We start from the raw sequence: 117,434 nt of genomic DNA, 5'->3' as shown, positions 1-117,434 counted from the left end.
GATGGTAACAGGGATGATGGTGAGAAGGTAGATCTATTCAGTTCTCTTCTTTTTTGCTTCTGATTTCTCTGCCAATGATAAAGATCTTTAGGAAAAGACAACACAAAGCTCACTACTGAGGAGATGATACCCCCAAATAATGAAACAGAAAGTACCTGGCTCCTCTTTATGAATTCAAGTCACTTATCCTAGATGAACTACATTCTTTGCTACTGAAAAAAGTTGCAGATATAATAGTGGGGCCCCTGCTAGTGATATTTGGAAGATTATGTAGAATAAGAAGGGACCCATGGCATTGGAAAAGGACAAATATCCCAATTTTTGAAAAAGGGAAAAGAATAGAATGTGCAAACTCTAGGCCAGTGAGCTTTAATTCAGTTCCTGTCAAGATTCTAGGATGTACAAGGTGTTCCAGTCACTTGTACAATTAAAGAAATGGTTAGTGATCATCTAAGGAAGGAAGCAGTCGTCCCAAAGAATTATCATGGCTTCATCAAGAATAGGTCATGCCAGACTAATCTATCCTTTTTTGACAGTGTCACTAAACTGGTAGACCAGGGGAAGGCTATTGTGTACTTAGATTTGATTTGATTTTTTCAACTTAATGGCATTTGATTTTTTCTGGTTACATGTAAAGATAGTTTTCAACATCACTTTTATATGAAATTTTATTTTCTTTTATCAGGAAAAGTATAGCTGTCACTTTTAATTTTTACATCATGGTCATTTCTACATACATACTTCCCCTACCTAGTAGGAAGGAACCTACTTTCCCCTACCTTCCCTTGTTACAAAGGAAAAAAAATAAGCCAAAACAACCAACTCTGTATACAACATTCTTCAAACAAAGTTCTCCCTCTATGCCCCCAGTGAAAGGGAGGGGAAAGGTTATCTAAATTTTTAGGAAAGCATTTGACAAAGTACTTCATAGTACTCTTGAGAAAACTATGGAGAGATATGGACTACAGGGGAGTACAATGAGATGTTTTCAAAACTGGTTGAAGGGCCTGACTCAGAATAGTAAATAATGGTTTGGTGTCTGCTTGGAAGGATATTTTCCAATGGTATGCCCTGGGGATCCATACTTGGTCCTGTGTTATCATCAGAGACTTGGATAAAGCATAAAGAACATGCTTACTAGATTCACAGATCACACAAAGCTGGAAGGGTTAAATAGCAAACAGCATGGGTAATAAAAGTCAAGATCTAAAAAGATCTTGACAAACTACAGTAATTAGGCTCCAGTTATAAGATGAGGTCTATTATCATCGTCAATAATAATAGCTAGCATTTATATAGTGCTTCAAGGTTTGCAAAGTGTTAAATAGGTTAACTCATTTGATCCTCACAACAGCTCTGAGAGGTAGGTGTTACTGTTTATTCCCATTTTACAGATGAGAAAACTGAGGCAGACAGTGGGTAAGTGACTTACTCAGGGTAACACAGCTAGTAAGTGAGGCCAGATTTAAACTCAACGTCCATCCTACTATCTACTAGTGGTATTACTTTGCTTCTCCTGGTAATAATTGATGTCATTTAATAGCAATAAATTTAAAGTCTGATATTTGGGTTCAGAAGTCAATTGTACCAGTATAAGATAGAGAGAGCATGGTTAGATAATTTGAAAAAAAACTGGTGATTTAGTGCACTACAAATTAAACATGAGCTAATAGTGTAAAGCTGCCAAAAAAGTTTGTTGGTGGGGGTGTTCAATTGTGTCCAACTCTTCCTGACTCCTTTTGGAGATTTCTTGGCAAAGATGCTGGGGTGGTTTGTTATTTCCTTCTCTAGTTCATTTTCCAGATGAAAATTGTGGCAAACCAGATTAAGTGACTTGCCCAGGGTCATGGAGCTAGGAAGTATCTGAGATCAGATTTGAACTCAGAAATATGAGTCTTCTTGACTCCAGGGCTGACACTGTATCCACTGTGCCACCTGGCTGCCCCTTAGGGGATATGAAAAGAAACACAATGAGGAGCTTCTAGGGATAGGGAGACACTAGTTCCATTGTACTCTTTCCTGGTCAGACCACTCCTGAAGAGTTAGGTTCAGTTCTGGATACCACATTTTAGTAAGACCATTGACAATCCAATAAGTATAAGAAGATGGCAGCCAGGATGGTGGAGGGGCTCTGTTATATGCCAAATGAGGTTCATTTGAAGGGACAGAGGCAGCTAAATGTGAACAAGAGCACTCAGGTGAGTTATGATGACCATCTTCAAAGGTTCTTGTGTGGAAGAGGAATTTGATTCAATGCCATGTCCCCCAAATGGCAGAATTGGAAGAAAGGGGTGGAAGTTGTAGCACTAAATTTAGACAGCACCCAAGGACAAACTTCCTAATCATTAAAGGAAAGGGCTGCTTCAGAGGGAGCAGGATCCCTCTCATGTTGACCTCTTGTAGGGTTGAGGGTGTTGTACTCAGGGTGGCTTTTAGGTGTGGATGGCAGAAGGTGGTCTCTGAGGTCCTTTTCAACTCTGAAATATGTGATTTGTGATTTTGTTTTCTTCAGGAAAGACACTATATTTGTGGCAGGATGTTGTGTGAAATCAGGGCAGAAGGACTGTATGGGGAATCAGACTCTAGGAAATCAGTTGTTGATTCTTAAATCCCAGAAGTCTCTGCTCAGGCAAGAATCAGTGGTCAGTATCCACTCATCGGACCTTTTTGTGACCAAGTCAAGACACCTATTCAAGTGGTTACCATCCATTGCCACAGAAACTTGTGGTTCCTCACCTCCAGAAACACAGGGCATACTTTACCCTGAGGATGGAATTTACAACAAAAGGAGAGTATAATAGCAACAAGGATGATTGCTTGCATTTATATATAGCTTTAAGCTTAGCAAAATACTTTGTAAATATTATCTCATTTGATTTTCACAACAACTCCAGGAGATATGGGCCATTATGACCCTGTTTACTGATGATGAAACTAAGGCAGACAGATTTAGTGACTTGCCTAAGGTCACACACACACACACACACACACACACACACACAGACACACACACACAGACACACACACACACAGTAAATGTCTGAAGCCTGGCTTGAACTCAGATCTTTCAGACTCTAGGTGCAGCACTCTAGCTAATATATCAGCTAGCTGCCAGCTTGATCTTTTGGGGGTATAGACCTAGTAATGGCAGCTAGGTGACACAGTGGATAGAGCACTATAGTCGGGAAAACCTGAGTTCAAATCTGTCATTACACCTTTACAACCTCTGCCTGCCTTAGTTTCATCATTTATAAGAGGTGAGGACATACCTATGAGAGGGAATAGTGGTCGGCACGAACTTGAACCTCTGTTATTAAACACCAGGATTTGTCTTCTTATTGTACAGGTAAAGAGAGAAAAGAGAGGAAACCTCAGGGCAATTAGAATGGACTGTTTGAATAATTATGTCCACTTCAACATGACATCATGATGGATTCTGGGATTGTGCAATGATCAGATAGAACCTTTGGGACTGGACTGGACCCTCATATTGGCTCTCTGTCATCTATTCTATTACAAACTTTCTGATCCCTATTTTAAATTTATCATGCTAGAAATGTTCTTTTTCTTAAAATTCAATTTTATTTTCAGTTCTGAATTCTTTCCCTCCATCTGCTCTTTGCCCCACGTTGAGAAAGTGAGAAAAAAAAAATCTGCTACAAACACGGTCAAGCAAAACAAATTCTTTCATTAGCCATATCATGTGTGCATGCATGCATGTATGTGTGCATATGTGTGTGTATGTGTGTAGCTAAAACTGCAGTATAAGTCCATCACCTCTCTCTCTGGAGGTTGATAGCATGTTTTATCATGAGTCCTTTGGAATTATGGTTGGTCATTGTATTGATCAAAGTCCCTAAGTTTTTCACAATTGTTCTTCTATACAGCATTGTTATTGTATAAATTGTTTTCCTGGTTCCATTTACTTCATTCTCATCACTTCATGCAAGTCTTTCTAAGTTTTTCTGAAACCTTCCCCTTCCACATGTCTTACTTATAGCACAACAATATCCTGTCACATTCATGTACCATAAATTGTTCAGTCATTCCCCAGTTGTTGAGCACTCTTTAGTTTCCAGTTCTTTGCCAATGGAAAAATAGCTGCTATAAATATGTTTTTGTACATATCAATCCTTTTCCTCCTTCTTTGATCTTCTTGGTGTATAGACCTAGTAATGGCAGCCAGGTGGCACAGTGGATAGAGCACTAGGCCTATAGTCAGGAAAACCTGAATTCAAATCCAGTCTTACACACTTACTAGCTGTGTGACCCTGGGCAAGTCACAATCTCTGCCTGCCTTAGTTTCCTCATCTATAAAATGGGGCTAATGAAGCACCTACCTTCCAGAGTTATTATGAAGATTAAATGAGAAAATGCTTAATATGATTCCTGGCATATAGGAGGAGCTTGATACATGCTGAAGATATACTCAGCTCCTGTTAGTCCATCAGGAGGCTCTGTGGGTTCAGGACAAATGAATTGCAAGCCCTATTTTGGTCTGGCATTCCTGACCTGGCTATTCCACTGAAGATTTCAGCCTGGTTTGGAGACTGGAACTGAGCCTCTGCTCTGCTCAGCTACTATTTATTTCTGAATTTGTTCCTCACTCAGTTTGCAGCCAGGGCCCAAGACAATGACCACTCTGAGGTGCAGGGCCCTTTCTTAGTCTACCTTGGATCTGTGGCCCAGAACTGAGTAGGGGACAACAGAGATGACAGGTGGCCCCAGCACCTGTACCTACCTTAGGTCAGTGATTGACTGGGATCTGTTCCTGCCCTAGTCTGTCTTTCCTGGGGACTCAGTCTCATCTCTTTTTCAGTCCTGGGGCACTGGCACATTCCATGAGTGGCATGTTTCTGGCCACAACCCATCTCCAGTATCTGCAAACCTCTGAGTGTCTCCACAAACTGACTTGGGCTGGAAAAATTTTTCACTTTCATTTTTTCTTGGATTTCTCAATTAAAATTAGGTCTGGCACATTTCCTTGAACTTTGTAGAGGAGGTTTGGTGGGGGAAGGAGGCTGGGCTTCTTTCTGATTCTCTGCCATCTTTTCTCCACTCATACATATCCATTTTCCATCAGTCGACACTTATTTTGTATCTACTATGTGTCAAGCACCATGCTAGAAATTGGTCATCCAGAAGTAAGAATAAAACAAATTCCTTCCTTCAAGGAGCTTATGTTCTATATCTATTGTATCACCCACAGAGGTTTAAATGAGAATTGCTTTCAGTTTGAAAGGTTTTTTTCCCACACTTTTCTTATTTCTTTTTTGTGTGTTCTTTTATTCTTCATATTCACGTATTATTTATATTCACATATGGTTATGCATATAACCCTTCCACCCCAAAGGGTTGTGACTTACCCAGGATCACACAGGCAGATAGCAAAAGTGGAAAAGGCAGGATTTAAATCTATATCTCTGTTTCCTCATCTGTAAAATGAACAGGTAAGGGTCTTTCCAGCTCTAAATCTATGGTGTAAGCTCCATGGTTTTATTTTATTTTATTTTATTATCTTTGTCTCCCCGGTGTCTAGCCCAGTGCTTTGAACATAGTAGGCACTTATTTACTTGGTTGAATTTCTTTGATCTGACTAACCTCACCGTCTGTTTTCCCTGTTTCTGTTTCCCAGTTAAAAAGCATTACTGGAGAACATTACAGAATTGCACTGATTTAGTGTTCTACCAATTCATACTATCTAATTTCAGCTGAGTACTTAGCTACTGCTTGAATGTCCTATTGTTCAACTCTTATTGATTCTCCAGCACATTCTCTAGGATGTATAATGATCCCAAATCTCAGTTCTCCTCAAGCTGCTTTTCCTTCTCTCTTGATTTGCTTTACTGAGAAATTTGAGGCCTTGGAGTACTCTCATTGGCCCTATCCACCTCATCCCATCTGTCTCTTCATCTGGCCTCTTCCCTGTCTCAGAAGAAAAATCTCCCAGTATTTCCAAGACTGATCCTCCCACTTGTGTCTTCACCCCAGCCCCTCCTCTTTCCTCCAGGAGCTAGCTCTAATAATAATCATTTCCCTTTTAAATTCTTCCCTATATCCCTGAATCTGCTCAGGTCTCTTCTGGAAATAAAATGCAAACTCCATTGGATCCTGCCCTAACCTTTAGCTTTGTTTGGTCAGATCTGTAAATTTTGACCCCATTTGAGGTTTTCTTGGCAAAGATACTGGAATGGTTTGCCATTTTCTTCTCCAGCTCATTTTACAGATGGGGAAACTGAGGCAAACAGGATTAAACGACTTATCCAAGGTCTTCTGGTTAGTCCTTATCTGAGGCAAGATTTGAGGCCAAGCGCTCTATCCATTGTGCTCCCTAACTGCCCTCTAGCTACTATTTTATTCACTTCCTTTTTGTAGCCATACTTCTCCACTACCACATGCTAGGCACAGTGCTAATTGCTGGAGATAGAAAGAAAGGCAACAGATATTCCTGCTCTCAAGGAGCTCTTTGTCACTGAATTGTTTCTACTTCTTGCCTTCTCTGCTTCCCACTGGCCATCTTCTCAAGCCCCTACAATCTGGAATCCATTCCTACCTACCCTAGTGAAGTCCTTCCCAAGGTCAACAGTGATTGGATAAATCCAATGGCTTTCTTTATCAGCCACATTTGGCGCTGTTGAATGCTTCTTCTCAGGACTTTCTCCTTGGCTTCTGTACTGCTACATTCTGGGGTTTATTGTTCTATCCGTTTTGTCTCATTTCTGGCTGGTTCTTCTTCTGCTCCCTTCCTCTACTTTTTCCTAATAACAATATTAGCTAATATTTATGTAAGACCTACTATGTGCCAGGCATTCTGCTAAATGCTTTGCAAATATTACCTCTTTTTATAGTCACAATAACCCTGGGAGATGGGTGCTATTATTATCCCAATCAAAGTGGGAGAAATGAGGGATGAGATGAGGAAACTGAGGTTAAATGATTTCAAATTCAAACTCCTCCTGACTCTTAAGTTCAGACATCTAATGAAGATTTAAGGCTTTATTAACCTTAAAAAACTTCCAGCTATTAATTATGTCAATAACCCCCAGATATGCCTTCAACCTTGCCCTCTCTCCCAAATTCTAGTTCTACTTTTATTTTTCTGGGGTGGGGGAAGCAATTAGGGTTAAGTCCAGGGTTACACCAGTAACTTGTAAGCTAGTAAGTATCTGAGATCAGATTTGAACTTGTACCCAATTGATCCCAGGGCAGGTGCTCTCTCTACTGCACCACCAAGCTGCCGTTAGTACTACTTCCTAATTCTTTGCCTCGCTTTGACCACAATGACCTCCACTCACAGTCTCCAGGGAAACACCTCAGGTTCCTGAGTCCAAGAGCCCCTGGGAATAGCAGTTCCTTCTCATCCGGATTCTCAGCTCTGCTTCCAAGGTAGGTCCTGTAGTCAGCAGTGACGGGAGCAATCCTAGGGGAAAAAGCTCTTCCTCACCACTACCAGATGCTCATACCAACTACCACCACTAGATAAGAAGACTTGGGCATAGCAGCAGCTCTCCAGACCACTGTTCTTGCTTGCAGCATTGTTGTTTCTGGGAAGCAATTCTGGTGGAGACATGACCTGGCAAATGCTTCTGAGGAACCTCAGCAGTCAAAGGTATGGGACACCCAGAAAACATAATTCTCCACACCAAAGTCCTTGCCACTATCATGTGGTTCAACATCAGAACAGATAGGACCTTATCAATGCAAATTATACTAAAGAAGGTGCATTACCATATATTTTGCCACAGTACCCCAAGGACCACTGGGCCTTTCCATCTGTGAGCTCTTTGAGAGCCAGGACTGTTTTCTTTGTGTTTAGAAAAGTGCTTTGTTACATTGTAAGTGCTTAATAAACGCCTATTCATTAATTCTCGGACTATTGTGGTAGCTTCTGAATTGGTCCCCTTTGCTTCTAGCCTTTTTCTATTCTAATCCATCCCACAAACCATCACCAGATTACTCTTTCTAAAGCACTAATTTGGAGTCTTTCGGGGGAGAGGTTATTTATTTTGTTTCATAATAAAAGGAGTTAAAATGTCTAATAAATACTACAAAATATTTACTACTACAGAATTTTAAGTCAGTTTCTGGAATTTAAGTTAATTTCTTGCCCATTTGTCTATGCTCCTTTTCAAAAATCCTCAACGGCTTCCTCTTGCCTACAGGATAAAGTACAAACTACTTCAACTGGCAGGCAAAGGCTCTCCACAGTTTGTCCCCAACTCCTCTTCCGAAACATTCTTTGCACCACTCTGGACTTGAGTACCCTACTCCTGCCAAATTGTACCACCAATTGTCTCCTTGAACCCACCATGTTCTCTTTTCTCATTCTGTCTATTCCTTCACCTGGAATGTCTTCAACCCCACCCTCCCATCCTTCAAGAAATTTTAAAGAAAATTTACCCATCTTTCAAGGCCCAACTCAAATGCCAGCTCCTTTATCAAATCTTCTCTGATTTCCTCATCCAGAAATCATGTCTCTTTCCTCTGAATTTTGATAGCCTTTTACTTGTACCATTCGTAGGACACTGTCCTGTATTATATTTATTTGTATGCTCATTTTACTTTCTTTTGCTTTGAAAGGAAGCCTGGTGTAGTAGCAAGAATGTTAGCTGTTAAGTTTAGAAGACCTGGGTTCAAATGCTGCCAAGACACTGTGTGGTCATAAGCACTGGGAGCCTCCTCTGGGAGCCTCAGTGTCCTTGTTTGTAAAATGAGGATCTTACAACATTGCTGTGAAAAAAGTGATTTTGCAAGCCTCCTAACATTATAGAAACATGATTTATTTTACATATCTGGATTGCGAGCTTCTTGAGAGTTTTGTATCTTTTATTTCTTGTTTCTCCCTACCTCCTCCCTCCCCCCCCCCCCAGTTGTACATATAGTATATATTCAATAAATGTTGGATGGATGGGTGGATGGATGGATGGATGGATGAAGTGGATTTCTGGGAGGTGAGATAACAACTCCTTTTCTCCCTAATTGGGTAGATGGCTAGGTTCATTCATTCCACATTTATTTCAAGAAATCTGTACTAGATTTTAAGGGGAGATATTTTGGACAAGACTTCATACCCTTCTTTCAAGAGCTTTGGCACGGCTGGAGTGACAAACTAGCTAAGTAACAAAGCAGGACAATATGAGACTAATTAGCCCAGTTGGGTTAAATAGTAGGCAGTGTCTGAATCAGATCTCAAGTGGAGAAAAGGGCACAGCCCTAGGGTCTATATCTGTTCCCGGCTTGCTGTGGTGGGGTGGTGGTGGTACAGAAGGGGGCAAGAATGAGCAAAGGGAAATGAGCTGAGGAAGGGTGTGAAGAGAGAGTGACAGAGAAAGGAGGAAAGGGGAGTGTGGGGGGTGATCCAACACCCCACTCCATGACCTGTCTCCCGTAGTTTGTTGTGTAGAGGAGGCACCCCCAGATCCCGAAGCTGAAGTTTCTCTGGGCAGCTCGGGTCTTTTTTACGCGGGGCCCAGGCTGGGGCCGGGAGAGGGAGGGACAGCGGCAGGTGACGGGAGCCCACGGGGCTATAAATAGGGGTAAGAGAGTCACTTGGCCGGCCCGGAGCGGGACAGGGGCTGGAAGGGGGCTGCGGGCGAAGACACTGGGCAGGGCGGGGCAGGGCAGGGCAGGGCAGGGCAGAGAGAAGGGAGCCTTCGGGAGCCGGAGCTAGAACCAGAGCCGTCGGGGAGCCGCGATGGGGTCTCACAGGCCTCCAAGTCGTGTGTGGAACTCAGGCCTCCGGGGTGGGGTGGGCCCTGACGACGAGGACGATGGGCCCGTGTGGACCCCCAGCCCGACCAGTCGCAACTACCTGCTCAGCGTGAGGCCCGAGATCAGGTGCGAGCCGAGGCCTTTGGGCCCGGGGTAGTGGGGGCAGGGAGGAGGGTGGGACCGAGGAGAGGGAGTGGGGCGGGGGTTCCCCCAGTTCCAAGTCCCGGGCCGTCCCGAGGAGGGATCCACTGTCACTGGAAGGCAGGGCGGGGTTTGTCGGGGCGGGGACGAGGGGGAAGAGACAGATTGCTTCTGGAGAGCCTTTGGGTGCCGGGTGGTACGGGGGCTAAAGGAAGGCCTGGGAGGGGACGGGTGAGGGCGGCGAGGAGGATAGTGACCCTACTGCATCCCCCTTCCTCAGGCGAAAGGGAAAGGGAAGGAAAGAAAGGAGGGAAAGAATTGGCCAATGGAAACTTGTAAGGTGTTGACTCCCGGGGGTGCAGAACTGGGGCTTGAGGGTCCCCGCCAGCAAGCAGAAAGGGCCCCCACTGATCTCAGCCCAGGGGAGTCAGGGAGGGAAAGGAAGAGGTGGGGGCGAGGGGAAAGACACCGAAGTATCCCATTCTATTGAGGGCCTTTAGGGACCTCGAGGGCTCTAGAAAAACCAGACTCCCAGAATCTGCTGTAGCCAGCCCCTAGGGTTCCAGTAGGAATCTGAACCCCGCCTCCCCTCAATAGCGTCTTAATCCCAGTATAGGCCATTAGTTCTCTGTGAAAATAAGTCAATCCACCGGGAGAATGAGATAGGGTGGGGGTGGGGTGGGTGCTTGCTTCAAACGATTTCAGGGGAGGGGCTGGGAGGCTTTGAGCTTGGTGCCTTAAATTCCTTTTGTCAAGAGTCAAAGCTCTTCATTCCACAGAGATAAAGCTTCCAGAGCTGGGGGGGACGAGATCAACCCTGACTGCCATTCACACTAAGGCTAAAGGAATGGTCCTTTCTGGAGAGCCAAGTTTTACTCATGGGGAAGGGGAGAGGGCTGAATACACTGCACCTGTAGTGGGGGAGGGAATGAGGCAGGTCAACAAGGGGAATGGGCATCTCCATATCTGGGGACCAGACTTGGCTTTTGTAGTATGATGCGACCCTGGAGCAGTCCATGGCTTCTCATGCTGCTCCTCCTGTTTTGCCTGAGAACCTTCTCAAGGAAAGACAAATTTATCTGGGACCGGAGGCACCCCCAGAGCTGCTTTGAGAGGCTGGGGCAAAATTTAGGGTTAAGCAGGAGTAGCCCTTGGCTGATGGGGTGATGAGTGGTCAGGACTGGGGCTTCCTTTTGTGGGGTGGAGGGTTGATTGCTGTTAGAAACAATCTGTTTTGTTTAATGTGGAAGGGAGAGGAAAGAGTGGTCCTACTGACCAACCTTTCTTCCCTCTCCCTGTGATTTCCCAGTCTTTTGAGCAAGCTCAGTTCTTGGGATATTATTGGCTGTTTAGCTGGAGCACCAAGAAAAGTCTGAGAAACACAGGAGTTACATATGCAGATGGAAAAACTTACAGATAGAAATAGAGACAGCAACACAAACATATTATGATACAGACATAGAGGCATGTGTCCCTTCTAAAATGATCCCTCCCTCCCCTAACTCTGGCATAGATTTCTGAAAAGGAAATTAGATTGGACATTGATTTAGACTAGCTATTTTGCCTCTGGAATTGGGCCCATTTTAGGCCTACAAGACCAGGTGGACTGTACAGGAGACAACACCACCACTAGGAAACTCTCTTGGGACATATTGTCCCCAGAAAATAGAACAAGGGAAGCAGGTTCTGGACAACAAGGACATTGAAGAAAAAGTCCACTGTTTCCCATTTGACTAGATCAGTAGTATTGACCTTGGCGCTGGAGAAGTTCAGATGTAACCGGAACCAGTTTCTGTACAAAACCTGACGAATGGTGTCACATGTCAGAGTACAGGGTTGAGAGTTGGTGTTTGGGACGAAGTTAGATATGACTGAGCCCTGCCTGCCAAGACAAACTCCCCCCTCCCTCCTGCCCACTGGCTTTCAGGAAAAACTGGAGTCAAATTTGGATGCTGCTTACAGACCCTGGTGGAGCTGGCTCTTTTGCAGACCCTGAGCCTGACATTCTTGTCCTGGTGACCTGTCTGTGTTCTGACGGGGTGCTGTGGCTTTTGTTGGAGCCAGTGAGTAAAGGAGCATAATCACGTGACATTAAGAACATCAGCATAGTAAGCAGCAGTAATATAGCAGCTAGCATTTCTATAGTGCTTTAAGATCTGGACAGCACTTTGCATAATTTTTCCCGTTTGATCTTCACAACAACCCAGGGTGGTGGGGGCCATTTTACAGATGTGGAAACCGAGGCTCAGAAAGGTTAAATGACTTACCCAGGGTCATACAACTAGCAAGTGTCTCAGAAAAGATTTGAACTCAGGTCTACCTGACTCCAGGTCTAATACTGTACCACCTGTAAGACAGAATAGGTTACAAACTCAGACTAGAGAGACCAGAGGAAGTGAGGGAAAGAAATCAGTGTAATTGTAGGATGAAATGTTTTTCCTGGGAGTAGAATAGTTCTTTTCACCTTCCAAGCAGTATCCCTTGGTTTCCTGCTCTCTTCCTTCACCCCCTTCCATGTAATGTGACAATGTTTCTTCCTCTTGTTCTGTTGGTTCTACAAAGGGAGTTATCTGCTTATATAGAACTGTAGTAGACTATGAGGTAGCAGAGTAGCCCCTGGTCAGTCTGAGACAACCCTCAGTCATTCAATGAGCAAATATTTGTTGAGTGTCTACATGTACAGGGTACTGGGTCTGTAACAGCTGGAGTATACAGAAGAGGGAAGCCAGGAGGGCAGGAACAGTCCCATGGGGATTTACAGTGGCTATCCACTGGGCTTTTATTCAGTTTTACTCTGGCACTCAGAGAGAGGAAGCTCTTTAAAGACATTTTTTAAAAATGAACTTTTTCTTCAGTTACAATTTTTATCATTTGTTTTTAAAACTTTTAGTTCCAAATTCTCTTCCTTCTTCCCCTCATTGAGAAGGCAAGTAATTTGATATAGGTTATACATGTGTAGTCATGCAAAACATTTCCATAATAGTCATGTTGTGAAAAAAAACATAGAACCAAAAAAAAAGCCCCCAAGAAAAATAAAGAAAATTTTAAAAAATCTGTATTTAGACACCCTTGGTTCTTTCTCTGGGGATGGATAGCATTTTTTATCCTAAGTCCTTCAGAGTTGTCTTGGATCATTATATTGCTGAGAAGAGCTGTCATTCACAGCTGATCTCTTACAATGTTACTGTTACTCTGTACATTTATTTCACTTTGCATCAGCTCATGTAAGTTAAAGACAGCTTTTCAAAGGCGATCTTCATAGCCTCAGCTTGGCATATGGACACTCAGAAAACTAAGCAGCCTTTTCCTTTTAAAAAATATTTTAAAATATGTAGCTATTTTTAAAATAAAATTTTATTTCTTCTGTCTCCCTCCAATCTCCATTAAAAAAAGAAAAACAAACCCCTTGTAATCAGTATGTACAGTCGAGGAAAATAAATTCCTGCATTTGCCATGTCCAAAAATATATGTCTCATTCTGCACCTTGAGCCCTTCACCTCTCCAAAGGGTCTCTTCTAGCTCAGATCTCTCATCCAGGCTCTTGCCGAGCCTCTGTTTCCTGCCTGCTTAACCTCCAGCTGTCTCGAGGGGCAGTGATAGGCATGGAAAATATCAACACTCAGTCTGGAAATTATCAGGAACCTTCAGGGCTCAGTGAAAAAGGGAGGCTTTAGATAAAGTAGTTCTTAACCTTTTTGTGTGTGTGCTATGAAGCCCATCTGGTAGTCTGGTGAAGCCTGTGTACCCCTGCTTAGACTGTTTTCAGATACATAAAAGACAATACCCAGGCTTACAGAGGAAACCAAAGTTTAACGAAAATAGACATGTAATTTCTTTCCCCTCCAAATTTGTGGATCCACTGAAATCTAACCATGGACCCCAGATTAAGAACTTCTGGTTTAGATAATCCAAATACTGGACTCAAGAAATAGCTCCCATTTTTTTCTGACTGGTCCAGTTCTGTGATATTCAGGTGAGAAATTCCAAACCATCTCTGAGAAAGTCTGACTTGCGGAAGAGTTTGACCTACAGTTTGCATGGACTGGGGCAGGGTAAGCGGTTGTAGTGAGAGACTTTTTTCTTTGCCTGTGGGGGAGGGAAATGAGGGAAAAGGGAGGAGAGGCTCTTACTCAAGAGAGTCTATCTGAGGACAGTTGCTGACGCAGTACCCAGTCCTAGTTAAGGGGTCCGGCTGTTGTCAGGTAATGGAACATCTGAGTTGATTGTCTTAACAAGAACGCTGAGAATCCTAGGGCCATTACTGGCAGGCTGGTTTGTGCCTAGTTCCCTGCCCTCACTGTCAGCAGACTGCATTTTTCTCTTTATGGCCATTCTTGGAACTCTTGGGGCTTAGTGAAGAATTACTCCCACTGCCTATTCTGGGGATGGGCTGCCTCTGGGAACCAGAGGAGACAGAGGCTGGATTCAAGCACCTGGTGCAGGAGTCACAGCGAACCAGAAGCTTCCACTAGGGCACTCTGCCCCTTTCTAGTCACACAGCCACCTCAGGGTATAATCCTAAAAACAAGAGGACTCTGTCACAGAGTTGCAGTGGCTACAATAATAGAGCTGAAGCCAGGAAGACCTGAGTTTGAATTCTGCCTCAGACGCAAGCTCTCTGTTGTAATTTTCTCATCTGTAACATGATGATGATGGCACTTACCTCACAGGATTGTTGTGAGGCCCCAAAGAGGTATCATGTGCAAGACTCTTTGCAAACATGAAAATACTATATAAATGTTAGCTATTATATGTCAATAATCCAGCAGACTGGATATAGAGTCTCACAGTTTATCATTAGGGTGTCCTATAGGTAGATAGAAATACAAACCAAGCTGTGAGTCATAACCTTATGACCCCAAGAATACAGACCATGCCAGGCTGCACATCCACTCCAACCCCCTAAAGGTGATGTAGTAGGAGAAAAATGACAATTGGATTTAGAGTTAGAGAACCTGGTTGGATTGTGGCTCTACTTCCTATTTATTAGTGTGATCTAGGGCAGGCTATTTTACTGCTCTGGCCCTTAGTTCCCTATCTGTAAAATGAGGGAATCTGAGTAGATCATCCCTAGAGTCTCTAGCAGTATAAAAACGAAGGTGGATGAAGCAGATGTTGCTTAGAACTGGAAGGTGGGCTAAAGGGAGCAGGTACCAAACAGAAGAGCATGGAGATAACTAGGGAAAATGGGATCACCTGAGCTCCTGGACCCCACTCCTGATGTCCCAGATCACCTTGTACACACAGCTTCTTTAGAATGGATTTCTGAACTCTTAGGGCTAAGAGTCAAGCCTGAAGTGAGGGTCAGTCCTTGTTACTCCTGCCTTCTCAGCTCAGGTACTTCCTCATACCAGGAGGACGTCTTCCTCCTCTTTTATTTTTGGCAATAGAAGCCACTACTCATGTGAGTGACTCTACTTTCCACTCCTGGCTTGCAGCTAAGACTGAGTGGCACATCTTTCTGGTAAATTTCCCTTTCATTCAGGCAATACAGAAATATATACAGACATATACTATGTGCCTAACACTATGCTAGATGCCATGGAAGACACAAAAGAGCTAGGCCTTGAAGATTGTATAGGATCTGAATAAGGAGAAGGAAGAGAGGCATGAACATGGAGGTGAAAATCAGCAGGAGATATTCCTGAGGCAGTATGGAGATCTGTCTGGCTGGGGCATAAATGCTTGGAGAGTCTTGGGAAGTAAGGTTAGCTTAGTGCTTAAGCTTCAGGGGTCCTTAAGATTCAGGAAGAGGAACTTAAGGGCAAAAGACAGTGTTAAAAGCAGTTACTATAAGTTTCTGAACAGAGATATAACCTGATGATAGTGGTGTTTATCAGAGGTAAGTTGGTTGTCTTAGGAGGACAGACTAGCTCCAGACAGTAAAAATACTGCTGCATGGGTCTTGTTAGGAAGAGATGAAGGCCTGATGGTGGTGGTAGTCATTGGGAATGGAGAGAAAGCATGACTAAAAAAGAAATTTAGATGAAAGTTTGGGTAGGATTAGGTGATTGTAGATGATAAAGGAGAAGTATGAGTTATGAAAGAGCTTGTAGTTTTTAGTATGACTAAAACTTTAGGAAGGGGCAGCTGGGTGGTGCAATGGAGTCAAGAAGACTCATTTTCCAGAGTTCCAATCTGGTCTCAGACACTTACTAAGTGTGTGATCCTGGGCCAGTCACTTGATCCTGTTGGCCTCAGGTTCCTCATCTATAAAATGAGCTGAAGAAGGAAGTGGCAAATCACTCCAGTATCTTTGCCAAGAAAACCCCAAATGGGGTCACAAAGAGGCGGACATGACTGAACAACTATAATAACAAAACTTAAGATGAATGGGAGAATTAACTAACATAGGGACATGAAATAGGATGAACTAGTTTTGCAAGAAAGATGAATTTGGTTTTAGACTTCAATCGATGGTAACAATGGAAAAACCAAGTGGGGCTATCCCAGAGATATGGACCTAGAGCTTGAGTGAGAGGCTTGGGATAAGAGATGAGATGTGGGAATTACCTTTCAAGTTGGTTTATCCTTGTTGAAGGGAGTGAGTATCTAGAGAAAAAATTAGAAGACTGAGGATTAGGTCTTGGTGAATTCTTAAGACAAAGAAAAGCAAATGACAGAAACAGATAAGTTAAAGGGGACTAAAGAAAGCCAGGATAGTACAGAATCAGGGAAGCCAAGTGAGGAAGCGTGTGTATGTCTGTGTGTGTGTGTGTGTATGTGTGTGTGTGTGTGTGTGTGTGTGTGTGTGTGTGTGTGCGTGTGTGTGTGTGTGTTGGAAGGAAAAGTGGGGCTGGTAATCAATGGTGGTATCAAATGCAGTAGGAAGTTCAAGTAGAATGGGGATTGAGAAAAATTGTGATTGAATTGATTAAGAAGGTCACTTGTGAGTGTCCTGAGAACAGTTTTGGTTGGTGGTGGGTACAGAAGATAAGTTTACAGGAGGCAAGTGTTGACAAATTGGAGACAGTCAGTTTAGACTATTCATAGAAAAATTTGCAAGTGTAAAGGAAAGAAATAGAATGGCAGCCACCAAGATCAAGAAACACATTTTTTTTAAAAGATAAAGGAGATCTATGCATGTTTTAGGGCAGAAGGATGGTATTTAAGAGAGAAATGAAAGACTGTAGAGAGGACACAAGGGTGGGAATGAGGCCCCTTAGAAATTGAGAAGGGATAGGAATTTTTGGAGGTCAGTCAGTCTTTCTGGAATGTAGTTTCCTCATTGGCAAGGTGAGGAAGTCAGAGTAGATGATTTCTAAGATATTTTTGGTTCTAACTTTATGATCCTATGACGTAGAGTACAAGTGGGACATGCATCTTCCTCTGTGATTGGAGGATGGGACAAAAACATGTGGACAGGAAGAGAAGTGCAAGATAATGGTAGTTGAGAGAACTTTGACCAGGGAGCCTTGATCCTTTCAATAAAGTTGAAGACCTGAGATCATTTGGTTTTATTCTTCCTTAGATCTCTATGAATTATTGACCCTTAGGGATACCCAGAGACCTAGCCTATTTCTTCTCATTTTTTCTGAATTCTCCTTTGGGAAGGAAAGTTTCTGGCACCTAGCCAGAATCACCGGGGAGAAGGGATCCATCTGGTGCAACGTTAACATTGATGGAGCAGGGCATCTTGAGGTTCCTGCTGGATTAACTGCTTTCATTTTTTCCTCTTCTCCAACCCTCCCAGCTGGTTTGTGTTGTGCCACCTCTTTAACCATTTAACATGTTAATATCATGGGTGTCCTCAAAGCCATCCTGCCCCTTGTTCTCAGGGAATGGTGTGGAAGCTTTCCCTTGGGGATGTGTCTCTGGTTGGGGGCTGCTTCCATAGCAGGGACCTTGGGTAGATAGAGTGGAGCTTCTACTTTACATATCAAAGATGTACATGAACTGGTCATGCATCCCTTACAGTCCTGGAGGGTGGGGGGATGCAGGATCCAATGGGATGTGTCTTTATCAAGTGGTGTCCCTTAAGTGGATTCCTGCCTAACCTCATTTCCTGGATTTTGCTGCTAACGAGCTCTTGGTTTCAGAGATGTTACTGTCGGGCAGTGGGGCTGCTTGCTAACTCAAGCAAGCCGGCTAAGACAGCTGGACCCTTTTAATAGAAAGCCTGTCCAGTGCCAGATGGCGAGTGATTAATGCTCTCGACTGTTGTTGACTTCACCTCCTCTCTATGCTTTTCTGCCTAATGGTTCTGTTTGCTGTTTCTGCTTAGCTTATCAGGCAACCGGTTGTCTCACCCCAGCTCTGGAAGGTAAACTCATATTGCATTAAATTTCTCTGACCACCCCTTTTCTTGGGCCTATGCACTGGAGTTGCCTCTGGTTGAATGCTTGGACACTAACTAAACTGCATGGGGTGGGGAGGGAGGGATGCTTGGGGAGGGAAAGAAAAGAAATAGAGTTGGGGGGAGGGCACTCACATGAGCCTGGCTCTTCTTGGCCCTTGCATGACTTACTTTAAAAGGGTGGAGGGACCAAAGAAGGATCAAGCTGATCACAGATGAGTCCTTAAGATGGCTGGAGCAGTCTATCTGTCCTTTAAGGGGAAGGGAAATTTTCTTCTAGAGATACCTTGGAAAGAGAATGGGGGATCACCAGCCAAATGGCCCAGTTATTTTCCCTGTTGTCCTAGGTTTTTATAGCTAGAAAGGAACTACTTGTTCCCCTAGCTCTATCTTTTCATGCTCCCTCTCTGCTTCATGTCTTCTCTCCCAAGTCTGAGATCTCTCCTGATCTGGTTGAGTTACCTGGTATGGTCAGAGATGAGAATCTTTCCTGTCCTCTTCCCACCCCTTGGGTACAATCCTCAGACTGGAAGATTTATGAAGAGCCAATCAAAGGCGCTTTACTGAATGAGAGAAAGTTTTTTGGGCAGCTAAAACAAGAAAAGTTTAAAAAAAATACCCTAACATATACCATGGCACAGTGAGGGGTATATTTTGTAAGACCTGAATATAAATTCCAACTTTATCCCTTGTATCCTTGTCACTTAAGTCCCTGGACCTCAGTTTCCTCATACATAAACTGAAGAGATTGAACTAAATGTCTTCAAAAGTTTCTTCTAGCTCTCAAATGATCTAGGTGGTAAAGGACTAGAGCTCTGTGCATAGATTCCGGAAGATCTAAGTTCAAATCCAACTTCAGATACTTCCCAGCTGTGTGGTCCTGGGCAAGTCACTTGATCTCCTGTCAGTTTCCTGGAAACCAGAAGATAGTAATAGCACCTACCTCCCAAGGCTGTTTTGAGGATAAAGTTAATATTATTTGTCAAAGTATTTTGCAAACCTCAAAGTGCTTTATAAATGCTAAGTGCTATTATTATCATGTTCTGTGATTTTATAAGTGACAACTTAAAAGGCCTGAGTTTGAACATAACATAAAATGTGTGATTCAGTTTCTTTTTGTTTTAAATATTTTCCCCCAGTTGTTCTTGCTGCCAATGGGGAGACAGTTGTCAGCCTTACGAGATCACTCACTGTATATTGAGGACCTTTCCAGACATTTGCTTATGAGTGTTAAGACGGAGCACAAATATGCCTTCAACCTATTTCTGAGTGGTTTTGGAGGCAAGGGAATGAAATTTTAGGAACAGAGTGGAAGTACCCTGAAGGAGCAGGACCTTTAGTCCCGGACCCCAGGTTTGGAAGGTTGAACCAAAGATTTTGAACGAAGGCCATCAAAACCACATATTCATTAAATACCATCCTACTGGGTGTTATGAATATACTTTGATTTTTTTCAGATCTGTTCTTCTCTTGATCTAGAGAACTCCCATCATTCTTTTGCAACTTGGAACCTTAGAGAATCAACTCAGGGCACTGAAAGAGGTTAAGGGACTCCTCCAGGGTCACACAGCTGATATATATCAGAAGGGGGCTTGAATAAAGGTTTTTTTCCTGACCTTGCAGTCCCCTCTGTCTATTGTGCCATGCTGTCCCTTGATTATCTTCAAAATCCTGAAGTCTTCATGACTGTTTTTTCTTTCTATTCAACCAACCTTGAAGAGGGAATTAGTCTAGTGACTAGAAAGCCAACCTCAAAGCCAGGGGGATCTAGGTCTGAATCCTATTTATTCCTGACACATACCGGCTGTGGGACTCTGCGTAAGTCACTCAGTCTCTAGGTGCTCTGGCCATATCTCTAAATTGCAGAGAAGATGCCAACCTGGACTGGTAGAGGGAGTTACCTCACCTGGAAATTCCCTATACAAATGGAATCACAGCTTCCATCCCTATCAACGTGCCTAACCATGGCTGAGAAATCTTCCTCAGACTTAACTGAACAGTTCTAGTGCTGGAAGACTAGATTGAAGCTTGGAGAGAAGATGACATTTCAGGTTTGAATTGCCATTATAGTGGAATGTTGGATATGAGTGTTAGGGTTGGGCTTTTGATGAGGTCATGGAACTACCCAACACAGATCTCTTTTTACCATAGAAGCGTACCCCCCTTGTGCCTTCAGTGACGAGAAGATCAGTCTGTTAGATCTTTCTTCATGTTATGGTAGTTATGGGGAAATGAGCATTTTCTGGCCATAGTGGGTCATCACAGATCGCACCCAGAATTATCACTAGGGACTTTTGCTGCTAAGGCAAGCATTAGAATCTGTACTCAGGAAAAGTGGCACAAATTTGAATTAGGGTGGGTAGAAGAGCACAGTGGGGTTGTGGGTGGAGAGAGAAGCTTACCCCAGCACTATCTATTAGCTTCCTAGTTGAACTAGTGTTTTTTGCTAACTAGGTTCTAATTTCTTGTTTCTATGTTGCTAAAAGGCTATGGGTGCTTTCAGTATTTGTTCTAGACAAAGCCCAAGCTGCCTAACCCTAGTTATACACATACCCAAGTACATTCCATATCTAAGTGGGTTTGGAGGAAGAAAAGAAGAAGATTATTGAGACCAATGAGGCTTATTGAGAATGCAATTTGGAAGAAGTTTGAGGAGCTACAGGGCCTGCATAGTTTCATTGAATCTGAAATATGGAGGACTGTGAACAAAAAATCCTCCTTTGTCTATTATTAACTCTGTGCTGTCACTGTGGGGAGAAAACAGGGCTAAGTCAGGGCACCTACCTCACTATGAGTTCAGAAGTCTTGATTTTTCCATTAAGATTCTTCCAGAATGTTGTCCCTTCCTCCTTTCTTTGTAGTGACATCTAACTCAAATCAACACTGACCTTAAGAATGAATAGAAAATATTCATAAATTCCCAATAAAACATGAATATGTTAGTCTTGTTTGTGGCTTACTTCCCCCTGTCTATACAGAGAGGGTAGCCATGTGAACAGGAAGACATTTCCCCAGACTCCCCATTTCCCTTTCCTATGAATTTCATCACCAAGGTTAAGCCACTCTCAGTGACTCATCTCCCACATGGCTGTTACTTTTGCTCCTCCATGATCGACCCTGTACTTAGTGAGAAGTTATGGGAGAGGAGGGGGAGGCACAGCGTGTGCAGATCACATCACTGGTGTGTGGGTGTGTTTCACGAGTGGGAATGCACTTGTTTGTTGATCTGTGAAACATGAATGTGTCTATGGAGTTGTATAGAAAGGAGGGGCATCTCTGTCCTTGGTTACTCTTGGTGGGGTGATGTGCCTGTGAATTTGGAGAGAGACACACACACACATCACAACTGTCAATAGGGAACCAAATCTCTCATCTTTGACAAGGGAGGAATTCTCTTACTGGAAACTTCCAGCTCCCAACATGCATTGGATTTTCATAATCCTAATAATCCCATGAGTTTCTAGCCCTGTTTATGTTTTGCTGTGGGTGGCACTGAGCCTCAGAGTATTCAGTGGGAATCAATTATCGGCAATTACATAGACTTGTAAGCTTGGAAGGGATTTTCATATCCTCTGGCTTAGTAAATATTTGCTGAATTGAATTCCCATCCCAGCTTGGTGGCCCTGCCTGGGCTCAAAAGCAATTAAAATAAATCTCTCTTCTGGATGCTTTAACTCCAGAGGAACTAACAAATATTCTGCTTGCTGTCCAAATGTGGGGCCCTCTAGCCTTGCTGCTTGGCAGATTTGGCCTCTCCTCCAGCTGAATGTCTACCGCCCCCAAAGGCAAGGGCTTCTGGAGCTGGCCTAAGAACTGGTAAGCAGCATCACTATTCCAACAGTGGCAACAGGCAACCTTCCTGGAAGGTGGTTTGTAGGTATGGTGACCACCTTTTCCAGACCCTGACCAAAGACTCGTGGTCTGATGAAGGATTTTTTTTTTTTAAATAAATTAAGACTGCCTCATAAAATCTAGGATTTTTGACTACAATAGGCAGGGGCTAAATAGAAGGACAAATATCCCTGTGATACTGTTTAGATAAAAAAATGAATCTGAAGTCTGCGGAGCAGGTAACCCAGGCCACCCAAGGCTGCTTTGCCTGGCTTTTTCCCCAGAGATGATGTTTTGAGGTCCAGAGATTGCTCTGTTTTGGGAAATGTGAGCCCCCTGACCCCTGCATCTATACTTCTTGTAGACTGGTGGTTAAGCTGTAAAGGCCTAGAGATGGAGCATTGGAAGGGAAGGGGAAGTGCCACCTCTCCTTCTCTCCAGGCTCCTCTGAGGGCTGTCCCATATTTTTGTATGTGTCTTCTTCTCTCCCTTGCATGAGCTTCCTGGACCATGCTCTTCTTTGGAGGCTGCATCAAGAAACTGATGTGAAGACCACAAGTGGGGGGGTGGGTAGAGGGGCCTGAGGTCAACCCCAATAGTTCCAGATTTTATATTGAAATCTTGGACCTCCTGGTTATCTGCCAGATGGTTGTGGTGTACAGAATAACCATTTGGAAAGCATCTGGTGGCCAACTAGGAGCTGAGTCCGTTTCCAGGGCATCTGCTGTTCCCAAAGAGGTAGTGTCTGGCAGGGTGTTATTTGGAAGGAATGTCACCGGAGCAGTGATTGAATGTGTAGGAGCTCTTTCTACATGCCAGCTCAGATACGGGTGTCTCATTCTCTGGGGAGAGGAGGGAGGAGCTGCTCTGACGACTTCTTTACCTTCTCAGGAGCACCTTCTGCTCCATCATTGCCCAGCTGACTGAGGAGACGCAGCCCCTGTTTGAGACCACCCTCAAGTCCAGGGCTGTGTCCGCGGACTGTGACGCCAGGTTCACTTGCATCGTCACAGGTGAGTATGCCTTTTGGGACCATCTTGTGCCGATTGCCAGAGACTTCAGGTGAGGGATGAAGGTTAATGTGACTAGTGGTGATAGGTGACAAGCAGATGCATGTGTCAGCTCACTTGGCCTGTCTTTGCCAAAAGTGGGAAGTCTGCTTTCACTGGACTCTAGCTTCCCCCATTTTTTGGCCTTTTCTTTCCCTCCATATGGTGTACCTTCCTTATCGCCCTTTAGGGCCCAGGACTTAAGTAGTCCTCCCTTCTTTGCAAACCTGTCCTCAAGCAAGAGAGGATGGGAGAACTGTAATCACAATGACAGGTTACATTCATATGACAATTTGTAGAGGCAGAGACCTTTTACGTACTTCCCCCCCCCCCCCATATTCTTCACATTTGAGTCAGGGCAGATGTCATTCTATCCATTTTCCAGGTTAGGAAACTGAATTTCAGAAAGGCAGGTGGCGTTGCTAATAAGTGGCACAGCCAGGGTTTCAACTTGAGTCTTCCGCTTTTGCTCTCTCTCCCATTTGCTTCCCTCGTTCATAGAATGGTAGAACTGGAAGGGACCTTGAACAGATCTCCTCATCCATGCCATTCGTTTTACAAATGAGGTGACTGGAGCTCACTGGGCTGTTGATTTTAACAACATTTGTACAACTTACGTTTAGGTAGCACTTGGAAGTTTGCAAAGCGTTCTCTATGCATTATCTCATTCGGTCCTCCCATCAACCCCTTGAGACACACAGCATAGCTATTGTTATCCCCATTTTACAGTTGAGGAAACTGAGTCTCAGGAAGGCTGTGACATATCACACAAGCAGCACTGGAGATCCAGTTTAAATCCAGTTCATTTCTGACTCCTAGTCTAGTGCTTTCCCCCTGCACCGTGCTGCGTCTTTCCTAGTTGTGTTTATATTTTAAAAAATCATAAGTCAAAGGAATGAATCTCTAACTATGGAATTTCAAACATCAGAAAGCTGGTGGGAGAAATATTTGCAGAGTAAAGAAGTGTTTTCTGGTATTCTTGAAATTGTATTATGAGGACAACTGCTTATTCCCCTTGTGCTTAAGACTAGCTTGTTCCGTGCATATGTGTATGTGGGAGCCCCTGTGCCAAAATGCCTATATTCATATGCCTGTGTCCTGGTACCTCTGTTCCCAATTGTTAGCTTCTTTTGTAGAAGTGGTGGTTGGTTCATTGTGTGTGAGTGTGTGTGTGTGTGTGTGTGTGTGTATTCTGTGACTTTACAGAAGAATTCCAGCATTTGCTCAGCACTAGTACCGTTGTGGTATTGAGGATCATGTACTGTTATGAATGCCTGTTCAGGTCAGTGGGGAGCCAGATAGGATTTAATTCAACAAGCATTTTGTAAGAGCCTGCTAAGTACAAGGTACTGTATTAGACTCCAGCTCTATAATGAGAAGGAAAAATATGGTCCCTGCCCTTAGGAAGCTTACATTCTATAATATGTAACATATCTGTAAAGAAATGAAGAACAAAGAAAATTGGACAGGGAGACGGTGGGGGAGGAGGCCAGGATGGCTTAGCAGAGGACATGCACTAGGGCTTAGTCTTGAGGGAAGCTTTCTGATAGGCAGAGATGAGGTAGGAGAGAGTTTTAGGAGTGAGAAATGGTTTGTATCAATGCACAGAGATGAGGAATGGAATGCTAAAGTAGGAGAACAGCTAGTAGTCCAGTTTGTCTGGAATGCAAATGAACTCAGGTAATTTCTCAGTATTGATCATTCAGAGTGCAGGTCCAGGGAAAGCCCCCATCCTATATCAGGCCCCCCAAATGGAGTAGGATTGGGCTCCTTGATGGAGAAGAGTCTGGACAGGCAAGAGAGAACTAACTGCATGCTGGGTCCTGGAATACTCTTCATCCTAAATAGGACTCTTTAGAGAGTTGACCACTGCCCTTTAGTCACTGGAGCCTGTTTGCTGCCCAAAGGAATATATTATGTGCATTGGTGAAGGCTATACAACATAGGATTCAGAGTCCTACTGTCCACTGGAATCTCACCCTCCTAACTGGGCAGTCACCATGCAGAGCTAGACATAGAGCTAAGAAAGAAATCTGGGCAGAAAATTGAACTGAAAGGAGAGACTGTCCCTGTTCCAGTCTGCTTAGAGGAGCCTCTTACTTGAGTAGAAGCCTTAGCTAGTAGGAAAGATTGATCAGGGCATCTTCCAAGGAAGGTTTGGAGAATTGTAGCCCTGGATTTTCCAGGCCCAACATCTATCCTGGTCATCCCCAAAGGGGCAGAAACAATGCAGTGTGAGATAACGTATGGAGAGTTTTGCTGCAAAATAGACAACTTTCTCATGGGTTCCATGCAGGAGGAAGAGGAACAGGGAGAACAAGGAGGCATGTGTTACTTTTTATACCTATGAATATTTTTAACGCTAGAAATATAACTGTCCATGGTAAATAGGTATTATTTTAATGAAAAGTCAAGTTGCATATGTTGCTTCCAATAGACATCATTTTCAAATGTTCCCTAAGGCACAAAAATGTCATTCCCTGGATCCAGTCATGGTGATGGTACAGTGAGTGCCAGCTTCAGTGAGTGCTCAGAAGGACGAAACTTATCCCCCACAGAATTTCTTTCACTATCCTGAGCACCGGCTTGTTTGGTGAATTGAGGTCACTGTTATTTAGGCTTCCTGTGGATTTCACTCCCTTTCCTGTTTATTTGACAGAAACTCATAATGCTTTGGTCTTCTCTTTTTGGGACCCTCCCAGAATAGAATGGGGACCCCATTGAAAGTGAGCCTATACATGCTGCTGTATCCTATCTGCAGATTGGGGCTGGGGCTGGGGGACTGGGGTAGGCTACTTAGAAACCAGGAAGCAGAGATTAGAAAAGCTGGATTTGGAGCAAGTTTGGGAAGATAAGAGCATTCCAAAAGGCTTTAGGTCTTCAGCTGAAGTGATCCTGAACCAAAGTTGGCTTCCAGGCTCACCCTAGAACAGATCTAGGCTTAAATCTCCACCACCTTCCTTCCATCGGCCCCATTCCTTTGAGGGTCTTCAAACCAAGGATAGCCAAGGCACAGCTGGATATCAAGTTACTCCTTGCCAATCTTGTTTTTCTTCTGTTCAGTTGGTTCAAATCTCCAAACTCCAAAGCCTTGTGTGAATATGTGCCTAGCATGGGTATCTTCTGTCTGTAAGGTGGAAGCCCTACAACCTGAGTTACAAAGCAGTTCAGAAGTCATCCAGTCCCTCCTCTGGTTCTGTACAGGAATCTTCTTCCTCACATCTCTGTTAGGTGGTCCTCTGGCCTCTACTTGAATATTCTTAGTGCTGGTTAACTCACTACCTCACAAAGTGGCCATTCTCATTATCTAATGACTCCAGTTGCCTGTGAATTTTTCCTTGTATGGAGTCCAAATTTGCTTCCTTTGAGTTTCTGTCATTGGCCCTACTTCTGTCCTTCCCTGTTAAGAATACAAGTTCAAAAAAAAAAAGAAAGAAAGAAAGAAAAGAAAAAGAATACAAGTTCCTTGAAGGTAAGGGCTGTTTTGTTTGTGTCCTTGTACCTTCAGTGCCCAGAACAGTGCCTGGCTGATTATAACAGATATTTATTTATTGATCCCAACTTAAATCCTTCTTTCTACAGGAAGCCTTTTCCAACCAATTCTGTTATTTCCTGTAAATATTGCTTATTTGGACATAACTGTCTGCATGATGTCCCTTCTGTTAGATAGGGAGCCCCTTGAGGGCAGGGACTATCTTTTAGCCTTTCTTTGTACCCCCAGCAGCTAGCACAGTGCTTGACAAATAGTAGGTACTTAGGAAATGTTGACTGGCTGCCCAAATGGAGAAAAACAAACCAAGCCTAATCTCTTTTCCACAAGGCAGCCCCTCAGATATTTGAAGGTATCATGTCCCTCCTAAGCCAAAGCGGTAACACGGAGAGATGAAATAGATAGTCAGTGCCACTGGAGGCTGATCTGCTCAGGGTGGCATGAGTGCCCATGAGAGTACAGCTAAATGAATCCATATCTTGGGTGAGTGTATGTCTTCTTTCTTGGCAGAGTTGAAAATAACTCGGCGATTAAGTCAAATTTCTTTCTGGGAGAACGTTTCCTCAAGTCCTTGAGTTGTTTTGGACCTCTGAGCTGCTGACCTTTCCCTGCCTGTTTGCATAAGCACCACAGTATGGTGTCCAGGCTCTGAGACTGGCAGGTTCTAAGTTCCCTTAACTTCCTGCTTCTGAGAGTTTCCTTCAGCTGTCAGGCCACTCAGCTGATCCCTGTGGGAATCTGGGTTGGGAGGCACATCATGGGACAGGGAGGCATGGAACCAGCCCCTCACAGTGGTGAGATCATTCCACAGAACGGCTGAGGACATTTGTGGTCCCTGGCATTTATCAGAAGCACACAGATGCAGTGATGTAATCGGGGGCTTTTAGCTCAGTGGAAACATGGAGCTCACTTTACGGCTGGGGTTGTATGGGGAGAGTACCAGTGTTGTTCTAGATCCATTTTTATCTCCCAGTCCTGCCCTAGTTAGACCCCAGGGAAGTATCTGCTTGTCAGTTTAACTCAACATTTATGAGGTACCCTCCATGTGCCAGGCACAGGTCTCTAAAACATGCTTTATGCCTCTTGCCTTTGACCCTTTGTTCATGCTGTTCCCCCCACCTGGCATACTGTCTTCCTCATCTCAGTCTGTTGAAATTCTACCCATCTTTAAAGGACTGGTTTAAATGCCATCTTCTCTCTGAAATTTACCCTGATTGACCGTGACCCCATGCCCTGCCAACTCCAAAGCTAGAAAACTTTAAACCAGGAGAGCACTTTGTTTATAGGCCTCACATCAGTTTTTGGTACTTCTATGTAATTCAATTGCTTACATATTTGTCTTATCTGCCTTGTAAGCTTTTTCAGGGCAGAAGTGGTATTGGCATATTCATCTTTGAATCTCCCCCAGCACCTTGGATATATTTAATTCAATAAACATTTATATAGCACCCACTATGTGTCAGGCACCATGCTAAGGCACATATTAGGTACTCATTCCATGTCTGTAGAAGAAATTATTATGTTAATATTTATGACCTCCAAAAGATACCTCTTAGGTCGGAAGTATGTTGTCCCTGGAGGGTGAGAGGAGTGGCTAAGACTGTATTTCTGAGGACAGAACCAGAACCGAAACAGTGGGAACAATTGGTGTTTGGAAATTTAGAATTAGCTGGGCTTGGTGGCACACACTTGTCATGCCACATACTAGAAAGGCTGAGGTGGGTGGATCTCTTGATCACAGGAGTTCTGAACTGCAGAGGGCTATGGCTATTGGTGTCTGCACCAAGTTCAACATTAATTGTGTCAGTCCCTGGGAGTGGCACCAGGTTACTAAAGGGGCAGCCATAAATATCAGAAGCAACCTGCCTTGTTGATCTGTGATGGGATCAGGACTGCGAAAAGCCCTTATGTTTCCAGCCTGGAAGAAAGCGATAGAGAAATAATTTCTTATGTAATCTTGGTCAAGTCATTTAAAAGAACAAAATAAAACCTTCTTAGGCCTAAGCTTTCTCATCTGTAAAATTAGTTGGGTAGAATTGGTGATCACAAAGGTCTTTCCTAGCTCTGTGATTCTATGATTAGATAGAATAGTATAGACAGAAAGATACTAAACTGGGCGTTAGGAGACATACTGGTTCCACTGATTTGTTCTGAGATCTTGAGTAGGTCATGTTGTCCCTCTGGGCCTCAGTTTCTCCATCTGTAAAATGAGGGGGTCAGGCTTGAAGACCTCCAGTGTGTCTCCCCTTTTTGATATTCTGTTTACTGTGATTCTATGACTGACCCACTCCGCTCTTGTCAGTTTACAGAATATTCAGGTACTGAGGGGAAAGGCTAGGTGTCAGTGGTCAGAACTGTCTCTGAACTCTTCCAGTGTCTCATGCCTGGGGGTCTGGGAATTTCCTTCTTAGAGGCAACTAGGTGATATAGGAAGACCTGAGCTCAAATCTTGCCTCAGATCCTACCTGTATGGTTCTGGGCAAATCTCTTGACCTCTGTCTGCCTCAGTATCCTCATCTATAAAATGGGAATGCTAATAGCTTACTACCTCTTAGAGTTGTTGTGAGGTTAAATGAAATAATATTTGTAAAGAACTCTGCAAACCTTAAAGTGCTAAACAAAAGTTAGCTATTGTTATTATTCAAGCCCTTCAACCTTCCTCTTCTGCCTCAGAAAGATGGAGCTTCTAAACGACAGCACACTCCAGTAGCCCTTGGGCAGGCAGCCTGCCCTCTCTTCCCACGTCATTGGGGCTATCTTAGGGACCTGTTCCTGGCAGTCTTCCTCCTTGTTCCCAGATGATTTAGAATTACTCTTTCTACAATACTGTCCTACTTCCTCCTCAGGATACCCAGAGCCCGAGGTGACGTGGTATAAGGATGACGAGGAACTGGACCGGTACTGTGGCCTGCCGAAATATGAGATTTCTCAACAGGGGAATCGTCACACCCTACAACTGTACAAGTGAGCTGGAGTGGGACCGTGTGGGCCATTCCCTTCACGATGGGGAGGAGGGGAGTAAAGGCCTCTGTACTGGGGTGTATGTGGTGGGAGGTAGCTTTGTGTCAGTCACTGAAGGGGACGTCCTAAGTGATATCTGACCCCAGTGGAGGTTGGAGGAAGCTCTAGAACTGCTCTTCTCAGAGAAGAATGTAGTAACGAAGGACTGAAAGGTCTTATTACATCCTGACCCTCATGAAGGCAATTCTCTTGGGGCCCTCCAGCCTGGAGGAGAGAAGACTGACTGTCCAAAGCAACAGGGGAGGTGACCCACTAGATAGTACCATTCATTTGGCCAGGACCCATCTCGGCCTGGGGAGTCAAGAATCCTGGCTGCTTCTGTGTGAAGAATAAGTCTTTCACACTTAATCCAGGCTCTAGAACAAAAGCTTATAGGATTTAGATCTATTAGGGGTTTTAAAGATCATCTGGTCTAACCCTCTCATTTTACAGATGGGGAAACTGAGACCCAGGGAGATTATATGACTTCACAGAATCTTAGAGTTGGAAGGGAGTTCAGGGGTTATATATAGCTCAGTCTGTACTTGACCAAGAATTCCCTCTACAGTATTCTTGACAAACGATCATCCAGCCTTTGCTGGAAGATCTCTAGGGAGGGGGAACCCATTACTTTCTGATGTAGTCCATTGCAATTTTGGAATCATTCTAATTATAAAGTTTTCCTTCCATCAAACATAAATCTGCCTTTCTGCAGCTTCCAGCCCAATTCTTCCCTCTGAGACAAAGCAGGATGAATCTAATTCTCATAAGAAAACAACACTTCTAGTATTGGAGGCAGTGGTGATATTTCCCCTAAATCTTCTCTTTGCAAGGCTAACAATTCCTAGTTCCTTCAGCTAGCATGGTCTTGATGCTCTCTCCCTGTCCTGGTCTGGAAGCACTCTAGCTTACCCCTGTCTTTCTTAAAATATGATACCCACATCTGTATTTCTCCAGATGGTCTGGCAAGAAAATGGTGCCACAGAACTCTCTCTGCTCTGGACTGCATCCCTCTCTAAATGCAGTTTAAGATTGCATTAGCCTTTTTGGAGGTTTCCATGTCCATGTTGACTTGCCTGAGATCACACAGGTCAGTCAGTCAGTTAGGCAGGTGGCTTGAGTTTTGAACTCTTCTAACTCCATATCCATTGATTTTTCCATTATACCTCACTGCTTTTTAGATATTGAACACCCTTCATACCTTTGAGGTCCTCTGAGATTAACCTAAACACAGATACCGGGCACCTTGTAAATGGAGGGTTATGGAATCATAAATCAACAGATCCAACCCTCTCATTTTGCAGATGAGGAAACTGAAGGCAAGAGAAGTTATGTGACTTGCTCAAGGTGAAGCAAGTGGTAAGTGGTAAAGCCAGGATTCAGTCCCAGGTCCTTTGGAACTTGGAATTAGAACACCTGAATTCAAATTCCATTATCTTCTAGTTGACCTTTGAGCCTCAGTTTACTTATCTTTAAAATGAGAGGATTGGACTAGGTGACTCAGAGATCTCTTTCAGTTCTTTGTCTGTTGTCCTGTGACCCTAACTCCAAATCCAGCATTCTTTCCATTATTATCTTTTGACCTCTTGTGTAGCATGAGGCTCAGCCCTATTTCAGCCAAGGTGACTGGCATGACTACTCCTTATCTCATGCGTAGGTATCCTTTCTCTTAAGTGCTTTGAAGTAGAGAAACAAGGTACTATGTTTGGAGTTCTGGACTCCCAAGAGGGAGAGTTGACATCATCAAATTATGGGACTATTAGAGCTTGAAGGGACAATCTTAGAGATCTGGTTCAAAAATCTATTTTCTCTCCTGCCCACTCCCTCCTGTTAAAAAAGAAAAAGAGAACAAACTCTTTTAACAAAAGTAAACAAGTTCCCTTATTGGCCATGTCTAAAAATGTATGTCTCATTCTGTATCTTGAATCCATCATTATTTCATCAGGATGAAGGTAGCATGCAGTGGTGTGCTGGTAGTGTTTAACAGCCAGCTCTCCTGAGAAAGTGTACTCATGACAAACTTTTAAGTTTAATCTGCATGTTAACATTTTCTCTGTCACTTTCTTAAGTCTAGATAATCAGTAAAAGAGTAAATCCATCCCCGATGTGTAGTGGTTGCTGATTTCTCAGGTGTAAATGCTCACACTGAGAATTTAGCCTCGTTCTCCATCCTCTTGAATTGTGATTGGACATTGCATTGATGAGAGTTCTTCAGTCTTCAAAAATTACTTATCTTTAGAGTGTAATTGATATTGTATAAATGATTGTATAAATCATTGTCCCAGGTCTGCTTATTTTACCCTCCGTCACTTCAGAATGTCTTCTGAGGTTTCTCTGAACTCACCCTTTTCATTATTTCTTATGGGACAGTAATTTTCCGTTATAGCCATATGTCATCTTTTGTTCAGCCCTCCCCCAATTTGTAGGCTTCTCAGTTTCTATTTTTTGCCACTACCAAAAGGGTTGCCATAAATATTTTTTGTTCATAAGGACCCTTTTTGCCTTTCTTTGATATCTTTGGTGTATAGGTCTAGTAATGGTATTGCTGCTGCCTCTTCATTTTACAGATGAGGGAACTGAGGTCCAGAATGTTTAAGTGACCTGGACAAGGTTATACAACCAGTAAATAAATGAGCCAGGACAAGGACCCAAGTGTCCTGATACCCAGACAAGGACTTTGCCCACTGCAAAGTTTTTGTCGTGTTCTATATCAGGGGTGGGGAACCTGTAGCCTTGAGACCACATGTGGCCCTCTAGGTCATCAAGTGCATCCCTTTGAAGCCAATCTTCACAGAACAAATCCCCTTAATAAAAGGATTTGTTCTGTAAAACTTGGACTCAGTCAAAAGGCTACACCCAAAGACCTAAAAGGCCACATGGGGCTTTGAGACCTCAAGTTCCCCATTTCTATTCTATACTGTGTTTCAAAGTTTTATAGCTATGCACACTAGAAGCCTCATTGTTTCTGTAAACCACTTCTGAGCATTAGGTAATCCATGTTTCAGGGACTCCTCCCTACCTGTCTTCATGTCACTGTGACCCAAGGGTGGGCACTCTTAAAGCTGCCATGGTTCCTGGGAATGGAAGAATGATGTGGTCTAGCCTAGCTTGGAAGGACTTTGCTCCAGGGAAGAGAATGGAGCTGAGCCCCTCAGCAGGAGGGAGGTGCTAATCCTGCATCCCAGGATTTGTGGTTGAAGCTAGGGAGACCATGAGGGATTCTGACCCTTTGGAAATACTTATCTATAAGTCATCTTCCCTCAGAGCTTCCATGTGATGCTTCTGTGAGCCATCTGCCCTTGTTGGGAACTCTCCACCTGATTGCGGTTACATATTCAATCACTTGCCTTCCTTGGGCCTTAGTTTCTTTAACTTTGTAGTAGGAGATTTAAAATATTAGAGCTGGAAAGGATCTTAGGAATTATGACATATTGGCTAGAGTACTGGCCTTGGAGTCAGGAAGACATGAGCTCAAATACTGCCTCGGTCAAAGAAATGCATTAGCTGGCTCTGGGTCAGTCACTTAATATCTCTGTGTCTCAGTTTCCTCATCTGTAAATTAGGAATGATAACAATACCCATCTGCACAAGATTGTTGTAAGTATCATGGAAGTATAAAGTGCTTTGCAAACTTTAAAGAGCTTTGTGAATCAGACAGCAAACATCTACTATGAACCAAGCACTGTACTAAATGATGGGGAGACATAGAAAGGCAAAAGAGCTTATAGTCTGATGGGGAGACAACCATGTACAAGCAAGATATGTAAGATTAATTGCAGGGTACTTAGTGGGTCTGGAGTCAGAAGGACCTGAGTTCAAATCTGGACTCAGACACTTATTAGCTATGTGACTCTGGGCAAGTTGCTTAACCCCAATTGTCTTCCCCTCCAAGGAAAGAAAGAAATGAATGAATGAATGAATAAATAAATAATTGGAGATAATCCACAGAGGGCAGGCAGTAGCATTAAATGGGGATGATTTAATGATAAGTTTCTTGCAGAAGGAGGACTTTGGCAAAGACTTTCAGGAAGGCAGGGGAACTAGGAGACAGAGATGAGGAGAAAGAGTTCTAGGCATAGGAACACCCAGTGCGAATGCCCAGAGCTTGGAGGTGGAGTATCTAGTGTATTGGAGTAAGGAATGCTGGCTTTTTCTACTAGGCTGAGGGCTTCTCTATGCCAGTGTGAATAAAGACTTTTATTCACCTCCAGTGTGCAGGGGTGGTGGAGCCTGGTGCTTGGGTGGATTCTCAATCTGCCAGGATCAGGATACTGCTTCCTCACCTGACTGTTTGTGCCTCTAGATGTCAAGAGGAAGATGCTGCTATCTACCAGGCGTCTGCTCGAAATGCCAAGGGCATTGTGTCCTGCTCAGGAGTCTTGGAAGTGGGGACCATGACTGAGTATAAGATTCACCAGCGATGGTTTGCAAAGCTGAAGAGGAAGGCAGAGGCAAAGATGCGGGAGATTGAGCAGAGCCGGAAGTACGGGAAGGACATGGTGTCAGAGGCTGACATGGTGCGTAAACTCAGTCCAGATCGCTTTCAGCGGAAGCGGCGGCTGAGTGGGGCAAGGGAGAAAGGTCCTTTGGCTTCTTATAAGGACTTTGAGGTTGGAGCCCTGGAGCCTGAGCTTGAAGGAGAGACCAACGAGCCATCATGGACACCAGCCATTGGCCTGGCCAATAACTTTACAGGGGGCGAGGTCACTGCTAATGGGGACGCCACCTTGGAGAGTGGTGAGGAGAGTGGAGATGGCCTTCTGTCTTACATCTGTGAGACGGTGGAGCTCATCTCCCAGAGACCACCCACCAAAGAGTCTGTGGCCAAGAAAAAGAAGAAAGAAGAGAGGCCACGCCACAAGGGGATGAGGACAAGTGAACAAAAATCTGAAGGAGCAAGAACATCTGAAAATCACATCCCCACCACTGCAGAATCAGACTCCAGCTGGACACGTGGCCACACGGAGGTAGAAAATACTCCACTCACTCAGAGAGAGAATTCTCTAAAGACCACAAAGCGAGACAGGGCAGATAGGACCCTGGAATCTACTTCTCCTGTGGCACAGGAGGCTAGAAGCTCAAGCAAGATTGGGGTCAAGACCGGCAAGGGCCCAAGAACCCCTACCCCAGAAAGCAATGTTTATTTCTCCTTAAAGGACTTGTACCTGGAGAACACCCAGTCCATTGCCACTGAGGAAAGACTCCAGAGCCCCAGTGGAAATTCCCAAAGTGGTATCCTTTTGGGGGCCTTACCAGGGAAAGAGACAGAAGAGAAGTTGCTTCCTGGTCAATCAGTGCCCCCCTCTGCCCAGCAGCTTCCTAGAGTATTTAATAGGAAAAGATTTGCCCCTCCTAAACCAAAATGTGATACCAACAATGATTCCCAACCTTGTGCCTCTGTGGCTACCCCCTCAGGCATTTTGGGCCGTTCTCTCCAGCAAGGGGCTCAGGCCTCTGGAATATCCCCTGAGCCAGCAGCCACTGTCCCAACTCCCCCTGCCCGGCGGAAGCACAAGACCCGGGAGAGCCCTGCCCAGAAGCTGATAGCCCACAGGACCCCTTATGAGGTAAGAGTGACGTGATGGCTTTTTTGAGAGTGTGACTTAATGGAAAATGTTTCCAAAGTAGTCTGGCGGCCAGAGTGCTCAGGGTTATTTATGGAAGGGGAGTGGGGAAGAGACATGGTGCCAGGCAGGGCCAGGGGACATTTACTGCAACCCCATACCCGGAGCCCATCACCTAATTCCAAATCTACAGCATGGCAAAATCTGTCTGTGGCTGCCTGAGCCCATTTGCTCTGAAAATATAAGAAAATCTTTTCCTCTAGTGTCCTGCTGTTTGAGGAGGAGATCCTCTGTGACCAGGGGCAATTGTTAAAGGCTTCAGGGGCTAGAGGGGCTTTTTCCTGGGGAAATGGAAGCCTAATTCACCCCAAGGATGGGGAATCAGCAGTAGTGTTGTGACCTGAGCCTGTGACAGCATCTATTCCTGACCATCTCCTTTGCTCTATGGTTCTATTTTGGTCATTTAATCGGTGTTTCCATTAGCTACTGGGCTCCAAGGGAGCCTTGTGGATATCCCTGTTATCCTACCCAATGTGAAGGCACATCCCTCTGCCAGCTAATGAGGAGGCAGGGCTGTGAGACCAGATGGCCATTTCAGGGGGGTGGAAATGAACTACAGAGGATAGACTAAGGGGATCTTTCTCACCAACTAGGATCCCTCATATTCCAGGAATCCCCTTAAGAAACTTGAAAATTAGGGTCATCTAGATGGCACAGTGGATAGAGTAAGGAAGATGTGAATTTGAATCCTAACTCAGACACTTACTAGCTGTGGCTAAGACACATAACATCTTGGCCTCAGTCTCCTCATCTGTAAAATGGAGATAATAATAGCCACCTTATTGTGCTGTTGTAAAGATCAAATCAGATAATGTTTTTAAAATGCTTTGCAAGCTTTAAAATTCTCTATAAATGCTAACTATCCCTGGACTGCTTCTCAACTGTGACTCTCTCTTAATACCAACCTTTGGATTAGATTTGTGACTACTCTACCTCCCAGGTTAGATAGTGCTCTAGAGAGGAATGGTTCATTGCAAGAGCTGGGGTATAATGGGACCCCCTTGGACTTCTTTCATCCCACCTCACCACTAGAAAAAACACTGCAGCATCTGAATGACTCTACTGAAAAAACCAGTTCTACAGGGCAGTATGTGTGGGTCATTTAACTTCTGAGACTCAGTTTTCTCATCTGTAAAATGGGGAGAATGCTTGTAGCACCTACCTTACACTTAACCCCTTCTTGTGGGGCTCAAATGAGAGACTTTGTCAATGTAAAGGGCTTTGAAACTTCTAAAGCATCACATTAGTAGAAGTGAAAATGAGAATGGCTTCTTTACAGTGATTGGATTTGGAGTTAGGGGGCCTGGGTTCGAATACTGAGTCTGCCATTTATCCTTTGGTAATTAATTTGGTAATTACTTTGGGTAATTTACCTTGGGCAAATGATCTGACTTCTTTGGGTTTCAGTTTTCTGAGCTATAAAATGAGGAAGGTGTAACTGATGATTTCTAAGGTTTCTTTCTGCTCTAAATCTATGAGGCATAAAAGGTCTTCAGATGTGTCCTCCAAAAGGCAGAGAACAGCCCTGTTATAATAAACGCCCAGACTTTTGACTTTGGAGAATATAGATACTCACTTGTATATCAATCAACAGATTTTTTTTGGATACTGACTTGGTGCCCAATCCTTCAGAGAGAAAAAGGAGGAAGACAGGGCCCCCTGTCCTTGAGGAGCTCACAGGCTAGTTAAGGAGACAGATGGACACTCATGAAGCAGGAAAAGGACGATTTAGGGCCCAGCTGGGTGATACTGATAGGATGTCAGCAGGGAGGGAGATCAGGGTGAGTGTCCTTGAAGAAACTGTCAGGTCCTATCAGGAGCTTCCTGTGGCCCCTTGTTGCTGTTATCTGGCAGTAGTGGAAGCTTTTAGATTTTAGTCTTTGTGGGAACAAAGAGGTTAGACAGAAGAGGGCAGCTAACTCAGGGAGACCCAGAGTCTGAGCAGCTGAAATCTGGAAGTGTGATGCCTAAGGGCTCTGGGATGGGGGTGGGGAAGTGAGGGAAGGGGGAGAGTCTTCTTAAGAGGAGAGAGTTGGGAATTATGGATCAGAAGCAGTCATCAAGTTGGGGAGGGGTTTGGTGAAGATATGGGCCCCTGAGTTTCTGGTAACACAAAGTGTGCTATGTTAGATGAAGTATCCAAGGCTTGTACCCCAGGGCTAAGGCTTGTAGGAACATACATTACATGGAAGAAACTGACACATTCAGAACATTGCCTGTGTTTCTTTTTGTCCACCCAAGAGAAGGGAATTGTTGGTGTGATCTGCTGAGGGCAGGGGCCCCAAAGGGACAGGATCTAGGACTTCCCACCATTAGGAGGAGCTCATAGGAGTTGGAGAAGTAGGCTTAGGGAAATCTTGGTAGAAAACAGCTTTTTACCCAGTCTGCCTGGGAGAATAGGATGCTCTGGAGCCGTCCATGACTCTTCCCTTCTTCCCAACTCTGTTCTCAGCCCAACAAAGACCATAAATCCAGGACTCTGTCTTTTTGGCAAGTGTCAGGCAATAGACTGAAGACCGAGCATACAGAGAAAGAATCCTGATGCTCTAGAATTGAGGGAGACACCAGGCTTTGTCCATGGCCAAATCCTTCCTACCTAGCTTCAGTCTCTAGTGGGGAGCCCAGTACAGTAGGCCATGAGACAAACAGATGGTAAGGTTCCTATTAGTACTGTCCTGGTGATAGAGCAAGACCTGAGTGAGGTGAATAGTCTGACTGCAAAGGAATCTTAGAACAGGTGTGATAGGTATAATAGATAGCAAGGACTTGTTTAGTGGAAAGAACACTGGTTGGGCTCAGGAGAGACCTGAATTCTAGTACCTACTGACATTGGCTGGCCATGTCCATCTATAAAATGAGGTTAATAGCGGCTACTGCATCTACTTCACTGAGAAGCTCTGTGGTATAGTAGATAAACAGGTCACTTACACTCTAGGACCTGAGTTCGAGTTCTGCTTCTGACACATACTAGCTCTGGGACCTTGGATAAGTCCTAACTTCCCAGTGCTCTAAGCAATTCTCTGACTGTAAGTTGTAGAGAAGGGACAGGCCTGCTTCAGTAGAGGGAATTTCCTCATCTAAGCATCCTCTGTATCAGTGAAATCACTGGTCTGATCCTTATCCTTGTTTACCTCCCAGTATTGATTGGGGACCAAGTGATATAATGAATGTAAACAGCTTTGCAAACCTCAGCAACACAAATGCCACTGTCTTATTTCTTACTCTCTCCCTGTTCTCAGGCCCTGGAGACCCACGTGGCCCGAGCTCCTGCAACATCTGCTAACAGCAGCTCTGCTGCAGAGTGCCTAAGCCACAATGTTGAAGGAGAACAGGGGAGTGGTGAGCCCATGGACGTGGAGACCCAGGAAGAGGAGAAGATGAAGAGGGATGGAAGGACGCCAATGGATGTTAGTGCCCAGATGGAGAGTGCATGGAAAGATGTGAGGACACAGGAGGACTCAAGGACACGTGTTGATCTGAGGACACAGGCAGATGTGAACCGACAGGTGGTTGGGAGAACCAATATGAATAGCATACAGAGAGATAGGAGGACACAGGTGGTAGCAGTAACACGGCCAGAGCGGGAGAGTAGCCACAATCCACAGTCTATAGCCTCTGGGTTCCAGATACCAGAGGCTCCTCAGAGACCTGGCCACTTCAAGAGGCTGCCTGTGGAATCCTCCCATCCTTCACAGGTCAGGTCTGAGGAGATGCAATTTCCAGCCCTTGGGAACACACAAGGGAGCCTCCCAGCCCCTATTGGGCCAGAAGTTGGTGGGAGGCCAGTGGACAGAGAGGAAAGCAGAGGACTAGGGCAACTAGGCCCTACTGAAGTTGGCAAAGTTGCTCAACAGCCTCAGGAGGAGTTGCTTCTGCCCACTGAGGAGCCAATAAACATTGACCATGAGGCCTCTATGGAAGGGTCTGACCCTGTGGTAAAGGCAACCTTGGGCCTTAACTCAGACTCCCATCCAACTTCTCCCATTAGTCCCATGGCCCCCAGCACTCCTAGCCGGAAGGCAGCCTGCCTCCCAACAAACAATCAGGGAGGACAAGTCCAAAGAGGGCCTACCAAGGTGGCTCTGATGCCCTGTCCAGAAGCAGCCCAGGTCTTGGGGTGCTCTGAACCAGAACCGGAGCCTCCCTGTGAAGCCTTGCCCAGAGTGGGGCCCCCCAGCCAGGGTCATCGTGCAGAGATTGAGGCTGCGAGGAGTAGAGGGAATGCTCTTGGTGCACATGGGGAGTCTGAAGCTGAGATTCCAGGAGCGGGGTTGAGTGCCACCAGTCCGGTAGGATCTGACAGTGGTCTCATTGATTCCTTGAAGAATTATTTACTCCTGCTCCTGAAACTCTCCAGTGCAGACACAGACCTGAGAGAAACTGAAGCCAGAGGGAGACCAGAGGGCCAGCAGCCCCCTGCAGGGGGACCTGGTCCCCCAGACACTCTGGCACCGACAGTGGAGATTGCTGGCTTGAGCCCCCGGACATCCCGGAAGATCCTAGAGAGAGTGGAGAACAACCACCTCATTCAGAGTGCCCAGAGCTTACAGCTGAGTCCCTGTACCTCCCGCCGTCTCACTGGCCTCATTGATCAGGAGGTGCAGTTAGGCCACAAGGCCCTGGCATCAGGGAAGCCCCTGGGAAGATACCCCAGTTCACTGACTGTCCCTACCATTGTGGTAGGGGAGGAGACCTACGTTCAAGGCCCAGAGAAAAATAACAAGGGAGCTTCTGAGGAAATTGGGGCTGGGCCCAAGGAAAGCAGAATGGGGGAGTCCCTTTGGGGATCAAGTGGGGATCAAGGGTCCCTCAGGATGGGGGAGCCTCTTGGGGAGAGTAAGAGAGAGGAGCCCTTCAGGGATGCAGAGCTCCCAGGTGCAACCCCAGAGGAGCTGGCCTTGGGAGCTCGGAGAAAGAGATTTCTCCCCAAGGCCAAAGTGGGTGGGGAGGGGGAAGCACCGGCTCCTGAAGATAGGGAAAGCCCCACAGTTTCTCCCCGTGGGTCCAGGAAGAGCCTGGCACCTGGATCCCCACTGATTCCCCCGAAGGAGAGACATTCCCCCACTCAGAGCAGAAAGATGCTCGAGGTGCCTCGTCCAGATGAGGACTCTACAGACCTGGGCTCTGGGCCCAAGGGCAGTGGGCCAGAGGTGGAGTTGGCCCCTGAAGATGGCAAACAGGATGAGACAGCCAAGCCCAGGAAAATCAAAGACCTTTTCAAGGGTGAGAGCTGGTTTGGGAAGGGAAGGTAGAAAGTTCATGGGACAAAACTGAAAGCCTTCTTAGGACCCAGGGCCTTGCTTTCCGTGTATAGGCACAGCACCTGCCTTCTTAATGCCTCATACAGTGAAAAGAGGATGTCCAAGAGGCATGTTTTAGGGGGAGTTGGTGAAAGGGGGCCAAGTTTTGCTTAAGGAGCCTGGAATTTCAATTTATGCACCTGTTCTTGCCTCTTCTCTAGGGAAGACCCCTATTTTCTTAGTTGTCTGACCCCTTCCTTTGGCTCCTCTTTTAACCCTGGTCTGGGATCCAATTGCCCCAAGAAGTTACATTTGGAAACAGTAGTTAAAACCTATTGCAGACAGGCCTGGGGTCAGGGCCGAGCAGGGCCCTTGAAATCAGGAAGGATCTAAAACTCCTAATGCCAATCTGTTGCCTAGGAACCCTTTGTTTTTCTCTCTATGCCAGGACTCAGACTGTCCCCTCAGGCCCCACTTGGGATTCAATTAAATAGCAATTCAGTTTAACAGACACTTGTTAAGGGACAGCTCCAGGCAACACTGTGTACTTGGGAGGATAGATACAAAGTTTAGATAGGATAAATACCCTGCTTTCTCACAGTTGATAGAGTAATAGGGGATCGGTAGCACATACAAATAGTAATAGCACAAAGTAATATGTGAAAAATGCATAATGAAGAGATAAAGTATTCTGGGAGGTTGGGGCATGGGTGGATGAAGGCCAGCACAGACTGGGGGGTCAGGAGAACCAGTGAGAAGAATGCCAAGTCTGGTGTTTTGGATTCCAATCCCATGTCTGATGCCTCCTACCTGTATTCCCTTGGGCAGGACAGTTAACCTCTTTGGGTCTTGTTTGCCCATCAGCAAAGCAAGAGGTTGGCTTAAATGGCCTGTCTGTTCTCTTCCAGCTCTGCCCCTATAAGCCTATGATCAGGCTTCAGAGGATGGAATGAACAGGTGGAGAGACAGGAAGCATGGGCATTTCAGGGAGAGGCTAGATCAGTGGCCTGGCTCTGTGATTCCTCATCTTTTGGACTCTTCCCCCAAGTACCAGCTTACACCACCGAGCCAAAATGGCAGCCGGGAGAGTGAATAACTTAGCAAGGATGACAGTGAATCCTTGGCAGGGTTTGGCTTTGAAGCCAGGCATCCTGATTTCCAGCTCTCCACGTGTCCCTGACTTGTATACATATAAAAGCATAGGAAAATTAATTCATTGAATGTTGAGCTAGAAGGAGGCCATCTTTTCCAAAATCTTTTTATATTTTGCTTATGAGGAAACAGCCTCCATGGGTTAAATACATTGGCCAGGGTCACACAGTTTGAACTTGGGTATCCTGACTCCAGATCCAGTGCCCTTCTCACTGCTGCCCCAGAGAATACTTGAGGGAGATCCAGTTCTCCCAAGAAGGGGAGGGGCCTTCATCAGGCTTATAGAGTTCCATTTCCCCATCAGCCCCCCAGGTCATCCGGAAGATTCGGGTGGAACAATTTCCTGATGCTTCTGGAAGCCTGAAGCTGTGGTGTCAATTCTTCAACATCCTCAGTGACTCGGTATTGACCTGGACCAAGGACCAGCTCCCTGTGGCTAAGGTAGAGCGGAGGTAAGGGGCCTGGCTGCTCTCACTTGCTGGGTTCTAGACACCCAGAAGTCCTGAGGGCCCAAGAATAAGGTGCTGGAGTCTCCACCATCCCTGGAACTTGCTGGGGAGCTGACTTCTGTTTTGTTACGAACACCTTGTGTAGTCTCCTTTTCCTACTTCTTTTGGTCAGAGTGAGGGTTCTGGTGGGCCCTTGTGGGCCCAGAGTTCTGCAATCCAGGTCACATTCCTAGGCTCCTGGATTCTGTTTTTTGTTTGCAGTGCGGGAGACGAAGGGCCAGCGGCCTTAGCGATTGTACAGGCTTCACCTCGGGACTGTGGTGTCTACCAGTGTACCATCCAAAATGAGCATGGCACCGACTCTACCAACTTTTGTCTCAGCCCTGAGGGTGAGTGAGGACCTTGTTTAGCTTCTGTTCACTGCCCTGGGACCCACATTACACCCCATCTCTGTTCAATAAAGCTCTTAGGTTCATTCTCCAAACAGAGGCACAGGTGTTGGGAAACGGTGAGTTAGTCAACAAGTCACTTAGCAAGTCTTTTCACTAAGCTTCCTGGCATTGTGCTGAGCACTGGAAATACAAAGTCATAATTATAATAGTCCCATCAACTCCCAAACGAACAAAACACAGTCTGTGCTCTCAAGGAGAGTATATTCTAATAGAGCAGATAACATGTAAATGTCTAGGTACATACAAGATATATAGATGTACATGAAGGTAATGTTAGACCCAGAGGAAGCTAAGGAGACTAAAAGACTGGGGAGGGGGCAGACAGGGATGCTGGGGGGAGTATGTATGGGGAGTGGCGGAATAGAGTAGACCATTCTAGCCATGGGAGAGAGCCAGAGCAAAAGTGTGGAGACAGGTGATGGAGTGTTGTATTCAAGGATTCCCAAGTAGGCCAGTGATGCTGAATCATGGAGGAAAGCAGAAAAGGCTGCCCAGAATTCATAGAGGTTATTGGTTAGTGGAGATCATCTTTCCCAGTCTAGGCAGGGGGACCCAGAACACAGTCCCTCATGTTCTTTCTTTGTCTCATTCAGTGTTGTCAGGATTCGTCTCCAGAGAAGAAGTTGAAGGTAGAGTATGCCCCTTGGGAAAGAGCTGATGGGACTTCATAGCCATCTCTGCTACATACAGGGATGATCACCTGCGCAGCTTTAGAATTTCTATTCTAGTTTCCTTTCCCCCATGTGCACCAACCCTTTTCCGTGTAGAGTCATTATTTTTCCTCAGAGGAGTGTGGGAGGGAGAGGCTGAGCAGGGCTAACCTAGAAGGCGTTCATTCTGTCATGCCCCTTTGGTCTCTACTGTGAGTCAGTGATTTGCCCCTTACTGGGTATACAAGAGGAACTAATCCAGGAGGGTGGGCCCAGTGATTGGAGGCATTTCTTAAGTGCTACCCCTCCTCTCACATGGGGGATATTGCATATTGCGCATTGCAGGTCTGGACCTTGAGCCCAGTGGAGGATGGAGAGGGGTGGTCGCAAGATCACTTCTTTTGGCTGTAATCAGCCATGCCTCCCTAACATCTCAAGGATGTGACTTTCTGAGTAAGGGTAAGCTAGGGCTTATGCCTAGGGGACCACTTTCCACATTTCTCATATCCTTATCCAGTTGGAGAAGAGATTGAGATGACACCCATGGTGTTTGCCAAGGGCCTTGCGGACTCAGGCTGCTGGGGGGACAAACTTTTTGGCCGACTCGTGACTGGTGAGCTCCGTGGAAGTGGACGTGGACGTGGTCTTCGCAAGGCCTCCCAAGCCAAGGTCATCTATGGACTGGAGCCCATCTTTGAGTCAGGTCGCACTTGTGTCATCAAGGTCCCCAACCTACTTGTGTTTGGGTCCAGCAGTGAGAATGCTCTACTGGGGAGGAATTATGATGTCACCATCCAGGTACTCAGCCCCTTTGTTGTTGCTTCTCAGTCTTAGGTCCTCAGCTGGTCTCCTCCCCATTCCCTATCTCATCTCTCCATTGAGTCTGGGAGCTGCATAGGAAGGCTATGCTCTTAGAAAGAAATAGGGGAACAGTCTAGCTTTTTTTGGGAGGGGCATCCAAAGGCTTTTATTATAGAGGTTGGGAAAAGTCATTGATGCATAAAATCTCAGAGGTGGTGGGGAAACTTGGAAATTCATGTTGTCTAATCTTCTGCCCAGTGTGGGAGTCTTCCATATTATATCCCCCAAAGATGGTGATCCATGTCATTGAGATCTACATCCCTCTGCCTGGCATCTTGCTTAGGGCTCTGGAGCTGGGCAAGTTTATCTCCAGGGCTTTGGTCATTTTTTTCCCTCTAGGGATGTAAGATCCAAAACATGAGCCGAGAGTACTGCAAGATCTTTGCGGCCGAGGCCCGAGCTGTCCCTGGTTTTGGGGAGGTTCCTGAGTAAGTTCTCCCCTTCTCTCTCTTTCCCTTGCTTCCTAGACCTTAGGATGCTCCTGAGGTCTAGGGATATTAATTTCCTTCTTAGTGATAATCAGGTATGCGTATGATCTCATGTGGATAGAGTGCCCCTAAGGTAGACAAAGCAAAGCATGTGGTTACTTCTGTACAAAGTATTATCTTGCACATACCCACAGCAGAGCCTGAGTGTGTGCACTTACATGAACACACATAATTCTGGCTTTGAGTTTTCCTTCAGTCCCTTTATCCTCCCTTCTCTTCTCCCCCATCAGTCTGCCTCTCCCAATATCACTTCTCAATTAACAAGTTGAAAAATTTGGGCATGGCCAGATAAAGGGGCTTTGAAAGGATGAGAGGTTAGGGATGAGAACCCAGGAGGCTTCAAGTCCCATTTCCCAAATGCCCCATGTTTCATCTGCTTTGGATGACATCATCCAAAGGTTTTAGCATGGAGGCCAGACTTAATGTTTCCAGTCCCCTGTGCTTGGGCTTTACATAGTATATATAACTCAAGTTTAAGGTCACTGGGCTGTGCTGAGTTCCATTCTGATCTAGTGTGGGGTTTCTTCTATCTTGCCTGTTACTCTCCTGTCTCAGCCCTTCCCTGGTAATTGCACATGGCCACAAAAGGTACCCAGCTCACCCAGCCCTGGCTCTAATGAGCAAGTACAAAAAAATTCCTCATCTGGGTAGGCTGGGTGATCTGAGCTAACTGTGCCCATTATCGCCCCCATTCCCATCTTTAAATTGCTGGGAACCCTCCCGTAATTAATAATAATGATGATAACAATAACGGCACATTTACGTAATGCTTCAAGATTTGCAGTATAATTTATAAACATCTCATTTTATTATCACAACAACCCTGGGGAGTAGGTAATTTTATTATCCCTATTTTACAGATGAGGAAACCAAGACAAATGGGAAGTTAAGTGACTTGCCCAGGGTCACATAACTAGTAATTGTATGAAGCTGGATTTTATCCCAGGTCTCCTGACTTCAGTTCCAGCACTCTGTCTATGGCTGTCTTCTTCATAGATTGGCCAAAGAACGGGAGGATATGGTTTATGCATGGGGACATTCTGACTGGGAGTGATTTAGGGATCTGTGCTAGCCAGTGAGTTCCCTCTCCCAGAAAGTTCCCTATTTGTAAGCTTCTGGAATCCTAGGACTAGAAGGAATTTCACTGTAAGGTCCCAGAATCAAGGTGGGGCTAGATAGGGTTGGGGGTTTTCTTGGGTTTGAATGCCGTGCTCATGGGCAAGGTGGGACTGTGTTTAGGATCATCCCACTGTACTTGATCTACCGGCCAGCAAACAGCATCCCATATGCCACTCTGGAGGAGTACCTGGGGAGGCCCTTGGAGCCGTACTGTGCTCGTGATTGGGAGAGCGGTGGCACCCAGGTAGCCCCTGTCACCTCTGAGGCTGCCCAGAAATGTCGGACCTTCCAGCACTGGTTATATCAGTGGACAAATGGCAGCTTTCTGGTCACAGACCTTGCAGGTATGAGGGCTTGGGGGACTGCCAAATGGCAGGGGACTGTTCAAACTCATGGGAGATTCTGGGAGGGAGTGAGACTTCCTGTAAGAGATGGCACTTGAGATGAACTTTGAAAGGATTCTAAGAGATAAAAGGAAGGAAGGAATGCTTTTTAGGTATGAGAGACAGCAAGTACAAAGGCATGGAGACAGGAGTTAGAGGAACATCAAGTAGGCTGGTTTGATTGGAGGGTAGACTATGTGAAGGTGAATAATATCAGTCAGTCAACAGATATTTATTAAGTACTTCTATGTGCCAGCTCTGAACTGGGTGCTGGGGATACAAGGAAAGACAAAAACATGCTCCCTTTAATGTGAAATAAGCCTGAAGCCAGGCTGTGAAAAGGGCTTTTCATGCTAAGCTGAAGAGTTTCTATCTTATCCCAGAGGCACATGGGAGCCATTGAAGCTTTCTGAGCAGGAGGGGTGACAGAAGTAGGACTGTCCTTTAGAGATTCACTAGTTGTCCATTACAAAGATGAGTTCCTTGAATCAATTTCCCCAAATATGGTGGCATCGACTTCCTTTATCCATGTAATCCCTATTATAGGAATTTTTGAAGTTCAAGAAAAAGGTATGTATTTTGTCAGCAGTTAGACTGTGTTATTGTAGGAAAAAGAACTGACTTTCCGAGAGGCTCATAGGACCACCTTGGCATTTCCCCATGTAAATTTATTAAATATCTACTATGTGCCAGGTGCTTTGCTAAGTACTGTGGATACAAATGGAAGCAAAAGACAGTCACTGCTCTTGAGGAGCTCCCAATTTCTCAGTATCAGCTCTATGATGTATTCAACACCCTTCTTCCATATAGTTTTCACAGCATAGTGCCCGGCACATGGTAGGTTCTTATTGCCCGTCTTTCCTCTGACTTTGTGTCTGTGAATGAGCTGAAGTAGCAGTAAGTGAGCGGGAAGGCCCGTATGGCTTTTTCTCCTCTACTTTTAAAACCAGCTCTCAGACAAGGCTCTGATAAACTTAGAATAATACAGTCACATAGTCACTGTTAGTATTACATGATTCTGCTAATGCTAATGATTCTTTCTCCTCCACTGTGACGTGGAAGTGGCCCTGTCCTTGAGGGCCACACCAACAGAACACAGGTGCTAGCTACCAGGCCTTCCTTTACTATAGAGAGTCTGAATATGGGCTCCAGCATGCATTGTGTGCCTGGCTTCTATGGATCAGCCTCAGTTGGGGGTGAGAATCTCACCACTAGAAGGATGACTGTGGAGTGAATCAATTCCTTAGCACCAACAATTTACAGACGTAGACCTTAGATAGTGATCTAGGGTTTGCCTAGAGGAGTCTCAATCTGCATTGGTGAGGGGAGTACCTACAGCCCTGATAAAATCTTGTATCTTAGAAGTGCTGAGTCAGTGATAGCAACCACAAAAATCTAGTTGTAATAGTCCCGGAATCTTACAGTTAGAAGGAAGCTGACGGGTGAATCATCTGGCCAAGCCCATATCTGAGCAGGAACACCGTGTAGCTTACATTTTATGTAATACTTTGCCATTGTGTTTTCATGTACCTTCTGGTAGGTGGTGTGACATGGTGGGAAAAGCACCGGCCTTAGAGTCAGTGGGCCTGTGTTCAAATTCTCCCACTTAATACCTATGTGACTTTGGGCAAAGTCACTTACACTCCTATGGCCTAAATCCTTTCATCTATAAAATGAGGGATTTGAACTAGAATTCAGGGGCTCTAAACTTTTCTATATGTCACAGACCCTTCACAGATCTGGTGAAGGTTATAGACTCCTCAGAATGCTTTTTTAAATACAGAAAAACAAGAAAAAATTATATTGAAATAAAGGGGTAATAAAGAGGAAACTTTTCATTCAAGTTCATGATGACCCATGTAATCTATGTACAGATGCCTTAAGGGGTCCCAGGTTGCCAAGGTAAGAACCATGGACTATATCTCAGGTCCTTTCAAGATCTGAGATCCTATGGTGTCTTTTGATCCTTACAGTAACACTGTGAGAAGTAGGGAGGGCAGATGGCATCATCCCCACTTTACAGATGAAGACACTGAGGCCAGAGAGGAGTGACTTGCTCAGAATGACTAGCCCATTTGAAATGACTCCCCACGAATCCTTCCTTAATAGAATAGCTAGCATTTATACAGTGATACAACGTCTGCAAAGCACTTTTCATTGATTATTACCTTTGAGACTCACAATGGTTCCAGAGGGATGTCATCCCTCACATTTTATCCACATTTTAGAGATGAGAACACAGGTAATAAGTGAAAATGTTCAGCATCATTCAACTGAAGGAGGATTTGAACTGATGGCTTCCTGGCTCCAGGTCCAGTACTCTGTCCCTTGTTCCACCAGCTGCCTTCTGCATAGATTCGCCTGGGGCAGACCAAGTTTATGCATCTATGTGCATCAGCCCGACTGGGACTAAATTTGAGGACCTGTGTCTCTCTGGGTATTCCAAGAGCTCTCATTCCTGACCCTCCCCTCAATTCCTGCTTACCTTTCCATGTTTTCCCTTTCCTTTTTTCTCCTCTAATGGGTAATCAGGGCAGTTAGTAGTAACAGCAGCAGAAACAGCAATAGTAGTAGTAGTACTTATATGGATATGTGTATACATATGTATATGTGTGTATGTATGTATGTATGTATACATGTATACACACACAGAGTCAATTCAGCAAATATTTCTAGCACAGCCACTACGCACAAGGCCCCAGGTGAGGGAGCTTCCTCTTCCAGTGCAGGTCAGCACATTGCCTGGGATTTATAATCTTCAAGAGTTGTCTGAACACTGACAGGTTGACTTGTCCAAAGCTGGTGCTCCTCAGAGGTGTGACTTGAACCCAGGTCTTCCAGGTTTCAAAACCAGCTCTTTACTCATCGTACCGTGTGACCTCTCTGGGCTGTAAATAGTACATATAAAAGCATGAAACAAAGCAAGTACTTGTTAAATTAATAAACTAAATAAATTAAGCCAACAAGCATGTCTTTTAATAAATAATAAATGGCACTCTCTTTGTGTCAGGCTTTTTTTTTGTGCAAGGCAAACATATTTCCTGCCCTCAAGAAACTTAACTTCTAATGGAGGAGGAGAGGAAAGAGGAGGGGGATAATCATTTATTAAGCACTTGTGTGTAGGCATGTGCTGGGCACTTTTTTTTTTAATTATTTTTTAATGTTTAACAATCACTGCCATACAATTGAGATTTTATCCCCCCCACCCCTACCCCCCATTACCCCCCTCCCTCCCCACGACTGCATACAATTCTGTATAGGTTCTACATATACTTTCCTATTGAGTACATTTTCACTATAGTCATGCTGTGTAAGTCAGACTAAAATAAATGGAAGAAATCGTATAACAAACTAAAACATAATACACAAACCCCCCCCCCCCCCACAAACATGATCTGCTACATTCTGCGAATGACTTCCATATTTCTCTCTCTGAGTGTGGAAGGCATTTTGCCTTGAGAACCACCTTTGGGATTTTTTTTTTTTTATAAGAAGTTCTTGTGTTATTACAAAAATCTAAGTCTACCAGAAAAAACTCTCGCACACTGTGGTCGTTGCTGTGCACAGAGTTCTCCTGGTTCTGCTCCTTTCTCTCAGCATCAGATCATATAAATCTTTCCAGGCCTCTCTGAAGTCTTCTTGTTCATCATTTCTTATGTGTGCTGGGCACTTTTAAAAATAATCTGAGTAAATTAGAGGTAATTTGTGAAGGAAGGTTCTAGCACTGAGGGACTATACAGACACATACATACACGCACATATGAAATATATGTTATGTATGCCTACGTATAAGTGCATTTTGAAAATAATAAAATATTATAGGTAAACCAGTATTATACACACATATATACTGCATTGCTGAAATCACAGGTCCAGACCACAGGAATAATAAAAAGTATTTTGTTATATATTACATTCAAATGAATAATAATAATTTTTTATTATTTTGATCAGGACCTGCGATTACATCAGTTCATGGAATTTGCAGTGAAAATGTCTTCTGCTGATGCATATATATTTATAGTATATGTTTGTATGCATATATGTATATCCATATAGATGCCTAGAAAAATGTGCATAGGGATCCACATGCACACACATATGTCATGTTACCTCTCTCTGTGCTGTATACAATGCATGTAAAAGAGCTCTGAAAATACTAAAATGTTATAGGTAAACCAATGAGTATTAGTCACACATATACATATATACATACACATAAGCATATACATACCATCTCAAAGCTAGCACTTGTCCTCGGAGATACCTCCACTCTTGCCACCATCTACCTTGTCTATCTATCCACCTTGTCACTTGCCAGGATTTACAAAAGTACCTAGCACAGTGCCTAGTGACTTGTCTATAATCGATATGCTTTTAGCTTTTTGGGGTCACTAAAAAATGAATGGTTTACCCATGTGACCCATGGGTCACACAGCCAGTTTGTTTCAGCGACAAGACTTGAATCCAAGATGCTCTTGATTTCAAGGTCACCTTTTATCCATTATGACCATCCTGGAGAAGCTGGTTCTCACTCATTGCCCAAACGAGGCTGGCTTCCCAAGCTTATCACTGTAGAATAGTCAGTCTCTAGACTTGGTGAGGTCATTGGAAATCTTGCTGGGTGACTACTTAGTAGAACTGTGGCAAAAGTATGGGTTAGAGATGGATATCAGAGTCCTTTCTATCACTGAGATTCTAGGACTCTGTAACCTGGCCTAGAACCTTCCAACTTCATTCCCATATAAAGGAATAAAGGGAAAGGGAGTGGCATTACCCAGAATGCAGTGGGAGAGGACACTTTTAGAGTTGGGCTCACACTTATGGCTCTCAAACACTCTGCCCTTTTCTAGGTGTTGATTGGAAGATGACAGATGTGCAGATTGCCACCAAACTTAGAGGGTAAGTGATTCTTAGGACCTGAGCAGCTGCTGTGTTGGCGTCCAGGGCCCTGCTCTACTCCTTCCCCTTAGGACTACTTCCTTCCCCTTGTGTTAGAGATCTAAATGTCCATCTGGCTCTTTATCCTTGAAAGAATGTGGCTTGTGGATGGGCTGCACCAAGGATGGGGAACCTGTGGAACAAATCTGTGTTCTGTGAAGCTTGAATTCAGTCAAAGGGCCTCACTTGAGGACCTCGAGGGCCACATGTGGCCTCGAGGCTGCAGGTTCCCTACCCCTGGGCTATACTGTAACATTGTGGGGATCACTGAATTCTCTTTGCCCCAAATTCTCTCTACCCTGCTTCATTTCCTCTTTCCTTAGTGTGGGTAATGAGTTTCCCTGCATGAGATTGATAATACTGCCTCCTGGGGATTAGGGATCCCCAACCTCTTAATCATGCTGCCCAATAAGATAACACCTCAGTCAGGGAATCTGCCAGTTTCTAATAGGGCAAGACCATGTACCAGCACAGCTAGGCATCATGAAGAAGCTGGACAGCAAGGTGGTAGTGGCAAGCATGCCATAGCCCACTTCTCCTGGACGATCAGGTGATCAGTTCCAGGTTAGACAAATGAAGGCTGTGGTTGTCAGTTCTAAGTCCTAGGGTTGATGGTTATCCCAGGGCTGGGGGAGGAGATCACGGAGAGTGGATATGAATTCTCTAGGGCCCCAGTTTTTGCTCTGTTTGGCTACAGGTACCAAGGTCTCAAGGAAAGCTGCTTTCCAGACCTCCTTGAGCAGTTTGCTGTTTCACATCAATGCAACACCCACTGTGAGATGCTGGGTCTGAAGTCTCTCAAGAGCCTTGAGACTCTTTACCCGGTGGCCAAGGCCAAGGGCTCCAAGAGCCCCTCCTCGGGCAGGAAAGCCCCATCATCCACTCAGTTGAGCCCCCAACTTCAGAAGAAAGGTCATCTCAGCCCTCAGGGATCCCGAAAAAGCACCTCAAGCTTGAAGGCCATCCCTAGGTCCCCTGAGACTGCTGATACACAGTTAAATAACCAACCTGCTGCCCAGGAAAGGGGCTCCAAGGCTCAAGGCATGTGATAATCACGACTGGAGGCTAGAGGGCCTCCACCTAGATTAAAGACCAACCAGTAAACAGTTCAAACCAGACAGTAAATATCCTAAGACAGAAATAGAAAGGATGGGTGGGTGTAGCCCCTGTTGCAGGAGTGCCCTCCCTATATGTAAGAGGCCTCTTCATTCTCCTTTAGCCTCAGAGTGACAGGACCCACAGTGTAGAAAGCTGTGTCAGGGTCTCTGAGACCTCCTGGAAGGATGCAGGGATCATTTGGCATGGTTTGTGCCAATCTCTGTTTCATTCATTTGAGGCCTTGGTGCACGTCTAAGTATGGACCCCACAGCCTCCCTCCAGGCTTAGTGAACAGAAAGGGAGACAGGTCAAACCCTTGGCATGGCACAGTACCTGGGGCTTATGTGCTCTGAGAGCATCACAGTGCTGGGTGTCAGGGACCTCACATGTGGTGCTCTCCACAACGTTTACAGTTGCTCTTGGCTCGAGGGCCCCTCTGCATCCCTAAGCCAGATGCTCACCTTGCACTCATCATAGCCAGATTCTGAAGTGTGTGTTGTTTCTTTGACTGCTCTGGGCAGAGGCCTCCCCATTTCCATATTGCTTGGCACTGAACCCTTGACATTAACCAAAGCTACTTGACCTTGTTTTTGGGGAGTGGGTTGGTGTTCCTGTTTGCTGGCAACTACCAACCCCAGGGTCTATTCAATTCCTAGACCTTTGCCCCTGTGGCCTAGCCCCACCTTCAACTAACCTGCCTCAGTGCTCAGGGGAGAAGAAGCATGACCCTATCCAGAGTTTCTTCCCTAGCACCCAGTCTGTTTGTCTTGTGAGTTATAACAATGAAGGGCATTCACTTTCTTGTTTTTCCCATGTTCCTCTTTACTGCTGATTCCCTTTCCCCTTAAGAGCTTCTCATTTGCTCTTCCCCTGGCTGAGTCTTTTTCTAGGTCTGCGCTGGTTGTTCTTTGCTGAGATGTGGGGTCCAGACTCCACCCTGGCACCAGGGAAATTGCTGTCTTTGCTTGCTTCTCATATCCTGTTCTTTTTTTCAAGTTTGATCTGGGCTACTAGGGCCATGAGGCCCTACCCAATGGGATTGAGAGTGGGCATCAGCAACTGTGGCATGTGGGCTGGTGCTTGGTTCAGGAGGTCTGGGGTCCCACTCTGAGATAGAGAACTTAGAGCCACGGTGATTCTTAGATATTCCTGCATAGTCAGTGCCTGAGGGTTGAGTTTAAAGTAATTTTCTGCTCAGTATAGAATGTGTGTTGGTTGAGGTGGGTAGGCAGGGAGGGAAGAAGGAGCCAGCCTAGCTCTGGGGTTCTAGATCTCTATGTTTAGGCTCTCAGATTGAGACCTGGGCTCCTGGGGGACAGATAGTAGCCCTAGATCCATTTATTTGATTCTGGATTTCTCTTTATGGGCTCCAAAAGAAACTGTAGTCCTAGGCTGAGGAGCTCAGCCTGAGTACATCTCTTGTTCTGCTCTGTGTTGGGATGGGTACACCTTACATGGGGATAGGGGCTTGCATGCTCCACTTTGAATGCAATAAAGACAATGAGTGCTTGTCCATGTGGTTTCTCTTTCTTTAGTCATGGATGCTCCTTCTGATCAATCAGTCAGCATTTATTAAGCGCCAGCTGTATGCCAAGTCCTGAGCTAAGTGCTGGGGATACAAAGTCCCTGCCATCTCTTGGATTTCTGGGCCCATGGGGCCCTGACTTGGACTTTGGATAGATTAGAAAATAAATCAGGCCCAAATTTCAAGTCCTCTTTTTTAAAAACTAATTTATTTATTTTTAAATTTCAACATTTACTTTTACAAGACTTTGAATTCCAAATTATTTTCCCTCCCTCCCCAAGACAGCATGCAATCTGATATAGGCCATATGTGTATGATCATATTAAACATTTCCACATTAGTCATGTTGTGAAAGAAGCATCAGAACAAAAGGGAAAAACCACAAGAAAGAAAGAGCAAACAAGTAAAAGAGAAAATGATATGTTTCAATCTGCATTCAGACTCCATAGCTCTTTCTCTGGATGTGGATAGTATTTTCCATCATGAGTCCCTGGAACTGTCCTAGATCACAGCATTGCGCAGAAGAGCTAAGTCTAACAAAGTTGGTCATCGCACAATGTTGTTGTTACTGTCAAGTCCTGTTTCTTAAAAAAATAAGTTTTTAATTGATTCATGTCTTCTGTTTTTTACATCAGCACAGTTTTCCCCATTATCCTTCTCCTTCCCAGAGAGCCATCCCATATAACAAATAGTATTTTTAAAGGGAAGAAAAGAGGAAAAATCAGGCCAATTGATAACTCTGAAAAAAAGTCTGGAAATGCGTGCTATGTAACACCTGTGGACCTCCGACCTCCACAAAGGGGTAGCTTCTTTCTGAGTCATTCTTCTCAAGTCCTATTGTTTCCTGAGCACACCACATTTCAAACGCACTGAGGCAGAGACAGTAGAAGCTGGCTTCATGCATTTTGTCATCATCAGCCCTTTCTCACTTCTGGGACAGAAGGAGAGAAGGAGGTAGGAGGAGGAAGGAGAATACTCCCATCCTCACTCAGTGGATGGGGTTTGATCTCCCACCTTTCCCCAGCTCCATGCTGCCCTTCCCAGGTTTCTTTCTGAGCAGGCTCCCCACTTACCCTCTAGTTTGTTATTTCTTTGGTTAGTGATGATAATAGCTCACATGCATTTGACACTTTAGGTCTTACAAAATCCTTTACTCATAGCAACCCCAGAAAGGGGGTGATGCAAGTATTCTTAACCTTGTTTACAAGTAGGAGAACTGAAATTAGGTGGTTTGTTTGGGTCAAGATCTAGTAAGCTTCAGAGGAGAGTTTTTATCAAATACCTGTTGTATGAAAACCAAGGAACTTCATATTTGGTGAATAGAATGAGGAACTTGGAGCCAAGAAGACCTGGGTTCAGATCCTACTTTTGACACTCACTTTGTGACCATGGGCAAGTCACCTAGCATCTCTGAGTGCCAGACAAGCATTCTCTAATTCATGGATGGGCAGCTAGATGGTGTAGTGGATGGAATGATGGATTTAAAGTCAGGAAGATCCAAGTACAGAATCCTACCTCTGGCACTTACTAGGTATCTGCTGTAAGCTTCCCAATAAAAAACTCATTCAACAAATATTCATTATACACCCGTTGTATGCAAATCACGAAGCATCGTGTTTAGTAGACAAGTGATTTAGTCTCTCTGTGCCTCAATTTCTTTATAAAATAGTAGCATCTACCTTCCAGGGTTCATGTTAGAATCAAGGTTAACACGTAAAATGCTTATAAGATAAATGAACAAATGGATAAAGCATTAATTAATCACAGTAAAACTGTGCTAAATGCTGGGGATACAAATATAAAGGGAAGATCCTTGATCTCAAGAAGCTTATATTCTAACGAGGGAGACACCACATAGAAGTTTTCAGCTTCAAGTCAAATGGAAAGCGTAGTAGCAAATCAGATGGTAACAACTCTTCTTTAATGACATTTACACTGATTGAATCATATCTGTTTAAATTTAGAACCAGAAGGGACATTAGAGTCCATGTTTCTAATCTCATTATTTTAAGTATGAGGAAATGTGACTAGCCAAGCTACTTACTACAGCTAACGTCTAAGGCATAATCGAACCTAGGTCTTCCTGACACCAAGTCCAACATTACTTGCTGCTACTCTTCTTAAGCTTTGCAAATCTTAAAGTGGTATACAAGTGCTAATTCTTCTGCCCTCTAACACGGCCAACACAGTGGTCCAGGTATCCCATAAGTCTCAGGTTATATCCTTCTTTAAGAAGTTTTTCCCGGGCTTCCTTAATTTAGTGCCTTTCCTCTGAGATTATCTCCAATTTATCCTGTTTACATGTTTTACGGATACCTAGTGATTTGCAGTGTTGTCTATCCCATTAGACTGAAGACTCCTTGACAGCAGAGACTGTCCTCCCACTCCTTTCTCTTGTATCCCCAGCACACAGTAGGAACTTAATAAATGCCTGTTGACTTGATTCAATATTTCTCCTATTGACAGTGGAGATCTTTTATATGTCAAACATGCTGCTAAATCTGATGGGAGATGCAAAGGTGAATGATCCCTGGAGATAGGTCTTCAACCCAGCCACAGAATGATCTTAGATAAAACTCACTCTTTAGTTTAAGTATGCATGTAAATTAAGCCGCTTTGACTAAGAGAGTTCCTACTTTTTCAAGTTGCAATATTACAAAATTTCATAATATGCTGGGTGCGGTAGCTGACAAGATCTTACACTCCAGTCCTAGTGAAAAGTCCCAAGGACTCTTACAGGCAAGGACACCTTAAGGGGATTTTACTACTCTGGTCTCCTAACCGTAAGTGATTGTTATTTTCTGATTTAACACAAAATATACCTTATAAAATATTTAACAATTTTCAGACATTTTCACCACATTCATTTACCAGACAATTGTATAATCTAACAGCATCCGGATTAAAAAGGGAAATTATTTTTCTAACAGCATTTTTCACAACAGAAGAAAAATTTACATATACAATCCCATTAGGTGACATTAATTCAACAGAATGCATTTCCCAGTTCTCTTACATAGCAAGTCATTTATCACTTGTGGCACCCTATCTTGTTTGAATTCAAGACCAATACAAAGTACTTACATTAACCCTTATATAATACTTACCACTTGCTAGGCTTTTTTTAATGGTTTTTAAAGCTTAATTGAAAGAGTTGCAGAGCTCTGCCTTATGTAGCACTTTAAAATGTTTGCATTTTGATTTCTCAGGTATTATTCTGAATTTCTTAAATGAATCAGTATATTAATTTGCTAATTTACATGACAGGCAGTTAAGTAGGAAGTCTGAAGTTTTTCCCTTTATGAGGATACCAGTTGTAGATATCAATGGAGCCAAAGCCAATTTAAAAAAGCGTTCTTTAAGTGGGAGAGCATTACCAAGAAATATTTTGTCCAGTTTAATTCCTCTATGGTGTGGATATTGTATTATTTACCCTTGGCAGAAGTCAGGCGCTGAATTAAGCTCTTGATAATTACAGGGTCCTCTCAACAGCACATTGTGGGGGGGGAGGTGGGAATTGGGACAGGTGGGGTTGCTATTGTTAGTATGTCCTTTATGGATTAGCAAGTGTGATTTGTATTACATTCTGATTTATAATAATTTTCCTAATATGAGAACACATCTCACTGTAAATGAAACCATTTAAATCAAATCCTGGGTTTACAATCTCAAATAGTAATAATTTTCCCAAGCACCACTCAATAGTTAGCATTTCAAACTTGGGGGCCAGCTTTTTTAGTTAGATCAAAATCACCCAATGAATGAAATAATTTCCTTTTATTTTCTTAATCTGTCCTGTCCTGACACTTTAGGAGGGGAGATAAAGTACATGTCTTACCTTCCCCCCATCTATTCTTTGTAATTTTTTACCCCAGAAAAACTTCAAATCATCCAGATAATTTTGTGCTACAAACTTTAACTTCTAAGAGTTCCCATTTGGCAGTTTTATAATTGTATTATATTTTTGACAGCCTTTTCTCTAAAATGTTTCACAAACCTGTTTAAAATCATCTATTTTGAAAGGAACCTTTCATTTTTACAATTTTGACTCTGTACTTTTAGTTTCACTACATCCCAGAATTTCTCTAGTCTTTATTCCAATTCTAAATCTAATTCTAATCATGTCTCAAGCTATCTACAGAACTGATCTTTTTTTACTGAATTTTTTCCTTTTCAATTTAGTACAAGTTTTTATTACACAAAACCAATTAATTGCAATACTGTCATTCTGGATTTTTAAAGACTCACAAATGCATAGTCTATTCCAATTTCTTTAGGTAACTTTGTTTTTAGTTTACCAATCTAGTTATATTATTCAGAGTACTTAAATAATTGCTTAGGCAGAAACAAACATTATTCCAAATTAAATTTTATTTACTTTTTAAATTTCTCCCTGATTTGAACATGTTTCTTTTTTTTCACTTTGGAATTTCACTGATACTACTTTCAGTTCCCTTTTTGCTTTTTTCTAAAATGAAACTTAAAACTCATTCACTTGGGAATTTTAGTTTCATATCAATGAAATCACCCTTGCACTAAAACTTTTACAGTTTTTTTCTTAACCACATTCACTAAGATATTTCAGTATTTATAAAATTTGGAAATTTTGTAGAGAATTTGGATTTCTGTCACAAATTTAGTTTCTAATTCATAATGTTTTAAATTTCTTCAAATTGGGAACAAAGACTCCCTTCCTTTTAATCTGCCTTTCCAACTTGTCCAGAGTGAGAAGTAGACTTTCCTTTTTTTTTTTTTAAAAAAAAATACTCTTCTTCCTTTGGCTGATCAGACCACAGGAAGAAATTAGCACAAAATACAGACAATACAATAAGACAGACACACAGATTTACTGGCAAAGTTTTCCCTCTAGGTCTAAGTTTAATCAAAAAAGCCTGTGTGCAAAATTTTGAATTGTGAGTTTTCTTTGTGAGTCACTCCAGGGCCACTTCAATTTTTCACTCCATGTACCTCACCTTTTCTTAAAGCATTTCCTGGATAGATGACCCTCTTTGTTACAGAATATATCTTTATATATCTCCTGTGACTCTTGATTTCCTGATGCTCAAAAGGGAGCCGTAGTCCTCCAAGTGAAAACCAGGAGTGTTTGCAGTTTTGGCTTAGATTCTGCTATCTCCCTTCCCCTTTTTGCAAAAACATATTGAGCATCACTCTTAAGCTCACTAATGTTCTGTTTATGCTATACAAGGCAATTCTTATGGAAATAATTGCACATTTCTGATATGGATTGACCAAGAAAGATAGAATTAATGATTCTAGCATCCCTCTGATTAATTCTATCTGACCCTGCACAGTGCTTGGCCCCTTTAAACAACCTGTCATAAAAGTGATAAGGAGTTTCATTTTCTTCCTGAATGATTTCTTGAAATTCACTCCACTTTTCAGGTTGAATGGTACATGCTTCCATTTCCTTGATTATGAATTTGCTAGCTTGTAATAGCTTGACATACTCAACTGGATTGTTTGGGTTCCAACGCAGGTCTTATAAAGGCCAATTAGAAAAGATTCCCTCACCCTGCCCCATCCCTGAAGGAGTGGAACTGGCTGGGGCATATCTCTTTACTTCTTTTATGATCGCAGTTCTTTTCTTGCAAGGGGAATAAACAATAATCAAAAATTTAATAAGTTATCAGTTGAATCTTTGAAGTCTTAGACCAAATTTCACATAATTTGACGGTGTTCACTTTTGTCATTCCCAGTTGAACTGGGAGTTTCCCTTTGTTCCAGCATATGAGAAATTTCTCTGAGGGAGTCCTTTGGATAAGCTACTGCTAGACCCCATCCTATAGAAGGGATGGGTCCCCTATAGATGGGACAGATTCCCTTATAGAAAGGACAGATTTCTTTTTAGAAGAGTTTGGGTCCCCTATAGATGGCCCTAAATCCCCCATAGAAGGGATTCCAAGGGCTTACCTTAGCTTGGAAGAATTGAGATTGAGACTGAAGGGGAGTCCTACCCTTCCCCATGCAGAAGTCTCTTGGTGACAAGTTGATGAGCTGCGTGTACTCTGGGGAGTTCCTTGAAGAGGCTATCTCAAGGGCCAGGGTCACTAATTTGACTCCTGGCTGGCTCACCAATTGTCATGATCAAAATCTATGATAAAGAAAACCCGAAGCAACAAAGTTCTGAGCATGATCAATTTATTAGCAAAACTAACAGATTCCAACAAATGGGATCCAAGTCTCCTCAGCAGCCAGGGACATCCAATGAAGGATAACAGAGCATCTTTATAGTCATTAATGCAGAATATGAGAAATATATGTAATCTTGGGCAACATAGGAGTTGCTTCTTTCTGATAGGCTGATGAGAACAGGGAAACTGAGGATGCAACATAGAAGTTGTGGTCTAGAACATTTGGGTATAGGGAAATTATGGTTGGAACAAAGAACTTTGTGACTGGAACATTCCAGGAATAGGGCGCTCTCTGGTTTGAACCCCCTTGCTTATCAGAATGCACGTGATTTAAAAGCAGCAGTCCAAAATGGAGGACAACAATTGATTTGATTCACAAGGTGGAGTGCAATTAAAATTACAATTTCATATTCTCAGGTCCTCTGTAGGCAGGTAGGTGGTCCAGTCCACATAGGACTTGGAGTCAGGAAGACCTGAGTTCAAATCATGCCTCACACTAGCTGTGTGATCCTGGGCAAGTCACATTTTTTTGTCCCAGGATTGTAAGGAAGATCAAATACATCAATTTATATAAGCCACTTTGCAAACCTTAAAGCAATATGCAAATGTAACCTATCATTATTGCTTTGCAGAGGTGTGTGTGTGTGTGTGTGTGTGCGTGTGTGTGTGATTGAGCAACTCTTCCTAGGAAAGAAGACTGTGGAAAGTTGTGTTATCTTGCATGTAACTACCACTTGATTAAGAGTAAAATTGATACTCTGAATTGAATCTCATCTTTTCATGCCTCAGTGTTCCAGAGAAAATACTGGATTGCAGTTCCCACCCCAAACAAATTGGCATAACTTTTCAGGCGCTGGAGTAATGGTCTCATGATTTTGGAGGGGAAGTCATTGAGAGGAAGAGAACCTTCAGAATGGTGGTATGGTCCAGCATGGACACTAGGGGTCCAGTTACTCAAGGATTATGGATTCTGTGAAGTAAATGCCATGAGTGGGAACATGAAGTATGTTCCATTAAGCTTAATGACATAGTTGAATGGACCTGGAAGGAAGAGGATCAGGAGGGATGGGCCACTGAAAGAAGACCATACCACTGGCTGCTACTCATGGTGATACCAAAAAATGGGGAGGCAAGCAGTCCAACTCCCTGAAGAGATAGAAGTGTATAGAATGAGAGGGGCTTGTTTCTGCTTGTAAATAGGAGGCAAACATGGTTTAATGGGTAGAGTACTGGACTTGAAGTCAAGAAGACTTGGGTTTAAATCCCACAATAGATATTTGCAGGCTGTGTGACTCTGTGCAAGTCACTCAGCCTTTTAAGGCCTCATTAATCTCTACAGTTAGGGGGTTGGACTTGATAACCTGTAAATTCCTTTCCAGTCCTATAACTATGATCCTATGGTAGAGCTGGAAAAAAACACTTTGCATTCCTTATTAACAAAGGCCATTGGAGCCAAGAAGCATCTGATAACAGCCTCCTTCACTGGGGGCTTGCCCCAGACCAACCCAGTGGTGTGGGTACCACATCAGGTATCAGAGGTGGTGCCATCTGCTGCCAAGGAATTGGGTCTGTTGCAAAGTAGTTTTCAACACTGGCCTGGGGAGAGTTTTCTTCTTTGACTCATTTGGCAGTGACTGGTCATACCAATAAATCAACACTTTGTTGAGGTCTCAAATGATTAGACTCCCACAAAAGGGAACCTCCCCTATTTCAATGGATAGATGGGTTATTCTAAATGCAGTGGCTCTCCAAAAGGAGACTTTGCCCCAGAAATCAACTTAAACTATAGGACTGATCGCTACATGGGGAATTCAGTCTTGTTTGAATAGGCATTGCTAAAGTCTTTATGAAAATTCTCAGATGCTGCTCCCCACCCTCAACTCCTTCTCTGCATCTAAGACATGAATGCCCTACCATTTGCTAGCATCTCAGTACCTAAAGGCTTTAAGGAAAAATATGATCGTAAGGCAGAGGCCAATAACCCTCAGGTTTTCCCACTTCTAAGTTACACTGTTGTTAGGAAACAGACAACTTTATGGGAGAGCAAGAGATAGTGGTAAGAAAGGATGGAGAGAAGAAGTTATCCCTTGATTACTGGATCTGGGAGTAAAAATTATAATTTTCCTGTGGGCATTCACCCCCAGTATGACTAGAAGTAATCAGAGAGACAATCACCCAAAGACTGGTTTCCAGTCATTCTCCATGGTAGAGGTTTCTCCTTCTAACAATTTCTCAATAGGGTCTCAGGGATGAGGGCTTGGAAGATGGACCCTCAGTTGATATTATGCCCCATGGTCTAACTCAACTTTCATTCCTAGTCAGACTGGGATGTTTGATTGAATGCCATCCAATTCAAGAGTCATAATTTTGGGGAACATTTATAAAGTCCCATTGAGTCTTAGGGTCAGCTTTACCTACAACCAGAGGGATGTTGGAGCTAACTCATACCAGTTCAGGAATTGTTAAATTTCTAGTGTGAGCATTTATACCTTGGAGCAAGTGTTAAAAATCAGGTCTTGACTTATTGTTTTGTTGATTGTCTAGACTTAAGAAAGTGATAGAATGGTAATAATGCTGATTAAACTGAAAAGTTTGTTTCATCTTTTCAGAGAACCCATTGCTAAACATTTATTAGCACCCCTCTACCTCCAACCTACTCGGTTTGGATAGATCTAGTCTTGATCCAATTTGGTCTTGAAAGTAGGTAGTGCTAGTATATAGAGTCATGGATTCCTCTTGGGAAATAGTATCACTGCCATTTAATTTAGTTAAGAAAAAATAGAGGAGGTGGGACACAGGAGAAAGGACAGGTTAGTTGCTAGTCTTCTCTAGGGCTCTATCTTTGTCCCAAGCCATGGGGGATCAGAAGGAGACAGAGAGTACACGGGGATGTTAAGTTAGAGGATAGAACCTTGGGACTCAGCCCATGAGGTGAGAAACATAGTGCCACCAGTACTTGGCACATAGTAAATGATTAATAAATACTTTTTCTTTCATTTATTCATTCCTCAAAGGGGTACTCCAAATACTGACCAGATCCCTGAGACTGATCGCAAACAAAAGGACATTTTATATATAGATTTTCCGTCAGAACAATCTTATGGTCAATTCTCTCAGTGATCATTTCCATTCTAGTCAATAACTGAGTGTATTGGACTTGTATTTTGAACTGTAATAAAGATTAATAGCAGTAAATATGGAATCTGTATATTGAAGCTAATTGTATTAACTGGGCTAACCAGTTCTTAGAGCCCCAAAGCTGTTTGCAGTAATTAGTCACCTAGAACATGGGAAGCAAGGGTCAGGGAGTGGATTATGGAAAACCAGAAGTTGGGTCAAACTATGACAGCTCAGTTAATTAACAATTCATCATAAACAGATTCCAGAGGATGTAGATCTATCAGCTACCTGAAAGAGAGAAGTCTCCCTCAATGAAGATACAAAGACTATTCTGTCTTCTACTTGGGGTGATTCTTAAATCCTTTGACTGGGGGAGGGCCACCATTGGAAGGGGTGTTACTGAGTGTGCCTTCTAAGGAAGAAGAAGGTATGGGAATCTGAGCTCTCTAGGAATTGTTCATGTGAGTGCTACTATTTCTGTTGAGAGGAAAGCTGATGTGCCTCTCTGTGCCAGGTAGAACACACTGAAGTTCCTGCCCAAACTAGGTAGGTAAGAAAAACAACTCTATTTCATCAGGGCATGGAGCTTTGTAAAATATTATACATTGCAATTCAGATGGAGATGCTCTAGAAATTACATTTAAAATGGCAACATTTGGGATCAAGGATGGTAAACTTTAACAACAGGGAAACAGAAAATCTATAGTTGAGCGGTGGGAGGGTCACAGCAGTGGAAGTCATGTGAGAAACAGTTGGGTTTGGGGGTGATGGAGGGGAATCTTTGACATTTCTTTTTGTTCCCCACATAATGCCTTCTGTTCCATTCCAGCTCATTTAATTTCAGGACACAGCAAGTAGGGCTGGTTTATTTGAAGGAAACCAAATAGGTTTTTAATAAGAAAGCTTAGTACAATGTCATCTACTCCATGAGTGATAAAGATATCACAAATATGCCTTAGCAATTCACTTCATCTTTTTTTTGAAAAAGCATTTTTGCTCAATAAATTGTAATATGGGCCATACATTAATAATAGAAGGGAAGGACAGCCATTTCAGGTCCTCTCCCCAGGACTGTGTGGGACAGGTCAGGAAGATGCCATGACATTGAGCAGCCAAGTGGCGCAAGCATCAGAGCGCTCGGCCTGGAGCCAGGAAACTAGCCTTAGGTACTTACTAGCTGTGTGACCCTGGCAAAGTCACTTAACCTCTATTTTCCTTAGTTTCCTCATCTGTAAAGCGAGGATAATAATACAACTATTTAATGGAGCTGTGAAAATATGTAAAAGTATTTTGTTAACCTGAAAGCACTATAGAAATGTTAGTCATAATTAAGAGATGAGCATAGGGTTGGGAGAAAGGATGAGTGTGGAGTTTAGGTTTGAAAGGGACAAAGACTGGGGAGTTGGTTTATTATTTTTAAAATTAAATTTAATAAAATTAAAATTAAGAATTATTTTGCCTTTATATTTTATATTTTCAGTCCCCACAACTACAAAGCGTAATATAAAAAGCAGGGAATCTGAGCACCTGATCTGTATTCCTTTGAAGTCTTGGATTTAGGCTTACCTGTAGACCAAGGAGGGAAGGGGGTAGTAGCTGAAGAGAGGAGAGGGGACTGGTGCCTTGTCTAGGAAGGAACCTAGGCCTGTTTAACATATTTAGTTTTATTCTTTTTAAAAATTAGGATTAAAGAATTGTATACAGTGTGCTTTTTATAAGTTCAATGGGTTTCTTAGCAGGAGTGGGAGTAGACAGGTTGCTTGTGAAGTAGGAATGAGGGCAGGTACTGTGCTAAGTACTTTACAAATATAATCTCTTTTGATCCTTACAACAACCCTGAGGGGTAGGTACTATTATCATCCCCATTTTACAGATGAAGAAACTGAGGTAAACAGAGTTTAAGTGACTCCCCCCTTCCTTTCCTTCCCCCCCACCCCTGTTATTAAATGTCTGAGGTTGGATTTGATGTCAGATAGTCCTGACTGCAGGCCTAGCATTCCATCCTCTGGACTACATAGGTGCCCCAGTAGCTGTGGATTAGATAAATCCACATTCACTAAACCATTAGATTAACTAGAGGGCAGCTAGGTGGTACAGTAGGTAGAGTACCAGTGCAGGAGTCAGTAGAACCCGAGTTCAAATCTCACCTCAGACACTTGACACTCACTAGCTGTGTGACCTTGGGCAAGTCATTTAACCCCAATTGCTTCATCCTGGGTCATCTCCAGTCATCCTGATGAATATCTGCTCACTGGATTCAGATGGCTCTGGAGGATAAGTGAGGCTGGTGACCTGCACAGCCCTCCCTCACTCAAAACAAAATCAAGTGCAAGTCATGTCATCATTTTTCTGATGGCATGGTCTTCTTTGGCGATGAAGGACAAACACACACAGATTAACTGGACAAGTGTATCCATCTACAAAGGGGTGAGTTTTTTTCCTCAGGAAAAAATTATTAATATTAGGAAGCTCTCTGGCTTTATTTGCCTCTCTCTAACTCCACAAAGGTGCCCAGTTGAAGTAGGAATTAAATAGTCTTTTAATTAGACTTTCAGCCTTCTCTGCCCAAGTATCCAACTGCTTGGAAACCATCGCAAAACAGAGGCCTAAAGACAACTTAGCTTTGATTTCCCCCGCTATGTAGGGTCCTGTAGCCCAGCTGTGGTCAGTGCAGCAGTGAAGTAGCCTCATGGCCTGGCAAGTCCCACATGGGGTTTTTCCACCGGAGAGGCTGCTAACTGGTTGCTTGCTTTGGTCCAGTAGTAAGGACCAAATGCTATCAGCCAAGCTCTTGTTGGCAGCAGTTAGGCTCTGTATGTACCACCAGAGAATTCTCTGGGGAAACCGCTAAGCGCTCCCAGGATGTCAGAGAGCTGGCTATCTACCTCTTTCTGGCTAATTCTGTCCCTTTGTAAGTAGCAGTACTTGTCTAGGTAGATAATCTAACGGTATAGTGAGTGTGGATTTATCCAGTCAGATTTCTTGTGGTCCAGTTCCCATTCTGCCTTTAGGAGATTTCTGCTTTCTCTTATTCCTGCTGGATTTCCACTGAGATAATTCACAAAAATCATACTGTATACAGTCAACATTTTTGTAAAAGAATAAAACTATATTAAGCAGCCAGTGTAGGCCAGCTTATTTCTAGACCAAACCACCATCTCACTTGGTTTCCAGGAAAGCCCCAAACCAGGTGTTTGAAGGGACATAGTTCAGCTGTTCAAATCTCCCACTTCCACGGCTGTAAGGCAGAAGTGTTAGCCGCTCACTGGGGCTTAGGATGCTGGAGGTCCTGGGAGTCTCCTGTTGCCACTGCCTTTTTGCTGTTCCCTAGCTCCTTGCTTTTTTTCTGGCCACATCTCCTACTTTTCTCTTCTGAATTTACTCACCATTCCATCCTTCCTCCAAGTTTGCTCATAATCAAAGGGGGTGGCCTCTTTATTGCAGACTAACCTGCTCCATGTTCATGACCATTTTGTCTCCATCCCATTTTTCCCTTGTAAATTTCACCCCTTCTTGCCTCCTGTCACTTTCCCAGGTGTCCCCCCACCCAGATAAGGGGTGAGGGAGAGGACTAGTCATCTCCTTCTCCACAGAATCACAGAACCTCAGTATTAGAGGAGAATTTAAAAACTTTCCCACTCAACTCTCTCATTTTGTAGCCTAGAAAAGGAAATGACTCCTAAGGTCATGCATGAAGTTAGTGGCAGAATTAGGTTTAGCGCTCGGTCTCCCACTTTAGACCTGTCCTTTTAGGAGCCTCAAACCCATCTCTCCCTTGCCACTTTCCATATTCTTAGCAAGGACCCAAAAACTGAATTAAGATGAATATTAGCCTTCAGAGACTCATAGTTGTTGGCCATTCCATTCTACAGAGAAACAAGGAAGAAACTCTAAGAGTGCATCTATGTAAAAGAAAGAAACAGTATTTGAAATAAGTCCTGGAAGAAGAGTTTCATAGTTTTAGTAGAAGTTGGTGAAAGCCAACCAAACTAGAGATAGAGGCAATTGTAAAAGGTAAAATAGATAGTTTTGATTATGGGAAATTGAAAACTTTAGCATAAGCAAAATTAATCTATCTGGGATTAAAAAAAGGGAAATGGTCAAATGGGGGGAAAATTCTATCAAATTTCTTGGGTAAAGTTTTGGTATCTAAGATATATAGACAACTATTAGAATATAAAAGACAGAAAATCATTTCCCAAGAACTAATTGGTCAATGGATATGAACAAGTAGTTCTCAAAAGAAAAATTTCAGATCATTAGAAACCATATAGAAAAATGTTCTAAATCACTAGTAGTAAGAAAAATGAATCAAATGAGGTGGCCGATGCCTATTATCCCTGTTGCTAGAGAGGCTGAGGCTGGTGGATTCTTGAGTTTGGGAATTCTGACCTATCTTAGGGCTAAAACCCATTTGGTTTTTTCATTGTCTGCCATTAGTATGGTGACCCTCTGGGAGTGTGGAATTACAAGGCTGCCTATAAAGGGGCATGCTGTTCTAAATAAAAAGCAGAACAGATAAAATCTTCCATGCCAATTGGCAGTGGGATTGGGCTCTTGAGAAGCTGATACACTTCTAGCATAGACAAGACCTTGGGGAAGAAGGTGGGAGAGATTAAAACAGCTTTAAGATTTCACTTCACACCTAGTAAATTGTCAAAAATGACAAAAAAATAGTGGAAACATGAGTATATTAATGCATGGTTGATAGAGCTATGAATTAGCAGTACTATTTTAGAAAACAACTTGGAATTATGCAAATAAAGTGACTAAAATATCCATACCCTTTGACTCAGAGATTCCATTGCTACATGTATACCCCAAGGGAGTCAATGATAAAAAGAAAGGTACCATATAGACCAAAATGTTTATAAAGTATTTTTTAGCAAAATGCTTAACAAAGGTAACAAAGAATTGGAATAATTGACTGGAGGATGGCTCAATAAATGGCAGTACATAAATGTAACAAAATATTGTTGTGCTATCAGGAACAACAAATATGATCAAGGCAGAGAATTATGGAAAAAACTTACATGAACTGATGCAAAGTAAAGTAACAAGAGCCAAGAAAAAAATGCGATACACAATGACTACAGCATTTTAAATCAAAAGAACAGTATAAAACAATTAAAAATTAGACACTACCTCCCCTCATTCCTTTGCAGAGATCTGTATATGGGTGTGTGTGTGTGTGGGGGGGTCCCCACAGTTATGGAATATTGTATCTGTGGTCAGATTTTTTTTAGATTTATTGATTAGTTTTGTTAACTTCTTTCCTCTTCTTCCTCTTTTTCTTCTTTTAACAATTCTTTGTTATAAGGGATGGCTCTTTGGGAAAGCAAAGACGGGAGAGATATAGGGAAAATTTAAACGGTGTAGAAACAAATTAAATCAATAAACACTTATTTAAAGAAATTTAGTCAAAGGTAAATTTGATGAAAATCTTGTTTGTAGGAGAAGTAAAAAATAACTTCAGAGAAACAAGAATTATACAAAGGAAAAACCCAGAGCATTAAAACTCAGTTTTGGAAATTCATTTTCTGCCAAGTGGAAGGGTATTAAACTACAGGATAGTGGTTCACTTCCATCTGGTCTGTTGGTTCAGGAATTTTTAGTGGATCTGATTTCCCTAGAGTGATGGTCTCCATTTTAAAAACGTGTGTGTGTGTGTGTGTGTGTGTGTGTGCGCGTGTGTGTGTGTGTGTAGGGGAGGAATTTTCCAGTGACACTTTGCAACTACTGCTGCCAGTGCCCAATGTCAACATTAAGTTGTAACTAGTTGTCCTAGAGGCCAAAGTCTTGCTCAGAAGGGAAAAATATGGGAGCTTGTATAGCAGTGGCAGAGCGGAGAGCTCTTCCTGGGGAAGTGTAGGCTATATTAGTTATAAGCCTCATGATTGTCTAGCAAGGGAAGAGTAGGATGATGTACTCTCATTCAGTTCACCCTACATCCTTTGGGATCAAACCACAGTTTCAAAATCATCCCTCAGCCCCCACTTTGGAGATCACTGACCTGAAAGATCCAAGTGGAAAATGCTAGTTTTCTGTTCCTGGCAAAACTCTAAGGTGGAGCCAGGCAGATCAATTCTTTCTTTCTTTTCCTTTCTTTCTTCATTCGTTCATGTATGTATGTATGTATGTATGTATGTTATGCCATCTGGTCCATCACATTGCAGTTATCTGGGGCATTTTGGGAACAGAAGTGCAAATATTGCTTCAGATAGGAGCAGACAGAACAAAGAGAATGGGACAGGGAGAGGTTCCTCCTCCCAGGGATATGATTTGGAAGCCAGCCTCATGCCTCATCCTTCATTCCCACCTCTTTCCCTTCGGTGGATATGAAAAGTAAACAAGACCACAGCTGTGAGGGTGGTCAAGATGGCATAATCATCCAAGGAGAGAAAGGCTCTAGGATGCCAACAGTCATTACACTCCAACGGAAACTGAAGAAACTTAGAATAGAAGGGAAAGGTGGTGCTGGTGGCTAGGAGAGGACATGGTTCAGACAAGGACTTGGGAGAAAATGATAGTCTTTCAAATAATAAAATTCATTCATTAAAATATTTCTTATGTACACAGCACTATGCTAGATACTAAGTGGGATGTCAAGGATAAGGTTCTGTCCTTGGTGAGCTCATCACACATGCTCATCTCACACACACACACACAAACACACGTAAAAGAATATATGATTAGATGTCAGTACAGTGACTCAGTTGAGATAGAGAAGCACAATGAAAACAATACGTTCTGTAGTTAGATGGTCTTGGTTCAAATCCTACCTATTTTGCTCACTAGCTGGGCTGTATCAGACAAATCACTTAAGCTTCCTGGGTTCCAGTTTCCTCATCTGTCAAATGAGGGGATTGGATAAGATGGCCCCTGAGATGTCTTTTTAGCTCTAGATCTGGGATCCTGATGGATGAGAAGAGTTGGGGAAGGTTTCCTGAAAGACATGAGACTTGAGCTGAGTTCTTGTCTAGTGAGGTGATTTCCAAGAGGTCAGTCAGTTACAGAATTTTCCATGGAATCTAATTTCCCTAGAGGACCCATGAAAAAGTTGAGTAGGCAGGAAAGGAAACAGTGTAAGTAAAGTCATAGGAGTTAGATTTAGTGTTGGAAGGGTCACAAGAGATCCTAGACTCTAGCCTTTTCATTTAACAGATGAGGAAATTGAGACCCAGGAGGTTAGCTTGTCTAGGGTCATACAGCTAGAAAATGTCAGAGGTGGGATTTGAACCCAGGCTTTCTTGATTACAAGTCCAGAGCTTTATTTATTATGTTATGCTACTCTGAAATCCACCCCACAGGAGGCCCTGGATCCTTATGGAGTTAGTAGGATGATCAGCAGATGGTATCTGTAACACTAGGTGCTAATGAGATTGCTGAGAATCTTTGTGGGAGGATCCAGGCTATTACCGAACTCTGACCAGACTTTTCCAGGTGAGATAGGAGGATAGGGGCAAAGCACAATCACACTTAGTCTTTCCTTCACTGAAAGTAATGGGACTTAAATTCTTTCACTGAGCAGTGTGACCTAGTTGCTCATGAATATGTAAGTAAAAAACCGTGTCTGCTTGTGTATGTACACGTTAGGGTTCCTGTGTGTGTGTGAGCATGTGTGTGCATGTGCATGAGACTGTTTCCCTATGCATACTATGCCTCTGTGTTTGTGAGTGTTGTTCTCTATCTTGTATACACGTTCCAAATTCAGGCAACTTAGGACTTCTTTACAGAGGAAAGGAGTTACATGGGCCTACAAGAAGAATGTGAAAGAGGCAGGTGAAGATAAGAGAGGAAAAAGGCAAAGAGAAGACGTACCAAGAGTTGTTTCTTTTGCTTTGTCTTCATCTTGGTCTGTGTTTCATTTCTAAGGTCTTTCACACTTTTGGAAGATGTGGACAAGTTGCTTTTATATCCCTATTTTTCTGTTCAAATGTGTCTTGAAACGTTGTTCTGGGAAGCAAAGCATGAATTCTAATGGTGAGTCATTTCTGGTGGAAGCCAAACTGAAAAAATGAAACTCCAAACATTCCTAATTTCAAGGGTCTAGCTAAAGAGCATACTACTAAAGAGAATAGCTGTGTGCAGATGCAGATCATTGATTACTGAACACATAGTCAAAGAGTGATGAGAAGGGGGAGACTCTCTCCTTTGAGAGGACCAATTACTACCTTTTGAGTGGAAAGGGAGAGTCACTGGGATTCACATTGCCAATCGTTACAGAGCAGAAAACAAGTTTCTCTCACTTGCTGAGAGTCAGGGAGGGATAGGTAACTAAGAGATAAGAGGGCTGAGTGCTGGCTGCCAGTAAGAGGCTAACACAATTAATGGAATTGGTCTACCTCAGTTCAGAGAGAGTCCTGGAGTTGATAAAGCAGTCATTGATTACATTTGAAGGTTAGTGAGAAAGGTAGTGAATAGTTTCTATATGGTTATTTCTTTGAATCTTGTACTAAACTGTGAATTGTGTTTTAAGTAATTCAGATTTGGAGGCATTTTAACTCCAGCTACCTGTCATTTCACAGATAACCAGGGTTGATTTGGCCTCTCTTGCTTGCTACTTGGGTATTGTCTTTCTCAAGATCTTATTCTTCCTTCTTGGAGCTGTGCTTTTGGTCCAAGAAAATAATTTGGCCTAATGGAATGAATCAATGAAAAGGCATTTATTAAGCACTTACTAAGTGTCAAGCATGTGCTAAGTGCAGGGGATACAAATGCCAAAGTGACAACCATTACCCTCATGGAGTTTATATTCTAATAGAGATAGACACAGATTGGAAAGTGGTGGCGAGGGAGGGATATTTTGGTTTGGAAAGTTATAGGGATGGGTTACAGCCTGAGAGGAGCAAACTGACACATGCTTTCCAGGAGGAATGAAAGGATTGATTTAATTTTGGTTCCAGGATTGGAAAGGGAGAAGGGGAGAAAAGAGGCTACACCTGTAGCATAGTACCTGGTGATTAGATTAGATAATTATGAAGTGATGCGGCTGGAGTTTGTCCTGGGTGAAGTGAGAGACTGAGGCAACAATAGATGAACACTGTGGGCACCACAGGTCAGGAGTAAAAGTACTGTTTTTCAGTCAAAGGTATGAGTATATAAAGAAGACAAGTGCTTGTACTTTATGGTTTTAATAAGTAGTTTTATTTTACAGAAAAATTCTTATTTGAGTGGAAAGAGCATGTTATATTATATCTTTTCTATAGAAAGCCCATTCATTTGGATCTTGAGTCGCAGTACAGGCACTAGCATTTGCCTCACAGCAATGAACCTAGACTGAAGATATAATACCCAGAGGAAAAAAAAAACAACTTAAAAAAACCTCCAACTTCACGTGTGCTGACTTTGCAAATCCAAATCTAATAAGTAACCCCAAGCATTGAAGAAGGAAAAAGGGGACAAGGTTTTGTGACTAATTTCTCCATTTTTAATTCTGAATGGAGATTATGATTGTTGATGTTCCCATTCTCTCCTCTTCTCCCTTATTCCCCATAACATTTTCAGTTGGAGGGAATTCTCCAGCAGTAGAGGCTTGACAGGCCATTTATAGAAGATCAAGATAGTAAAATTCTTTGGGTGGGAAAGGAGGCTTCCCCTATCATGTGGTTATCTCCCTCTCAACCTCTTGGGGAAGAGATGAATTATGAGACGAAGGAGATTAAGTAACATGAAACTAAATTCTCAGGACACTTCAGTGCTGAGACTATTGCTTTTTGGAAGCTCTCTTTGGGGATCATTATAGCTCCATACATTTTCCTTTTTTTTGGAACAGGACACTTTGCATTATTGTTTTTATAAAGGTTATAATGAGGAGTATTATTTAAAGGAAGAGAGAGAAAGGTGATGAGAGGTAATGGGAGTAGGAGAGAAGGCTGTGTTCCATCTTTCAGCATTTCTTCAATGGATGATCTCCATTGAAAGTAATTCTATTGGTTCTTCCCTTGGACAACATAAAAAACAAAGAAGTTGGAATGATTATCGGATCATGTATTTGGCACTGAAGGTCATCAAGTCCAACCTCCTTGTTAGATATAAATGAGGAAACTAAGGCCCAGGGAGTTTAAATAACTTGCCCAGGATCACACTGCTAGTAAATGTTATAAACAAGGATTTGAACCCATGCTTTATTGACTCCAAGTCTAGTGCTTTAGAGGCACCATGTTGTCTCTAATGGATTTGGTATGTTTTGAAGACAACACTATGCAAGACCTTACTTCCCCAGGATGAAAAGATGGATGTGCCAAGAAATTCCAGTCTTCAGTTGGTTGTCTATAGTATCAGGTCCCAGAAAAATAGCTGGGAATCTTTATTAGCAGGTTCAGTTCCTTGGTGGACTCTGTCCAGGCCTTTCTTCCTCCTTCCCCGATGAGAAAATTCCAAGTTAGTAAAATAAGAAGAGAGGCCTTAATGAAATACCCTAGGTCAGAGATTTAAGACCCCATGTATCTCATCTCTGCTCAGTTACTGGGTATGTGTCTTTGATAAAAGCTTCTGTGCCTTGTTAGTCTCCACTTTCCCTATTTGTAAAAGAAAGGGAATAGAGACAGTGTTGGTACATGGAAGCCCTGAGTTCTAGCCCAAACTGTGATTCTATATAACTACATAACCATGGACTGGTTGCTTAACTTCTCCTGAGTCTTTGTTTCCCCATTAGTAAAATGGGGTGCAGGGGATGTACAGAGTAGATGGTTTCTAGGCTCTTCCTATTCTAATATTCTATCATTCAAGTCATGCTTTTATCCATTTTCCTAAAATTCATGAGACAAATGTTTATAGAAAGCTCGGCATTAAGGAAAGTAGAAGCCCAGAAGTCATGTGTACTGAAGGGTTTCCTGAAACTCTGGGAATAGAAAGGGCTCACTGAAATCTGGGCTTCAGAAGCAATAATGAACTTCCTTATGTCCTTCCCCTAATACAGGCCATGAGGGGCAGCTAGGTGGTGCAAGATAGAGCACCAGTGCAGGAGTCAGGAGGACCTGAGTTCAAATCTCACCTCAGACACTTGACACTCACCAGCTTTGTGATCTTGGGCAAGTGACTTAACTCCAATTGCCTTGTCCTGAGTCATCTCCAGTCATCCTGATAAATATCTGGTCACTGGATTCAGATGGCTCTGGAGGAGAAGTGAGGCTGCTGACCTGCACAACCCTTTTTCACTCAAAACAAAAAGTCAAGTGCAAGTCATGTCATCATTTCTCTGATGGCATGGTCTTCTTTGGCAATGAAGGACGAACACACATACAAGCCATGAACACACTGCCTATCCCTTCCACTCTGTGCCATCCCCAAGTTAGATGTCAGTTCTCACTTGAACCTCTCCCTGTGCAAAAATCTTTTCAACTTTTGTCCTTGGGCTTATTTTTCAGCTGAAAGAACCAGGAAATGAAGGAAGAAAAACAAAGAAGAGAAGAGCCCATTTCTCTTGCTACTCTGGAGAATGGTGTGGAGAACCTGGGAATGGAGTTTCTGGTAATCTTTTGTCTCCTATATCCTGGCACTTTGACTATCAGCAGCCCCTTCTAGACTTAAATCTCCTGCTCCTTGCTCCCGGTACCATAAATTTGAAATCATCTTTGCTCGTTCTTCCCCCTTCCACTCAATGTTACTTCTATCACTTCATTCATTCATTCAGATATTTACTGAGTACCTTCTATGTGCTCAGTGTTGTGATAGGCATTATGAGGATTACGAAGACATCTAAGACATGGATAGATCTGAAAGTCTGTTATGATGGAAAGGGATTAGATATGTTCTGATGGTGTTCATGGGGACAACCTGCCTCCAGTTTCTACTCTATTTTCCACATAGCTTCCAAAATGATAGTTCTCAAGCTTAGATCTGACCATGCTACTCCTCTAATCAAAAATCTTCAATGGTTCCCCTAGGATAAAATTCCTCCAACAGACATTTTAAAAAGCCTTAATTTAATTTTACTTTTTTTGATTATGAGCATTTTTGTCTCTAAAATTATCTCCACTCCCAAATGGGAAACCTCCCCCCATCATTTTAACAAATATGCATAGGTGAGCAAAACAAATCCCCACATTAACTATGTCCAAAAATGCATGTCTCATTCTTTTTAAAAATATAATTAATTTATTTTTAGTTTTTGACATTCACTTTCATAAAATTTTGTGTTTTAAATTCCCCCCTCCTTCTTCCCCAAGACAGTGTGTGATCTGATATAGGCTCTACTTATATATTTATATTAAACATATTTTCACATTAGTCATGATGTAAAGAAGAATTAGAACTAATGGAAGAAACCATGAGAAAGAAGAAACAAAACAAAACTACAAAAGAAAAGGAGAGCAAATAATATGCTTCCATCTGTATTCAGACTCCAAAGTTCTTTCTCTGGATGTGGACAGCATTTCCCATTATGAGTCTTTTGGAGTTGTCTTAGATCCTTGCATTGCTGAAAAGAGCTAAGTCTATCAAAGTCAGTCATCGAACATTGTGGTTGTTAGTGTATACAATGTTCTCGTGGTTCTCTTGGTTCTTTTTCACTCAGCATCAGTTCACATAAATCTTATAGCATAATAGTATTCCATTACATTCATATACCACTTGTTCAGCCATTCCCCAATTGATGGACATCCCTTCAATGTCTAATTCTTTGCTACCCCAAAAAGAGCTGCTATAGATATTTTTGTACATATAGGTCTTTCCCCCATTTTTATGATTTCTTTGGACTATAGACTTAAAAGTAGTATTGCTGGGTTAAATGGTATGCACAATTTTATAGCCCTTTGGGCATAGTTCCAAATTGCTCTCCAGAATGATTGGATCAATTCACAACTCTACCAGCAAAGCATCAGTGTTCCAAATTTCTCACATCTTCTTCAACATTTATCATTTTCTTGTTTTGTCATGTTAGCCAACCTGATATGAGTGATATGGTGCTTTAGAGTTGTTTTGATTTACATTTCTCTAATCAATAGTGATTTAGAGCATTTTTTCATATGACTATAGACAGCTTTAATTTCTTCCTCTGAAAACTGCCTGTTCATATCCTTTGGCAATTTACCAATTGGGAAATTACTTATATTCTTATAAATTCAACTCAATTCCCTATATATTTTAGAAATGAGGCCTTTATCAGAGACACTGGCTGTAAAAATTGTTTCCTAGCTTTCTGCTTCTCTTTTAATCTTGGTTGCATTGGCTTTGTTTGTGCAAAACCTTTTCAATATAATGTAATCAAAATCATCCATTTTGTATTTCATAATGTTCTCTATCTCTTGTTTGGACATAAGTTCTTCCCTTCTCCATAGGTAAACTATTACTTGCTCTCCTAGTTTGCTTATAGTGTCAGTCTTTATGTTTAAACCATGTACTCATTTTGACTTTATCTTGGTATAGGGTGTAAGATGTTGGTCTATGCCTAGTTTCTGTCATATTATTTTCCAGTTTTCCCAGCACTTTTTTTTACATAGCAAGTTTTTATCCCAGAAGCTGGAGTCTTTGGATTTGTCAAATAATAGATTACTATGGTCATTAACTGTTGTGTCTTATATACCTAACCTATTTCACTTATCCACCACTCTACTTCATAGTCAGTACCAAGTAGTTTTGATAACTGCTACTTTATAATACAATTTAAGACCTGGTATGGCTAGGCCATGTTCCCTTGCATTTCTTTTCATTAATTTACTTGATATTCTGGACCCTTTACTCTTCCAGATGAATTTTGTTATTATTGATGCTAGCTCTATAAAATAAGTTTTTGTTAGTTTGATTGGTATGGCACTGAATAAGTAATTTAATTTAGGTATAATTGTCATTTTTATTATGTTAGCTTGGCCTATCCATGAGCAGTTGATATATTTCCAATTATTTAGATCTGACTTTCTTTGTGTGATTAAGTGTTTTTTAATTGTGCTCATAGAGTTCCTGGATTTGTTTTGGCAGGTAGACTCCCAAATATTTTATAATGTCTATAGTAACTTAAAATGGCATCTCTCTTTCTATCTCTTGCTGTTCGGCTTTGTTAGTGATTGTATGTCTCATTTTGAATCTTGAGTTCATCACTCCTCTTGTCAGGAGGTGGGAAATATGGAATTGTGTTTGGTCACTCTATTGATGAATATTCTTAAGTTTTATTTTATTTTTACTTGTTTGTCTTTACAATGTTGTAATTATTTTATAAATTGTTCTCCTGGTTCTACTTACTTTATTCTGCACCTAAAGCATTTTTAGGTTTTTCTGAAACCATCCATTTTATCATTTCTTTTGAAACAATAATAATCCATTATATTCATATATGACAACTTATTCAACTATTTCTGAATTGTTGGGCACCTCCTTAATTTCTAGCTCTTTGCTGCTATAAACATTTTTGTACATATGGCTCCTTTTCTTCTTCCTTTAATCTTTTTATGGTATAGACCTTGTTGTGGTATTACTGCTTTCCATTACTGCTTAACCAATACCACTAACAATACATTAATATGCCTTTTTCCCTTAATCCCATCAGCATTTGTCATCCTCTTTTGTCAACTTTGCCAATCTGATGTAGGTATGTATTGGAATTTCAAAGTCATTTTGACTTGCATTTCTATAATTATTGGTGATTTGGAGCATTCTTCATTATGACTATTGATAGCTTGAATTTCTTCTTTTGAAAACTACCTCTTCTTATCCTTTGATTATTTATTAATTGGAGGAATAATCAGCTTGACGTTTAAAACCTTCTTCATCCTGGTTCCTTCTGTTTTCCTCTCATATTTTTTCTCTCCATCAACTTTCCATCCCTGTCAAACTGGATCAGAATTCTTAATTCTTTCAAAGTAGTTTGTCTTCACAATGTTGCTATTGTATAAACTGTTCTCTTGGTTCTGCTTACCTCATTTGGCATCAGTTCATCCAAGTCTTCTCGGGTTTCTCTGAAACCATCCCCTTCATTATTTCTCAGTGCACCAGTATATTCCATCACATTAACATACTATGACTTATTCAAGTCCTTCTCCAACTGGTGGCTGCCCCCTCTGTTTCCAATCCTTTGCCACCACAAAGAGAGCAAAGCATATATTTCAAGATGAATTACAAACCAGTATAAACATTACTATCAGAACCCACCTTGCTCTTCAAAATGGCAAGAGATGTGTCAAGTTGTTCACTGCCCCCCAAATATAGCAAATATGAATGTGTGTCAGAACTGTGTCCTCATCAGTTTTGATTTTTACAACTTAATTTCTTCTTGACAAATGAACCAGCCCACTGTGTGTGACTTAACAGTTTAAATTTACAAAACATTTTCCTTACGACAGTTATGTGTCTTTGATAGTATAGTATAGTAGATATGGAGACAAAAAACTTAGGTTTGAAGCCTGACTGCTACTTACTAGCTGTGCAGCCCTAGGAAAGTCACTTAGCTTCTCTTCCCCTCGGTTTACTTACCCATAAAATCAGGATAATATGCCTCTGCTTTGGTCAGATCCACCCACCAGACTGAGTTCCATGGAAGGGTAAGGAACTGTCTTATGTAGATTATGTGCTACCTTCTTTATAGAACTGTTAAGAGGTAAGCCATAAGGTATTATGTGAGTATGAGTTGTTACTATCATCCCATTTTCCAGATGAGGCAACTGAGCCTTGAAGGGGTTCAATGACTTGCACGCAATTATATAGTCAACAAGTGTTAGAGTTGGGATGTAAATTGAATTTTTCCAGTTTGAAGTTCAGCGTTTTTTCCATTGTGTCATGCACAATGGGGAAGGGAATAAGCATTTATATAGCACCTACTATGTGGCTGGAACTGTACTGAGCACTTTTTTTTTTTGCAAATGTTATTTCATTTTATCCCCACAACAACCCTGAGAGTTAAGGACTATTATTATCCCCATAGTACAATTGAGGAAACTGAGACAAACAGAGGTTAAGTACCTACCTAGTGTCTGAGGTTGGATTTGAACTCAGATCTTTCTGGTTCTAGTCTCAGTGTTTTGTCCATTGTGTCATCAGCAGCCTTTGGGGTGCTTGTATTTCCCTTTCCTCTGGAACTGAAGCATGTTGTAAGCTCTTAGTGAATATTTGTTGACTTTCCTCTTTCATTGTCCTGTCCTTGTCTGTGTGTGAAGGAGGAAGGCAAAGACACTGATGGACCTGTATGGGATGAAGAGCGGGGAGCAGGTTTGGATGCTGGGGCCTGGCCCTCCTCATTCTGGAGGTATGAGGATTACAACTTCTGTTCGTATGGTGACAAGAGCTAAAGGTGGGAGCAGGAGGCAGTAGGAGGGAGGAAGGTTCTGTCCAGAGGCTCCTCTTTCTATCTTCCTTTTTTCCTCCAACCTCCAACCCTATACCAATGTCTTCTGACTCTAGGTACTGGGGAAACCCTAGAGAGTGCCAGGAGAAATTGCCAAAAAATAGGGATGAGGGATCTTCTCCAGTGAGCATATCACCTCTGTATCACCTCCTCACAGGCCAGACCTTTAGATTTAGGAGATTCCAAGAAGTTTTACTAGGCTACGGGTTGTGGAAATGTATGTTCCTACATAGAAATATCCACCTGACTTTCTGCAGAGAGGAAGGATATGTGGGATGGGGGAGGGGGCATGCAGAAAAATCCATTCTGGGAATGGAAATGTTAAGATAATATTGCCCATCAGAGCATGGGAACTGCATAGTATCATGGCCCTGTGTGTTATACATATATGATATGTAGCAAACATATATACTAATATATGTATGGGGCATGTATGTAGTTATATAAGACATATTACTTATATCTATATTATATACATATATGATGTACATCTATATTATACCTACACTCACAGAGCCATGGTACTCAATACCATAGTATGCAGTATGTATGTAGGTATATGTATATATATGTATGTGTGTGTGTATGTGTATTCACCCTGATTCTCTCTATACACATACACATTATATATATGTGTGTGTGTGTATGTATATAATATACACACATGCAGTACATGTTTATATGTAGGTATATATAGTGTATACATATACATAGATGCGTATATATACACACAATATATATGTATATATGTATGTATACACATATGAACATGTGAGTGGAAGGATAGTATTCCTAAAGCTGGCAGCTTTCAGTTCCCTTTCCTGATGAATGTAAGTCATCTGAGGATGATGTGCATCCAGTTCAACCTAGGGTAAGGTGTGCTGTGATCTGCTGCCCACTTACATTGGCCGGTCTGCTGAGATGATATGACAGCCACTTAGCTTTTTGCAGGATTAGACAGATTTAACCTGAAGGCCCCCAGGATTGCCAGTTGTGTGGGAGTTAGCTGGAGCAGATGAGAACTGGGCCAAAGCAGTCACTAATTGTTGGCTCTGGTAGGAGAAGACTGCAGCCTGCTTCTTTGAAAGTGAGAACATTTTGCAGAGGCCACACTGAATTGTTTCGATGGATCTTCTTGGGTCTGCTGTGTACAGGTGAGACACCAATTCTGCTCTTTCTGGAGACACATAGGAGCTCCACATGCCCCTACCTGACACCTAGTTCAAAGGTCATAAAAGGCTCCTTCCAGCTCTGGTCCCCAGGGAGGTGCCAATTCTGGTATTTCCACAAATTTCCTCTCTACATTTTGGCTTCCCCCCTTTTGGTATCTCCCAAAGAGCCCTCACTTTCCAGTGTATTTCCCCCAAAGTCCCTGATGTGTGCTGTCCTTTGCCCTCTGACTTACTCAGAAACAGGTCATTGAAGGCAAATTCATGGAAGGCAAGGTCCATGCCTTGCTCATCTCGGGATCCCTCCCTTGTGCTTTGAACATGGTAGGCAGTCAATGCATATTTGTTAATTGACCAGTTGCATATTTGTTGGTTGAGGGACAGCACTGTTTGGCAGATAGAATACAGTCCTGAGCCTGTAGATCTGGGTTTTAGCTTTTGCTTTGATATTAACTAGGTGGGTGATTCTGGGTAAATTATTTAATGCCCTTGCCTTCAGTTTTCTCAGCTACAAAATGAAAGGGATGGATTAAATGGTCTCCAAAGTCTCTTCCAGCTCTAACAATATATCTTTGATCTTAGCATCACAATATAGTGGAAAAGGCATTGACTCCAGTCAGAAGACAACTCAGGTCCCTTCCAATTCTCAAATTCTGTGATTCTTTGTGTCAGAGGTCCTGGATTTCTAACCTGCCTCTGAGGCTTAACTCTCTCTGGTCTTCAGCAAGTCACTTAGCTTTCTCAGGCCTCGGTTTTGTCATCTGTAAAACAAAGGATTGGACCAGATGACCTCTAAAGTTCCTTCCACTTCCATACTGATGATCTTATTCTATGATCCTGCTCTTGTGGGATTGAGTTTTTGATTTCCTAGACTGGACAGTCAGACCAATCGAGTCACTTGTTCCCCATCCTTACTATGGCTTCTGTAAGGGGTAGAGAAAGGCAAAGCTGCCTGGGGGTAGGGGTTGCACTTACTCTGGAAAAGTCTTTACCTGAAGCTCTCCCCTACCTTTTCATCTCTTCTAGCTTATGCTGCCTTTGTGCTGACAGCCTGTCTCCTGGATTTCCAAAGGGCTCTGGCTTTGTTTATCCTCACATGTGTAGTCCTTTTCTTTCTGGCATACAGCCTGTTCAAAAAACTTTTGGGAAAGAAACTGTTAAGATATCTGAAGCCCTTCAGAAATCCTACCTTGAGTCTCTGGCTAAAACGGTAAGAGAAGGCCCCTTGGGTACCTGGTGGCCTCCCCACGTCATCTCTTAGTGGATCATTCTGAGCTGGGTTAGGCTATCACAGTACCATTCCCCCTCCCCTCCCACTACTACCTTGGGGAGAAAAGCCCATTTGTTTGAGTTTTGTGCCCCCTGGTTTATTCTCCTCATTGCAAGGCTTTTCTTCCCCAGAAGAATCTTCCCACACCATGGGGAATCTGACCAAATCATGCTTGGTTTCTCTGGTTACCCTTACTGAGTCACTGGCTCAGTAAGATCTACAAGGTTTCAAAGCTCTTCTGTTTTAGGCTAATTTGTATGCTTCCTACGAGGGGTGGGGAATCTGTGGCCTTGAGGTCATGTGTGACCCTCTAGGTCCTCAAGTGTGGCTCTTTGACTGAATCCTAACTTCACAGAACAAATCTCCTTAATAAAGAGATTTTTCTGTAAAACTTGGACTCTGTCAAAAGGCCACACTTGAGGATCTAGAGGACCTCATGTGGCCTTGAGGCCACAGATTCCCTACCCCTGCTACCTTGGGCTTTGATTTGTAATGTCTCTGCTCAGCCTCAGGCTTTGGATTCTCACACCAGCATTTCCTCAGTCCCTAGGTTGTAGTGTCCTGGGCCTTCTGCCAGCTTGGATTACCATCTGCAGGCTTGGGTGCTGGGGGCCTGGCATTAAGGACTCTGTTACTTTGGAGAATGTACAACCATGGAAAGGGAGAAATACCCAACTAACAAGATTCCTCACCCTGTCCTCGATATATATTCTGATTAAACTGTGTTGAAAGGACATGCTTGGTGGGGACATCCACCTATCCTCACCCCCTTTGGCATTTACTATTCTGGAATGTAGGCTTTCAAGGTATGAGGGTGATGTAGAAAGCTCATGACATAGATTGGAGACTGGTCAGCTGTTGATGGGTCTCACCTGCCTCTTCACATTGGCCATGTTCCTGGGCAGCTGTGAATCTGAACCCAGCTGAGAGTGCCCAAGTGCCCTCTGTACCCAGCTCCTTGGGCTGGCCCCACTTTGCCATAGCTAGGGACAAACTCCAAGAGGGCAGAGGACCTGTCTTATCTTATCTTAAATTTAGTTTCTTCCTTAAAGCTTTCCTCAGTACTCTGCACAAGTCAGCAAGCCAGGCTCTGTGATCTGAGAAATCTGAGAACTTCCTTCACTGACAAAGTCTTAGAAAGTTGCCTCAGAAGTCAAAGCCCAGAGATTAAATGACTTAACTGTGGTCACGCAGCTAGTAAGTGTGACTGGTGGGATTTGAACTCATGCCATCCTAATTTCAAGTTTAGCAATGTACCACCATACTATGCTTCTTCTCATTCTGTACACACTAGGTAGTTAATGTTTGCACAAAAGAATGAGTGGTTATCAGGCATAGTTCCTGGGCTAGGTCTGAAGGTCTGTACAGCTTTTGGAAAAATTCTAAATCCAAATCTGATTCTAGTCCAGATTCCCAGGGAGGCTTATGGTAGGACTTTCTCCTTGTTCTACACTAACATAATGGAAGCATGATCCTCCTGGATACTGGTACCCTAGGACAAAGCCCCAGTTGGCCTTTAATTATAGCTTTTGGGGGCTTGTGAGTAACATGTTCCCTGATATTTCATCTGCAGGTGCCTAGGGGCAGCTGCTTTGGTGGGCCTGGTATTGTGGCTGGCTCTGGACACCTCCCAACGGCCCGAGCAGCTGGTGTCCTTTGCAGGGATTTGCATGTTCGTCATCTTCCTCTTTGCCTGTTCCAAACATCACCTCGCAGTGAGTCTACAGGCTGGGCTGCCTATAGGGGGGTGGTAGGGAGGGATGTAGCATCTTCTTTCTTCCCCAGTGGTCCAGCCCTCTTCAAGGCTCTTTTTGGTCAGGAGAAGCCTGCTATCCTATGATTAGACTAGCAAGTTTCAATCCACATCTCCCCACTCAACATAGCTATAGATCAGTGGAGATTACTGAGGGATAAGGCTATGCCTGAGGATATTAATATGTTGTTATGAAGCAGTTATGGAGGACTACTGTGTATTCCTAGCCTTGGGGCTGTGTCTGAAACATGGCACCTGAGGCTGACGAATGGTTGAATGTTGAATTGAGAGGATGTAGTCAGTCCTAGGGTCCTCCCCATTCAATTGCATTATGCAGGAAGGGGACTTAGTGAACCTCTAGTCACTGGATCGGAGATTTAAAGTTGGAAAGGACCTTAGGGGTCACTTATTTAGTTGAATCACCTCATTTTCCACTCAAAGAAACTGAGGCTCAGAGAAAGGAAACAACTTGCCCAGGATCACACATACTGCTAGGTAAATAGCAGACTGGTTTATTTCACCTTATAGCAGCAGAGGATGGGGACGCTGAGAAGAAGAAGGAACTTACAAAGAACTTATCCTGGCTCTGGCTTCTGTCTGTGTGACTGTAAGCTGGAGTCTTCTCACCAGAGCCAGGTTCACTACAGTCAGGGTTATGGCCTCTTGCTCTGATGTGCTTGTGAACCTGAGTTTTAGCCTCCCCGAGTCTCTCCTGGTGGCAAACTTCTGCACATTGAGAAGAAGGGACCATTTCATCTTTGTTTTTCATCTGTTTGATCTTCTAGATTTGGAGGCTTCTTCAGGTTATGGAGATGTTGGATACTGTGCCAGGGAAAGTGCCTCAGTTCTTGAAATATTCTCTCATTCTATATTCATGGCTGGGGCCAGGGTCCCTCTGCTTACTTCTCCCAGGGGTCATTAGTGCAGGGACCTAAATATGACTCATCAGAATTATCAAGTTCAGTTCAGTCCTCGATGAGGCACATTGGGCTCAAGTCAGGCCGTGAGTCCCCCATGAATAAATAGCAGTAGAAAATCCCCCAGTCTTGGAGAGAATGGCTTTGTTCTGGGGAGCTCAGAGTTTCTGGCCACATTTTGCTGGGGGTAAATTGTCCAGGTCACAGAGGGATTCAGCGTCTCAGCCTTCTCTACTCAATCTATCACACCAAACCGTGACCAAATCCACTAGACCAGGGAAAAATTCTTCTTGGGAGTCTTCTGGCTTGCTCCCCACCTTATCTCATTGTCTTCCCTGAGCTCCTAGGTGGTGAATTGATACCTAGGGGCCATACCTTTGTGACAGAGGCCTGGGAAACATGGGACTCATTTTCTTTTATATTTCAGGTGTCCTGGAGGGCTGTATTATGGGGCCTTGGTCTGCAGTTTGTTCTTGGCATTTTTGTTATCAGAACTGAACCTGGATTTGTGGCATTCCAGTGGCTGGGTGACCAGATCAAGGTATGATAGGCTGAGTCCCGGGACTCTAGTTGTGCCTTAATGCCCTGGGAAAGTAGAAGCAGGTGGGATACATAACCTACATTTCTGACTGTCTCCCCTCCTGTACAGATTCATATCTTAAAGAATTTTTTAAAAAAGAAAAAAAAATTCAGCAAAACTAACCAATATTGAATGTGTGATGTTATATGTAGTATATCACACCCCTGGGCCCCTACCTCTGCAACAAAAAAAGTGGGTGGGGGAGGTATCTTCTTATAGCTTTTTTTTTTTTTTTGGTATGAAGCTTGGCTGTTCTGTTTTGAAATAATCATTGTTCTTTGGTTTGGTATAATCCTTTTCAAAGCACTTTTCTACCTACTATCTTAATTGAGACATGGGATCAGATTGTAGAAATGGTAGAAACATAGAACTGGATAAAGGAATCTGAAAGATCAGGTGGTCTCATCTCCTTTCTTTTTTAAAGAATGGTGATTATAATACTAATTTGTCTCAGATCTGGAACCAGTAACTGGGGCCCCCAGTAACACCTCAGGAATACTGAGGTGGAACATTCTCCCAATGGGCTTAAAGCCTTTTCAACCCCTGAGCTCTTTGATACCCAGAGACAAGGGCATGATTCAAAATAGTGACTTGAGAGAAGCAGTAGTTTCCTCCTACTCTCAAAGAAAGTCAGTGGCTCACTTTTCTCCACTTTGCTCAGCCTCCATGCCCTGGCCCCCCACATATACCCTTTGGTTCCCAGCCTCCAGTTCTTGGGTCCCATCATTTCCCTGCCTTTTACAGACCTTTTCCCAAACCAGCAACATCATAAGAAACCAGCCAGACGTTAGTGGAGTGTGAAATGTACATACAGCACATTAAAATACGTCTCTCCTATAGCCTTGATCACATATTTCACCCATCCAAACATCTGCATTAATGGGTATGGATCTGCGAGTTGGGTTTTCTATGCTCTTGCTAGCGAACGGGAAACCTCTAAGAGAGCTTTTTTCTAGAAAGGAAGGTTCAAATCTTTTAGCCATCAGCTGCATGATGGTATGATATTGCCATGAAACCCATCATGAAACAAAATCAGGCAAAGAATGAAGGAGACACAGGAACTCTGTGTGATTTTAGTCATTTCCCTTCTCTTGGCCTCCATTTCCTCATCTGTAAAGGGAAAAGATTGGCTTAGATAAAAAAGAGCACTGGCTTTGGAGTCAGAGGTCCTGGGTTCAGATTCTGCTTCTGATGCTTACTACCTAGATGACCTTGGGCAACTCTCTCCGTGCCTCCATTTGCTCAGCTATAAAATGAGACTACATGGTCTCAGGCAACTCTTGCAGCTTTAGATTTATGAGCATGTGATCTCAGAGATCCTTTACAAATGCTAGATTCTATGAATTGGAGAATTCAGTCCTTAGATCTTGACCAGAAGGACAAGCCAGGGCCCCATCTCCTGACCAAGACTCATTATCTCTGCTGAGTGTTAGTGAGACAGAGGCTTGTGGTCATCAAGAGGGTCCTGGGCCTCCCACAGCCCACTGGTAGCTTCCCTAGGCAGTGGGAGGGGAGCTCTGAAGGCAGGAAAACTGATTTCTCTTCCTGCTTGTCTTTCCTTCCTCTGTTCATGTTCTATTTTTTTGTTCCTCCCTCAGATTTTCCTGGACTACACTGTAGCTGGCTCCAGTTTTGTCTTTGGGGAGACGCTGGTGAAGGACGTCTTTGCCTTTCAGGTCAGTCTGCATTTATAGATAGGAGACATCCTGGAGCAGCTGCTTGCCAGAGGTTAAGCCAGTGGAGAGCTTGGTTCAGTGACATGCCAAGCTGGGGCCAGAGTGAATGCAGCTGGGGGCTGTCTCCTGTTTGCCCAGCTAGCCCTGGGCAAAGAGGCTTTTAAAATGTGGGCAAGGATTTTTAAAAACTAGTTTTTTCAGTTGCTAAGTATTTATTTTCTCTTTGTGCTAAGTTCAGTTCCTCCCAAATGGAAAAACAAACAAACAAAACCTCCAAACCATTCTTGTAACAAATATGCATAGTTAAGCAAAACAAATTCCCCAACTGGTCATGTCCAAAAATGTATTTATTCTACAACTTGAGCCCATTATCCATCTTTCTGTCAGGAGGTGGTTAGCATGGGCAAGGATTTGTTCTGAGAGGAAAAAAAAAGAAAGTCCACCCCCTCATTAATTGTTCACTAATATGGGGTTAATTTTCATACCTTTTCAAAAGGTATTTAAGTATTCAGGGATCTCTATGGTTTTGTCTTTGGTTGTCAAGGGAAACCGCTGACCACCAATTTATTATCAGCTAGTCTAATTAATAAATTCATTATCAATTACCCTGAAAAAAAAGGATTTGTGTGAGCCAGGAGTTGGGTACACAGTTAAGTAAATAATTTTATAATATGCCCAGCCTGTGAAAAAGCTATGGGTTTCAGGGATACCATGTGGGCTTAGGTGATGGACCAAGGCTGGGGTTTGAGGCAGGCAAGGTAGGCAAATGTCTAGGGTATAACCTGTAGGTTCAACAAGAGACATATTTTGATTTGACTTTTTATAAATGAACTTTTTTAAATGCTAGAAAATTCTGTTCTTCAGGCCCATGGGTATTTATTTTGTGATAAATCCAGTTACATGTGACCAGTAGTGTTCTGTGGTGGATAGAGTGCTAAAAGCTGGAGCGTGTTTAAATTCTGCCCCAGATGCCCTATGACTGTGTGGTTTCTGCACAGGTCACTTACCTTATTTCAGTCTTCTCATCTGTAAAATGGCCCATATCTTGGGTTGTTGTGAAGATCAAATGAGATAAAATAAGTAAAAGCCCTTTGCAAACGTTAAAGTGAGATTACGTCAGTTACAGAGAAGGGTCAGAGGTCTGTTCGACAGTAACGTGCAGGGGAGGAGGTGGTTTTCTGCGGAAGCCTAAACAAGATACACAAACACAAATGCTTTGTCCCAGCTCTGGGCCCAGGGTGATTGCTCTGTCACAGACTCAGAGGTATGTGGGAATAAGCTTGCTATAAACCCTTGGTTCAATCCAGGGACAAATACAAAAAGTGGTGCTTGGCACCTCCTCTAACCCAGGAGGTTTCTGTAACACAAAAATTAATGTCAAGTTAACACCATAGTAAAACCAGATTAGGTCTTTGTGTCAAAGTTACACAATTTTGAAAAGAGCTCAAATTCCATTTCTGACATCCTTACTTTACAAAAGTAAAAAAACCCCAGATGAATTAACAGAGAACCCAGATTTCTGGTTTTCACTTAAATTTAGACATACACATGAACTTGTAAGGTCAAGAACTAGAAGGAATTTTAAAGACTATCTAGTCTGATGCCTTCATTTTATAGATGAGGAAACTGAGGCACAGAGATTATTCAAGGACACAGAGCTAGTTAGTGGAATTAGGACCCAGGTCTCTGGACTCTTACTCTAGTGCTTTGTCAGTTATGACAAATAGAAAAATGACATTGTTCTTCCCAATCTCAAAATGGATATAGCTTTCATTTAAATATTACTTGAAGGTTTGTAAAGCTTATCTAAGTGCATTGTCACATTTGAACCTCATGATAACTTTGACTGGTAGGTACTTGGTTATCCCAGATGAGGAAATTGAGGTTCAGGTGACTTGCCCAAGTTCACACTGCTAGAGTCTAAGACAGGATTTAAATGTGGGTCTTCCTGATTCCAAGTCTGTCCTCCACATTAATAGCTTTTCAGTGTCACCGGGGGGAAAAACTTATTAATTGGTGGCAAGGGACTTTGAGACTTGTCATTTAATCAAGAAGGAAGTAATAAATGATGTTGATTTGCCATTAACCAAACTCCATGGCATTTCTCTGGGGTTCACCAGTTAGTCACTCAGTAGACCGTCTCTGGGAGGACATTCCCTTTATAAGGCTCTCCAATGACTCTGGGTCCAGAACTGACCCTTGTGGAGACCTACTTGCCAATTCTTTCTTGTGGCTGGCTCAGAGGGTGGTGGAAAGGTTGCTAAAAATGGATGTTGCTGGTGGCAATTGCTATGTTGATGGGCTCAAGGGGTGACATAGCTGACGAGGTGTCAGTGTCTAAGGAGGTGTAGTCATCTGGGGAAAGTGGTTCCTGGGAGCTCATATAACACAGAGAGATTCCAGCAAGAGCATTGTAGGTAAATAAAGGGAACCAAGGAAACCCATTCATCACCTTGAATGACAAGGGGAGTGAATTCCTTGGGAGCCTTGTGCTGGAGAAGTAACTTCTGCTAACTCACTGTGGATCTTAGAACAGGTCATTCCATTTCTCTGGGCCTCATTGGAAAAGTAAAGGGCTTGGATTATACTGAGCTCTAGGGTTTCTTTTGGCATTAACATCCCGTGATTGTATATAAGTGTAGTTGGCAATGTGGCATGGTAAAAAGAGCACAAAACTAGGAGTTTTGAGACCTGGGCTCTGAGGTCTATTTAATTTGAAGGTGTTGTACTCTGGAAAGAGTGAGAGGCTTTAGAGTCTTAGGATCTGAGTTCAAATCCCACTTCTGATACTGTATGACTGGGCAAGTCACTTAATCTCAGTTTCCTTATCTTAGGGGGCTGGACTAGATGGCCTCTGATATTCCTTCCAGCTCTAGACCAATATTCCTCTATGATCAAGCATTTATTAAACACCTTCTGTATGCCACACATTAAACTCACTGCTGGGAATTCAAAGATTAAAAAAAAATTAGAACAAAATGTTCCCTCTAAGTGAGGAAGAAGGAGGAAGAGGAGGAGGAGGAGGAGGAAGAGGAGGAAGACAAGAAGATATGAGTTTATGTTTTCTTAGAGAAGGAGTTCTTAACCTGGAGCCCATGGACACATTTTAGGTGATCTGTGTATCCTTTTAAAAATGTTTTGATTACTGAACGTTGATATAATCATATTCTTTCTAATCCCATGCAGTTTATTTGTGCATTTAAAAACATTATTCTCTGAGAAAGCAGCTGTAGATTTCATGGGATGGCTGACGAGGTCAAGGACACAAGCGAGGTTGAGATTCTCTGCTCTAAGTAGGGCCTACATTTTAATAAAGAGAAAATAAGATGTATATACCATTAATAAAAAGAAGCAGTTATTTGGGATTGGGCATTAGCAACTGGGGGTCTTAGGAAGTGGCTGAGGTGGAACTGGAGCTGAAACTTAGAGTGCTGGGCTTTCCTAGAGGCAGAGGAGAGGAACAGAACCTTTTCTAGCTCAAGAGGCCCCTTCCAAGTCTCCCAGATCTGGGACTGCTGGCTGCTGTCCATCAGTTGCATGGGCTTTCTCTTCCACCAGTACTTTACTTACATTGGGCCATCAATGGGAAAATGGGGTCATCATAGGGTAAGGAATGATGCTTTCAATTCTGCACATCCTTGCTGGAGTGTGGGGATCTCTGATACCTTTAGAGGCAACATCTTAGAAGGAAGAATTTATATTGTTCTGGGGTCAGGAAGGAGGAAGATCTAACAGAATGCACAGCAGAGTCTTGGCTGAATTCCCTCTAGGAAGGGAGGGAACCTAGAAGTGACCCTCTGCTGGGTTATTTCAATTCTGCATTCAAATGCTACTTCCTGTGGTTTAGATTATAGATTGTAGTTGGATTTTCTTAGAGGGTGTGGTATAGAGAGCCCTGCTAATATAACGAAGCTCTCTAAATTTCTGCATAAAAAAAGAGGACTTGGATTTTTTTTTTTGGTCTTCTCTGCATCTTTGTGAATCACAGTGAAAAGAGTGGTTGGTTTTAAAACCATAATATTTAAAGCTCAAAGAAATTATTTAGTCCAGGAGTTCTTAACCTTTTTTTTTAATGTCATGGACCCCTTTGGAAGCATAGTGATACCTTCGGCCTTGAGGCCACATGTAGCCTTCCAGGTCCTCAAGTGCAGCCTTTCGACTGATTCCAAGTTTTACAAAACAAATCTTTTTATTAAGGGGATTTGTTCTGTGAAGTTTGGATTCAGTCAAAAGGCCATATTTGAGGACCTAGAGGGCCCATGTGACCTCGAGGTGGCAGGTCCCCCATCCCTGCTAAGGACCCTTTCTCAGAATGGTGTTTTAAGTACATAAAAAGTACGTAGGTTTACAAAAGAAGTCAATTATATTGAAATATAATTATCAGAATATTTTTAAAAACAAGCTCATGGACCCCATGCTAAGAACCTCTGACCTAATCCAACTCCCTGATTTTACAGATGAATTCATTGAGTCCTAGTGGCTTGACTGAGATCACACAGTGAGGACCATATGGAAGATTTGGATCTGAAAGTCCAGACAGTCAGGCAATAAGCATTTATTAAGTTCATACTGTGTGTTAGGCACTGTGCTAGATGCTGGGGATACAAAAAAGGCAAAAGATAGCTCTTGCTCTCAAGGAGTTCGAAGTCTAATGGGGGAGACAATATGGAAACAGCAATGTCCAAACAACATATATACAAGATAAATTAGTTATAGTAGATAGAGGGAAGGCAATAGCATTAAAGGGGATCAGGGATGTCTTCTCTCAGAAGATGGGATTTTAGCTGGGACTTGAAGGGTCAGGGAAGTCCACAGATGGAAATTAGGAGGAAGAGCATTCCAGGTATCAGACAGTCAGTGAAAATGCCTAGAGTCTGGAGATGGAGTATCTTGTTTGAGCAACAGCAGAAGGAGGAGGGAAGTATAAGTAGACCGGAATGATCCAGCCCCCTCATTTTACAGATGGGGAAACTGAGGCCCAGAGAGGTTAAATGATATGATAAGGGGCTGTGCCATCTCCTTTAGGGACTAGGCAGCCGGAGATCCACAGACTCTTAGCACTGGAATACATCTCAGAAGTGTCAGGACTCAGCCTGTGAGTGCCACCTGAAACAGATTAAAATGTAATTAATAAATGTTGACCAAAACAAATAAAAATACAATGTAGATTATATTCATTTGTGGCTTTCTACATCTGTATGTGGTCCACAGAGATCTGTTTCTATTTGAATTTGACAGCATTGCCTTAGTCCAACTCTTAAGTAATTTATCCACGGTGACACAGATGTAGTTCCAATCAGAACTGCAGGGTTCAGCCCTTGTATTCCTAAACCCCAGGCCAGAGCTCTTTCAGCATTTCCTCCTTACCCATTTTGTTTACCTTGTCATATAGGACAAGGTTCAAGTACTATTTATGTGTTTTGAGATCTGGTGTGAAATAACCAGCCAGACCTCTCTGTTTTTAATGCTGAGACTGCCATTTTGCCAGTATCTGGACCTTTGTCTTTTCCCTCTATCTCAGCCCTCCTACCTAATCAGTTCTCACTTCTCCCCAGATCTTTATTTCTTCTCAGTTCAAATCCCTTCCCCCAACACAAAATTGCTCTTAATTGCCTCTAGAGAAAGGTCTACAGTCTTCAGAAATTACCATTTCTTATCATTTGGCCCCACCTATCTTTTGGACACCCAAGAGATCTCAGTTAGGTCAAACCCATATTTCTCTTCACCAATCCTTTTTTTTTCTTCTAAATTTATTAATTTATTTGTTTTCCACCAATCCTTATAAATGGAAAGTTGAACGAGAGAGACATTCAGAGACAACTAGGTACTTCAGGGCTTAGCCTCAGATACTTAACTGTATGTATGACCCTGGGCAAGTTGATAACTCTGTCTGCCTCAGTTACCTCAGCTGTAAAGTGAAGATGATAATAGTACTTTCCAGGGCTGTTGTAAGGATTCAATGAGATAATATTTATAAAGTGATTAGCACTTGGCACTAGGTGCTTAATAAATGCTTAAGAAAAGGTGTGTCATAGGACTTAACAGAACTAATGTGGACTAGAGAAGTGATGGAAGTTTCTTAGAAGACATAGGACTGGGCCATGAAGGATGGGTTGGATTAGGATGGGCAGAAGATAGAAAGGAGGGCATTCCAGGTGGGTTACGTGGCATGAGTAAAGGCTGAGAGTGGGAAATGAGTCTGGATTATTGGAGAGATGAAAGGAGCTCTTTTGGAACAGAGGGTTTGAGTTGGGAATTAGGGAAAAGTTAGACAAATAAGATGACAGATTGTGGAGGGCCTTGAATCAGCCTGTCCAAGTATTTTCAACTTCATCCTGGAGGGGAGGGAGAGGGGAGTTGGGGATTGTCTATTGTATGTTTTTGAAGTGGGAAGTGACCTAAGTAAGTATTTAGGAAAGTTAATCTGGTAGGCCCTCACAAAGTCTTACTCCAATGCCTCATTGTTGTATGGAGGTGACCTTGGGTTTTGGAAGACTTTGCTAGCAGAGTACATATCTGGCATGTCCTCTCATGCTGGGAAGACCTTGCATATGGGCCTGGTGATGGACTATATGCCTGCTATCTAAGGCCCAGCCTAGTGAAGTTTGGAAAGGCTCATCACCAAGTTGACTGAGAGTGATGCATTTTTTGGCAACAGCAACATCTACTAAGTTAGAGTGGGGGTGCAATCTGTGATAATGGAGTACCAACATTGATGAAATTACAGATTCTTGAAATGTCAAAGTATGGAAGTAGTCTCCTAGTGATATATTGAATTGATTACATTGAATATATATTGAATCATATATATTTTTTATATATTGAATTCTCTCTCTCTCTTTCTGTCTCTCTCTCTCTGTTTGTCCATCTGTCTCTCTCTCTCCATTAAACTAATCTGTATCCCCTACTCCATTCGACCAATTCAGGCATGGAGTTCCAAATGCCTGGACTTGTTAACATCACTAAGAATGGAAAGGAGGGGATGGGAAGGAAGAATTCACAGTGCTTGGCAGATAAGGAGTAAATGAGAGGAAAGAGTCAAAGATGGACTGAGATGTTCTATGAAGCGATATAGGATGGGATCATTGGACAGAGGTCAGCACTGGAGAAATCAATCTAAGAGTCATCCACTTAGTAGATGGTTCAGCCTGTGGAAGTGGATGAGTTCTTGGGGATTAAGAGAATAGACACAGTAGCACCAAAGACTAAGTAAGGACTGAGACAATTAGAATTTATAGGACTTGGTGACTGATTAGTTATAGAAGAAGAAAGATGGGTCAAAAGATGTCCTCAAGGTTTTGAATCTAGGTGAGTGGGAAGATGCTGAGAGTCAGTGATGAAAATAGAAGGAATGTTCATGGAGCTGAGAAAAAAAATTTTTTTGCATCTCAATAATATCAACCTATGTATTACAAATAAAGCTCCCTCCCTAAAGTGAGGCCCTGTGAAATGTCAATCCTTGAACTGCCTCTTTTCCCCAGGACACCACAGCTAGGCAGTGAGCACTTTACCCTTGGGCACTCACTCTTGGTTTTTTGCTTTCAGGTGTTACCCATTATCGTCTTCTTCAGCTGTGTTATGTCTATTCTCTACTATGTGGGTCTCATGCAGTGGCTGATCCTGAAGGTGAGTTTCTCCTCATCAGGGATCAGAGTCTGATTAGCTCTCAAAAGAATTCATAGAAATAAAATGACAACATTTTCTGGTCCCTGGTCAGTGTTAGGCTTCCTAAAGTATCCAGGGGAAAGTAGTTGGGACCTACTGAGGTCTAGGACTAAGAATACAGGTGTTGAGAAACATTTCTAATCTGAAGGGCAGATGTACCAGGCAGGGCACTTGGATTTTGCATTTGCTGAATTACTAATTACCCAGCACTGGTTGGTTAGCTGCCAGCCTTTTGAACTCAGTAGAGCATTGCTCAAGTACTTGCACATAGCCCATGGTCCAGTGCTCTAAGCTCTGGGCTCACATAGACTATATCTGATCTTTCCACTAAAATATTATTCTCTTTTTGTCCCGTTATGATGCCAGAGTATATTCTGGGAAAATATCTGAACATAAATTGTGTCTAGGTCTCTACAGATATTGGTAAAATGAGTCCCCTTGGCTTTGTAGAAACATTCAAAGTAATGAATAGCAGACAGACTTTATGCCACCCCATAGCAAATGCAAAAAATGCAAAGGACTTGTCTGAGTCCATTAACACTGGAGAAAATACATAAACTATTCATAGTCATTTAAACAACACAATTTTCCTCCCACTCTAGTGGATCCTACTTTTTACAGCGTCTTAAAGTCAAAGGATCATAGATTTATACCTGGAAGGGATTGTAGAGTCAAGTAAAATTCTTTCTTTTTATGAACAAGGACACGGAGCCACTCTCACAGAGAGGTGAGGTGATATCCAGTGTCTCATAGCTACTAAGCGTCTCAGGCAGAATTTTAACTTAAATCTTCCTCCCTCCATGTTTTGTACCCTATCCACTATACCACACTGCTTCTCTGATTCATACTACCACCTGTTGTTTGGATTTCCTTCATAAGAACAACAGAAATTTCACCTTCCCCGTTATCTCTATATCATTCAAATAGCTTCTAGTAATAGCAGAGTCAAGAAATCTAGGTCCCTTGTTCCCCCACATTGTGGCTTTGTATCCTTGCTGCTCTCCTCACAAAGCTGGAGAGAGGTTAGACACATTCATTATCTTTTTCCCTGACCAAAAAATGAACTGCTCAAGAAATCCCTCTTCTCTCGAGAGAAGACCAGATTCCAGATTTTTCAAACTTGGAATTACCCATGAGGCAAACCCTGACACTGGCACCACCTAGGAAATCCTCCCTTCTTTAGCCAGTCTAGGATTCTTGAACTCAAGGCAACTAGAAAGACAATTCTCAGGAATTTTCACCACCTAGCGTCTCCATGGGTGTCCAGTGGGTCAAGAAGTACCATTACTGTCTCTCTGAAGTGGAGGTCAAGAAACAATCATTTTCCAGTATCTCTCCCTTCAAACTTCTGGGTGAGCATATGCAGCTCCCATGTGCTTTGCCCCAGGGCCTCTATTGAAAACTCCTGAGGGAGGGGGAAACCTGCAGAGGGGGACTTGCATCCTCCTCCCAAGACTTAGGTCTCTCTTCCATTCTGTTGCACTCTCAAAATTTCTCTGGAAGGAATGTGAAAAAAGAAGAGAAACCAAAAAAGATATATAGGTTTCCTTTCCTAAGCCAAGGTAAAGGTCTAGATTCTCCTAAAACAGTCTGTCCCACAACCAATTAAATCATCATGGGGTCAACCTCCATCAGTAAAACCCATTCTCCCAAGAAGTATATCTATACCCTTTCTAGGAAGATGCAAACAAAATTCCAAACAGAGGCTTCCCAGTTTAATCTGGGGGAACTGCCACAAGACTTCACTCTCTATTCACTGTTCAATGCCATTTCTCTACTACTAGTTTTGTCAGCACTTCTGTATTGGGGCTTCTCTTGGAGTCAAATGACTTGGGTTGGAGTCTCCTGGTCCATGTATCAGCTGTGTGAATCTGGGCAAAGTCATTTAGTCCTTCTAAGCCAATTTCCCTCATCTGTAAAATGTGGGTGATGATTTTCATACTACCCACCTCACAGGGCTGTGGCAAGGGCCAAAGGAGATGAAAATGTAAGCAGAGTATTTTGTAGCAGCAAAATGGGACAGTTGTTAAAGTGATTTTCTTAAGGCACAGATTTAATCTTTTCCCTTCCTTATTCAATAATTGTCTAAGGTTCCTTTTGTGTATGTGTGTTTTTTTGCCCAAGGATCAAAATTCCTGTATTTGGCATTTAAAACCCTTCAGACTTGATCCCAGCCTGGTTTTCTAGCTTTATCATATATGACTCTCAAGTACTCTGTGGTCCAGAAAAAGTGATCTTCTTCCTGTTCCTCACCCATGACAGCCCATGTCCTGTCTCCATGTCTGTGGACTGGCCACCTGCCATGTCTAGAATGCACTCCATCTTCATCTTCACCTCTTAGAATTACTTTTTTCTTTCAAAACTCAGCACCTTTTACATGAAGTCTTTTCTGATCCTCCAAGTTACTAGTCCTCTCTTCAAATATCTTGTATAGGTTTTTTATGTGTATGTATATGTGTGTATGTATGTGCATGTGTGTATATATGTGTTTGTGTATATACATACATATGTATATATATGCATATATATGTATCTTGATAGAATGAAAATTCCTTGAGAGCAGGGACATTTCATTTTTGCATTTGTATTCCTAAGCACCTAGGACAGCACCATTATCTATTAAGTGTTTAATAAATGGTTATTAATGATTGCTTGTGTAAAACACTATAGAAATGTGAATTTTGGTGCTTTTCTGAAGTCCTCTGAAGGTATCCCAGACCCCTTTTCCAATGCCCTCCTTCTGCTGGGAAAAAAAAAGATCTTCAGGATCAGACACCCTTCTGCATTAATACCCCCATCTCTATCCTGCAGAGAGGAGGTTTTCTTAGGAGAGAGAAAGGAGGACCTTTTTTGGCCAGGAACAAAGAGCATCATTTATTATTGATCCTGGAACAGCATGACTAGGTCTCAGCTGAGTAAATGGATGGCTTGCTAGGCCTGGCAAGGGACTACTAGATACATGAATTATGGAATTTTGAAGCCAGAAATCATCTTAGGGTACTGCCACTGGTGTGAGTTAATATTTGCTCAGAGCTTTAAGGTTTGCAAAACATTGTGAGTATATGACTTCATTTCATCCTCATGACAACTTTGCAAGACAACCACTGTGAATATTGCCAATCCCATTTTGCTGATGAAGAAGAAGAATTGGAGAGGTTAAGTGACTTGTCTATACTCAAACAAATCCAATATTCTATTACATGGCATACTGCACCAAATGGATACTTAGTGTGTGCCATATTTAATTAAGTACAACTTCTTCAGTAGGCAGGTAAAGAAACTGAGGCTCAGAGATGTCAAATGATTTGCTCCAAGATCATACATTGAATTAGTGGCAAAATCAGGAGTAGAACTCAGTCCTTTTGACCACCTGTCCAGGGCCCTTTCCAGCGTACTTCACTGAGAAACAGCTCAGAGTTTATAACATTTAGAGCTGGAGGGGACTTCAGAGAATATCCAGTTCAACCCACCCATATTATGATTGAAGAAAGTGGGACTGAGAGAGGGTCAATGACTTGTTCAAGATTTCCAGATAGTAAGGAACAAAGTAGAAATCCAAACAAAGGGCTTTCCCCCTCTCCAAAGTGAAGGCTAGAGCCCCAGTAGTCAGGGATGCTGCAGACAGAATTCTTGTTCAGGTAGGGGTTGGACTAGGTGGGCTCTGATGTACCTTCCATATCTGAGGTTCCCAGTTCCTTTGCCTTCAAATTCAGTGCTCTTTCCAGGACACCAAACTGTCCCCTTTTGAATTGTCCCTGCATTGTCCCTGGGTAGAGAAAGTCATCCCACTTAACTTGTAGACTTTAGGCTACTTATCACTAATACAAAGGTTACACTGACTAAGAAGCTAGAAAGTCACAGATTATAGCTAACATATATGGAGATGAAGATGGTCAGGTTCAACCTTCTAATTTTATAGATGAAGATATGGGACCTAAAAGGCAAAAGTGACTTATTCAAGGTCATTACAGGTAGTGAGTAATACCACAGAAAGTGATCATGTTGTCAGGTGTGGTGGTACACACTTATAATCCCTGCTAATGGGGTGGGTGATGCTGGTGAAGTTCTGAGCTTCAGTAGGTGAAGCCGATGAGGTTTAAGTCTAGCATCAATATGGTGAGCACCTAGCACTGGGGCTGACTAAGGAGGTATGAATTGGCCCATGTCTGAAATAGAACAAGGCAAAGCTCCCGTGCCAATTAACGGTGGGATTGAGCCCCTGAGTAGCATCTGCCTTTCTGGCCTGGCTGAGATAGAGAGACCCAGTTTAGGAAGAAAGAGAGAGAGAGAGAGAGAGAGAGAGAGAGAGAGAGAGAGAGAGAGAGAGAGAGAGAGAAAGACAGAGACGGGGAGGGTTGGGGGAGAGAGAGAGAAAGAGATGGGGGGGTGAGTGAGGAAAAGGGAAGGAGGGAGGGAGAGAGATGGGGGATCTGGAGGGAGGAAGGAAGGAAGGAAAGAAGGGAGAGAAAGAAAAGAAGGAAGAGAGAGACTATTTTTGTTGTTGTTTTGAGAGAAAGAGGGTTGTCAAGGTTGTATTCCTGAATCTCAGATGAGAAAACAAGTTAGAATAAGTCGTTTTATATGCCAAGATCTAATGTGCTATTCTGACTCCTTGTAGATCTCCTGGCTGATGCAGGTCACCATGGGAACCACAGCCACAGAGACCCTAAGTGTAGCAGGAAACATCTTTGTGAGCCAAGTAGGTGCTGTCTAATTTATTTGTCTCTCTCCTGACAAGCAGCTCCAGACTCACTCTCAGAAATTCACTAGGCTCTTAGTTCTGTGTTCTAAGAATCCTTCAGACCTTTCTTCCAGGAAGCTTGTGCTCCTTGGTTTTTTTCTGTGTCTTCCTGGTATGGGAGGGCTCTGAGCACTGTTAGCTATACAATCCCCCACCATCTAATGACTTCTTTTTGTCCCAGGCCACCCTCAAGACTCAGGTTCTTGTTAATTTATAGATTTAAAATGTGTTATAGGTAAAAGGGAGTGAAGAAAGCACTTAGTCCAACTTCTTCATTTTATGAGTAGAAAAAACCCCAAACAGGCCCAGAGACATGAAGCGAGATAGTAGAAGCTGTTTCTTCTTTTAATTGGTAACTCTTTCTGTTCAATTTCCAGACATCTGTGACACAACCCAGGGCTGTGGGTGGGAATGGGCCACATAGGACCAACCAGTAGCTTTTGATTGCACATGCACATTAGGAAGAGGGCCAATCCACTGGAAGGGGCCAGGACACGTGTATTCTTCTCTATGGGAAATGCCCTATATCAAACATAGGTCACCAGAATTGGTCTGTGGAGCTCATTGGTCTGAGGAGTTTCACACATGCTCCAGGAGTTTATGTACTCCAAACCAACTGCTTGCTACAGATTAAAAATCATAAAGTAATATTCTGTCCTGTATGGTATATCTGAAATCTGAATTGTGGGCTTCTGACTTCTTTCCTATGAGATCTGCTTTGGACAGAGATTGACCAGGGTGCCCTAAAAGACTGGACTGCTATGACGTCCAGACTTAATTTTCCAAAGTAAGTGGGAGGTTCTGAGAACGCTCTCCATTTAGCAGGGGTTCTTAACCTGGGTCCATGAATTTGCTTTGTTTGTTTGACATATTTTTGTTAATATATTTCATTATAATTGCTTTCCTTTGCAATTCTATGTATATTATTTAATACATTAAAAAAAATCATTAGGAGGTGCCTATAGGTTTCACTGCCACAGGGGTCTGTGACACATGAAAAAGGTTAAGAACTCTTAATTTACAGTCTTCGGGGTATCCCAGGGCTTTCTGTGTTAGTGAGCTGAGTCCTGTTCTGGGTTCTGTCATCATTAGATGCTAGCTAGGGTCCACTTTGCCTCACCTTCATAGGAGACATTCAAGTAGGGAACCTGGATAGAATCTCTGTTCATTACTTGGGAGTTTGGCTGTGTCAGCTCATTGGGCAATGCCTGGCTTAGGAAAGCAGAGGCTTCTAAATGTCCTACAGTCTCCATCATCAGAGCTGCTAGAGACAGAGGCAACTGAGAAAATATTGGCAGCCAAGTCAGACACTACCCAAGTGACTGCCAGAGAAAACCTAGTTACCTCAGTAATAAATAGTCACAAAGTACTTGGCATTCCCAAGTACTCTATCATCCCTGTTCCATAAAAATGGGTCTGGAGAAATAGAATGCTATTTGTACACTGTAGTATTTGGCAGAAAACAAACTGGATGAGGTGTGATTTCCTGATGAAAAGAAGAGAGCCTCCTGTGCCCTTACCGTCAGTCTCCTGACTCCCTTAGGTAGACATTTTGGGCCTACGCAAGTCATAAATCCTGCTCTTTTCTTCTCAGAAGTTTCCAGTATTGCTATCCCCATCCATCCTTAGAAAAGCCAGAAGGTAGAAGTGGGGGAAGGGAGGTGTAGCTCAGCGGGGAAGGGATTGTGCCATCCCACAAAAGCTCAGAAAGAGAGCTGCTGGAAAGAACCCTCAGACTCCATATCCTCAGTAATCTTCAGTCAGGTTGCCTCAGTAATAAATAATCATAAAGTGCTTGGCACACCAAATACCCTATCATCCCCTCCATAAAAATGGCTTTGCAGAAATATAATGCTCTTTATAGCTTGCAGAATTTGTCAGAAGACATGTCTGCTCTTCCCTCTCCCTCCCCTCTCATGAGGCAGCCCTCTGGAGCTCAAAGTTTATACCTGGCAGGCAGCCACAAGGAAGGTTTCTCCATTGGTGCCTTTCTATGCATTCTCAGTTTTGAGAGTTTGGTTGGCTCAACAGTCAACCAAAAGATCTTGTCTTTTCTTTGCTAGGAAGGAAACAGACAAAAAACAGTAAGAGAATAAATACCTTCATGTGACCTGAAGTATAAAGCTAAACCCCTCCAAGCCACATCACCTTAAGCTTCCAGACGCAGGCTCATCAGACATCCACATGTGAAGGATACCAGGACTGAGCCCTCATTAGCCAGTCTCCCATTACAGACCAATTAGGTGAGGGTTGATTTCCTTAGGAAAAGATCAGCCAACTATATCCTTTGTCTGGAGGAAAGTTCTTTGATGATCACCTGGGCCCCAGAAATGGGAGCTGGGGCAAGCCTGGTTATGTGTCCTAAGTCCTATAAGCCACAGAATCTGATCTTGCCACCCTGTGTTGTTTGCTCTGCACTGATACACGATATGAGAGTACTAGTGACTACCCTGCCTGAGATGAACAGCCAGGAGGTCTCTGTGTAACACTCCAGTGACCAAACTAGGAAAGTGTTTATTCCAAGGTGCCTCTCCCTTTGTCTGTTCGCTCATTCCTCTTCTGCTGAAGTGCACAACTCACCACAACCACTGGCGCGCCTATCATATTCTGTTCTTGCGTCCAAGTTGGCTTCATTCCCACTGCTCTTTACCACAGACCAGAACTCTTCCAGAACACCCTGTAATGTGCCCCATGGCATGACAGTCACTTCCTTTGTCCTTCTTCCAGGGTTGCTCTCTCCATCACAAGACTCATCGTAAACAGTAATCAATACTTTTTGTCTTTTTCCTCCTTCTAGCTCTGTAGCATCTCAGTCTCCTGCCACTCTCCTTATGCTGTGATGGCCTCTACAACTCACTGTCCAGATACCTCAGTGCCTTTGTGGGCAGGAGTTCTGAACTTGGGTTCCAGAGAGTCCCAAAGGATTGATTGGTGGAGAGATTTCTGGAGAACCCGGGAACTTGAATGGAAAAAAAAATCTATTTTTGTTTTCACTAACCTGTAACTAAAGCTTAGTATTTCTTTCCATTACTTAAAAATATTATTTTGAGAAGGGATTCATAGGCTTCACCAGATTGTCAAAGTGGTTCATGACTCACCATAGAAAAAAAATGATTCACCTGCTTGCTGGTGCCATGAGTCTGGGGGCAAAGCAGTGAACTCCACTGATTCTCTTTTACCACATCTGGATTTTCCCTTCTTCCTCAGGAAGGCTTTTCCCCTCAAACCCTGTTAAATGTATATCTAATGCCCATGTAGGCAGGTTCCATTTTCCTCAGGATGAGGATTCTCCACTTTGCCACAAGATTCCTGGTTGGTACCCTTCAGGGTGGTCTATTCCAGTTCCTGGAGGCTAAAATGTCTTTGCCTGGCTTGCAGACAGAAGCTCCTCTGCTCATCCGGCCATACCTCCCAGATATGACACTCTCCGAGGTTCACGTGGTTATAACAGGAGGCTACTCCACCATTGCCGGCAGCTTATTGGGAGCCTACATCTCCTTTGGGGTAAGCTCAGCCTGCTCAGCCCTGACCATGCCTTTGCATGAAAGTCTTGCTCTGATGCCTCATCACAGTGGAAAGGTGACCCTGGATCCTCAGAGGCTTTGTCCGTACAGTACAAACTACAGCAGGTCCTAGCAAGCTGGGCCTTCTCCAGGGGCCCATTTGATGACTGCACATTTTATATGCAACACACAACGCCTGATGTCTCGAGCCCTCTGTCTAGTTGTCATGATTGGATTTCGGTGTCTAGCCAGCAGCTTTGCTGGAGCAGTCTCAAACTCTCTTAAATCTATTTTTATCCAGGAAAGCTTTTTCCTTCCTTAATATTATCCTTAATCTCTGACTTAATATATATTTTTTTTAGTCACCAAGTAGTTTCCAGTACCTTTATTTTTTTTTAATCCAAACCCATGCTAATTTTGTAAAGCCAATTCTTTTTTCCTAAAAGTTCAAACAGTAAGGTTTGAGAACAGCTGAGCTTACCAGCAGTGTAAGAAACCATGTTTACAAGTGCAGGTGGAAGCTGGCTCTAGGATGTCATTATGTGAGCTCAGCTGCAGGTAGAATGGGCCAGACTGAACACAGTGAGGGCTTAAAAAATCATACAGAACCCCTCTACAAGTGGTAGGTATAGTCAGGCAACTCCTAGATTCTTGCAGGCCACAGTGATAAGGAGAGAGTGCATTCAAGGGATGGAAAACAACTGGTACAAAGGTATAATAAAGATGGGAGATGGAGTGTAGGGTATGAGCAATAGAGAAAAATTTGGCTGGATCCCAGGGGGAGAGTAATGTAGCTAGGGATTCAGTAAGTAGAGGAATGGACCTGAGTTCAAATGTAGCCTCCAACTTTTATTAGATGTGTGACCCTGGACAAGTCACTTAACCACTATTTACCTCAGTTTCCTCAACTGCTAAATGGGAATAATAATAGCCCTATCTTGAAGAATTGTTTTAAGGATGAGGAAGATATTTGTAAAAACTGCTTAGCACAGTGAATTAGTGCTATAGAAATGTGAAATCCCCTCCCTGATGCTCAAACAGCCTGGAAAGATAGGGAGAATTCAGATTGTGAAGGCCTTTAAGAGCTCAAGAGAGGAGTTCCTAGTTTATCCTAGAGCCACTAGGGAGCCACTGGGGCTGATTGAGTGGGAGAGTCACATAGGCCTCTTTGCACAATTTGGCAGCTATACGTAGAGTGGACCAAAGTGGGGAGAGACTCAAGGCAGGGAGACACAAGAGGCCTGACAACAGACAGTAGGGCCCCAGCTGTTAGTATAGGAGCTCTGGGGGTCAGGTTCTCCCTAGGACCTAGAAGAACTTGGGTGGAAAGGTTGGAAGCCTAGGGCTGAGGAATTGGGTATAGGACAGTAAGTCAAACATGCGTCAAGGAGATAAGACTGGGAATCCTTTGTTGCAACTGGGGTCCAAGGTAGTGACAGAGGGAATGATAAGAGCCCGATTTTTGGAACTAGAGCACAGGGTGAGAGAAGGGCCAGCATCAAGGCTAATAGAAAGATGGTTATTGACCTGGATCTCCTAATGCTCTCTCTGTCTAGGGACAGAATTGATCCTAAGGCTCCTAATGGTTTCTCTAGCTAAGGACAGGAGATTGGGTTGATTTTTTTTTTTTTGGTGGGGATTAAGTAATCCCAGCTACAAAGATTAGAGCCAGTTTCCCACCCCTGAGGGTGTTGGGGCAGGGAGTCAAGTAGACCATTAAAAAATGTGGCAGACTCCACCGTTCCTACCAATGTCACCCCTAGCTTGAAAACAGGAGTCAGAATGCCTTGACTTGCCTGTAGCAGCCACTGTCATCCCACTTGGGTTTCCTGTCATTTCTAACCCAAACCCTGGTCCTTGCAGATTGATCCTGCCTCTCTCATTGCTGCTTCTGTGATGGCTGCCCCCTGTGCTCTGGCCCTGTCCAAACTGGTCTACCCAGAAGTGGAAGAATCCAAGTTCAAGAATGAAGAAGGGGTGAAGCTGTCCGGTGGGTAAGTCCTACCAGAGGCTCTGTGTGTCTGTCTTTGGGGGTGGGGGATCAGAGTCTGGATCAGGAAGTGAGGAAACAGTAAAGATCATGATCTGTGGCCATTCCTTCTCTAGCTGCTGTCTCTCACTAACCCTACAAAGACTTTTTCTGTCCTGCGAGCTGAAGCTCCTCTTTCAAATTCTTTCTCTATTTCTCTGATTTTCAGGTTGTTTCTTCTACATGTTTAATTTCTTATTCTCACTGCCTAGGCTCCTTGAGGGCAGCAGAGGGTCAATGGATAGAGCCCTAAACTTGAAATGGTGACATCTGTGTTTGGGTCCTGGCTTTGAACTTAGTACCTGCGTGACTTTGGGCAAGTCACTTAACCGCCCTGTGCCCCAATTTCCTCATCAGCAAAATGCGGGGATTGGGCCAGTTAGCCTCTTAAAATCTCTTCCAGAACTAGGTCCTGAGGTCCTGTGACAGTGATCATAACTGATATTTATGAAGGTCTTCATAGATTAGGAAGCATCTCATGATCTCATCTGAGTCTCATGATGACTCTAGAAGATAGGTGATACAGCTGTTATTATTCATATTTTACATAAGATCTAGAGATTAAAGGATATGGCCAGGGCCACATATTTAGTAAATGACTGAGCCAAGATTTGAACTCATGTCTCTTGGACTCCAGATCTACTACCTATAACTATTTCTTACACATGAAAGTCAGTGTGATGTAGTGGAAAGTTTATTGGAGAGGTGAGTCAGGAGATCTGTGTTCTAGTCCCAACTCTGCCTTTTACAGTCATATGACCTTGGGTAAGTCATTTGCCCTTTATGGGCTCCAGATCATTCCTCTGTAAAATGCAGAGATTGGACCAGATAGATTCTAAAGTCCCTCTCTCTGTTCTAATATTCTATGATATGTATTCTCATAGTTCCCATTCTTATTTTTGATCCATTTCCATTCTCTTCTTTCTAACCTTACCTCTGGACCTTCTACAAATATCTCCTTACATTGAGGGAATCTCAGCCTTCATCTCTCTAATCCTCTTACCCTATTTTTCTTTCTTGAGTGTCTGAAGCTTTAAGATAGATGGAGTCCATAACACCTGTTTCCCGCTGGTATTGTGTCCCCATCCTCTCCTAAGAAAAGTTTCTGACCCTCCGATTTGAGTTACAACTTGAATACATGGGTCAGAAGCCTCTGCTAATTGCTGGAGACTGATTATTAATGATAATTCTTGATATGAACTCAGGGAGGCTCAAAACATTTTGGAAGCCGCCACTAGTGGAGCTGCCGTCTCTGTGGGCATCATTGCAAACATTGCCGCCAACCTGATCGCCTTCTTGGCTGTGTTAGCCTTCGTTAATGCTGCTCTCTCTTGGCTGGGGGAGATGGTGGACATCCAAGAACTCAGTTTCCAGGTAACAATATCCTCAGCTATCAAGGGGAAGGGCCAGTTTTCTTGACATGTGTCTAAGGATTGATCAGAACTGGGCAGGGGCGCCTGCCAGTCCGTGAGTGCGGTGCTGAAGACCTCAGTCTGGGCAGTATCAATGTTGGAGGACTTGGGGGTAGGACAACTGGCCCTGTGTAACCACAAGTAAGCTGCTTACTACTCTGACTCTGTTACCTCATCCATTAAATGGCAGTAATAATATGTGGAAGAGGGATTTAAATTTGTTCTGTTTGACCCTAGAGAGAACCAGGTGTAATGGGTAGATTTAGGTTAAGAGGCAAATTTAGGTTTTATGTAAGGAAAAGCTTACAAGTTGGGACACCGAGGTAGCGAAGTAGGTAGATGGCTAGGTCTAATCAGGAACACCTGAGTTTAAATTCAGCCTCAGACACTTATTAGCTGTGTGTTATTAGGCAAATCACTTCACTTCTGTTTGCCTCAGTTTCATCATCTGTAAAATGGGGATAATAATAGCACCTCCCTCACAGGGCTGTTGTGATGAATAAATGAGATACTATTTGCAAAGTGCTTAACTGAGTGCCTGGCTCATAGTAAGTACTGTATAAGTGTTAGCTATTACTAATATTATTAATAACAATAATTTCACTTTCTAAAAGTAGAGTGGGGTGACACAGGAGATAATGAGTTTCACCCTCATTGGAGATCTCAAGCTGAGGCACCACTTCTGAGGTATACATAGTAGGGATTCTTTTTCAGGCAGGGATTGAACTAGATAAGATCTGAGGTCCCACACAACTCCAGAATTCTGTGACTTAATTTGCACTGCCTATTTTATCTCATGTTTGAGGAAGGTACTTGATATATACCACCTATAGTGGTATATAAATGGGAGTTGTGATCCCCATAGTCTAAAGTAGCTGATGGGCCCTAAAGGGACTTGGGATATATCCCCATGTCTCTCATTCCTACTTCTTAGGATAGGTCACCTCCTGAGGGAGGAGCATGCTAGGGTAGTCCCTGCCTTAACCCTTCCTTCCATGGATCTGCCTTCCAGCTCATCTGCTCTTACATCTTGCGTCCCGTGGCATTCATGTTGGGAGTGGCATGGGAAGATTGTCCAATAGTGGCTGAATTGCTGGGCATCAAGCTGTTTCTGAATGAATTCGTGGCTTATCAGGAGCTGTCCCAGTACAAGAACAGGCGTCTTGAAGGAGTTGGAGAGTGGATTGGGGACCAGAAGCAATGGATTTCTGTAAGTGATATGGGCAGGCTGTGACAATGGTACTCAGGCAATGGGGTAGAGTGGCAAAGTCAGAGGGCTAGGAAAAAGGGCAACTGAGCTATTAATTCATTGGGTGACCTCAGGCATAATACCTTCTTTCTATGAGCCTCAGTTTCCTCATCTGTAAAATGGGGATAATAAAGCACCTTTCTTAGAGGATTGTTGTGAGGATCAAATGGGAAGTTTGAGGTGCTATGTAATTATAGCTATTATTGTAATTAATTTACGCAAAAGTATTTTGCCAACTAGAAAATAACATACGGTTTCCATATTATTATTATTTTCTGTATTATTATTGTGTACTGCCTACTTGTCTTTGTCTAGCTATTGGTTCTGGACAATGGGGGCTGTTTCTGCCAGAGACACTTAGCTAGTGTTTGGCAGGCCTCAGGTTCCCCTCTTTCATTCCCAGTCTTAAGTGAAGACCTAGAGATCTGTGTATTTCTCTGGTTCTGTGTCACTACTGAGGTCCCTGTGTCACTCCTGAAGTCTCCTTGTTTGAACTCAAGGACAGGCTCTCCTAGAGAAACATTGCTACTCTCTCTACACTCAAATACATTTGCCTCCTGGCTTGGCCTCTGTGCTCATTGTCTTCCTGCTCTCACTGCGCCTTTAGGGTCCTAGCTACAGCCTTGCCTAAAAGACCAAGTATATTTTCATGTTCCTCTGCCTCTGAAGGTCTAGGTCCTGGACTATGTGAGGGGCAGATCTCAGGTAGGAAGGGATCAAGGACATTACTTACCCATATGAATTTTCCCCTTTCTTTATGTCCTAGCTCCACAAATACCAGGCTAGGTCCAAGTTACAAACTCCTCCATACCTGGTCTTTCTGGGCACTCTTGATCTTTCTGGATCTTTTGTGTAAATAAGGAATAGAAACATTTCTCTCCCCTTAATTTAGCTGAGACAGTTAGAATCTTTCAAAAGAAAGGTTTTTTTAAAAAAAAAATTAACTGATAATTTGTTTTTAAATCATCCAAATTTTCCCTGTTATCCTCTCCTTTCCCCCTCCCAGAAAGTCATCTCTTATAACAAAGGATTTAAAAAGTAAAAGGGAAAGAAAATTAAAGAAATCCAGAAAAATCTCTCAACACATTGAAAAAACTTTGGTGGTATATATACAATGTTCCACACTTGTGGGCCCCTTTGCTCCCTCCTTTGAAAAGGAGTGGGAGGTAAGGAGAGATGTCTCAAAAGGAAAATTTTACTGAGCAAGGAAGAAAAATAAACAAATACAAAAACCCAGGAAAACACAGATTTCTGACCTTAACTTAAATCCAGGTGCATAAATCAATTTAGCGAATCAAGAACTGGAAGAGATTCTGAAGGCCGCTGAGTATAACTCCCTGATTTTATAGATGAAGAAACTGATACCCAGAAGAATGGAATGGCTTGCCCAAGAGCACATACAGGTTAAGGAGCAGAGCAGGATCTTGGCCCTTGGGCCCCTGAGCATCTAAATCTGCCACCATCCCACCATATCTACTAGCTCACGCCGTTCTTCACCCAACCTCAATTCCTTTTCCTTGCTTCCTCCTTATTTTATTAAGGAGACAAGGAATTGTCTACAAAGCTGCCAGGAGAGAGGAATCTGAATGACTTGAAGAGGCCAGCAGAGAAGGAGAGAGAGCTTGAGTGGGTTTGGGGAGAGGTGACTGAGAGAGCTGAGGATGCTAATGCCTTCCTGCCTGGGACTTTGGCTCACAGTCTTGAATTGCTGAGTCAGATCTTGGTTGGGGATTCATTCTGTCCCAGGAAACAGACAAACAAACCCAGATGTGTGCTGGAATAAGTTCTAATTGGCTTACAAGAGCAAATTGTTCAATTTTCAGCGTGAGCATTTACCTCTCAGAAATTGCCACAAATCAGGGCTTGAGCTGTTGTCTGATTATTCACCCTTGACCCACAACACTCTGGAGTGCAACTCAAACCAGATTAAAATATAATTGGGAAATATTTATCAAAACAATAAAAAATGCACTAAAATACAGGTACTGTGAAGGTTACATCAATTTGTAATCTGCAGAGATCCTTACATATGGTTTAGAGGCATCCTTTTCTATTGGAGTTTGCCACCATTGGTCCAGAGTGACTTAACGTTTTAATAATGCAGGTTAAAGTTAAAAGTAGCGTGTGCATAGATTTCTCCCTACCACTTAAGCATTTACCAGCATAGCCCTATCTCCAACCAAGAGGGTATAAAGTTGAAGGCCAGCTGCTTGTTATACACAGCAAAGAACAGAAGTAGTCTTTGCTTTTAGGAAATTTATCCTCAAATTGGGCATCTGGGTGGCATGGTGGATAGAACACCAGACTTGGAGTAAGGAAGATGAGTTCAAATACAGCCTCTGACAGTTACTTACTGTGTTAACCTGGGCAAGTCACTTAACCCTGTTAATAGTTATGTGACCCTGGCAAGTTATGTGACCCATTTAAACCCTATTTGACTCAGTTTCTTCATCTGTAAAATGAGTTGGAGAGAAAAATGGTAAACTGCTGCAGTATCTTTGCCAACAAAACCCAAATGGGGTCACAGGGAATCAGACATGACTGAAATGACTGGAAATGGAAATGGAAATGGATAACAAAGAGTACATGATCAGACTGACAGTTAATAGAAATATATCAATATAAATATATTATAATATAAAATTACAAAAATATATCAAGGGGAAAGACTCAGCCAACAGTCAATGGTTGAACATTGACTACTCTATAGAAATAACAAAGACATAAGTCCCTTTAAGAGCATATAATCTATATAATAGCCTAACAATATTATCTAATCTAATGATAATAATCCCTTTCATATACATAATATTTTATAGTTGCAAAGGATTTTCACTGGCATCATTTCACATGATTTTCACAATAATTCTCTAAAGAAGATAGTTCACATATTTTTAAATCTCGAGACTCGGGGTGGTAAAATGACCAAGAGTCACAATGTTAGGAAGTGGCAGGGCCAGGATTTGGAAGCAGGTCTCGTGAAATGAATTGGCAATTTGGTTGGGTTAATATAGGAAGGTTTTCTAGGTGTGGTGGACCTTAGAACTGAATTCAAGGAGAGTAGTAGAGGCTAGTGATGTGGCAGGGCAAAAGAACAAAATTGTTTCATTTAGATGGTACAACTTTGGCTAAAAGAGATAGGGGACTGAAGACAGAAGCAAAGGAAGCACTGGAAAAGTTGACTGGGGGGAGGGGCCAGTTGGTAGTGAACTGTGAAGGCTATAGTGAGACATCTACTAGCAGTAGCTCTGTATACTAGACCAAGATGGTGGGCAGCCACAAGAAAGTATCACTTATGGAGTCCTAGAGGGATGATGGCTGAAGTTCCTTGGGACTGTGGCCCATAGTACTCTAAGTAATAGAAGAGAAGCCAGAGTCAGGACAATGTGGCATAGTAGGGATCAGGTCATCTCTAGGGTTTTTCCATAACGGTTCCTTTTGTTTTTCAGGTCAGAGCAGAAATTATCACAACATTTGCTCTCTGTGGATTTGCCAATTTCAGCTCCATTGGCATCATGCTGGGAGGTCTAAGTAAGTCCTTATAGGATACTCTAAATCAGCATTTGAAAGCACATTAGCAAGTGAATCAGGCACAGAAAACTTGGGTTCCATTCTCAGTTCTGCTACTAACTAACTTTGCGACCTTGGGCCTGTCCCTTAACCTTTCTAGGTCTCAGTTTCCATGTGTATAAAGTGAGATTAGAGATTATTTCTAAGGTCCTTTCCAATTCTAAGACTGTATGATTGGTTCATGCAACTGAAGTTGGGGATTGACTCCCAAGGGGGCCAGCATCTTGACTTCTCAGGCTGAAACCACTGCCATGAGGGCAGGGATGGTACTATAGTGTATCTTTGGGGCCATATGATGCCAGGCTCTCCACATCTAGTTTTGGGGAGGCAGTGTTTATCAGTATAATGCTTGCCTTTGATAAGAATAGGAGGGAAAGGCAGGAAGGACTCAAAGAGAGTGGGCTTTGTATAAACATTGTGTAGGATAGTATTGTCACACATTAGATGGGGTGGAATATAATGACCATCTGAAAGAATCTGAATCTGAAAGAGAGAATACCCATCAGTTTAGGAGGAATGGGATACTGCTATATGGATTATTTCTTGAATGTGTTTGGAATAACTGTATTGTCTAAAATTTTCTCTTAATAGTAGGGGTTGGCTAAGGGAGAGGAGATAGGGGTTGATAGTAGAAACTAGAAGCTACTAAAAGTCCCTGGATCAGAATATTAGGGAGGCAGGGGTGATCTCAGTGGGGCCACTCTCTAAGATTTGTACTCTTCTGAGTCTTCTCTTATATTTTGGTTTCATATTCCAGTTTCAGTAAAGCCTGTGAGATGGGGTTTTAGGGGAGTGATATCCCTGGTAGTAAAGTGAGTACATTCATTCAAAAAATAATTCTAAGGAAAAACGGTGCAGGACACTAGGGAAGATACAGAATTTAGGTAAAACATAGTCTCTGCCCTCATGGAACTTATGGTCTAGACTACAGGTTAAAGCTAAATCAATGAAGGAATATTGAACTACAAGACAACACTATAGGCACCATTTACTCCCTTCCAATTTTTCAGAACTGGAAGCATACTTTGTTTCTGGAGTTAGGGGTCAGCAGGTATAAATAAGATGATTAGAAGTACACACCAACTCTAGATTATCGGGTCCTTGGGAGGGAAGGGGACCCATGTTTTGCCCCTGATCTCTTCTTGTTGTCTGTAGCCTCAATGGTTCCCCACCGGAAGAGTGAGTTCTCCAATATTATCTTAAGGGCTCTACTTACTGGCACCTGTGTATCCCTGGTCAATGCCTGTGTAGCAGGTAAGATACCTCTCCACAGCCTCCTGCCTTAATGAAAGTAGAATGATCTGATCAGAATCCCTTCCTGTCCCTTGGTAGGAGGATTTTGCCCTGGAATGCTGCCCCAACCCACCTACTCCCTCCCTTGAGGGGTCTATTTAATTTTCCTAGGGCACAGTGGTTGAAGTTTTGATTCCAAAGATCCAGGGATCCTGGTCCCATGAGATATACCTTAGCAGCTTCTTCTTTAACTCCTTTACCCAGGAATCCTTTATGTGCCCAGAGGAGCAGAAGTCGACTGCTTCTCCTTCCTCAACACAAGTTTCACCAACAGTAGCTATGACACCTATGTGTGTTGTAAGCAGGTCTTCCAGAGGTAAGGTTCCTGGGGTCTTTATATGGCCATTTTGGGGTGGGATTTAAGGGAAAGGGAGTGATGTCACTGGGAGCATGGGTCAGTATGAATGGTGAAAAATGAAGGCACTTGGGACTGGTATAGTGGTAAGAATTAGAAAGGTATAAAGAGGTGACTGACATATAATCTAGTAAATTTACTCTTTCTCTTCTTTCCCTTTCCTTAGTAGTCTCTGTATTTGCTGCAGGATGTGCAGGGAAGGGAGGTGGTGGATTTGGAGAATCTCGGTACTGACTGGTGGGAGTCAGGCAAGGGACAACTCTTACTATAGGAAAGTGAAGGAGTAAAGGAGAAAGGGGGAAACCACAGTCATACTGCTTGTCAGCAGGGTATGGACTTCAACTCCTTGCCTGGTGTCTTCTGAGTATCATTCTAAATAACTCCTGACTTTCCTTTTTCAGCATGGAAGTCATGGGTACCAGTTCCCCCACCTTCACTGGCTCCAGGATGGAGTTTAGCACAGAGATGTTGATCAATTGCTGCAGACTTTACAACCACACTGCCTGTATATAGCAGGGGTGTCCATTATATTTCCAGGGCTGTTCCTCCAGAGAGGAAAATTTACTACCCTCCAACCCCACTTCTTACTTTTTCTAGAGTCTCCACTTAGCCCCCAGTCCAGTTCAGTGGGTTAACATTTAAATGCACACGTAAAATGTCCCTTGGAATAGTAGAAAAGTGTTGGCCCACAAATTGGGAGACCATGGCTCTAGGCCCAATTATATAATAAAACTGATTGTGTTAGTTGGATAAGTCACTTAAAATCTCAGGGCCTCAGGTCCCTTTTCTGTAAAATAAAGGAATGGAAATATCAAGGTTAGCAGAATAAGATGTAGAGAATTTAAATAACCCAATCTCTGAAAAAAGAATCAAACAAGCCATAAACAACTCCTAAGGAAAAAATGACTAGGACCAGATGGCTTTACAAATGAATTCTATCAAATATTCAAAGAACAATAAATTCTAATAAATTCTATTATTCAAAAAGGAGCTTAAAATCATATAAGAGAGGTGGAAGAAAAATGAGGAAAAGAAAAGAGAGTGATGCAAGAGAATTATGAAAAAGACTCAACAGCTTGGAAAACTGCTTAAAAACAAGAATTGACTAAATGGAAAAGGAGATTAAATGGACATTGCTTGAACCTTACTCTCATCAGTATTGGCTCAAAGAGGGAATAATATACACAAACAGATGAGTATAACAATCTATCTTACCCGCCTGGGAAGTAGGAGAGGAGGAGATTCAAATAAAGGGGTGGGGGTGGGGACTGACAGAAGGGAGGGCAGATCAGGAGAGTTGATAGACAGAAACCAAACATTGGTGATGTCGAAAAAGGTGAAAAGAGAGAGAGGACAAAGAGGAGAAAGAATAGGATGGAGGGAAAGTCACAGGTAGTAATCATAATGGTGAATGTGAATGAGATGAACTCTTCCAAAAATTGGAAGTAGATAGCAGAGTGGAGCAAAAACCAATATCCTACAATATGTTACTTACAAGAAACATACCTGAAGCAGAGAGACACACACAGAGTAAAGGACACCCTAAAAATACTTGTACGAACTGATGCAAGGTAAAATGAGCAGATAAAGAACTGATGGACTCTGCAGATTGAAGCATATTTTTTAAAGCTTATTATTTCTTGGTTTTTTTTTTTTTGCTTTTGGAAATATATTTTACATGATAGCATATGTCTCAACTATATCAAACTGTTTATTGTCTTCAGAAGAGGGGAAGGAGGGGGAAAAAATTTGGAACTCAAAATATTATATAAATGAATGCTAAAAATTTTCTTGATTTATAATTGTGGAAAAAAATAAAATACTATTTAAAGCAAAAAAGTTTCCTTAATGTGATAGTTTTTATCTCAAGCCAAGAGCCAGCATCATATGTAATAGAGAAATACTAGTAGCCTTTCCAATAATATCAGAGGGATAGCAAGAATGTCCACTATACTCATTGCTATCTGAAAACTAATAGATATCTTATTGTTATTGCAATCCAAGAAAAATAAATTGAGCAAATAAGCATAGGCAAGAAGGAAACAAAATTATTACTTTTTGAGGATGATATGCTGATCTACCTAGAGAATCCTAAAGGTTCAACTAAAAAATTGAAACAATAACTTTAGCAAAGTAGCAAGATATAGAGTAAACTCATACAAAACACCAGTCTTTCCATACCCCAACAAACCCCAGCAGAAAGAAATTCAAGATACTCAAAATAACTACAGAATGTATGAAATATTTGGGTATCCATCTTCCAAGACACAGAGAGGGGTTATATGAATACAACTATAAATATATTTTTACAGAAATATAGACCTAAATATTTGGGAATATATTAATTGTTCTTGGATAAGTCATACTAATATAATAAAATTATATATGTATATATATACATATATATAGTGTGTTCGTCCTTCATTGCCAAAGAAGATCATGCCATCAGAGAAATAATGACATGACTTCTACTTGACTTTGTTTTGAGTGAGGGAGGGCTGTGCAGGTCACCAGCCTCACTTCTTCTCCAGAGCCATCTGAATCCAATGACCAGATATTCATCAGGATGACTGGAGGCAACTCAGGGTGAGGCAATTGGGGTTAAGTGACTTGCCCAAGGTCACACAGCTAGTGAGTGTCAAGTATCTGAAGAGAGATTTGAACTCAGGTCCTCCTGACTCCTGCACTGGTGCTCTATCCACTGTACCACCTAGCTGCCCCCCCCCCCACATACACACAGACACACACACACACACACATACACACATATACATATATAATAAAAATGGAATATTACCTAAATTAACTTATTTAGTATTAGGCAGTCAAACTATGAAAAGGTTACTTTATAAAACTAGAAAAACTAAAAAATTCGTCTGGAGGGACAAAATTTAAAAATTCTCAAGGGAAATAATAAAAAAGTGGAAAAAAGTTGGGGCATAGCAGTACCAATTCTCCAGTTATACTACAAAACAGAATCCATTGAAACTATTTGATACTGGCTAAAAAAAATAGAAAAGCTGATCAGTGGGACAGATAGGACTAAGTCAAAAGCAAATAAACAAAGGAGTATAGCATTCAATAAACCCAGAGAATTCAATGACTTGAATAAGGACTTCTAGCCTTTATTTGACATAAAACTTGTGAGAAACTGAAAAGCACTCTGACAGAAATTAGTTTTAGAGCAACATTTCCTTTAGCAAGCTGTTGACTCGCTTTTCATGATTTTCTTGCATGGCTTGCATTTCTCATCCCAATTTTTCCTCCACCTCTCTTACTTGATTTTCAAAATCCTTTTTGAATTCTTCCATGGTCTGAGACCATTGCTTATTTATTTTGGAGGTTTTGGATGTAGAAGCCTTGACTTTTAGGTCTTCCTCTGATAGTTCTTCCTGAATTGTTCTTCCTCATCTGAAAGGGTGGAGAAGACACCAGTTCACCAAAAAAGTAACCTTCTATAGTCTTATTTTTTCCCCTTTTTTGGGCATTTTCTCAGCCAGTTACTTGACTTTTGAGTCCTTTGTCAAGAGGAGGGTATACTCTGGGGACCTGTAAGTTCTCAGTTCCTTCAAAGTGACACAATTAAGGGAGAGGAGTTTACTCTTCTCCTGGCCTGAACTCTTGTCTATGAGCAACCACAAGCACTCTGTTCTGCCCAGGAGCTGCCAGTAGGGTTCCCCCTCCAAAGCCTCCACCAGCTCCATCGCCAGCACTCTTCCTCATCCGAGAGCTGCCACTCAGGGCTGAGATTCAGATCAGCTCAATCCCCCCAGGGTCTTTAGGTCAAGGGCTCCAAAAATGAACACTGCAACTGCAGTTGCTGCTGCCAGCAGGGCCAGACCTCATTCCCTTCTCACCCAGGTGAGAGAGCTTTCTCACCGACCTTTGAAGCTTTCTTTGGCTTTTGTGGTTTGTGGAATCTGGGAACCACAACTGTTGCCAGGGATTCCACCCCCAAGGCCTGCTCCAGTCCTGTTCCTACCAGTGCCACATGGCCAAGGTTGGGCTAGACTCTGCTCCATGTTTCATGTAATAGACCTTTCCTGTTGGCCTTCCAGGCTACCTTGGGCTGGAAATCTCTTTCACTCTGTCGTTTTGTGGCTTCTGCTGCTCTATGATTTGTTTAGAGTCATTTTTTACAGGTATTTTATGGGCTATGGTGGGGAATGGAGCTTCTACAGGTCTGTCTTTCTACTCTGCCATCTTTGTCCCCTGCCAGAGCAACATTTCTTATCAATACCACAATCAACTTCAAATGGATATGTGACTTAGATACAAAAGCTCATCTCATGAGCTCATATGTATTCAGTGGAAGAATGTACCATTCACAACTATGCATGGAGGAAGAGCTTTTCATTAAAAAAGGTATAGAGAGAACAACAGGAGATAAAATGGACAATTTTGATCGTATAGAATTGAAAAGCTTTTGCATAAACAAAATCCAGTTATCTAAAATCAGAAGGGTATATTGAGGAGGGCAGAGAAACACCTTTGCAACAAGTTTCTTTTGATTAAAAAAAATCTGATATCCAAGATATATAAGAGACTGATTCTAAGATACAAGAACAAGATCCATTGTCGTATAGAAAATGGTCAAAGATATGAACAGTCAGTTCAGAGAAGAAGAAAAACAAGCTAACAAATATTTTAAAAAGCATTAAAATTTAAAAAATTTTTTAAAAAGCTTTTAAATTTAAAAAAATTTAAAAATATTTTTTAAAAGCAATTTTAAAAATTGGTGATTTATCACCAATAATGAGAGAAATGTTAATTAAAATAACTCTGTGGTTCCATCTTATAACTATCAGATTGGCAAAGATGACAAAAATAGAAAATGACTATTGCATTGAGTGAATGTACTGATATAGGTCCACTAATACAATGCTGGTGGAGCAGTGAATTGATACAGCCACCCTGGAAAGCAATTTGAGACTAAACCTCCAAAGTCACTACACTGCATACCTTTTGACCTAGTAATTCCACCAGTAGGCGTGTACTCTAAAGGGAATAAAGAAAGAGGGAAAAAGGTCTATGTACAAAAATATTCACAATAGCACTTTTTGTTGCAGCAAAGAACCAGAAAATAAGGTAGTGTGCATCAAGTGGGGAAAATGTGAAGAAATTATAGTATATGAATGGAAAAGACTATTATTGTGCTATAAGAAATGATAAGAGGGGTAGATTTAGAGAAACCTATGAACATTTCT

General features: G+C 42.7%; 2 protein-coding genes and 1 long non-coding RNA gene across 4 annotated transcripts; 2 read left to right on the top strand and 1 right to left on the bottom strand.

Moving 5' to 3' along the window:
* Window positions 1-9,560: 9,560 nt before the first annotated feature.
* On the top strand, window positions 9,561-53,490 carry ALPK3 (alpha kinase 3). 2 transcript variants are annotated; one of them, XM_072619810.1, is made up of 14 exons: window positions 9,630-9,837; window positions 18,077-18,115; window positions 22,871-22,992; window positions 29,365-29,482; window positions 33,822-35,085; window positions 38,382-40,365; window positions 41,839-41,986; window positions 42,245-42,372; window positions 43,029-43,064; window positions 43,603-43,883; window positions 44,286-44,374; window positions 45,674-45,897; window positions 50,790-50,838; window positions 51,575-53,490. In XM_072619810.1, the coding sequence occupies exons 1-14, from the start codon at window positions 9,695-9,697 to the stop codon at window positions 51,924-51,926; spliced, it is 4,977 nt and encodes a 1,658-aa protein (XP_072475911.1). In that variant the 5' UTR covers window positions 9,630-9,694; the 3' UTR covers window positions 51,927-53,490. The 2 variants fall into 2 exon arrangements, with proteins under 2 accessions (XP_072475919.1, XP_072475911.1); XM_072619818.1 differs by lacking the exon at window positions 18,077-18,115 and having other exon boundaries at window positions 9,561-9,837.
* Window positions 53,491-53,584: 94 nt separating this feature from the next.
* Window positions 53,585-114,498, top strand: SLC28A1 (solute carrier family 28 member 1). The gene is made up of 18 exons (XM_072619832.1): window positions 53,585-56,283; window positions 74,142-74,244; window positions 78,858-78,946; window positions 80,105-80,199; window positions 81,241-81,424; window positions 83,058-83,199; window positions 84,582-84,695; window positions 86,333-86,410; window positions 93,956-94,036; window positions 98,694-98,774; window positions 102,195-102,320; window positions 104,183-104,313; window positions 105,554-105,722; window positions 106,773-106,970; window positions 110,459-110,540; window positions 111,735-111,833; window positions 112,077-112,188; window positions 112,629-114,498. Exons 2-18 carry the CDS (start codon window positions 74,158-74,160, stop codon window positions 112,738-112,740), a joined length of 1,980 nt encoding a protein of 659 aa, XP_072475933.1. The 5' UTR covers window positions 53,585-56,283; window positions 74,142-74,157; the 3' UTR covers window positions 112,741-114,498.
* Window positions 90,951-101,364, bottom strand: LOC140510919 (uncharacterized). Its single transcript, XR_011969399.1, has 3 exons — window positions 100,965-101,364; window positions 100,766-100,875; window positions 90,951-91,516 (listed from the first exon to the last, which is right to left on the bottom strand). It is a non-coding gene; the product is annotated as an uncharacterized lncRNA (long non-coding RNA).
* Window positions 114,499-117,434: the final 2,936 nt, after the last annotated feature.

This window comes from Notamacropus eugenii, chromosome 1 (assembly GCF_028372415.1).
Source record: "Notamacropus eugenii isolate mMacEug1 chromosome 1, mMacEug1.pri_v2, whole genome shotgun sequence".
Classification (NCBI taxonomy): Eukaryota; Metazoa; Chordata; class Mammalia; order Diprotodontia; family Macropodidae; genus Notamacropus; species Notamacropus eugenii.
The sequence above is the reverse complement of the archived record's forward strand: the minus strand, read 5'-3'. Positions and strand labels throughout refer to the sequence as shown.

What these genes read in the sequence shown, in the direction of transcription:
- ALPK3 (XM_072619810.1), top strand. Translation starts at nt 9,695, where the DNA reads ATGGGGTCTCACAGGCCTCCAAGTCGTGTGTGGAACTCAGGCCTCCGG. An exon ending in GTTCACTTGCATCGTCACAG is followed by an intron (nt 22,993 to 29,364) that starts GTGAGTATGCCT and finishes CTTCCTCCTCAG; the next exon opens with GATACCCAGAGCCCGAGGTG. An exon ending in AATCAAAGACCTTTTCAAGG is followed by an intron (nt 40,366 to 41,838) that starts GTGAGAGCTGGT and finishes TTTCCCCATCAG; the next exon opens with CCCCCCAGGTCATCCGGAAG.
- SLC28A1 (XM_072619832.1), top strand. Translation starts at nt 74,158, where the DNA reads ATGAAGGAAGAAAAACAAAGAAGAGAAGAGCCCATTTCTCTTGCTACT. An exon ending in GGCTGGGTGACCAGATCAAG is followed by an intron (nt 84,696 to 86,332) that starts GTATGATAGGCT and finishes TTCCTCCCTCAG; the next exon opens with ATTTTCCTGGACTACACTGT. An exon ending in TGCAGTGGCTGATCCTGAAG is followed by an intron (nt 94,037 to 98,693) that starts GTGAGTTTCTCC and finishes GACTCCTTGTAG; the next exon opens with ATCTCCTGGCTGATGCAGGT.